The sequence below is a fragment of the Mobula hypostoma genome, chromosome 15, assembly GCF_963921235.1.
Source record: "Mobula hypostoma chromosome 15, sMobHyp1.1, whole genome shotgun sequence".
In the NCBI taxonomy this organism is placed as follows: domain Eukaryota; kingdom Metazoa; phylum Chordata; class Chondrichthyes; order Myliobatiformes; family Myliobatidae; genus Mobula; species Mobula hypostoma.
In genome coordinates, this window is record NC_086111.1 from 66261217 (window position 1) to 66369778 (window position 108562).

The following is a 108562-nucleotide window of genomic DNA, read 5'->3' on the forward strand; positions in this document are numbered from 1 at the left end:
AATTGGAAGGTAAACCCTTCCCCCTTGTAAAACATCTTGATTACAATTCAGATCAGAACCAAGGTACCCATCTTATGATTGCTTAGGGACGTTATCAAGTCATCTACTTGCATCCCCGGAGCTCATCTTCAGGAACACGAGGAAATCTGCAAATGCTGGAAATCCAAACAATACACACAAAATGCTGGAAGAACTCAGCAGGGTGGACAGCATCTATGGAAAAGAGTACAGTCAAAGTTTCGGGCCGGGTCTCAGCCTGAAATGTCAACTGTACTCTTTTCCATAGATGTTGCCTGGCTTGCTGAGTTCTTCCAGCATTTTGTGTGCGGTGCTCATCTTCAGGAACAGTTTTCCCTTGAAAAGTGGACAAGACACGGCTGCTGACAGAAAACTGATGAGAACTACATTTCACCCTGATTCCTCCCAAAATGCTGGAGGATCCAGCAAGTCAGCCAGCAGGGGAATAAACAGTTGATGTTTCAGGCCAAGACCCTTCAACAGGACTGGAAAGGAGAGCAGTCTCCCCCGTAGATGCAGCCTGACTTGCTGAGTTCCTCCAGCAGTTTGAAAGTTTTACTCAAGATTTCCAGCATCGGCAGAACTCCTTGTGTTCCCCTGATCCCTAAATTACCGAGGTGTTCATGACCCAGTCTCGATACAGCAGAGGTGGTAATTATACTCATTTGTACGTCAAGATGGCAAACTGTCGCATTTATACTAAAGGAAGGGGAAGAAGGACAATGGGCCCAAGGTTAGCTTGAACCCAGTAGAATCTTGTACCTATCAGTGGTCATCCCAACATGATCATTTCTTCCCTCAAACCGCAAGTGGTGGATCCCTAGCTGGGTCGTTCACCAACTGATGACTCCTGGTGATCTCCCTGGGTCGGCAAAGCAGAACAGTCAGTCTCGCTAGCCCCACTGGGGGCTGTGAGACGATGCTGTCTCTCCTAACCACCACCCAACCCAGCGGGCAATCGAGGACCTCCAACCCTCCCCACGCACTCTTGACAGTGCTGACGAGGAGCAGTTGTCAGTCACACACTCCCCCTGTTTTATGTGTGACTAATGGTGTGAAAAAATGGAAATAGCGGCTTGTCATTTTTTTTTAGCCTTCACTTCCTGGGGCTGAGTTTGAGCTTTGGTGCAGGTGCACTGTTCAGTGGTAACCACGGACGGTTAGCCGGTTAACAAAAAAAAAATGCTAACTGCTTTCAGACTGTGGGTAGTGCAGAGGATGGGGACCCTACCACTGGTTACCCTAGCCTCTATTATTGTAACAAGTTGTATACTAACTCCATGATTTCATTTAAAAGGGCAATGCTCAACCAGGATGCCAGGATATTGCATTTGTTCTGTTTCACCTGATTGAAATGCACTGGGTACGTTTACCACTTGAAGAACTGTGCGGGGAGAAATTGATATTCACGTACAAAACTACAGGAAGAACTCAGCAGGTCAGGTAGCATCTATGGAGGTGAATGAACAGTCATCTTTTTGGGCCAAGCACAGTAGAGGCTCTCTCGTACTAACCGTTTCCACCCTGTGAAAGAGACTCTGGCGCGACTATTTATTGCCCTCCATAAATACTGCCTGGCTTGCGGTATTCCTCCAGCATTTTGTATGTGTTACCCAAGATTTCCATCTTCTGCCGAAATTGGTCATCAATTGCCAGCACAAACCTTGTACACACTAGTGATGGTTAGAGTTGTACTCAGACCATTTTATATTAATGGGATCAAAGGTAACTGACAAATATTTTCTCCCTGTGCTGTTTCCTCTCTGCCAGGTTTTCTGAAGGAATTATCCCAATTTCCTCATGACACAGAAGGAGACCGTTTGGCCCATGGCATTCCCATTCTCCACTAAACTTCTCTCAGAATGTAATTCCCAAAATTTCACTCAAATTCTGCCCCTTGCTTACAGACCAGGGGTAATTTACAGTGGCCATCCTGCACGTCTTTGGGATGTGATGGGTGGGTGGGAACGGAAACCAGAGCACCCATGGTAAACCCACGCAGTCGCTGGGAGAGCGTGCAAATACCACACAGACAACATTGGAGAGCAGGACTCAACCCAGGCCACTGAGGCTGTGAGGCAATGGTCCCACTTCCTAAGCAGCTTTTCTGCTGGCAACAGTGACCCTAGTTCCCTTCCAACCTCAGGTGCTATCTGCGTGGTGTTTCCATGTTCTTCCTGCCACTGCATGGTATGATGTATGTTATTGGCTGTGTGCAATGGAGATGTTTTACTCCCCCACCCTCCTTCCCATCCAGCACATCCATGTCTCCCCCCCCCCGCCATACACTCTCCCCTGGATTTCTCTGGGTCACACCCTAGGCTGGTTCCTGCCACCATGAGGGAGCGTGTCTTAACCTACAATGATCTGATCTTTTAAACCAGGGAGCCCTTTGGCTGGGCTGTGTGTGGGTGTCTAGATTCTAGAGGCAGCAAATCAGTGCGGGGGTGGGGAAGACATGTGTCTTTGAAGCTTCTCTGAGGTTAGAAGGTGGAGGAGAATTATTTAGAGGTTCCCTCCATGAGGACCAGTGTAGATAGAAAAGGAGGAAGCATCTTACATTTAGAACACAGAACAGTACAGGCCCTTTGTCCCAGTGTTGTGCCAACCTTTCTACTTACTCCAACATTAACCTAACCCTTCCCTGCTACATAGCCCTCTATTCTTCTATCATCCATGTGCCTATCTAAGAGTTTTTTTTAAATGCCCCTAATGTATCTGCCTCTGGTAGATCATTCCACACACCCACCACTCTCTGTGTGTTAAAAACTTACTCTTAAAATTTAAATTTATATGGCCACACATGTGATTCAGTCTGCCAGGTGCTGGTATAAGACCATAAAACAAAGGAGCAGAATTAGGCCATTCACCCATTGAGTCTACTCCTACAATCCATCATTTTCCTTCCCAACCCCATTTTCCTGCCTTCTCCCTGTAACTTTTAACATCTTTACTAATCAAGAATCTATCACCTTTAAATATACCCATAACCAGGCCCCCACAGCCATTTGTGGTAATGAGTATCACAGATTCACCACTCTCTGGCTAAAGAAATTCCTGGATGATTGGCATTTAGAGAGGGCAGTTTTAACCCAGGTAGCAGGGCGAGAGAACTAGGGGATCAGGTAGAAGGGTAGTTTAAACACCCCACCCAATATTACCCTTCCTCCTCTTGAGCCAAGTGTAAAATTGGTGGAGTGGCAGCCCCAGCATTCCTTGACAGGGCTTAGCCTGGGCTAGATCTGGAGACCTTTCCACAGTTGTGGATATGTGGCTATCAAACTGTTAGAGGATGAGGTTAAAAGGAGTGTGGGCTTTTAGTCTTTTTAGCAACCCTACCCTGAGCAGGCAGTTTTCTGTACCCTGCTCTTTACTCTTTGAGGGAGGAGAATGGGCATCATCTGTAGAGGAGCTGGGTTAAGTCACTCAGGAGAACAAGCCAGCAGCCTGCCTACTGAGGGACTCTTAAGCAGATGGATGGGTTGCCAAGTAAACAGCTGGCTCAAACCAAATGGCAACCCTTATGCAATTAACCAAAACGACTTGTAACTTTCGGACAACCGTTCACTTTAATGTCCCGAGTTTATACGATCTGGATGGATTCGTCCAAAAGGGCAGGGGAAACAGATTCGTCAGTAACTTTAAATAAGGATTTGGAAAAGTACTTGAAAATAAAGGATTTACAGGCCCATGAGGAGGGAGGGTAGAGGTGCTGAGCTAACAGCTTTCAAAGCAGACGTGATAGACCAAATGGCCTTTTGTACTCCCTGATGCTAGATTTCTAAAGTTTAAAGAGAAAAAGATTAAGAGTAGCCTCATTTGTCACGTGTACATTGAACCATACAGTGAAATATGTTGTTTGCATCAATGACTAACAGTCCAAGGAGGTGCTGTGGGCAGCCTGCAAGTGTTTCCATGGTTCTGAGCACCTATATAGCATGCCCACAATTTACTAAACCTAACTACAGTACCTATAAAATTTGATTGTTTTTTGCAAGAACAGTACAGTGCAATACATAAAATTACTCTAGTTTTGTGCAAAAGTCAGGCACCCTAGCTATATACAGTGCCTATAAAAGGTATTCACCCCACTTGGAAGATTTTGTGTTTTGTTGTTTTACGATGTTGAATTACAGTGGATTTAATTTGGCTTTTTGACACTGATCAACAGAAAAAGAATCTTTTTGATCAAAGTGAAAACAAATTTCTATAAATTGGTCTGAATTTATTACAATTATTAAACACAAAGTAATAAACTGCATAAGTTATCACCCCCTTCAAGTCAGTATTTAGTAGAGGCACCTTTGGCAGCAATTATAGCCTTCAGTCTGTGCGGACAGGTGTCTGTCTGCTTTGTACATCTGGACACTGCAATTTTCCCCATTCTCCTTTACAATCAAGCTCTGTCAGATCACATGGGGATCGTAAGCAAACAGCCCTTTTCAAATCCAGCCACAAATTCTCAATTGGATTGAGGTCTAGACTCTGGGACTTGTTCTCTCCAGGACATTAAGTTTGTGTTTTTAAGCTGTTCCTGTGTAGCTTTGGCTTTATGCTTGGGTCATTGTCTTGCGAGAAAACAAATCTTCTCCTGAGTCGCAGTTCTCTTGCAGACAGCATCAGGTTTTCCTCCAGTATTTCCTGGTATTTTGCTGCATTCATCTTCACAAGCCTTCCAGGGCCTGCCTGCAGTGAAGCATCCCCACAGCATGATGCAGCCACCACCATGCTTCATGTTAGGGATGGTATGTTTTTAAATGATGTGCGATATTTGGCGTAAGCCAAACATAGCCTTTAGTCTGACAGCCAAAAAGCTCAATTTTGGTTTCATCAGACCATAGAACTTTCTCCCAGTTGACTTCAGAGTCTCCCACATGCCTTCTGGAAAACTCTAGCTGAGATTTCATGTATTTTTTTTTCAACAACGGCTTTCTCTTTGCTACAGTCCCATAAAGCTGCAACTGGTGAAGTACCCGGGCAATAGTTGTATGCGCAATCTCTCCCATCTCAGCCACTGAAGCTCGTAACTCCTCCAGAGCTGTCATAGATCTCTCGGTGGCTTCCCTCACTAGTCCCCTTCTTGCACAGTCATTCAGTTTTAGAGGACGGCCTACTGTAGGCAGATTCACAGCTGTGCCATATTCTTTCCATTTCTTGATGATTGACTTAACTGTACTCCAAGGGATATCCAGCGACTTTGAAATTTTCTTGTATCCATCTCCTGACTTGTGCTTTTCAATAACCTTTTCACAGAGCTGCTTGGAGTGTTCTTTTGTCTTCATGGTGTAGTTTTTGCCAGGATACTGACTCACCAGCAGTTGGATCTGCCAGATACAGGTGTATTTTTACTACAGTCAATTGAAACACCTTGACTCCAAAAGTCTCCAAAAACAGATCTCTATTTAACTAATTATGTGACTTCCAAAACAAACTGGGGGCACCAGTGATGATTGGGTGTGTCGTATTAAAGGGGGGGGGGGTGAATACTTATGCAATCAATTATTTTGTGTTTTATATTTGTAATTAGTTGAGATTACTTTGTAGAGATCTGTTTTCAATTTGACACAAGAGTCTTTTTCTGTTAATCAGTGTCAAAAAAGCCAAATTAAATCCACTATGATCCAATGTTGTAAAACAATAAAATGCAAAACCTCCGGGGGGGGGGGGCGGGGTGACTACTTTTTATAGACACTGTATGTATCTTTGGAATATGGGAGATAACTAACACAGTCACAGGGAGAATGTACAAACTCCTTACAGACAGTGGTAGGAATTGAACTCCAATTACTGGCACTCTAAAATGGTTCACTAGCCAAAATGTAAATGGCTGATTTCATACTGGAAGTCAATTAATGCCCTCTCATTTAAGAGGTACAGTTTTAATTTTGCTTGGACCCATCATTTGATACATGGAGCAGTGGCTAGAGTTAGTTGTGTTATTTTCCAACACCACCTCTTGCTACTGTTATCAGATGTCTGAGGGTAAACCAGTCACCCAACCAATCATTTCACATAAGTGGGCATTGTCTAGGGAGAAACGATGAGGATGCTAGCGTGAGGCACATTGTAATTGCGGATGAGGGGAGCAGTCTATCGATTATAGTGGGCTATACAGGTCAGTGTGGCACACCTGGAGTTGAAGTGCTCACAGGTATTGAAGTAAAGCAAGGATTTCAGCAGGTTGTGGTGGGCTGTAAGCCATTGATAATGGAGGAGTTTAGAGACAGAAACTGATGTTAGTGCATGCACGAGAGACTTGCAAATGGCCCAATTTTGTTCCTGCGTCATATGATCTTACCTGAAAAATTATTCATCTAAAAACTAATTTTACATTCCCCAATACCAAACGGTTGAGGAAAACCTGGCAAGAGAAGGTTTTAATAAATTAAACGTGCCTCTTCAAAACTTGACATAAACACAATTTTCAGTCAGCCTCTCCAGAACAGGCTCGGACTTGAACTCCCGGCAACCCTGGATGGAGCAATGCCCTTCGCTCTCCTGTGAAAACGGCCTCGTTCACCTCCCTCACTCACGCCGCGTGCAGGATCTGTTTACTACCTCTGAGGTGATGCTGTTGTTATTTTTATATATAAAAAAATAAATGTTGCCAGTCCTCGAATTACCTCAGCAACCACAAAGTGTCGCAAGGAAATGATGAATTAATTACGAAATGCACTGAAAGAGATGGAACAACATTAGAATTGAGATATATATTTTGGGAGATAATTTTGTATGTCTGTTCCTCTACAGTGTATGATTCAGAAATGAAGTTTTTTAAGCCTTTTTTCTGGTTTTTGTCTTTATATCATCTTTAATAAAACTATATTCCTTTGTACTGCAGAGCATTCTCTGTTTTATTTTCACACATGTACTTCACCTTTATTAAAAATGTTAGTGAGTTTTACGAAAGTAGTAGTTCAGATAGTGTGAGAATCATTTCATTTTCCCATTGAATATGTATGTATCTTGCCTCAATGTTTTCATTTACTGTGTTGGTCACAATGCTCCTTCTTTGTTCCTACTGCCATTACACCACTGGCGTTTAGAGCAGCAATGAAGGTCTTCCATCTCTGGTGGTGTTCAGGGCTTCCTTCATCAGGGCAGTAGCTCGGCTTTCACTACTTGTCAGTCATGCAAGTCCTGGGGAAAACTCAGGAATACTGTTGCTCTCAGCTGTAGAAAGATCCTTCATTTCTCTTTCTGGTCCAGTTTTGTTTGACCAGTCAGGGTTGTTAGCCCTGAGCTGAGCCCCCTGAACCTGGAGGACCAGTGGACCACTCATAGTCTGGCCTCTACCCTTTCAGCTGTTTGGCATGGGTGACCCTACCAAGAGCCAAAGCCCTGACTCCAGCTAACATAGCTCTCTGGGTCACCGAGGCACGCAAGCCCTCAAATCTTACGACAAGGTTGTGGTCCTCTTGGAGGTCCTTCACTGTTGGGGCGTCTAAATCCAGCAACTCCCTACACAACCGTATTAATTATTCAATCAATTAATTAATTAGTGGTAAAATGTGCAGCAGGCCCTTCCGGCCCAATGAGTCATACCGCCCACAAAACCACCTTTTGTTGGTTGAGGTCATCCATGGATGTTGCATCCTAGCTGTCAACATGACAGGGCAGTACGATATGGAGAGCAAACTGTTGTCCACGCAGCAGGCTCCCCCTCTCCCCAAAGGAACGGCAGAGACCGTAACAGATTGGCACCAGTGGCGTCACAGGAGTTGCCAGTCAAAGTTGAACTTGATCCAGGACTGTCTTAGGGACCCCATCTCCAGGTTTTTCCTCGGGGGTTTACTCCTGAAACCCCATGAGTGGGTATAACTGCAAGGTAGTAGAGGTTTGAGATCAGAGTTTTCTGTCAAGATGCAGCCAAACACAGCTGACAAGCCCCACCTGCCCAGAGCGACTGGGTTAAAGTGCTAGTAACCCACCTTTGCAACCTCACCCGTCAGTAGAAAGAGTTACACTGGGCTTAGTAGCTAAGCCACGTGTGAAAGCCAGGAGTTCGACATGGTTGTCAGAGGCTAGCTGAAACACATGCCATTGGGAACATTTAATAGGTAGTGGAGCTTATTCCCACTACATCCCCCAGCTATGACAACCTTAAAGAATCAAAACACCTATTTAACCCTAGCCTAAAACAGGACAAATTACAATGTCCAATTAACCTACCAACCAGTACATCTTCGGACTGTGGGAGGAAACAGGAGCACTCAGAGTAAGCCCTTACACTCAGAGAGAGTACAAACTTCATGCAGATGGCGCCTGAAATGAACTCCAAACTCTGACGCCCTAAGGGCATTGCACTAACCACTATACTACCGTTTCACCAGTCTGGCAGCAGTTCTGTTGTGGGCATTAAAGGTTGTGTGGCAGTGCCACATCCACACCCATGATGAAAATGGGATTACCATTGAGACTTACAGCACAGAAACAGGCCCATCTGCCCATTGTGTCCATGCTGACTATTCATACTAACCCCGTATTAATGCTATTTTTCTTTCATCCATGTGCCTATCGGAATCAGGTTTATTGTCACTGGCATAGGTCATAAAATTTGTTTTGCGGCAGCAGTACAATGCAACGTATAATAAAATATAAATTACATTAAATATATACATCATCATCATCAGGTGCCATACCCAGATTGAGCTTTGACTGCCATGATCCACACACTCATCTTTCGGGTCAAGTGGGTCAATTCATTGGTATTCATTTCCAGTTCTTCTGGCTGCTGTCTCCATCATCATTTGTCTTTGCCTTCCTCTTGCTTTCTTCCCTCAATCTTCCCCATAATTACCGTGCATTCTAACTCCTCTTTCCTAATCACATGTCCAATGAAGTTACGTTGTCTTTTCATGATCTCATACATTATTTCTCTTTTTGTGCTTGCTCTATTCATGACATCCTCATTAGATATTCGTTTCATCCATATTCTTTGCATCCTCCTCAAAAACCACATCTCTGCTACTTCAATTCATTTCCTCATGTTACGAGATATTGTCCAACATTCTGATCCATGTAACATAACTGGATAAACGTAACATTTCAGTACTCTGAGGCGGGTTGTCATGCCTAGTTGAGTATTGGTCTTTATACTCTTCATTCTCGTAAAGGTGTCTTTTGCTATCCCTATTCTTCTTTTGATGCCCATGTCGCACCTGCCATCTGATGTCACTCAGCTTCCTAAGTAGCAAAAATATATATATAAAATCTTTAAAAAGAGAGAAAAAATTATCAAGGTAGTGTTCATGGACACACTGTCCATTCATAGATCTGATGGTGGAGAGGAAGAAGCTGTTCCTGAAACATGTGTATGTGTCTTCAGGCTTCTGTACCTCCTCCTCGATGGTAGCGATGAGAAGACAGCATGTCCTGGTTGATGAGGGGCCTTAATCATGGATGCCACCTTTTTGAGGCATTACCTTTTGAAGATGTCCTCAGTGTTGGGGTGGTTAGTGCCCATGATGGAGCTGCCTGAATTTACCACTTTCTGCATCTTTTTTCAATCCTGTACAGTGGACCTTCCATAGCAGACAGTGATGCAATCAGTTACACTGCTCTCCGTTACATCTGTAGAAATCTGTGAGTGTCATTGGTGACGTATCAAGTCTCCTAAAACTCCTCATGAAATGTAGCCACTGTTGTGCCTTCTTTGTGATTCCATCAATCTCTTGAGTCAGGATAGATCTTCAGAGATGTTGACACCCGGAAACATGAAACTGCTCTCCCTTTCTCACTCAGTGAGAAGTGTTGTGTGTTCCCTCAACTTGTCCTTCCTGAAGTCCACAATCAATTCCTTGATCTTACTGTCGTTGAGTGCAAGACTGTTGTTGTGACAACACTCAACCAGCTGATCTATCTCACTCCTCTGTGCCTCCTTGTCATCATCTGAAATTTTGCCAGCAATGGTTGTGTTGTTGGCAAATTTATAGATGCTGTTGGAGCTATGCCCAACCACACAGTCATGGGTGTAAAGTAGAGCAGTGGGCTAAGCACACATCCTTGATGTGCCCCAGTGTTGATAGTCAGCGAGGAGTTTGTGTTGAATGCTGAACTGAAATCAAGTAGCCTGATGTAGGTATTATTATCATCCAGGTAATTCAAGGCTGCAAGGAAAGCCATTGAGATCGCATCCACTGTGTACCTATTGTGGTGATAGGCAAATTGCAGTGGGTCCAGGTCCCTACTTACGCAGGAGTTGATTCTGGCCACGACCAACCTCTCAACACACTTTATCACAGTAGATTTGTGTGCCACTGGTTGATAGTCACTGAGGCAGCTCACCCTGCTCTTCTTGGGTACTAATAATAGTTGCCCTTTTGAAGCAGATGGGAACCTCCGACTGCAGAAGTGAGAGATTGCAAGTGTCGTTGAATATTTCTGCCAGCTGGTTGGCACAGGTTTTCAGAGCCCTACCAGGTGCACCATCAGGGCCTAATGCCTTGCAAGGGTTTACCCTCTTGAAAGATGTTCTGATGCCAGCTTCCAAGACAGAGATCACAGGGTCACCAGATGCTGCAGGGATTCACACAGGTATAGTTTTACTCGCCCTTTCATTTCAGCTGTAGTACTGAAGCCCTGTACTCCAGCACTCACTGCGCTTGCGGGACAAGCTCTTCTGGTAAAGTTGCAACACTGGCATCTCTGCAATAAAGAGGAAAGTGTCGAAGGGTGCCATGTCCTCAAAAGCAGGCATATTGAGTTCATCTAATTACAACCTAATTAGTTTATCCTCAGTCTTCAGTATATCATCAACATTGCTATTAAGCAACACTTACCTAATACCTTACTAATCAATGGTCACCTTGGGCTTTGCTCAGAATCAGGTTTATCATCACTGACATCTGCCTTGAAATGTGTTGTTATCTAATAGGAGTACAGACTCAGATTCATTTACTTAACACATGTACATCGAAACATACAGTGAAATGTGTTGCTTACATTAACAAAGAACACAACCCAAGGATGTACTGGGGGAAGCCCACAAGTGTCGGCACGCATTCCTGCGCCAACATAACATGCCCGCAATGCTCAGCAGAACAACACAGAACACAACAACAACAGCAGCAAAACAAGCCCATTTTCTCCCTCCCACCTACCCACGTATACAGACAGTCCTCCAACCCAATGGCAGACCTCCAGCCTCCAGGCATTGGCCACTGGACTTCAACTTTTAGACTTCTGGTTGACTTTCAGGCTTCAATCTTCAGTACTGATCCCAGACTAGCCAATGACAGAATTCCAGTCCTGTGACCTACTGACCTGAGACAGACCAACATCCACGAATGTCACTTGTCACCCATCCGCATCGCTGACATTCAGAGGCCTAGACTCCAGCCTGACCTCTAACTCCTTCTTTCCTTGAACCTAACCCTAACCTGATCCCTAACTCCCCATGCTCTTCCAAAGACCATCCTTACGAACTTAGAAAACTACAGGACCTGAACGACAATCTCTATGGAGACCACAGCTTGGCAGCATCTTAACTGGTCACTATATGTTACAATAAAAATAAAAATAAATATAGTGTGAAAGAGGAACAGTGCAGTAGTGTTGAAGGGTTCATGGACCGTTTGGAGATCTGATGGCAGAGGGGAAGAAGCTATTACTAAATCATACATTTCACAATGGACTTCACTGGAACTTAAGAACCCACTCAGCACGTAATTATAACCACACAGTGGGCTGAAGGAGCAGCAACCAATCTGCTGAAGGAACTCAGCAGGTTGTGCAGCGTCTGCGGGAGAAAAGGAATTGTCAATGCTTCGGGAGCTGTCGATGATTCCTTTACCCCCACAGAAGCTGTTCGATCTGCTGAGCTCCTCCAGCAGATCGTTTGTTTCTCCAGCCTCCTGAAGAGCTAATTTCATGCTGAATGACCATGAGTAAGGAAAGATTAATTCCTGATAAACCAGATACAGATATTGCACGGTCCAAAGTACACCAATAACACACTTAAACAAGACAACGTCACAAGATTAACCTTAGATTTATTTAATACTGGAAGATACACTGACTTAAATGTACTGAAGGTAAATGAGTAAAGAGGATTTACAAGAACAAAGCTGAGATATGCAAGTCTAAACCATGTACCACTTTGTCTCTGTGGATACTTGGGCTGTGCTTTGCTGCAATAACACAGTGATTTCCCTCAGGGCTGTGACATAACATGGAGAAGTACAGACAGCCCAGTTTGTAAGGGGGGCATATATAGAGTGTTGCAGCATCTCCCCAGCATTGTCACACATTGGTCCTCTTGTCATCTGCTGCCTCCCCCACCTCTTCTGCTAGCCCACCCTCTGAAATACTCTCCACCCTGGCCAGCACAGGCTTTTCCTACAGGGTTTTGCATCTGGGAAGTGGAGACCAGAACATGGATGCAATTGTAGAGCCAAAAATAAGTTCTTGGCCATGGGTCTTCTGGTTGCTTCTGCTGATCATCAAAGGCTAGCACTAACTACCAGTGAAAGAGTGGCCTTTGAGGCTCAACGTCGATGTTTGTGGATCTCTCCTCTTTTTGGATCTTCAACCCTGGTTTGATGAGCTGCCAGTAACTTCCATCTGGAGATTGGGCCAGTGAGATACCAACAGAGGCCCTGAAGGAAGTGGGCTGATGGGTTTAGGGGCAACTGTGACAGCCAGCAGTCATCAAGGGTGGAAGTCTGATTGAATAAGCCACCAGCTCTCAGCCTTGGTCCTCATGGGAAAAACAGCAGCCAATTTGTATGCGGCAACTGCGTTAACTGCAACTAACGAAGTACAAGAGCTGCGGTGGGTGGAGAGGTGGCTCACCACCATCTTGCTAAGGGCATTTGGGGATGGAGAGTAAATCCTGTCCCTGCCAGCAACCTTAACATTCAACAAGAATAACAAATTTCAAAAGGCAGTGGTATAACAGTGCAAGATAGATCTTGGGAATTGATGTTGTTGTTAGATTGTCTAAAATTACTTCTCAATGTCTTGAATTGATTTCATCAAATTCTATCACATTATGCATTTATGTAGCGCCTTTAAGATTTCAACATGTCCCAACTGATGTGCAGTCACTGTTGCAATTTGGGAAATGCATTCACCATGTTACACACACTGAGCTCCAACAAGCAGCAATGTGATAATGAGCAGACTATCTAGTTTAACAAATGAGGAATAAATGTAAATAAATATAGCCCAGGACTTGGGATAACTTGTTGTCATGTGTGGATGGAATCTTGCTTTAAAGTCTCACGCAGCCTGACTGCTGTGCACTCCCTAGCACATCAGCCTGGGTTTTAACACTCAAGATGCTACAGTCAGTCTTGAACCCATGAACCTCTGACCAGAGGCAGGAGTCCTATTGTAATGTGGCCACAATATATATGCTGCCAGTGAACTATGCACATCACCGATAATAAGCCCCAATAAAACTAGTTATTGGAAATAAAATGACAAATAAAGATTAAACATTTTTCCCTAATAAAGGAAAGCAGTTTTAAGCTTATTTTTTTTTTGATTATTATGAGAGATACGGCACGGTAACAGGCCCTCCCAGCCCAATGGGCCCACACTGTCCAACCACACCCATGTCACCAATTAATCTACAGCCCCATACATCTTTGGAATGTGGGAGGGAACTGGAGAACTAGGAGAATACCAACACGGTCGTGGGGGGAACATGCACACTCCTTACAGACAGAATCAAAACCACTGACGCTGTAATAGAATTATGCTACCATGCCGCCGGCTAAAAGAATTTGATGAAATCAGTTTGGGAAGGATTCTGGCTACATCCACAGAATTCTTGTGTATGGGCTGTTCAAACATCTTTGCTCAGAATTGAATTGGGTGGGCCCTGGTGAAATGTGTGCCAATCGGTATGGTACTGTTCTCTCGACTTGGGTGTAGTTGTGTTGTAAATGGCAGCAGAAGGAGTGGTTCCAGATAGAAAGGACAGGGGCAATTGAAGGAAAGAGAGAAGACAAATGAAACAGCAGCCTGCGCTGTTTTTGTGCTGGCTGGAAGATGCTGCTGTGTTTTTAATCAGCTGGTGTTAGGGAAAGAGGGATATCAGTCAGACCTGGGGAAGCGGGACTAGCTTAGATGGGCATCAGCATGGACAAGTTGGGCTGGAGGGCCTGATTTTGTGCTGTATCATACGATGGTCGGAGCAGTTATGCAGGCTTGCTTTTGCCATAGTAGTGGTAGAGTGAATCAACCTTTCATTTCTTGAACCAATCTGCACAACCTTAATCACTGCCTCAGTATAGCAACACTATGAACACTCTGCACTACAATGTCCTAAGTGTGTTCTTTCTTGTATCACTTACATTTAATTTATATTTTTTTGTGAATGTTGTATCTCTAGTTCTGTATCTGTGATGCTGATGCAAGTAAGTTTCTCATTCCACCTGTGCATATACATGACAATAAACTTGACTTTTACTTTGATGGTTGTGCCAGAGTTGGACAGTTTGCTGCTCCTATCAACCACCTGCCGGTCAGGGTAGGTCGAGGGCAAAGGTTCCCAACCTTTTTTATACCAGAGAGCCTTACCATTAACTGAAGGATCCGTGGACTCCAGTTTGGGAACCCCTGGTTTAGGGATTGTCGCAACCGGAGAGCGGGGACAGAGGCGTGGAGGGAGGCGAGCAGGCCAGGTAACAATCCAAGGTGGATGAAATGAGATACTAAGCGGACGAGTGAAGCCCATCTCATCCTCGTTGGAACCAGTCCAATGTGCCCACTTGCCTTCAAAAAACCCTCTCTTGAAATTTAAGTGCACAAAATTACCCCCGAGTGGCCAGGTTTCGACATCCAGAAAAGGGGAGACAAAGCAGGCATCCATAGGAATGTACACATGACTGGAGGTGCACACGTGACCACTGGGGTGTTGTCCATCAGCACTGGAGCTCAAGTATTGTTCAGGCATTAATGGCATTAGCTACATCTGTGAACACCAGTCTGCTGGGCCTCTGCAACAATCCTTGACTTGGCATCAAGATCTGGAAAAAGAAACATAGAAGTGAGTAACCTCCTGGAATTCACCTGTCCTTCTGGATCTTCCAGTGTCAGAGTCACTCGCCAAGTTTCAACGTCTAAGACATAAGAAACCTTTTGCACTGACCTTAGCTTCTTTCAGTTCCTCTCTCACAATGGCAGCACATTTCAATGGAAGCTGCTGGCTCACTCTGTTGTGTCCTTTACTCACCCATTTCCCAAAAGATCCCAAGATATATTGTCAGAATCAGATTCAGTTTTAATATCACCAGCATATGCTATAAAATTTGTTGTTATGCAGGTAGCAGTACATTGCAATAATAATAAGCTGTTAATTACAATAAGAGTACATAAAAGGTTAAATTAAATATGTAGTGCAAAAAATTAGTGAGATAGTATTCATGGGTTCAATGTCCATTCAGAAATCTGATTACAGAGGGGAAGAAGCTGTTCCTGAATCGCTAAGTGTGTGCCTTCAGGCTCCTGTCCCTCCTCCCTGATGGTAGCAATGAGAAGAGGACACATGTTGTATTATACTTGGGAGTATTGTGTTCAGTTGTAGTTGCTTCGTTATAGGAAGGATGTGGGAGTTTTAGAGAGGGTGCAGAGGAAATTTACCAGGATGCTGCTTGGGGTAGAGAGAATGTCCTATTAGGCCATTAGACCATAAGGCACAGGAGCAGAATTGGGCCATTCAGCCCATTGAGTCTGCCCTGCCATTTCATCATGGCTGATTCCGGATCCCACACAACTCCATACACCTGCTTACTCGCCACATCCTTTGATGCTCTGACCGATCAGGAAACTATCAACTTCCGCCTTAAATATATCCGTGGACTTGGCTTCCACCACAGCCCGTGGCAGAGCATAGGATAATTTGATCGTGCTTGGGCATTTTTCTTTGGAGCAAAGGAGGACGAGAGGTGACTTTATAGAAGTGTATAAGATGACAAGAGTCATAGATATAGTGGACAGTCAGAAACTTTCTCCCAGGACAGAAATTGCTAATACGAAGATGTATAATTTTAAGGTGAGGAAAGTATAGGAGGGATGTTAGAGGTACGTGTTTTTTTTTACACAAAGAGTGGTGGGTCACCTAGGTCATGCTCTCTTCTCGTTGCTGCCATTAGGAAGAAGGTAAAGGGTCCTCAGGACACACACCACCAGGTACAGGAGCAATTACTACCCTCAACCGTCAGGCTCTTGAACCAAAGAGGATAAACTTCACTCAACTTTACTAGCCCCATCATTGAACTGTTCCTGCACAAACATGCTTTTGGAAATGGCGCTTTCCATAGAGATCTAAACACAGCCCTGATCACAGTTATACCTAAGCCCGGGAAGGACTCCTTGGAGTGTGCCAATTACGGTCCATCTCCTTGATAAATGCCGACCTCGATATTTTCCAAAGTCTTAGCCAGTAGACTTGAGACAGTAGTTGGGAAAATAATTAGCCCAGATCAAACAGGCTTTATCAGGGGGCATCTCACATCTGATAATATTCACCGGCTCTTACACATACTGAGTGCAACACATAAAATCCCACCTGCCTGTGGCCTGCTATTTCTAGATGCTGAAGAAGCGTTTGATCACCTTGAATAGCCATATCTTTGGAGAGCTCTAAAAGAATTTAAGTTCAGCAATAAATTTATCAATATGATTCAAACACTGTATGCTAATCCTTCAGCCCAGGTATGTGTGGGAGGAGGTTTCTCAGAGTTATTTGACATAGGACAGGGCACACGACAAGGGGACCCTTTGTCTCCTTTAATTTTTACTATATCTATTGAACCACTTGCACATTTAATTAGCAACTCTCCTCGGATCTCCCTGTTTCAATAGGTACAACATCACACTCAATATCACTTTACGTGGACGACACGCTAGTTTATATGGTTAGTTCAACAAACCCTCCCCTATGTTTTAAAAACACTGGAGCAATTTGGGTTTCTTTCAGGATACAAAGTTAATTTGTCAAAATCAGCAATGATGCTGATTAATACGAATAAAAGTAAGGTGTCTCTCCCTCCCCAGATTAAGGTTACAAATGAGGTCCTCTACTTGGGTATTATAGTTAATACTTCCCTATCATCTATGGGTAAAACAAATTACTCTTTAATTCTGAAAAAAATAGAAGACGATATTAATAGATAGAGACACCTGCCAACATCAGTCCCGGCCCGTATATTGGTCATTAAAACGAACATCTTACCCCGCATTGATCAGCTCAATGATCCCACTTGCACCTCCAGCAGGATACTGGCAAAACCTGGACTCCTTACTAGGATGCTATGTTTGGAACGGTAAACAACCCAATATAAAATGGTCAGCTCTACAATTCAAAAAGTCGGATGGGGGATTGGCATGTCCAAATTTTAAATTGTATCACTGGGCATTTGTACTAAAAAGTCTCAGCTACTGGATGGAGGAGGATAAAGTTTCGTCCTGGAAAAATATAGAACAAGAGCTAATAGCACCAATAAGGTTGAAGGAATTTCTCCTTATAGGTACGTCTACCAAAAAATCTGATTTGTATTATGGTCCAATTTTAACCCATATGCTACAAGTGTTTAGAGCAGCAGAAAAATTCCTAAAATTTAAAAGCGTATGGTGCAAATCATCACCATTATGGAACAATAATTGTTTTCTATCTGGAGGGGAAACCATTCACTAACAGAATTTGGGAGGATAAAGGTATTACTACTCTTCAAGATATTAATGGGGCAAGTACTATCCTTAGCTTTCAAGAACTGATATCTTGATATAATATTGATAAACACTCTCTTTTCTTCAACTTTAGGGTAAGATCAGCTTGTAAAGCCTACGGCGTTCCCTGGGGGTCAGATTTAAAGGACCATCCCTTTTTAAATTGGATACAGAGTGCTCCAGGACAGATAGTGTCATATATCTACGATAAATTAAACTCCCAGAAATATATGCCCACATCAGGAATGAAAGCCTGGGATAGGGACATATCTGAATTGGGACAAGACTTAGACTGGGATGCGATTTGGGATAACACTGCCGGTGCTTTGAAAAACCCAAATCATCAGTATATACACTTGAAATTTTCTCACAGAGCATATTTAACACTGAGAATTAGACATCAAATGGGACTGGTTCCTGACCCATATTGCTCATTTTGCCCCCATGGAACCGTAGGCTCTTTTATACATGTTGTATGGGAATATCCAGGGGTTTTTGGTTTGTGGGGGAAGGTTATCAGTACTCTTACAGAACTAACAGGGGTACAATTACCAATGGACCCCGCTATACATCTTCTAAATGATGACTCCCACCTTTCCCTTACGGAAAAAACACGCAAAGTCTGGCTGGCAGGCCTGACTGCAGCTGAGAAGATTGTAGTCCAGCGTTGGAAACCTCCCCATGATATTTCAAATACTCACTGGCTTCAGATCTTTTTGGACATTTCTTACCTGGAACTTGCATCAGCAAGAGTAAATGATGCACGACCAAACACAACCTTAATGTGGTCAAATTTGATATCTAACTTAAAAGATCTTTTGTTAAAATAGGAATGCTTTGTCTGTGTATGTACTACTATTCAGTTGGTTGGTGGAGGGGAGAGGGATGGGGGGCAGAGATGAGTGGAGGGGGACGGTGATGAAGGTTGGGGGTGGCTGGGTTAAACAGTCAAAATGTAATTGGCAATTGGTTGTATTGAATGTAACTTGTTGGTGTTGCAATAAAAAATTAATAATAATAAAAAAATGTTCCCACACCCTACTAACTTTCATCTCATGTTCTCAAGATTTATTGCTTATTTATTATTGTAATTTCTTTCTTTTTGTATTTGCAGTTTGTTGTCTTTTGCACAGTGGTTGTACACCCAGTTGTTGTAGTCGTTCACCGATTCTATTATGGATTTATTGAGTAAGCCCACAAGAAAATGAATCTCAGGGTTGTATATGGTGACATATGTACTTTGATGATAAATTTACTTTGAACTTTGGTGCATGTCACTCACTGCCAGGGGTCGTGGTAGAGGCAGATGCACTCCGGACATTTAAGAAAATCTTAGATAAGAATAAACATGAGAAATTCTGCGGATGCTGGAATCCAAAGCAACACACACAAAATGCTGGAGGAACTTAGCATGTCAATCAGCATCTATGGAAATTAATAAACAGTCAAAGTTTCAGGCTGAGACCCTTATTCAGGACTACATAGGCACCTGGATGACAGAAAAATGGAAAGCTATGTGGGAGGGAAGGTTTAGATTGATCTTAGAGTAGGTTAAAAGGTTGACAAAGCATCATTGGCTGAAGAGCTGTACTGTGCTAAAATATTCCATGTTCTATGAAATCTGAGTCCATCTTGGTAGAAGAACATTTAGGATGTTCCTAGGGCTGTACTTATGTGCCAATGGTTAACCAGTTATAGAGACACGTCTTTATTTTATGGAAATGAGGACATGGTTAGGCTATTCAGCCTTGTGTTATTGTTCCACATTCCCATACCTGCACCTCTGAACCTCTGCACCACTTCTCCCACCTTAGAGATGGACTGCATTTATTTCCCCCACTTTCCTGACTGGTTAGCATAACATTTCCTTCGAGGTGATAGCATGGGATATTCTCTGGTACAGCCCTCTTAGTTTTATATTTCCAGCTGCATCAATCAACATCAGAAGTGTGAAATCAGTCATTAATCCTTTTATAATACTGTGAGAGAGTAAAGTCAACCTTGCTGTTCAAAACAAAGCAGTTGATTCAGATCATCCTATTCAGCTAAATGTACCTGTATCCTGCTGCTAATTCACATCTCAACCACACCACATTGTTTCACTGCCGATCAACACCGCAAGCCTACATTAACATCACGCTGGAGGAACTCAGGTCGGGCAGCATCCGTGGAAAAGATCGGTCGACGTTTCGGGCCGGAACCCTTCATCAGGACTAGTGAAGGGGCGGAGGCCCTATAAAGAAGGTGGGCGAAGGGTGGGAAGGAGAAGGCTGGTATGTTCCAGGTGAAAAACCAGTAAGGGGAAAGATAAAGGGGTGAGGGAGGGGAGGCAGGGAGGGGATAGGCAGGAAAGGTGAAGAAGGAATAGGGGAAAATACAATGGGTAGTAGAAGGAGGCAGAACCATGAGGGAGGTGGTAGGCAGCTGGGGGAGGGGGCAGAGTGACATAGGGATAGGGGAAGGGAGGAGGAGGGAATTACCAGAAGTTGGAGAATTCTATGTTCATACCAAGGGGCTGGAGACTACCTAGATGGTATATGAGGTGTTGCTCCTCCAACCTGAGTTTAGCCTCATCATGGCAGTAGAGGAGGCCATGTATGGACATATCTGAATGGGAGTGGGAAGCAGAGTTGAAGTGGGTGGCTACTGGGAGATCCTGTCCGTTTTAGCAGACGGAGCGGAGGTGCTCGACGTTATCAGCCTACATTATCAGCCCAACTTATAGTGTCAATTACATTCCCAGCTTTCTCTGCAAACCCACACTTTCAATCCTCACTGTCACAATTTTTGAATGCTCCATGAATCTCTTCTGCAATATTTATTTTAGTGACTTATGGCAATTTTTATGTATTGCACTGTACTGCTAGCACAAAACAACTAATTTCACAACTTATGTCAGTGATAATAAACGTGATTCTGATCCCTACTGCCAACTTACATAAATAAATGCACTCACACTGTCCCACCCACACAATGAACCATTACAGTTAATCCTCACTGCCAATTACATTAGCCCTCCACAAAACTTCAGCCAAACCTCAGGGTGCTGATCCCCACTGACAGCTCACACTTTTACATTGTTGATCTTCAAGTCAAAATCAAAGTTTATTATCAAAGCTCATATATGTCACCATGTACTACCTTAAGATTCATTTTCCTACAGGGACTTACAGGAACTAAAGAAATACAATAGAATTTGTGGGTGTACGGAATGCTCTGCCAGGGGTGATGGTAGAGGCAAATACATTAGGGACATTTAAAAAACTCTTAGACGGCCACAGGGATGATAGAAAAATGGACGGCTATGTAGGAGGGAAGGGTTATATTGATGTTAGAGTAAGTTAAAAGGCCAGCACAACATTGTGGGCCAAAGGGCCTGTACTGTGCTGTAATGTTTTATGTTCTCTGTTCCAAATATAAGATGCTCACTCCTTTATATCTACCCATGCTGGACCTCATGGAGGGAATCCCTGGACAAGTCTCTCTCCACCCTCCAACCAAGGGGGAAGTTTGAAGACACAAGCCTTCTTCGCCCTCTTCCCCCCGCACCCTCGACCTTCACCCGGACTTACTGCCTCTAGAAGGCATCCACCTACAGCCCAGCCAAAGGGCTTGTTGGTTGAAAAGATCAGATCATTGTGCATTAAGACACACTCCCTTGCGATTGCATGGACCAGCATAGGGTGTGACCCAGGAAGACCCAAAAGTCCTGTACTATGCTGAACTGTTCTATGTTCTAAGTTATGAAAAACTGTACATAAATTAAGCCTGACAAGCAACTAATGTGTATATACCACCATGAGATCCATTTTCTCACAGGCATTCATAGTAGAAAAGTAGAAAAATAATAGAATCAGAACCTGGTTTATTATCACCAGCTTATGTCATGGAATTTGTTAAATTTGCAGCAGCAGTACATGATAAACATAGGAAAAAACTGAATTACGGTAAGTATATACATGTATATTAAATAGTTGAATTAAAATAAGCAGTGCAAAAACAGAAATAAAGTAAGTAGTGAGGTGGTGTTTATGGGATTCAACGTCCATTTCAAAATTGGATGGCAGAGGGGAAGAAGATATTCCAGAATCTCTTAGTCTGCACCTCCTTCCTGATGATAACAATGAGAAGAGGGCATGTCCTAAGTGGTGGGGCTCCTTAACGATGGACGCTGTCTTTCTGAGACACTGCTCCTTGAACATACCTTGGATACTATGGAGGCTACTACCCATGATGGAGCTGACTAATTTTACAACTTTCTGCAGTTTACTTCGATTCTGAGCAGTAGCCCCCCCCCAACATCCCCCCATACCAGACAATGATGCAGTCAGTCAGAATGCTCTCCATAGTACATCTGTAGAAGTTTTCGTGTGTTTTAGGTGACAAACCAAATCTCCTCAAACTCCCAATGAAATATAGTCACTGTCTTGCCTTCTTTATAGCTGCATCAATATATTGGGATAGTCACTGTCTTGCCTTCTTTATCGCTGCATCAATATATTGGGACCAGATTAGATCCTCAGAGATAGATGCCCTGGAACTTGAAATAGCTCACTCTCTCCACTTGTGATCCCTCTATGAGAATTGGTTTGTGTTCCCTCATCTGATCCTTTCAGAAGTCCACAATCAGCTCTTTGGACTTACTATTGTTGAGTGCAAGGTTGTTGCTGTGACACCACTGAACTGATTGATATATTTCACTCCTGTGTGCTTTCTCATCGCCATCCGGAATTCTGCCAACAATAGTTGTATCGTCAGCAAATTTGTAGATGGCATTTGAGCTATGCCTAGCCACACAGTCATGGGTGTAGAGACAGTAGAACATTTGGCTAAGGACACATCCCTGAGGTGTGCCAATGTTAATTGCCAGTGAGGTGGAGGTGTTATTACCAATCCACACTGATTGTGGTCTTCTGGTTAGGAATTCCAGGATCAATGAAAAACTACACACAGAAAAGACCAACAAACAACCAATGAGCAAAAGAATAGAAAGTGTGCAACAACAAAAAAAAATGAAGTAAATAAATAATACTGAGAACATGAGTTGTGGAGGCCTTGAACGTGAGACTTTAGGTTGTGAAGTCAGTTTGAAGTTGAGGTGAGTGAAGTTATCCACACTGGTTCAGAAGCCTGATGGAGGATGGGTAACCTCTCTATGAATCCACCCAGCAAGCTGTCACTGTTAGTTCCCCTTTGCCAACTCTTACTGTCAATGCTTACTGTGTTTACCCTCAACGCTAGCACACGCATTGCCAGCTCCCTCCAGCAAACTTTACAGACAGTCCTCACACGAGGAACTCTCACTGCTTGAGTGAGCCGTTGCATGCCCTCGCAAAAGGCGCCATCTTCAGGTGATGGCTGAAGAGAAGCAAGGACAGTAAAGCCTGGGTTCGACCTCAGATCAAGTAGGTGTTTGAGATGATGTGTCCACTGCCCACCGTCTCACCTTGCTCTGTAATCCCTGTGCCGCTGCGTCTCGACCGTGGTCAAGTAGCTCCTGTTCCAGCTCGTCCTGCTCCTCGGCAGGGTCAAAGTTGTACATGGGCATCAGTTGGTGACGTAGCTTCTCAAGCCTAATGGATGGCAAAATACAACAGAGATTAGCTGCTTTATGACAGCTTTCAGAAATCAGACATTTTCCCCCGTCCTTTACAGTCCTGATGCAGGATCGTGGCCTGGAACGCTGACTGCTTATTCTTTTCCATAAACAACAGGAATTCTGCAGATGCTGGAAATTCAAGCAACACACATAAAAGTTGCTGGTGAACGCAGCAGGCCAGGCAGCATCTCTAGGAAGAGGTACAGTTGACGTTTCGGGCCGAGACCCTTCGCCAGGACTAACTGAAAGAAGAGCTAGTAAGAGATTTGAAAGTGGGAGGGGGAGGGGGGGGATACAAAATGATAGGAGAAGACAGGAGGGGGAGGGATGGAGCCAAGAGCTGGACAGTTGATTGGCAAAAGGGATATGAGAGGATCATGGGACAGGAGCCTAGGAAGAAAGAAATGGGGGAGGGGGGGAAAAACCCAGAGGATGGGCAAGGAGTCCCAGAGAGAGACAAAGGAAAGAGAGAAAAAGAATATATATATGTGTGTGTGTGTGTGTGTATATATATATATGTGTGTGTGTGTGTGTATTAAATAAATAAATAAGGGATGGGGTACAGGGGGAGGTGGGGCATTAGCGGAAGTTTGAGAAGTCAATGTTCATGCCATCAGGTTGGAGGCTACCCAGACGGAATATAAGGTGTTGTTCCTCCAACCTGAGTGTGGCTTCATCTTTACAGTAGAGGAGGCTGTGGATAGACATATCAGAATGGGAATGGGATGTGGAATTAAAAGGTGTGGCCACTGGGAGATCCTGCTTTCTCTGGCGGACAGAGCGTAGGTGTATCTCACGTTCTGATGGCCTTATGAAATGTAAAATGCTCTCTCATTAGAGGCAGCCAATGGGAAAGCAAGAAAGAAATATTCAGTCTCTCCCCCCGCCCCCATCACTCCGAATCCACCTCCCTCACACTCTCTCTCTCGCTCCATCTCTCTCATTCACTATCAGTAACTTCATCTCCCTCTCCTCTCTCTGACCATCCTCCTTCTTCCTCTACCTCTCTCTCTCCTCTCTGTCTATCCTCACTCTCTCAATCCATCTCTCCTTCCCTCTCCTTTACCATCATTCTCTCATTCCATCCCTCTATCTCATTCCATTTCCCCCTCACTCCATCTCTCTCCCCCTCTCATTCAGTCTTGTTAGATCAAAGGCAGAAGGTTCATAAGTGCTGAGAATATCAGACAAAATTTCTTGCCTGCCATTTTAACAAAAGAGTATTTTAATGACCAGCCTATTATTTGGTACTTTATCAGATATCTCTTGGAGGTACAAATATACAACATCAGTTACTTTTACTGTTATGTTTTGCAATTCCAAAACATAAAACCAATTGCAAGCAAAAAGACAGAGTTGGGAATGCATGTCTTAGTTTTGTTTTCACTTTAAGCAAGCACACACTTATGATATGCTGGCACGACGAAGAATGCAAAGGTTACATATAACCCACAATGAATTATTTAAAGGAACAAGAATGTTTAATCAAACAATATATTTACAATATTGCTCAAATATTATTGAAATATTAAATACACAACATTTCCATCGTTAATCCTCTACATTACATTATCAAAAGATTCCACCGAGTTAATTGGACGCAGTTTGCCTTTAACAAATCCAAGCTTGTTTCCCCTGAATAATACACACTTCTCCGAGTGATTGGATTGATACCAGGAGGCTGAAAATCAGAGAGAAAAGGGATCATCACAGAGTCTGAACTCCCAGGCTCGGTTGTCCTAGATTGTACACCTTTCCTGGAGAGGGATTTGAACCCACAACCCTCAAGGGAGAAAAACACGTCATATTCCATCAGGGTAGCCACCAACCTGATGGCATGAACATTGATTTCTCTAACTTCCAGTAAATTCTTTCCCCCCTCCTTTCACTCTTTTTCCATTGCCCTTGCTGGTTACCCTCCCATCCCTTCTCCTCCCTTGCCCTCACAAACTCCCTATGTAGCCCCTCCTCCTTCCCTTTATTCCATGGTCCACTGTCCACTATTGGATTCCTTCTTTTTCAGCCCTTTATCTCTTCCACCTACCCCCACCCAGCTTTTCCATCACCCCTACTACCAATCCCACCCATCCACCGTCCCCTCACCTGGTCTCACTTATCCCCTTCTAGCTTAGTTCATCAACCTCCCTCCTCCCAACTTTTTATTTCCGTGTCTACTCCTTTCAGTTCCAAACCCGATAAAGGGTTTCAGCACAAAATGTCGACTGCTCGTTACCCTCCAAAGGTGCTATAGGACCTGCTGAGTTCCTCCAGCATTCTGTGCGTGTTGGTCAATGACAAATACGATTCTCTTTTAGGGTAAAAGGAAGACACAGGACCAGTCATGTTCAGACCTGATTTCTTATGGCTTTAACATTTACCATGTCAACACTTAAAGAACATGGAACATAACTTCATAGAGAAAGTGACCAGGGCAGCATTTCTACATTCAAGAAAAATTGCAAAGATATGTTCTTTTCTGTCATGTAATGATAATGAAAAACTAATTCATGCCTTTATATCAAATAGACTAGATTACTGCAATGCACTTTTTACTGGCCTCCCAAAGCAATCTATTGACAAACTTCAACTCATTCAGACTGTCGCTGCTAGACTACTAACTAAAACCAGGATGAGGGAGCAGATACTTTATACTTTACTTTATACTTGATCATTCCCATCTTAACTACTCTGTACCTTTTAAAATTGATTTTGAAATCTTCTTACTTGTTTTTAAAGCTCTCAGTGGGCTGGGACCAGAGTATGTCATAGAATCACTTTTCTTCTATAATCTTGCTCAAACTCTCAGTTTTTCCTCCTGCTGGTCTCTTAAACTTAAACAATCTCCCTCAAGAGAAGAGTGGCACATCAATTTTTTGAACTACACTCCTAAACTATGGAACTCAATAACTAAAACTATAAGGGATTCAGACTCAGTTGGTACTATTAAATGCCAACTCAAAACTTGCTTATTTAATTTTGCTTCTAACTAACATAATTTTTTCTTTCCTTTTCATATTTGCACTTTATCCCATTATAAAGCACTTTGAACTGTATCATTTGTATAAGTAATTATAGAGCATATTTCATAAATGAAACATCTGAGGCTCAGGCAGAGGCAAGCACACTCATTTATTCTTATCATTAGTACTAGTATTATTATTAGAGAACAGTACAGCCCTTCAGCCAAAGACATTGTGCCAACTTTTTAACCTATCTCTCCTAGATAGCTCTCCAACATTTTTTTCTATCATCCATATGCCTATCTAAAAGATTCTTAAATGCCCCTAATATATCTGCCTCTACCACCACCCTCGAAAGGGTTTTACACACACCCTCCACTCTCTGTGTAAAGAACTTACGTCTGACATCACCCCTGTATTTTCCTCCAATCACCTTAAAAAGATACCAACTTGTACTAGCCATTTCTGCCCTGGGAGAAAAGCGCTGACCATCCTCTCTTGTCATCTTGTACAGGTCTTAACCTCTTTCTCTCCAAACTGAAAAACCTTAGTCGGCTCAACCTATACTCATCTCTACCACAAGACCATAAGACAAAGGAGCAGAAGTCAGCCATTCGGCCCATCGAGTCTGCTCCGCCATTCTATCATGAGCTGATCCATTCTCCCATTTAGTCCCACTCCCCCGCCTTCTCACCATAGCCTTTGATGCCCTGGCTACTCAGATACCTATCAATCTCTGCCTTAAATGCACCCAATGACTTGACCTCCACTGCCACCCGTGGCAACAAATTCCACAGATTCACCACCCTCTGGCTGAAAAAATTTCTTCACATCTCTGTTCTGAATGGGCACCCTTCAATCCTTAAGTCATGCCCTCTCGTACTAGACTCCCCCACCATGGGAAACAACCTTGCCACATCCACTCTGTCCATGCCTTTCAACATTCGAAATGTTTCTATGAGGTCCCCCCTCATTCTTCTAAACTCCAAGGTATACAGTCCAAGAGCAGTCAAACGTTCCTCATATGTTAACCCTCTCATTCCCAGAATCACTCTAGCGAATCTTCTCTGAACCCTCTAAAACGTCAGCACATCCTTTCTTAAATAAGGATCCCAAATCCTTCCGCCCATAATGGAACCATCCGCCCTGCTCTGCTGGGAGAGAAGCTGACAGCGATGCAGGTGGATGCTTTCCTGGTGTTATGGATTCTTGATTACCTGACTGGTAGACCACAGTGCGTGTGCTTGCAACACCGTGTGTCCAACAGAGTAATCAGCAGCACTGGGGCTCCACAGAGGACTGTCTTGTCTCCCTTTCTCTTCACCATTTACACCTCGGACTTCAACTACTGCACAGAGTCTTGTCATCTTCAGAAGTTTTCTGATGACTCTGCCATAGTTGGATGCATCAGCAAAGGAGATGAGGCTGAGTACAGGGCTATGGTAGGAAACTTTGTCACATGGTGTGAACAGAATCGTCTGCAGCTTAATGTGAAAAAGACTAAGGAGCTGGTGGTAGACCTGAGGAGAGCTAAGGTACCAGTGACCCCTGTTTCCATCCAGGGGATCAGTGTGGACATGGTGGAGGATTACAAATACCTGGGGATACGAATTGACAATAAACTGGACTGGTCAAAGAACACTGAGGCTGTCTACAAGAAGGGTCAGAGCCATCTCTATTTCCTGAGGAGACTGAGGTCCTTTAACATCTGCTGGACGATGCTGAGGATGTTCTATGCGTCTGTGGTGGCCAGTGCTATCATGTTTGCTATTGTGTGCTGGGGCAGCAGGCTGAGGGTAGCAGACACCAACAGAATCAACAAACTCATTTGTAAGGCCAGTGATGTTGTGGGGATGGAACTGGACTCTCTGTCGGTGGTGTCTGAAAAGAGGATGCTGTCCAAGTTGCATGCCATCTTGGACAATGTCTCCCATCCACTACATAATGTACTGGGTGGGCACAGGAGTACATTCAGCCAGGGACTCATTCCACCGAGATGCAACACAGAGCGTCATAGGAAGTCATTCCTGCCTGTGGCCATCAAACTTTAGAACTTCTCCCTTGGAGGGTCAGACACCCTGAGCCAATAGGCTGGTCCTGGACTTATTTCCTGGCATAATTTACATATTACTATTTAACTATTTATGGTTTTATTACTATTTAATTATTTATGGTGCAACTGTAACGAAAACCAATTTCCCCCGGGATCAATAAAGTATGACTATGACTAAAACTGCACACAGGTCTTACCAGTGCCTTATAGAGCCTCAACATCACACCCCTGCTCCTATACTCTATTCCTCTAGAAATGAATGCCAGCATTGCATTCGCCTTCTTCACCACCGACTCAACATAGAGGTTAATCTTAAGGGTATCCTGCACGAGGACTCCCAAGTCCTGTTGCATCTCAGAACTTTGAATTCTCTCCCCATTTAAATAATAGTCTGCCCGTTTATTTCTTCTACCAAAGTGCAAAACCATACATTTTCCAACATTGTATTTCATTTGCCACTTCTTTGCCCATTCTCCCAATCTATCCAAGTCTCTCTGCAGACTCTCTGTTTCCTCAGCACTACCGGCCCCTCCACCTATCTTTGTATCATCAGCAAACTTAACCACAAAGCCATCTATTCCATAAAGGTTAATTCCCTGGATGGCGGGACTGTCATATGTCGAAAGATTGGAGCGACTGGGCTTGTATACTCTGGTTTCTGAGAGGGGATCTTATTGAAACATATAAGATTATTAAGGGATTGGACACACTGGAGGCAAGAAGCATGTTTCCGCTGATGGGTGAGTCCAGAACCAGAGGCCACAGTTTAAGAATAAGGGGTAGGCCATTTAGAACGGAGTTGAGGAAAAACTTTTTCACCCAGAGAGTGGTGGATATATAGAATGCTCTGCCCCAGAAGGCTGTGGAGGCCAAGTCTCTGGATGCTTTCAAGAAAGAGATGGATAGAGCTCATAAAGATAGCGGAATCAAAGGTCATGGGGATAAGGCAGGAACTGGATACTGATTGTGGATGATCAGCCATGATCACAGTGAATGGCGGTGCTGGCTCGAAGGGCCGAATGGCCTACTTCTGCACCTATTGTCTATTGTCTATAATCCAAATCGTTGATGTACAAAGTAAAAAGAAGCGGCCCCAACACGGACCCCTGTGGAGCACCACTGGTAACCGGCAGCCAACCAGAATGGGATCCCTTTATTCCCACTCTCTGTTTCCTGCCAATCAGCCAACGCTTTATCCACGTATGTAATTTTCCCGTAATTCCATGGGTTCCTATCTTGTTTAGCAGCCTCATGTACGGCACCTTGTCAAAGGCCTTCTGAAAATCCAAATACACAACATCCACTGCATCTTCCTTGTCTAGCCTATTTGCAATTTCCTCAAAAAATTGCAATAGGTTTGTCAGGCAGGATTTTCCTTTAAGGAAACCATGCTGAGTTCTGCCTATCTTGTCATATGCCTCCAGGTACCGTAACCTCATCCTTGACAATCGACTCCAATAACTTCCCAACTACCGATATCAAGCTAACAGGTCTATAATTTCCTTTTTGCTTCCTTGCCCCCTTCTTAAATAGCGGAGTGACATTTGCAATCTTCCAGTCCTCCAGAACCATGCCAGAATCTATTGACTTTTGAAAGATCATTGCTAATGCCTCTGAAATCTCCACAGCTACTTCCTTCAGAACACGAGGGTGCATTCCATCTGGTCCAGGAGATTTATCTACCCTTAGACTGTTCAGCTTCCTGATTACTTTCTCTGTCGTAATTGTGATTGTGCACACTTCTCTTCCCTTACACCCTTGGGTGTTCGGTATACTGCTGATGTCTTCCTCAGTGAAGACTGATGCAAAATACTCGTTCAGTTCCTCTGTCATCTCCTTATCCCCCATTACAATTTCTCCAGCATCATTTTCTATTGGTCCTATATCTACTCTCACCTGTCTTTTACTCTTTATATATTTGAAAAAGCTTTTAGTATCCTCTTTGATATTATTTGCTAGCTTCCTTTCATAGTGCACCTTTTCCCTCTTAATGACCTTCTTAGTTTCCTTTTGCAAGCTTTTAAAAACTTGGCAATCATTTTTGCTTCCTTGTATGCCCTCCCATTTGCTTTAATTTTGGCTTTGACTTCTCTTGTCAGCCATGGTTGCATCCTTTTTCCATTAGAAAATTTCTTCTTTTTTGGAATATATCTGTCTTGCACCTTCTTTCTTGTCAAGTAGAGATTCCACTTAACTGGCTTGACATTTTCTCTCTTACTGGTTACTTCCTATTATAATTCTTTCTCCTCCTTCACCCTTCCCTTCTTCTTTTCTGCTTCCTGGTAGTAATCCAGTTACTTGGAGAAGTAGGGACTGGTTAGAGAAAGATTTTTTAAAAACTGGCATGGATTAGAGAAAGCTGGTGTGGATTAGAGAAAACTGGCATGGATTAGAGAAAACTGAAATAGATTAGAGAGAGGTGGCATAGATTAGAGAAAGGTGGCAGGGATTAGAATGGCATAGATCAGAGAAACCTGACGTGTATTACAGAAAGGTGGCATCGATTAGAGAAAGCCAACATGGATTCATTAAAGGCAAACTACATCTAAATGACTTGATAGAATGGTTTGATTAAGTAACAGAGAAGATCTATGAGAGGAACACAGAGACGGCAGATGCTGGAATTTGGAACTTAAAACAAGCTGATGGCAGAACCCAGAGAGTCAAGCAGCAGCTATAGAGCAAAATGGATAATCAGTGCTTTGGGTCAAGGCCTTTCATCCAGACAGACAGAGGAGGGAGAGATAGTTAGTACAAAGAGGAAAGTGAAGAGCCGGCAAGTGACAGGTGGATCCAAATTGAGAAAGATTGAAAAGATTGAATGGCAGATGGAGTGAGGTGGGGAGGGGAGGGTGGGGTGCAGATAATGACAGAAACTAAGAGATGATTGATGGAGGCAACCTTCAGCTGATGTTGTCCAAATGAAGTTCCAAAAGACAAAATGCATAGAAATAGGCAAAGTAACAAATAACAAAGAGTAATATTGAAGGATTATTGCTCAGAATGGAAAGCGTTCAGAGATAGTCAATACTGTTTGCCCACTTTTCCTAATATTAAATAATGATTTGAACGTGGTGTACAGGGCACCATTTTCATATCTGCAGGTGATTCAAGATCCAAGTGTATTTATCATATGTACTTTCAAATATACAGAGAAGTGCGTCATTTGTGTTATCAACTAACACACCTGAGGGTGTGCTGGGGGCTGCCCACAAGTATCGGCTTTTGCGCAGTACTGGCATAAGAAAGCAATAACAAACAGAAGTGACTTCAGGCAAATATTTAGACCATAAGACATAACAGCAGAAGTAGGCCTTTCGGCCCATTGAGTCTGTTCTGCCATTCCACCATGGCTGATTTATTTAGCCTCTCAACCTCATTCTCCTGCCCCTACCCCATAACTTTTGGCACCCTTACTACTCAAGAACCGATCAACCTGCACTTCAAATGTGGAGTATAAAAAAAGAGAAATCACCATTTAACTAGTTGCAGGAGGCAAGTAGCTGGGTGAGTGTCAGGAGAAATAGAAATAGGTAGTTAGAGCAGAGCACTCCCGTGAGCCCTCAAAAACAAGTATACCGCTTTGGATACTTTTGTGGGGGATGACCTCCTAGGAGAATGCCACAGCGACCGGGTTACAGGCACTGAGCATGGGTCTATGGTGCAGAAGGGAAAGAGAGAGAAGAAGGGAGGGGTAATGATAGGGGACTCAATAATGAGGGGAACAGACAGGAGATTCTGTGAACATGAACGGGACACCCGGATGGTATGTTGCCTCCCAGGTGCCAGGGTCAGGGATGTCTCAGATTGCGTCCACAACATTTTGGACATGGTGGAGTAGCAGCCAGACGTCTTGGTACATAATGGTACAAATGACGTAGGAAATAAAAGCAATGAGGTCCTGAAAAGCCAACTGAGAACTAGATAAAAAGATGAGAAGCAGGATTTCCCGGGTAGTAATTTCTAAATTGCTGCCTGTGCCACAGGATGATTTGGCAGACAAATGCGTGGCTGAGAAGCTGGTGCAGAGGGCAGGGCTTCAGGTTCTTGGATCACTGGGATCTCTTCTGCGGGAGGTATGACCTGTTCAAAAGTGACGGGTTGCACCTGAACCCGAGGGGGACCAATATTCTCGTGGGCAGGTTTGATAGAGCTGCTGGGGAGGGTTTAAACTAATTTGGCAGGGATAGGCCAGGTGGTAAAAAAGTAAAGATAGCATGCAGTCAGACTGTCAGGAAGGGCAGGCAGATGATGGGACATAGTTGCAGCCAACAGGCTAAGTATCAAAACATTAGGGATGCAGAATCAGGAAGAATTGGAAATATGGTACTCAAGGTGTTGTATCTAAATGCGTATAGTATAAGAAATAAGGTGGATGATCTCGTTGCACTATTACAGATTGCCTGGTATGATGTGGTGGCCATCACTAAATCATGGCTGAAGGATAGTTGTACACTTTGTAGTTGGGAGCCGAATATCACACATTATATCGGAGGGATAGGAAGGTAGGCAAAGGGGATGATGTGGCTCTACTGGTAAAGAATGGCATCAAATCAGTAGAAAGATGTGACATAGGAACGGAAGGTGTTGAATCCTTGTGGGTTGAGTTAAGAAACTGCAAAGGTAAAAGGGTGTTGATGGCAGTTATATACAGACCTCCCAACAGTGGTTGGGAGGTGGAACACAGATTACAACAGGAAATAGAAAAGGCATATCAAAGGGGCAATGGTGTGATAGTCATGGGAGATTTTAACATGCAGGTCAATTGGGAAAATCAGGTTGGTAATGGATCTCAAGAGAGCGAATTTGTTGAATGCCTAAGAGATGGTTTTTTAGAGTAGTTTGTTGTTGAGCCTACCAGGGGATCAGCTATACTGGCTTGGGTGTTATGTAATGAAACGGAGGCGATTAGGGAGCTTAAGGTAAAAGAACCCTTAGGAACCAGTGATCACAATATGATTGAATTCAACTTGAGAATTGATAGGGAGAAAGTAAAGTCTGACGTAGCAGTATTTCAGTGGAGTAAGGGAAATTACAGTGGTATGAGAGAGGAGTTGGCCAAAGTAAATCTTCTGAGGTGCATATACTTCAATGCTAGGAGTATTGCGGGGAGGGCGGATGAGTTGAGGGCGTGGATTGACACATGGAATTATGACGTTATAGCAATTAGTGAAACTTGGCTACAGGAGGGGCAGGACTGGCAGCTTAATATTTCAGGGTTCCGATGTTTCAGATGTGATCGAGGCAGAGGAATGAAAGGTGGGGGAGTAGCATTGCTTGTTGGGGAAAATATTACAGCAGTGCTCAGGCAGGACAGATTAGAGGGCTTGTCTACTAAGTCCTTATGGGTGGAGCTGAGAAACAGGAAAGGTATGGCTACATTAGTGGGATTGTATTACAGACCACCCAATAGTCAACGAGACTTGGAAGAGCAAATCTGCAGAGAGATAGCAGGCAACTGCAGGAAACATAAAGTTGTGGTGGTAGGGGATTTTAATTTTCCATACATTGATTGGGAATCCCATACTGTTAGGGGTCTAGATGGTTTAGAGTTTGTAAAATGTGTTCAGGAAAGTTTTCTAAATCAATATATAGAGGGACCAACTAGAGGGGATGCAATATTGGATCTCCTGTTAGGAAACGAGTTAGAACAAGTGACAGAAGTCTGTGTAGGGGAGCACTTTGGTTCCAGTGATCATAACACCGTTAGTTTCAATTTGATCATGGACAAGGATAGACCTGGTCCTAGGGTTGAGGTTCTGAACTGGAAGAAGGCCAAATTTGAAGAAATGAGAAAGGATCTAAAAAGCGTGGATTGGGACAAGTTGTTCTCTGGCAAAGATGTGATTGGTAGGTGGGAAGCCTTCAAAGGGGAAATTTTGAGAGTGCAGAGTTTGTATGTTCCTGTCAGGATTAAAGGCAAATGGAATAGGAATAAGGAACCTTGGTTCTCAAGGGATATTGCAACTCTAATAAAGAAGAGGGAGTTGTATGAAATGTATAGGAAACAGGGAGTAAATCAGGTGCTTGAGGAGTATAAGAAGTGCAAGAAAATACTTAAGAAAGTAATCAGGAGGGCTAAAAGAAGACATGAGGTTGCCTTGGCAGTCAAAGTGAAGGATAATCCAAAGAACTTTTACAGGGATATTAAGAGCAAAAGGATTGTAAGGGATAAAATTGGTCCTCTTAAAGATCAGAGTGGTCGGCTATGTGCGGAACCAAAGGAAATGGGGGAGATCTTAAATAGGTTTTTTGCGTCTGTATTTACTAAAGAAACTGGCATGAAGTCTATGGAATTGAGGGAATCAAGTAGTGAGATCATGGAAACTGTACAGATTGAAAAGGAGGAGGTGCTTGCTGTCTTGAGGAAAATTAAAGTGGATAAATCCCCGGGACCTGACAGAGTGTTCCCTCAGACCTTGAAGGAGACTAGTGTTGAAATTGCGGGGGCCCTGGCAGAAATATTTAAAATGTCGCTGTCTACGGGTGAGGTGCCGGAGGATTGGAGAGTGGCTCATGTTGTTCCGTTGCTTAAAAAAGGATCGAAAAGTAATCCGGGAAATTATAGGCCGGTGAGTTTAACGTCGGTAGTAGGTAAGTTATTGGTGGGAGTACTAAGAGACAGAATCTACAAGCATTTGGATAGACAAAGACTTATTAGGGAGAGTCAACATGGCTTTGTGCGTGGTAGGTCATGTTTGACCAATCTATTGGAGTTTTTCGAGGAGGTTACCAGGAAAGTGGATGAAGGGAAGGCAGTGGATATTGTCTACATGGATTTCAGTAAGGCCTTTGACAAGGTCCCGCATGGGAGGTTAGTTAGGAAAATTCAGTCGCTAGGTATACATGGAGAGGTGGTAAATTGGATCAGACATTGACTCAATGGAAGAAGCCAACGAGTGGTGGTAGAGAATTGCTTCTCTGAGTGGAGGCCTGTGACTAGTGGTGTGCCACAGAGATCAGTGCTGGGTCCATTGTTATTTGTCATTTATATCAATGATCTGGATGATAATGTGGTAAATTGGATCAGCAAATTTGCTGATGATACAAAGATTGGAGGTGTAGTAGACAGTGAGGAAGGTTTTCAGAGCCTGCAGAGGGACTTGGACCAGCTGGAAAAATGGGCTGAAAAATGGCAGATGGAGTTTAATACAGACAAGTGTGAGGTATTGCACGTTGGAAGGACAAACCAAGGTAGAACATACAGGGTTAATGGTAAGGCACTGAGGAGTGCAGTAGAACAGAGGGATCTGGGAATACAGATACAAAATCCCCTAAAAGTGGCGTCACAGGTAGATAGGGTCGTAAAGAGAGCTTTTGATACATTGGCCTTTATTAATCAAAGTATTGAGTATAAGAGCTGGAATGTTATGATGAGGTTGTATAAGGCATTGGTGAGGCCGAATCTGGAGTATTGTGTTCAGTTTTGGTCACCAAATTACAGGAAGATATAAATAAGGTTGAAAGAGTGCAGAGAAGGTTTACAAGGATGTTACCAGGACTTGAGAAACTCAGTTACAGAGAAAGGTTGAATAGGTTAGGACTTTATTCCCTGGAGCGTAGAAGAATGAGGGGAGATTTGATAGAGGTATATAAAATTATGATGGGTATAGATAGAGTGAATGCAAGCAGGTTTTTTTCCACTGAGGCAAGGGGAGTAAAAAAACCAGAGGACATGGGTTTAGGGTGAGGGGGGAAAAGTTTAAAGGGAAAATTAGGGGGGGCTTCTTCACACAGAGAGTCGTGGGAGTATGCAATGAGCTGCCAGATGAGGTGGTAAATGCGGGTTCTTTTTTAACATTTAAGAATAAATTGGACAGATACATGGATGGGAGATGTATGGAGGGATATGGTCCATGTGCAGGTCAGTGGGACTGGGCAGAAAATGGTTCGGCACAGCCAAGAAGGGCCAAAAGGCCTGTTTCTGTGCTGTAGTTTCTATGGTTTCTATGGAAGAAGCTGCTGGCAGGGAAGTCAGCAGAGCAGTAATGGCATGTGTTTCTGGGAAAACTGAGGAAGGTGCAGGACATACGTATTCCAAAAACGAAGAAATACTCAAATGATAAAATAGTACAACCATGGTTGACTAGGGAATTCAAGGCTATTGTAAAAGCAAAAGAAAGGGCATACAACAAAGCAAAAAATTGTGGGAAGATAAAGGATTGGGAAGCTTTTAAAAACCTACAGAAAGCAAATAAACAAATCATTAGAAGGGAAAAGATGAAATATGAAAGCAAGCTACCAAATAATATCGAAGTGGATAGTGAAAGTTTTTTCAAGTATGTTAAAAATAAAAAAGAAATGAGAGTGGATATAGGACTGCTAAAAATGAAGCAAGAGAGATAATAATGGGGACAAGGAGATGAACTAAATGATTATTTTGCATCAGTCTTCACTGTGGAAGACTCTAGCAGTATGACTGATGTTGTAGTGTGTGAAGGAAGAGAAGTGGGTGCAGTTACTGTTACAAGAGAGAAGGTGCTCAAAAAGCTGAAAGACCTAAAAGTACGTAAGTCACCCGGACCAGAGGAACTGCACTCTAGGGTTCTGAAAGAGGTGGCATTAGAGATTGTGGTGGCATTAGAAATGATCTTTCAAAAATCATTGAACTCTGGCATGGTGCCAGAGGACTGGAAAATTGCAAACGTTACTCCACTCTGCAAGAAAGGAGGAAGGCAGCAAAAAGGAAATTATAGACCAGTTAGCCTGACCTCCCTGGTTGGGAAGATGGTAGAGTCAACTGATGAGGTGACGGAGTACTTGGTGACACAGGACAAGATGATATAAAGTCATCATGGCTTCTTTCAGGGAAAATCCTGCCTGACAAACCTGTTGGAATTCTTTGAGGAGATTACAAGTAGGATAAAGGGGATGCAGCTTGTATGTTTGGACTTTCAGAAGGCCTTTGACAAGGTACCACATGTGAGGCTGCTTACCAAGTTAAGAGCCCATGGTATTACAGGAAAGTTACTAACATGATTAGAGCATTGGCTGATTGGAAGAAGACAGAGAGTGGAAATAAAAGGATCCTTTCTGATTAGCTGCCAGTGACTAGTGGTGTTGAGATCACTTCTTTTTATGCTGTATGTAAATGATTTAGATGACGGAATAGATAGCTTTGTTGCCAAGTTTGCAAATGATACAAAGATTGGTGGAGGGGCAGGTAGTGTTGAGGAAACAGGTAAGATGCAGAAGGACTTAGATTAAGAGAATGGGCAAGAAAGTGCCAAATGAAATACAATGTTGGAAAATGCATGGTCATATACTTTGGTAATAGAAATAAATGTGCGGACTACTTTCTAAATGGGGAGAAAATCCAAAAATCTGAGATGCAAAGGGACTTGGGAGTCCTTGTGCAGAACACCCTAAAGGTTAACTTGCAGGTTGAGTTGGTGGTGAGGAAGGCAAATGCCATGTTAGCATTCATTTCAAGATATCTAGAATACAAGAGCAAGGATGTGATGCTGAGGCTTTATAAGACACTGGTGAGGCCTCACCTTGAGTATTGTGAACAGTTTTGGGCTCGTCATCTTAAAAAAGATGCGCTGGCATTGGAGACGGTCCAGACGAGGTTCACAAGGAATGAAAGGGTTATCATACAGAAACGTTTGATGGGTCTGAGTCTATACTCACTGGAATTCAGAAGGACAAGAGGGGATCTCTTTGGAATCTTTTGAATATTGAAAGGCCTAGACAGAGTAGATAGGGAAAGGATGTTTCCCATGGAGGGAGAGTCTAGGATAAGAGGGCACAGCCTCAGGATAGAGGGACACCCTTTCAAACAGAGATGCAGAGAAATTTCTTTAGTCAAAGGGTAGTGAATTTGTGGAATTTGTTGCCACATGCAGCTGTGGAGGCCAGGTCTTTGGGCGTATTGATAGGTTGATAGGCAGAGATTGATAGGTTCTTGATTGGACATTGCCTCAAAGGTTTCGGGAAGAAGGCCGGGAGGAGGAGAAAAGAAAAAAGGATCAGCCATGATTGAATGGCGGAGCAGACTCAATGGGCAGATGGCCTAATTCTGCTCCTAAGCCTTATGGTCTAAAATTACGTACTTAAATAAAATATAGAACAAATTCGAACACTATCAATATTACTACAGTACTATAAAACTGTGTATTAGTCCTGAACAGTTATCAATGGAGAAACTTATCCACTGTGTATTGGTATGTTCTTTTCATTTACAGTAAATGAACAAAATCAGTGCACCTAGTGCAAATAATGGACTGTATGCTTGTAATGGCTGTATTCTCCTAATCCCCATTGTCATTGTAACATTCAAGATGATTCAAGGTAGTTTCAAATTCTTCATAGTTCCTAACTTGAAGTAGTGAAATCGTTTCATTGTCGCTCCTGGCCATTTCTGGCATTTCCAAGCCTGAATGCTTGAAACCTCAGTAAGAAAAACGTTTCTGAATTCCGAATCTGCTTATTACTTGCCAACTACCAGTGACAAACATCACTGCTTTATGAACACAAACACATTAAAAACGATTTGCTCTAAGCATGGTGTAGTATCTAATGACCAAGTGATGTGCATGTGATTGATGCAAGTTAGAAACTTTTCTGCAACCATCTCCTGTCCCAATTAAGCAAAATTGTTGTATCCCAAATAAACAAAAGGAACCCCGGCTACCTTCTTGATTTGTATTTGTTCTTTAAGAGTTGTCCCAAACAAACAGCTGCTTCAATTAACCAATCGCCCTATTAACCAAAATCCATTGTACACCCAATGACTTGACCTCCACAGCCATCTGTGGAGTGCACACAAAGAGCACTTTGGGATTACAATATACTGCAGGAGACATGTTGAAGGCAGATTCTTTTCAAAATTCAAGGGGAAACTTGATAAGTATTTTAACGGAAACAACTTGCAGGACATTGGGAGAAGGTGAAAAGGTGGCACCAGCTGGATTCACACAAACCAGCCACACCTCCATTGATTCCATCTACACTTCCCACAGCCTTGGGGAAATAGCCAATATAATAAAGGACCCCACCCCCCTTCCAACCAGGTCATTCTCTCTCTTTTCCCTCTCTCATCAGGCAGTGATACAAAAACTTGAAAGCCCATACTACCAGCCTCAAGGACATCTACATCCTTTCAAACATTTGGTTCTTGAATCCTAATCGCAGTACAGAAACACCATGACCACTTTGCACTACAATGGGCTTTATTTGCTCTAATTATGTTCTTCCTTGTATAATTTATGTTTGATTTACATTTTTCTTGTCGAAGTTGTGTCTCTAATGCTATGTGCCTGTGATGATGTTGCAATTAAGTTTTTCATTGCACCTGTGCGTACATGCATCAGCAGCACTGGGGCTCCACAGGGGACTGTCTTGCCTCCCTTTCTCTTCACCATTTACACCTCAGACTTCAACTACTGCACAGAGTCTTGTCATCTTCAAAAGTTTACGGATGACTCTGCCATAGTTGGATGCATCAGCAAGGGAGATGAGGCTGAGTACAGGGCTACTGTAGGAAACTTTGTCACATGGTGTGAGCAGAATTATCTGCAGCTTAATGTGAAAAAGAATAAGGAGCTGGTGGTATACCTGAGGAGAGCTAAGGTACCGGTGATCCCTGTTTCCATCCAGGGGGTCAGTGTGGACATGGTGGAGGATTACAAATACCTGGGGATACAAATTGACAATAAACTGGACTGGTCAAAGAACACTGAGGCCGTCTACAAGAAGGGTCAGAGCCGTCTCTATTTCCTGAGGAGACTGAGGTCCTTTAACATCTGCTGGACGATGCTGAGGATGTTCTACGAGTCTGTGGTGGCCAGTGCTATCATGTTTGCTGTTGTGTGCTGGGGCAGCAGGCTGAGGGTAACAGACACCAACAGAATCAACAAACTTATTCGTAAGGCCAGTGATGTTGTGGGGATGGAACTGGACTCTCTGACGGTGGTGTCTGAAAAGAGGATGCTGTCTAAGTTGCATGCCATCCTGGTCAATGTCTCCCACCCACTACAAAATGTACTGGGTGGGCACAGGAGTACATTCAGCCAGAGACTCATTCCTCCAAGATGCAGCACAGAGCGTCATAGGAAGTCATTCCTGCCTGTGGCCATCAAACTTTACAACTCCTCCCTTGGAGGGTCAGACACCCTGTGCCGATAGGCTGGTCCTGGACTTATTTCATAATTTACTGGCATAATTTACATATTACTATTTAACTATTTATGGTTCTATTACTATTATTTATGGTGCAACTGTAACGAAAACCAAGTTCCCCCCTGGGATCAATAAAGTGTGACTATGACTATAACTATGACTAAACGGCAATAAACTTGACTTTGATACTGATTCCTAAGCCTCTCCAATCCCTCATAACCCTCTGCCCCAGTTTTCTCCACACCCCAACCCCTTGCTAACATTAATAGGCTCAGTGGCCACTTTAAGTACACCTGTACACCTGCTCATCTATACAAATACAGGATTCCTCCGCCATCCAAAGGTAGAGCGTTCCTATGAAACGGTTCGTAAGCCGGAATGTCATAAAGTGAAGAAGCAATTACCATTTATTTATATGGGAAAAATTTGTGAGCGTTTGCAAACCCAAAAAATAACCTACCAAATCATGCCAAATAACACATAAAGCCTAAAATAACAGTAACATATAGTAAAAGCAGGAATGATATGATAAATACACAGCCTATATAAAGTAGAAATACTTTTCTACAATCATTGCCGAACTGTCCACCGTAGCGAAAATCTCACGTAAGTGCTCTTGGCAGAAACACTCTCTCCAGTAACCTTTAAGCTATGAAGCTGCCAAATCATACCAAATACACATAAAAATACACAGCCTGTATAAAGTAGAAATAATGTATGTACAGTGTAGTATCACTTACCAGAATCAGGAAGACAGCGCTGAGCACACTGATGATGGTGTGTTAGGCTGAGTCATTGGAGGTTGGGGTGGTATAGTGGACCCCAACCTCCGGGCCGCGGACTGATACCGATCCGCGAAGCATGCAGTGGCAATCACCTCTGATCTGGGCCGACATTTATGTGCCGGGCGGCACCTAATTAATTAGCTTGTTTATTTCGGCTTTTTTCTTAAAGATGTGCTGGGTGCATCCCAGCTACCGCTGCACCGCTGCATTCATTGCAGCCCCGGTATCGGTCTGCAGCCCGGATGTTGGGGTGATGGGACACTGGGGTGTCATCTCATTGTCGTCTGTTTCCATCAGGGCAGGCAGATCATCTTCTTCTATGTCTGCCTGCCTCGATGTCGAAGGTCGAGGTTCGTCGTCTGCTGTGGAAGGCGTGAAAAATGACAGTATGCTTGACTGCTTAGCCTCGCGCATTTTTCTATCATACAGTTCTTTATAAGCACTCAAACCATCCTGCAAATATGCCCAAAGCCTACATACCCTTTCAAAATTAAAGTCACACTTTTCTGCATTCATTGCAGTGAAAATCTCACAGTTGCTTCATGCTCACTTCCTGGACGACTTCACTTTCGGTCCGTTCGCTACTGCATTCGGTTTCGATTGTTATCCTTTCCTCTTCCAATTGCATCAGCTCTTCATCTATCAGTTCTTGGTCATGGGATGCCAAAACCTCTTCAACATCATCTTTGTCAGCTTCCACAAGCCAAACTCACTTTGTCCTTACTTTGTTCACCACAATCGAAATGCTTAATTATGTCTAGTTTTACACTACGTGTTAACACCCTTACGAGCTCTTGAGGGCTTTTCCGATACCTTAGAACTCATCTTGCTAACGGCTGCTCAAAATAAATCGACATAATGCACAGATGCTCACAGGCACGTGTTTAAACAACGCCGGCTAGAATGCAGTTCTGGGGGAGGAGCCTGGCTGCTCGGGGTGCACACTGCCTTTTCGTAACAGTGAAAACACCTTCTGTTAGCGAAAACAGGTAACTAATGTAGGTCTTTCGTAACAGCGAGGTTTCGTAAAGCGAACGTTCGAAAAGCGGGTGACACCTGTATCTAATCAGCCAATCATGTGTACAGCAACTTAATGCACGAGAGCATGCAGACATGGTCAAGAGCTTCAATTTTTGTTCAAACCAAACATCAGAATGGGGAAGAGTTTGGATCTAAGTGACTTTGACCGTCAAATGATTGTTGGTGCCGGCCAGACAGGGTGGTGTGAATATCTCAGAAACTTCCGATCTCCTGAGATTTCCACACACAGCAGTTTCTAGAGTTAATAGAGAATGGTGCAAAAAACAAAATATATCCAGTGAGCAGCAGATCTGTGGGCAAAAACGCCTTGTTAATGAGAGTGGTCAGAGGAGAATGGCCAGACTGGTCCCAGCTGACAGGACGGTGACAGTAACCTCAATAACTACGTGTTACAACAGTAGTGTGTAGAAGAGCATCTCTGAACACACATCACATCGAACCTTGAAGTGGATGGGCTACAGCAACTCCTGTACCTAATAGAGTGGCCACAGAGTGCACTTCCACTGGGATTTAAAATTTGGGTTTAAAGTGTTAAGTGGAACGATGCAAATTTTAAACTATCCCACATTTGTCTATTTGAATTTGTGTCTTACAGAAGTTGGAAGGTTTGAAGCCTTTCCTTTCATCTAGAATGATGTACGTTTATGAATGGGGGAGGAAGGCTCTCTTGGACTCTGGCCAACACGGCCCTTCCCTCCCTTATCTCAGCCAAAGTGTGTCCGCAATTTAATGAATGGGTTCCACCAGCAGGAAGACAGGGTGGAGGGGGGAGGGGGCGGGGAAGAGTTGGCAGAAAAAACATTGGCCAGCCACAAGTGACAGTGGTTTCTGTGGTTGATGTCCTATGGAAGTAAGTGTCACTTTGGCAGAACAAAGCTAGCAAACCACAAAACACCAAGGGTGAGGATGTATTATTCAGCCTGGCTCTGGGTTGTCACGGATTGGTTAGAAAGAAAAGTCCAGCTGCAAGAATTCAGTTGGAAGTGAGTCTGCTCAAGACATGAGGACATCCTGCTTCGTGAGTGAGACCACAAGACGTTAAAAGTGAGGTCCCAGCCAGTGCTAAATCCACCCTAACCACAGAATCAGGGAAATAAATATCTTTAAACAGAGATCTGGTTTTAATAAAGACCACCATTCATTTCAAACCACTCTACAAAAGGCAGTTCTTTTTTTTTCATAGTGAAACAGATGGCGAGAATGGAGACTAGGAATGCAACACTGCTGGGAGAATTAGCTGCCCTTCTCTACAAGATATAGGAACAGAATTAGGCCATTTGGGCCATCAAGTCTGCTTTGCATTTCATCATGGCTGATCCATTTCTCTCTCAGCCCCAATCTCCTGCCTTCTCCCGTATCCATTCGTACCCTCCCTAATCAAGAATCTACCAACCTCTGCCTTAAATATACCCAATGACTTGGCCTCCACAGTTGCCTGTGGCAACCAATTCCACAGATTCACCACTCTCTGGCTAAAAAAATAACTCCTCATCTCCATTCTAAATGGATATCCCTCTGAGGCTGTGTCCTCTGGTCTTAGACACCCCACCACAAGAAACATCCTCTCCACATCTAATCTATTGATTCCTTTCAACATTCCACAGGTTTTAATGAGACTGTCCCCTCATTCTTCTGAATTCCAGTAAATACAGATCCAGAGCAATCAAACGGTACTCATATGATAAGCCTTTCAATCCCAGAATAACTTTTGTGATCCTCATTTGAACCCTTTCCAACATCAGCAGGTAAGGTGCTGAAAACTGCTCACAATTCTCCAAGTGAGGCCTCACCAGTGCCTTAGAAAGCCTTAACATTACATCCCTTCTTTTTATATTCTAGTCCTCTCAAAACAAATGCTAACATCAATCCCTGGGACTTGCTCAAACAAAGGACTAGAGTATTAATCCTAGCATCTGCTGCCGGATGAACTCAGCTGCCCTCTTCAGGCCCTGTTCTTTGCTTTACGGAGCCAATTTTCCAATATTTAATTCCCTCTATAAAGGATTTGCAATATCAGGTCAATGTATATCAAGCAGTAGTAAATGAAGGCAACTGGACTTGCTGTGTTGTCTAGAAGACATTTCGCCACTCATCCGAGAGGCTTCTTCATTCTAATCTGTGGTAGGTAGTTTCTGGCTTATAAACTCTGAGTTGTTTAAAGGTATAGCGACCACATGAAGGTTGTTAAGAGTCATAGAAGTAATAAGAGGGTCATTAGTCTTATCTTTGCATGACTGGAGGTATGAACCGTTGAGGAGACGCTGGGTTAAAGAAGTTAGGACTACATTGTAAGTAGCTGATAGGTGGTATCGTACCTCACCTCCTCTGTTCAGGGATGGGTCTTCCAGTTTGACAAAGATGGCCTCTTTAACCCCTCTTGCAAAGCACCTGTCCTCCCCGTGCAAAATGTGCACATTGTTATCATCAAAGGAGTGCCTCTTGTCCTTTAGGTGTAGATAGACTGTTAAGTCCTGACATGAAGTGTTAGCCCTGTGATGAGAGTACACATAGATTAAGATGTTAACTGTCCTGTGCTGGCACCAGTGGGATCAGCAGTTGGTCTGCCACCGGTCTTCAGGAGAAAGAGAGATAAGGAAAACAATGGAGCAGCATTTGGAGATGTTAATTAAGGGACGGAAGGAGAGCTGTCAAGATCGGCCCCCCTTTGAACCCTGAACTGTTTGAAGTGTGATGGACAGGCGATACCCCAGCAGGGGGATAAAAAGGGACAGGTTCGCTAAGGCAAGACACACACGACACCCCGAGATAACGAGACCCTGGAAGCGGTGCGTCTCCCACAAGTCGGTGGGAGGTTTTGGAGGGCTGGTCGTGGGACCAAGCCATAGACGCACAGGGTGGAAAGGTACGATCGGCGGGAACCTGGTGTGTGTCCGCCCTTGCCTGGGTGCCAGGTTCACCGCAGAGAAACGATCGTATCTGGAAACGGAGGGGTCACGGTCGGTGACCTCAGAAGACATCACAAAGGGCTCACCCGAAAGCTGACTGCGAAGAATATCGAAGGTCTGTGTGGAAGCCGTTTGAATATTCATTCGTTTTTGCTCTCTCTCTCCTTCCCCCCACTGTCCATCTCCCACGGCAGTGATTACTGTGAACTAAACTGAACTCAATTGAACTGAACTTTGCGTCACTTTGAAACTGGTCATTTACCCCTAGACGACGATAGAGCTTGATTGATCCTGTTATCCTAATTCTGTGTACATGTGTGTTTATCACTGCTGAGCTGTTGCATTTATTATCCTTTTGATTAGAGTACTGTGTTGCTTGTTTCTTTAATAAAACTTTCTTAGTTCTAGTAATCCAGACTCCAACTGAGTGATCCATTTCTGCTGGTTTGGCAACCCAGTTACGGGGTACGTAACAGCCCGCCTATGTTGGGCCATCCATTTGTGATTACAGTGTCGTCCTAGCATCTTTACCCCGCTGTCTCCACAACAGTTCACACCTCCATTTATGCAAAGATAAGATTAATGACCCTCTTATTACCCTCTATGACTCTTAACAACCCTCATGTGATTGCTATACCTTTCAGAGTTTATAAGGCAGAAAATTACCCACTATGGATTGGAACTGAAGCCTCTTGGAAGAGTGGCGAAACATCTTCTAGACAACACAGCAAGTTCATTTGCCTTGATTTACGGTGACCTGGATGACTGAGAGCCTTCATAGACAAGTATCATTCAACCATCCTTCAGCACAACCAGGTTACCAGTTGTACATAGGCTGAGCCCCAGAAGCTTCATCTGTAAACCTCCTGCCTCCTGTAAACAATCCCCCAGTCATCTGCTATTGGATACCAGCAGCCAATCAGAAATCCAGTTGGCAGTGAGGCACTTCAATAGCCAACTAAAGGATCCTTCAGCCTTCAAAGAGACTCCTATCAATACGTTAGAAATAATGACCTAAAGGTGCTAATAGAAAAGGGAGACCTTCTAAGTCCCAGGTGCTACAGAAATTTCCTGAAGATTTTTTATTTGTTCGGGATTCCACAGAAAACTCTAGGGGAGTAGCAGCCTCCTATTGACCTACGCAGAAGATGGAAAAGTAAACATTATTTTACTTCATCCTTCAGGAAGTATGCCAGAAATTCAAGGCTTTCTCACTACAGAAACTCTTCCAACAACTAAAGTCCTACACAAACATTTGACAAGGTTCCTCACGGTAGGTTTATTCAGAAAGTCAGGAGGCATGGGATCCAGGGAAGTTTGGCCAGGTGGATTCAGAATTGGCTTGCCTGCAGAAGGCAGAGGGTCGTGGTGGAGGGAGTACATTCCGATTGGAGGGTTGTGACTAGTGGTGTCCCAGAAGGATCGGTTCTGGGACCTCGAGTTTTCGTGATTTTTATTAACAACCTGGATGTGGGGATAGAAGGGTGGGTTGGCAAATTTGCAGACGACACAAAAGTTGGTGGTGTTGTGGATAGTGTAGAGGATTGTCGCAGATTGCAGAGAGACATTGATAAGATGCCGAAATGGGCTGAGAAACGGCAGATGGTGTTCAACCCAGAGAAGTGTGAGGCGGTACACTTTGGAAGGACAAACTCCGAGGCAGACTACAAAGTAAATGGCAGGATACTTGGAAGTGTGGAGGAGCAGAGGGATCTGGGGGTGCATGTCCACAGATCCCTGAAAGTTGCCTCACAGGTAGATAGGGTAGTTAAGAAAGCTTATGGGGTGTTAGCTTTCAGAAGTCGAGGGATAGAGTCGTGGGGTATTGATGCAGCTCTATAAAACCCTGGTTAGGCCACACTTGGAGTACTGTGTCCAGTTCTGGTTGCCTCACTATAGGAAGGATGTGGAAGCATTGGAAAGGGTATAGGGGAGATTTACCAGGATGCTGCCTGGTTTAGAGAGTATGCATTATGATCAGAGATTAAGGGAGCTAGGGCTTTACTCTCTGGAGAGAAGGAGGATGAGAGGAGATATGATAGAGGTATACAAGATATTAAGAGGAATAGATAGAGCGGACAGCCAGTGCCTCTTCCCCAGGGCACCACTGCTCAATACAAGAGGACATGGCTTTAAGGTAAGGGGTGGAAAGTTCAAGGGGGATACTAGAGGAAGGTTTTTTACTCAGAGAGTGGTTTGTGCGTGGAATGCACTGCCTGAGTCAGTGGTGGAGGCAGGTACACTAGTGAAACTTAAGAGACTACTAGACAGGTATATGGAGGAATTTAAGGTGGAGGGTTATATGGGAGGCAGGGTTTAAGGGTCGGCACAACATTGTGGGCCAAAGGGCCTGTACTGTGCTGTACTGTTCTATATTCTATGTTCTAAACACAAAAGACATGTATTTCTATAGCAAGTGAATGCTTGATAGCCAATTATGTATTTCTGAAACGTCATTGTTGATATGTGGGAAACATAACGGCCAGCTTGGGTTAAGCAAACTCCCACAACAGAAATGTGACCATACAGTAAGGGGTGAATGAGGTAAACAAATTATGAGGGGTATCATCATAGTTATGTGTGGTGTTATACTGACGTGGGCGATCGTGGTCTTATCTATAACCATGATTGTTCTTACCAAATTTTTCTACAGAAGTGGTTTTCCATTGCCTTCTTTTGGGCAGTGTCTTTACAAGATGGGTGACCCCAGCCATCATCAATACTCTGATATGCACCAACTGCTCAGTCAACCAGCCACTACCTGCTCCCATGGCTTTACGTGACCCCGATTGGGTTGTGGGGGGAGGCTGAGCAAGTGCTACACCTTGCCCCAGGGTGACCTGCAGGCTAGCAGAGGGAAGGAGCGCTTTACATCTCCTTTGGAGAAGTATCTCCATTCTGCCACCCATACGAGGGTAAATACACGCAGGTGTTTCTTTTCTCCTTCTGGTTGGATCATAGGTTTAGAGTAAAAAGCGAAATATTTAAGGGGAACCTGAGGAAGAACCTCTTCACCCAGAGGGTGGTGCGAGTGTGGAATGAGCTGTCAGTTGAAGTAGTGGATGTGAGTTCAATAAACTCAACTTGATCTGACTCACTAACTCCGTAATATTTCCTCTTATCTGCAGCTCTGTGTCCAATCTGAAACCCAGCCTACTGGTTTCCAAGAAATAATTTAGAATCAAGTCCAGTGGCACAAAAATAATTGGGCAAAGTCCCTGAGAACAGGACTCCTGGTCAGCATGGCAGCGTAGCAGTCAGCGCACCACTTTACAGTGCTAGCATTCACCAATCGCGGTTCAATTCCCGCCCCTGCCTGTAAAGAGTTTGTACACCCTCCCAAGATGCTCTGGTTTCTTCCTACATTCCAAAGACATACAGGTCAGTATAAGGGTTAGTTATTTTATATTGCCTTGGTCTACGTTATCACGCTATGTTGGAGTCTGGAACGTGGTGCACTTGGGGCTGCCCCCAGCACATATTTGTAGTTAGAGACCGAGGTCTGCACAAGTACAGGTACATTGAAAAAATTCCATGCAGCAGCATCACAAGCTTGTAGATTCAGACAGCTACATACAGAATGTTTGGGGGCAGCACGGTAGTGCTGTGGTTAGTGTAACAGGATTACAGCACCAGCAACCGGGTCTCAGGTCTGCTCTTGTCTGTTCGTCCTCCCCATGACAGCGTGGGTTTTCGCTAGGTCCTCTAGTTTCCTTCCACAGTCCAAAGACACATTGGTTAGTAGATTAATTGGCCATTGTAAATTGTCCTGTGATTAGGCTAGGGTTAAGTGGGTGGGTTGTTGGGAGGTGTGGCTCTTTGAGCGAGGAGGGCCTGTTCTGCTCTGCATCTCTAAATAAAACAAATAACTCTATGGCAGCCCCAGCCACCCGGGATCAGCTCTGCTATTGTCTGCAAGGAGATTGTTCATTCTCCCCATAACCGTGTGGGTTTCCTCCAGGTCCTCTGGTTTCCTCCCACATTCCCAAGGCGTACAGTTAGGGTTAGTGAGTTGTGGGGGCATGCTATGTTGGCATCAAAGTATGGTGACACTTGTGGGCTGTGCAGCACATCCTCACTGACTTGATGCAAGTAATGCATTTCACTGCACGCTTCTATACAGCAAACAAGATAACCGTCAACCGCCCAGCTAATAAATTTGAGATTCGGGATTTAAATTTATTTATTAAGCGTACATCAAAACAGACAGCGAAATGCGTTGTTGCGTTAACAACCAGCAAACAAAGCATGGAGATATTGGAGGGGGGTGGGGAGTGACAACTTTGAGGAAGATGGTTGCTTTGGGACAGTTACTACATTCATGGCATTAATGTTGTCTTCATGTCAGATTAAGTCAGGGGGGTGTACAGGTTTTTTTATTGTTGTTTTTACGTCAGGAATATGGAATGTCAGCAGATGGTCAACTGAACCTTTAATTTTCGGGCATTAAAGCCCACTGCAGCATCCGATTAAAGGACAATAAATAGGCTCGTCAGAGCTACTCTTTCCCCACTTGACTGCCTTTTGCACATAACACAACCTAGGGCTAGTAACGTGGGATGTCCCTAGACACTTAAAAAAAACTCGTCTTTCCGTAATCTCTCCTTTGTTAAAACTGGAGCGTGAGTTCAACTTCCCCAAGGTAATGTCCTGAGAGCAGCCAGCAGTCCAAAGGTTAATTATGCACGCAGAAAGTACCGATATCTGCAAGGAGCTCTTGCTCCAGAATTAAGAAGTGGCACCAGCACACTCACCTCTTTCTTTTCCTGATGTATAGAACCTGTATGCAAGGAAAAGTAGTCATTAGTGGAAAATGCAGCATGAAAAGGAAAAGAAATCAAAATCGTAAGTCATTGGCGCAGATATGGGCCATTCAGCCCATCATGGCTATTTATTATTCTCCCTCCCTTCTCCCTGTAACATTTGACACTCTTACTAATTGAAAACCTATCAACCGCCTCTTTAAATATACCCAATGACTTAGCGACCACAGCCATCTATGACAATGAATTCCACAGATTCACCAACCTCTGGGTATGGAAATCCCTCCTCATCTTTGTTATAAAGGGACGTCCTTCTATTCTGAGTCTATGCCCTCTGATCCTAGACTCTCCGACTATTTGAAATTTCCTCTCCTTGTTCACTCTATCTAGGCCTTTCAATATTGTTGGGTTTCATTGAGAATTGCCCTCATTCTTCTAAACTCCAGTGAGTAGAGGCCCAGATCCATCAAATGCTCTTCATAGATTAACCTTTTCATTTCCCGGATCATTCTCATGAACCTCTTTTGGACCCTCTCTAACGCCAGCACAACATTTCTGAGATAAGGGACCCCAAACTGCTCAGAATCAAGGGCAAAATCTAGCACAGAAATAGAGTAGCAGCAATCCAGAATAATGGTGGGACAACACCACAAGCAGTGGGCCAGTACACAACCATAAAATGGCAGCCAGCATCATGGGTAAATGGAGCAAGCTGAGGTCAAAATTCCAGGGCAACAGCTTAATAAATTGGGATATAAAACGGCATAAACCTAGACTCAACCACATGAACGGTCCATGAACCCATGAACTTTATCTCACTATTTCTTTTTTGTACTTTCTTTGTAATTTATAGTAATTTTTACATTTTGCACTGTACTGCTGCCACAAAACAACACATTTCATGACATATGTCAGTGATTACAGAGATTCTGCAGATGCTGCAAATCTTGAACAGCACACGCAAAACACTGGAGGAACTCAGTGCAGCATCTGTGGGGGAGTGAACAGTCGACATTTCGGGACTGATGTAGGGTCTCAGCCCAGAATGCTCCTCCAGCATTTTGTGTGTGTAGTAACAAAGGCAAAACCGCATTAATCATTGTGAAGGGGATGTATAGTAACCAGAATAAGAAACATCTAACAAACAAACAATAAAAATGCTGAAAATGCTGGAAGCACTCAGCAAGTCAGGGGTGTCTATGGAGAAAGAAACAAGAGGGAGTCGCAGTTGTGTAGCCGTTATTACAGCTCAGTGTGTCGGAGTTTAGAGTTCAATTCCAGCATTCTCTGTAAAAGGTTTGGTCCTTACTGTGAACGTGTGTGTTTCCTCCGGGTGCTCAAGTTTCATGCCCTGTCCAAAGATGTGCCAGTTAGTAGGTTAACTGGCCATTGTAAGTTGTCCTATGACTAGGCTAGGGTGAAATGGGGGGCGGGTGGGGGTGACCGGGCAGTGAGGCTCGTTGGGCTGGAAGGGCCTGAACTGTGCGCTGTGACTCCAAATTTTAAAAAGTGTCAGAGACCTATTGTCAGGGGGGGGGGGAGAGGGGGGGAGGGAGGGAGAGAGAGAGAGGGGGGAGGGGGCAGAGGGGGAGAGGGGAGGAGATGGGGAGGGAGGGGGAGGAGATGGGGAGGAGATGGGGGAGGGAGGGAGAGAGACGGGGAGAGGGAGGGAGAGAGATGGGGAGGGAGGGAGAGAGATGGGGAGGGGAGAGATGAGGGAGGGAGGGAGGGAGGGAGGGAGACAGAAAATGAGAATGGATTTATTAAGTTTTAGCTGTCTTTGTTAATTCTACAAAGGGTGTCTAACCTTAAAAATTGACTCCAATTCTCTCTCCACAGATGTTGCCTAACCTGCTGAGAGTTTCCAGCATTTTCTGCTTCTGCCTCAGATTTCTAACAAATGCATTTAATTCTGAACTTCATCAGAACAAGTTATCTCCAATGGACCATTTGGCAAACTGTGCCTGAAGTATACAACATGGAAACAGGCCCTTTGGCTCAACATGCCCACGCCACTGTGTTGTCCAGCAAGCTAGACCTATCTGCAAGATGTTTTTTGATAAAGCCATACATTCTTCTTGACCTTGGAAACCTTCCTCTTTTAAGTATTCTGAGGTTTAATTAACAAACTGACTTACCATGGCCACAGTTAATGCTATAATGGTGACAACTCCAATGGGAACAAGCACCAGCCCCATTCTTGATCTCCCAGTTTCTACATTAGGCAGGAGAGTGGCAGTTGTGTTGGTGCCATTAGTCACCATGGTGACAGTCTGAAACGTCACCCTGTCTGTGACATTGAAGTGCTCTGTTCCAGGTGCCATGCTGAGGAAGGAAGCTGTCATGTTGGTTATGTTGTAGTTAATGCTGGAGATCAGCAGGGACATCTTCTGAAACTGTTCCAGCCCTTGGCCTCTTGGTGGAGCTCAACCTGACAGATACCCAGGTACATCCTTGGCAAGATCATACTGATGTGGTTTCCAGATGAACATCACACCCCTCCCTGAAACATCAGATTGGAGAAAGTTGGCATCGTTTCCATGACAAAAGCAAACACCTCGCAATCTACCTTGTTGTGATCTTGCATTTTATCGTTTACCTGCACCGTACTTTTACACTTTATTCTGGATTGCAATTGTTGCACCTTATTCTAGCTCAATGTACTGAGTAATGATTTGATGTGTATGAACAGTGTACAGGACAAGTTTTTCACTTTAGCTTTGAATATGTGACAATAATAAACCAAATCCAATTCCAATACATAGGAACTGTGCAGCTGGGAGACCCAGTGCAGTGAACAGCAGGATATTTGAGACCCAACAAGCTGTGCTACAGATAGAGGGACAGATATTCACTTGCTTTGCATCTCAAATATGCGGGACAGCTGCAGAGAAATGGTTAGCAGCCCTCACACAAATCCCAAAGGATCATCCACTCAACTCCAGCTTCCAAGCACATGTGGATGACAAGTGGAATCCTTGGTGCCTGAGGAGATAGAACTTAGAACAGTACAGCACAGTACCGACCCTTCGGCCCATAATGTTGTGCCAACATTTTAACCTGCTTTAAGATCAATCCCACATAGCCCTCCATGCTTCTATCATGTTTCTTAATAGCCCCTAATATATCCGTCTCTACCACTACCCGTGGCAGGGCGAATCATGCACCCACCACTCTCTGTGTAAAAAATCCTACCTCTGACATCCCTCTTACGTACTTACTTGCTGCCCATTGTGCCTGCCGGTATTTAGAGCAACAATGAAGATCCTCCATCTCTGTCTGTCCTTGGCCACCTTCTCTGTTGTGCCCCAGCTATGTTTCAGGGTCAGCCATACAGGTGCTGAGTGGAGACTCAGGAATGCCATTGCACACAAACGTAGAAGGATTCTTCATCATTGCTGCTTCTGTAACAATTCTGTTTTTACCAGTCAAGGATTGTTAGCCCTGAGCTGAATCCCTGAACATGAAGGACCGGTGGACCACAATTTATCTGCCCTCAACCCTTTGACCTATTTGGTGTGGGTAACCCTACCAGGAGCTAAAGCACAAGGCTCTGACTTGAGCCAACGTAGCTCTCTGGGTTACAGAGGCACACAAGCCTTGAAACCCCAGCAAGGCTGTGCTTCTCTTGCAGGATATTCCTTATACTTTCCTCTGATAACCTTAAAATTTTAAGATCTTAAGACACAGGAGCAGAATTAAGCTACTCAGCCATTTCTGCCCTGGGAGAAAAATATTCTCTGCCTCACTCAGTGTATACCTCTTATCATCCAGTAAACCTCAATCAAGCTTCCTCTCATCCTCCTTCGCTGCAAAGAGAAAAGGTCTAGCTCACTCAAGAGGACCAGAACTTTGGTGTGGTTCGGAGGCTTGTGTGCAGACTTGGAAAAAGCTGCAGGAGATTGTAAACTCAGCCAGCTCAGTCACTGGCACTCGCCACCCCACCATTGAGGGTATCTTCAAAAAGGAGGCATCCACCATTAAGGATCCCCCCACCAACCAGGACATGCCCTCCTCTCATTGCTACCATTAGGGAGGAGGTACAGGAGCCTGAAGACACACACTCAATGTTTTAGGAACAGCTTCTTCCCCTCCACCATCAGATTTCTGAAAGGACACTGAAATCATGAACATTACCTCACCATTTTTGCACTAATTACTTAATTTGATTTCATTTTTTTTATTGTAATTTAAAATATATTTTATGAATTGCATTGTACTGCTGTCGCAAAGCAACAAATTCCACTTCATATGCCAGTGATAATAAACGTATTATATTCTGGAGAGGAGAAGCAGGTCAACCCTCCCAATCTGATCCTAATTTTATCCCAGCCCAAGTGAACATTCAGGGTGTAACCATGTCACCCAAAACTCTGCTGTGACAGCAGCAGAACTCCTGGCAATGTAACTCTAAACGTGTGAGAAAGTGTTGGCTGTGTTTCTGCTCGCAATTACCTAAGCCCAGCTGCTGTGTGTGTTTGACAACTGTGCTCCTTCAACAGCCCCACATTGTTTCACTTTTGTCACTGTTTTTTTTAATTCCCTCCCCATTCCCTGTGTGCAAATGGAAAGAAATAGCAGCATCCATCGCCAGGAACTGGCACTAGGCAAAAGTTAATTAACCCTTTGTGTCTCAACCCTGTGGCAACATTCCTGCTTCAGTAGAAATATGGTCAGGTTAAAAAGCCTGAAGTTAAAACATACAACATATACTTAGTGGCCACTTTTTAAAGTGATAAATGGCTACTAAGTGTATGTTCATAGTTCCCTGCTTCAAGATTCGATGTGTTGTGCATTCAGAGATGCTCTTCTTTACACCACTGTTGTGACACATAGTTATTTGAAATACTTTTGCCTTCCAGTCAGCTTGAATCAGTCTGGCCATTCTCCTCTAATCTCTCCTATTGACAAGGCACTTTCGCCCACAGAACTGCTGCTCACTGAGATTTTTTTTCTTAGTTTCTCACGCCATTCTCTGTAAACTCTAGAGACTGTTGTGAAAATCCCAGGAGATCAGCAGTTTCTGAGATAATCAAATCACACTTGCAGACACCAGTAATCATTCTACAGTCAAAGTCACATAGATCACATTTCTTCCCCTTTCTGATACTCGGTCTGAACAACACTGAACCTCTTGACTTATCTGCATGCTCTTATGCTTTGATTTGCTGCCACAGGATTAGCACCATTTAAGGTGGTGCGTACAATGCTCCCTCAGTCAACGTCTTCCAGATAGTAAACGAAGATAGCTTTTTTACCATTTTTATGTCTGTTTTTCACCTTAAATGTGTTTCTGGGACTGTTCGAGCCTATGATTTACAGCTGGGAGATTGTTTGAGTGATCAAGCGCTTTGCTGGCTTCGAGAAGATTCCGGGAAGCAAGTGTGTACTTAGTCAGATGTGAAGAAACTTCGAGACAGGGCACGAGCCAATGATCAACTATGTTTCGCTGTTTAAAGCGTCCATTAATCGCTGATTAAAGGATTGAGGAAGACTGAGATATCAGGGCGAATGCAGAAGGCGAGCGAGAGTTTTAATGCTGACTGCCTGCCTTTTGATTGCTGCTAGAGAAGGATTCTGTGAGCAACCTTTTGCTGTGTGTCTCGCTGTGCCAGGCGGGTAGGCCTCTCTGCCTCATGTGGTGTCCCTCTCTTTCGATGAATGTCAGTGATATCATAGGATGGTATGGTGGTTCTGCGTTTATGGATTGGACTATTGTGTTATAGACTGTGGACTTTTTCAGGCTTATGGTCTTTATATTCTGTTTTTTTAAATCACCTGTTCCTTTCCTGTTTTGTAGTGCAAGAGGAGGATGATTGGGGGTTGATGTTCTGTTAGTTTTTCTGGGGTCGATGTTCCTGTTCCATTTTTGTGCAGGTGGAGTGTTGGTGTTTCTCTCTCTGAATGACTTTCATGCTCTTTGTTTCATGGCTATCTGGAGAAGACAAATTTCAGAGTTGTATATGGATACATGCTTTGATAATAAATGATTTGTGACAAATATGATTATATGATATATATGATGTATCTGAAATACATCTTATGGAAATGTTTGTTTGATGATGAACTTCAATAAAAAATAAATTACAAAAAAAGATATTTGCATTAACAAACAGGTGTACCTAATAAAGTGGCCACTGAGTTTATATTATATATGTATATCTAATTTATGTATTATATATAAAGGCGGGAGGAGGAGGTAGCAGCGCGCCGCGCGTGCGCAGCCCTCCGGTGAAAATGATATCGTATCCGTTAAATAGGGGCTGTGGACAATTTTGATTTGATGAAGACAGACGTGAAAGCAAAGAGGAACATCTGGAGAAATTTCTGAAACGCAGGTTCGCTGCTGTTGTTACTGCACGAACGAGAATCTTCTGGAGGGAAGACCTCAAAATCCCCGGCTTTGCCTGCTGTTGGCGACCGAGATTGAGGTCGAATTATTCGGATAGAGATGGTGCTCGGTACTCTGTGTCAGAGGGCTGATCGGAGGCTCGAGGTTTTCAGACAACTCCAGAGTTAGACTGTGGTCAGACGTGGCAGGGAGAGTTTTTCTTCCTTCTCCCGTCTGTGTGAGATGTGGGACATTTGAGAGACTTTAAACTTTTTACTGTGCTCATGGACTGTTCTTCATCAAATTATGGTACTGTTGCACTGTTGTAACTATAAGTTATAATAATGTGGTTTTGTTAGTTTTTTCAGTTTTGGTCCATCCTGTGTTTTGTGATATCACACCGGAGGAAATACTGCATCATTTCTTAATGCATGCATTACTAAATGACAATAAAAGAGGACTGCGTGTCTTAATAATCTAATTATATATAATTATATTTAATTTATAGATAATTTAAGGTATAAATTATATGATTTATAGTGTTATCTGGGCGAAGGTGTCTGATGCCGAGAGACACAAAACACTTAACGACCCCAGGTTACATCACTGATGATGTGTCCCAGCCCATCCAATGATGCATCTCAGCATTGTTTCTTATATAATGCATATAATATATATATCAGTAAATGCTATCCCAACACCAAATGTTAATCTTAGACAGGAGGCTAACCATCTAGATATCGCCACGATTGCCTGACAGAAAGATCATCATCCTGACAGCTTCTATTCCTCAGAACAAACCTGGCCAGAGCAGACTGAGCCACACTGCCAACAGTTGCTTACATCCCTTCTCTAGCCGGGATTTCCCTCTGAGCTCTGAGCCCTGCTTTGTGCCTGGTGAGAAGGTGGGAGTTCTCAATGAGAGCACATATGGCAACTGGCAGACAGCTATTGAGAAAAGATATAGAAAGCAGATGAAGTGGGTGAGCTACTTAAATGCTCCATTAGAGTGGGAGCAGTGGGATTTTATGTGATAAATCAAAGGAGTCGCTATTTTAAGGAGCTTATAAAATGCTTCTACCATATATCCTTTTTCAGCAAGACTGCATTAATTATTTGCAACTATTCATTGCCACAGATGGCTGTGGAGGCCAGCTCATTGAATATACTTAAAGCAAAGTTTGATAGGTTCTTGATTAGTAAGGCTGTCAAAGATTACAAGAAAAAAGCAGGAGAATGGGGCTGAGGGAAAATAAATCAGCAAACACGATGGGCTGAATGGCCTAATTTTGCTTCTGTGTCTTACGTTCTTATTTGCTTACTCTCATTCTTGTACGTCCTATAGAACAGTTAGTAATGTAATTTAATCTAATTTATAATAGTTAACGTAATTATAATTATTTATTACATTTATTATTCATAATTTATATTTTATAACTATTCAGAAATCTGATGCAGAGGGAAAAAAGCTCTTCCTAAAACGTTGTGTATGTGTGTGACGTCAGGCTCCTATCCCTCCTCGCTGATGGCAGTAATGAGAAGAGGGCATGTCCCATTTGGTGAGGGTCCTTAGTAATGGAAGCTGTTTTCTTGAAGCCCTGCCTTATGAAGCTCAATAGAACTGAACAGCAAAATTCTGTTCAAAAAGAGGTAGGGTTTGGGAATGGCCTAAAGGGGGAGGAGGGATAATACAGTCAAAGAGTTAGCGTCATAGCACATGGATACAGGCCCTTCATCCACTGAAGTCCACAGCAACCATTAAAAAGTTATATTAATCCTACTATATTATCCCCACATTCCCATCCACTCCCCTAAATTCTTCCACTCATCTCTACAGCAGGGAATAATTTACAGTGGTCAATTAACCACTGGGATGTGGGAGGAAAACCACACATTTACAAAATGAACATTGCAAATTTCACATTGATAGATAAACTCTTCTTGGGCTTCCAGACAGGTACAGGTTTTGATTATAACCGATGTTTCAATGCCAAACTCTCCCATCTTCTTCAAAGATGATGCCTGGACAAGTCTGGTCCGGTGGCATTTATACCCCAATAGTCCGTCCCTGCTGATTGGTTAGTCCTCATACAAATCAGGTTTCTACTCTCTATCTTGTTCACAATTGAATTCCAGTTCTTACTGAAAGAGAGACCTTCGTCTTTGTTAAGGTTCTTTTCCTCTAGTTTTATTTCAACGGCTTCCTTTACCAGGCAGTCCCAAAAGCCATTGGCACAGTAGTTAAAGTCAGTCCTACGACCATTGTGAATGCAGTGTTCTGATACCACCAATTTCTCCGGGTAACCCAAACACAGGGAGCACAGGAGGTCTATCTATTTGGGCTACTCAGAGAAATCAGCAGTAGCAGAACACTGCATTCGCAATGGCTATAGGATTGACTTTGAAGGCACAAAGCTACTGTGCCGCGCCAATGGCTTTTGGGACCGCCTGGAAAAGGAAGCCATTGAACTAAAACTAGAGGGAAAGAATTTTAACAAAGACGAAGGTCACACTCTTAAGTAAGAACTGCAATTTGATTGTAAACAAGGTGCAGAGCAGAGACCTGATTGAATGAGGACTAATCAATCAGGAGGGACAAAAGACAGGGATATAAATACCACCAGATCAGATATGCCAGGCATCATCCCTGAAGAAGACCATAAGACAGAGGTGCAGAATTAGGATATTTGGCCCGTCGAGTCTGCTCCACCATTCAATTATGGCTGATCCTTCTTTCCTCTTCTCGGTCCCACTCGCTGGCCTTCTCCCAGTAACTTTTGATGCCGTGTCTAATCAAGAACCTATCAAGCTCTGCCTTACATACACCCAATGACCTGGCCTCCACAGCTATCAGTGGTAACAAATTCCACAAGTTCACCACTCTCTGGCTAAAGAAATTTCTCTGCATCTCTGTTTTAAATGGATACCCCTCTGTCCTGAGGCTGTGCCCTAGGCTCCCCCACCATGGGAAACATCCTTTCCACATCTACTCTGTCTAGGCCTTTCAACATTCGATAGGTTTCAATGAGATCCCCACCCCCCATCCTTCTAAATTCCATCAAGTAAAGACCAAGAGCCATCAAACATTCCTTGCATGATAACCCTTTAATTCCCAGAATCATCCTTGTGAACATCCTCTGAACACTCTCCAATACCAACACATCTTTTCTTAGATAAGAATCCCCAAACTGTTCACAATACTCAAGGTGAGACCTCACCAGTGCCTTATAAAGTCTCAGCATCACATCCCTGCTTTTATATTCTAGACCTCTTGAAATGAATGCCAACATGGCATTTGCCTTCATCACCACTGACTCAACCTGCAAGTTAACCTTTACGATTTTCTGCACAAGGACTCCTAAGTCCCTTTGCATCTCTAATTTTTGGATTTTCTCTCTGTTTTCTACTACCAAAGTGCAAGACCATGCATTTTCCAACAATGTATTTCATTTGCCACTTTCTTGCCCATTCTCCTATTCTGTCTAAGTCCTTCTGCAGCCTCCCTGTTTCCTCAACACTACCTGCCCCTCCACCAGTCTTCGTATCATCTGAAAACTTGGCTAAAAAGCCATCTATTTCATCATCTAAATCATTGATATACACAACATAAAAAGCAGTCCCACCACCAACCCTTGCAGAACATCACAAGTTACTGGCAGCCACCCAGAAAAGGGTCCTTCTATTCCCACTCGCTGCCTCCTACCAATCAGCTAATGCTCTATCCATGTTAGTAACTTTCCTGTAATACCATGGGCTCTTAACTTGGTAAGCAGCTTCATGAGAGACACCTTGGCAAAGGCTTTCTGAAAATCCAAATATACAACATCCACTGCATCCTTTTATCTATCTTACTTGTAATCCCCTCAAGGAATTCTAACAGATTGGTCAGGCAAGATGTTCCCTGAAGGAAACCACACTGACTTTGTCCTATCTTTTCTGTGTCACCAGGTACTCCATAACCTCATCCTTAACAAATGACTCCAACATCTTCCTGATCACTGAGGTCAGGCTAACTGGTCTATAATTTCCTTTCTACTGCCTTCCTCTTTTCTTAAAGAGTAGAGTAACATTTGCAATTTTCCAGTCCTCCAGAAACATGCCAGAGTCCAATGATTTTTGAAAGATCATTACTAATGCCACCACAATCTCTACCATTACCTCTTTCAGAACCCTAGGGTGCAGTTCATCTGGTCCGAGTGACTTATGTACACTTTGGTCTTTCAGCTTTTTGACCACCTTCTCCCTTGTAATAGTAACTGCACACACTACTCTCCCCTCACACCCTTCAACATCTGGCACACAACAGTGAAGACTGATGCAAAATACTCTTCCAGTTCACCTGCTATCTCCTTGACCCCTGTTATTATTTCTCCAGCCTCATTTTCTAGCAGCCCTATATCTCTCTTTTATTTTTTACATACTTGAAAAACTTTTACTATCCACCTTGATATTGTTTGCTAGCATGTTTACATATTTCATTTTTTCCCTTCTAATGATTCTTTTAGTTGCTCTCCATGGGTTTTTAAAAGCTTCTCAATCCTCTATCTTCCTGCTAATTTTTGCATTAGCTTTGACTTCCCTTGTCAGCCACAGTTGTACTATTTTGCCATTTGAGTAGTTCTTTGTTTTTGGAATACATTAATCATAGTCATAGTTGTACTTTATTGATCCCGGGGGAAATTGGTTTTCGTTACAGTTGCACCATAAATAATAAATAGTAATAGAACCATAATAGTTAAATTGTAATATGTAAATAAATTATGAAATAAGTCCAGGACTAGCCTATTGGCTCAGGGTGTCTGACCCTCCAAGGGAGGAGTTGTAAAGTTTGATGGCCTCAGGCAGGAATGACCCTATGACGCTCTGTGTTGCATCTCGGTGGAATGAGTCTCTGGCTGAATGTACTCCTGTGCCCACCCAGTACATTATGTAGTGGATGGGAGACATTGTCCAAGATGGCATGCAACTTAGACAGCATCCTCTTTTCAGACACCACCGTGAGAGAGTCCAGTTCCATCCCCACAACATCACTGGCCTTACGGATGAGTTTGTTGATTCTGTTGGTGTCTGTTACCCTCAGCCTTCCTAATTTTTCCCAGAAACTCAGACCATTGTTGCTCTGCTGTCAGCCCTGCCAGCATCTTCGTCAAATTACTTTGGCCAACTCTTCTCTCATACCATTGTAATTTCGTTTACTCCACTGAAATACTGCTATATCAGACTTTACTTTCCCCCTATCAAATTTCAAGTTGGACTCAATCATATTGTGATCACAGCCTCCTACGGTTCTTTTACCTTAAGCTCCCTAATTCATTACATAACACCCAAACCAGTATAGCCGATCCCTTAGTAGGCTCAATGCCAAACTGCTCTAAAAAGCCATCTTGTAGGGAATTCAACAAACTGGCTCTCTTGAGATCCATTACCAACCTGATTTTCCCCAATCGACCTGCATGTTAAAGTCTCCCATGACTATCATATTCTATTTCCCTTTGAAATCTCTGGTCCACATCCCAGCTACTGTTGGAAGGTCTGTATATAATTGCCATCAGGGTCCTTTTACCCTTGCAGTTTCTTAACTCAACCCACAAGGATTCAGCAACTTCCGATCCTATGTCATATTAACCAACAAGAAGATGGCAGAGTTTGTCATTGAAATATTGGTTATAATCATTACTTGTACCTGGCTGGAAGCCCAAGAAGAGTTTGTTCATCATACATAACAGGAAAGCACTAGATCCTTTATTCACACTGACAGGGTTGAACCCGGGTTCAATGGAGCAGAGGAGCTGTGCGACTGTGCCTCCCGTGGACATGGGGAGATTTGGACAGGTATTCCAGAAAAGCCTTCAGGGAAGGGGATTTCAAAGAGGCGGTTGGTTTATTAGTCCAATGACAGAAAATGCAAAATTTAGGACTGACATCAAGGCGGTCTTTGATGAAGGAAGAAGAGTACCACAAGAGTGTAGCAGTTTGATCCTTGAGTGATGAACCTCATGGTTTCCTATCCGACTCTAAAAATCCTGACCTGTTGCATCACAGGCTGGTATAGAAGAACCAATGCCCAAGAACTGAAAAGCCTACAAAAAAAATAGTGGATACAGTCCAGCTCATTAAAAGACTTCCCTACCATTGAGCACATCTACAAAGAGTGCTGTGACAAAAAAAGCAGCATTCATCAAGAAGGACCTGTACTATCTTTTCTCGCTACTGCTATCAGGAAGGAGGTCTTACACCTCAAGGTTCAGGAACAGTTATTACCCTTCAACCATCAGGCTCCTGAGCCAGTGTGGATAACTTCACTCACCTCAACAATGAATTGACTCCACAATCTATGGGCTTAATTTCAAGGACTCTACAACTCATGTTCTCAGTATGAGTGATTTATCATTATTATTAGTTTTTTCGTTGGTATTTGTACAGTTTGTCTTCATTTGCATATTGGTTGTTCATCAATCTTTGTGTGCAGTTTCTCATTGATTCTATTGTATTTGCTCATTTCGCTGTAAATGCCAACATGAAAATGAACCTTAGGGTAGCATAAGGTGACATATATGTACTTTGATAATAAAATTTTTTAAATTTGAACAGGATCAAAATCAATAGCACTGCACTATTTGCAGAACTAGAGGAAAAGGTGTGGAACTTCTGCTGGGATATTAATCAGGGTCCTCGTCTGCTCCGTTTGATAGAAGTACACAGTCCTACGGAACAGCAGAGTTTTCTCTGAGTTCCTGACCAATAGTTCCCCTCAGCCATCACCACTACCAACAGATTTTCTGTTTATTTATGCTTCCTGGGTGCCTAGTGGCTGCTATCCTTTTTAAAGGGACGGCACAGTAGTGAAGCAGTTAGAACAATCACTTTACTGCAGCACTGATCACTGATTGGCATTCAATTTCTGCGGCTGTTTGTAAAGACTTTGTATGATCTCCCAGTGACTGCATGGGTTTCCTCCACGTGCTCCATTTCCCTTGCACATTCCAAAGACGTAGAGTTAGGGTCAATGAGTTGTGGGCATGCTATGTTGGTACTGGAAGTGTGATCCTTGCACAATCCTCAGTAATTTGATTTGATACAAATGATAGATTTCAATGTATGTATGATGTTTCGAAGTATATGTGATAAATAAAGCCAATCTTTATAAATTATGACAGTGTCAGGCAGAGGCTAAAATTCAAGAATGTGCACAAAACCTCCAGAAGAAGGGGAATGGCTCTTCGTAACTCTTGGCCCATAACCAAAAAGGAGAAGGAGAATTCAGGATGTCATAGAAAACTTTTGAGTCCAATCATACAGATGCTCTATATGTGCAGAGGAAGGAGCAAGACAAGTTAAAACCTACCGGCAGCCTGCCCTCATCAGCCAGGCCCTGCCCTGTCTGTGGAAATGACAGCAGTTCATAAAACCGGGGAAATCTGGCCACCTAATGATTCTCACCAAGTTTTACAGATGCACCACAGACAGCATCCTATCTGGATACATCACAGATTGGTACTGCAACTTCTCTGTCTGTGACCACAAGTGCAGAGAATTGTGCACGCAGCTCAGCACATCACAGAAACCAGCCTCCACTCTATTGACTTGGGAAGGCAGCCAACATAATCAAGGACCCCTCCCACCTCAGTCATTCTCTCTCCTCCCTTCTCCCATCTGTCTGAATTGGTAATCGGTTTATCATCATTACATGTACTGAGGTACAGTGAAAAACATTTTATTTTGGAGCCATCCGTACAGATCATTTCAAAACATCAGTACTTTGAAGTAGTAGTACAAAGGAAAAGCAGTAAGAGAATGCAGAATACGGTTATAGAGAAAGTGCAGGGAAGGTGCTAGGTCCAAAATGAGGTAGACTGAGAGATCAAGAGTTCATTTTTAATCATACAAGATGATCAATCAAGAGTTTTAGAACAGCAGGATAGAAGCTCTCCTTCTATCCCAAGGACAGGATAGAAGCTGTTCTTGACCTAGTGCTACATGTTATCAAGATTTTCAATGGAAGTTGGAGGGAGAAGAGCCAATGTTCTGGTTGGAAGGGGTCCTTAAAAGCTTGGAAGCACTTATCATCAAGCTCAAGGTCAGCTTCTATCCATTGCTGTCAGACTCCTGAATGAATCTCACATACACTCCAGATGAATTCTTGATCTTTCAATCTACCCCGTAAGACCATAAAACATAGAAGCAGAATTCGCTCATTCTGCCTATCAAGTCTGCTCCTCCATTCAATCATGGCTCATTCACTTTCCCTCTCAAGACCATTCTCCAGCCTTCACCCCATGATCATCATGGCCCTTGCACTTTGTCTGCAACTGTAACACTATACTCTGTATTCCATTTTCTTTTTATGACCTTGATGCCTTAATGTATGAAATGTTCTGTCTGGATGGCATGCAAAGAAAAGCTTTCAAGTACATCCCAAAACATGACAATAATAAGCAATAACCAATAACAGCTCCCACACTGGCCTCATCAGTCACCTGAAACCAGGGTGGAAGCAAATCACTCTCCGTCCTGAGGGTCAGCCCAAGAAGAAAAATAATAGTGACTACACTCATAAGTACTTAATTGGCTATAAAGCATGATAATGATCATGGCAATGCAATATATTCTTGCAGATTTTATTATGTGTCCACACACTAAAGTTCAAATTACAAAGTAAATTTTATTCTCAAAGTACATATATGTCACCATATACATCCCTGAGATTCATTTTCTTGTGGGCATACTCAATAAATCTATAGAATAATAGCCATAACAGTCATTGAAAGACCACCCAACTAGGGAGTTCAACCAGAGTGCAAAAGGCAACAAGCTGTGCAAAGACAAAAGAGATAATAACAACTATAAGACCATAAGATATAGGAGCAGAAATAGGCCATTTGGCCCATCGAGTCTGCTCCGCTATTTCATCATGGCTGATCTAATTTTCCACTCAGCTCCAATCTCCTGTCTTCTCCCTGTATTCCTTCATGACCTGACCAATCAAGAACCTATCAACCTCTGCCTTAAATATACATAAAGACTTGGCCTTCACGGCTGCTTGTGGCAAAAAAATTCCATAGATTCACCACCCTCTGGCTAAAGAAATTGCTCCTCATTTCCATTCTAAAAGGACACCCCTCTATTTTGAGGCTGTGTCTTCTGATCTTAGAGTCTCCCACCATAGGAAACATCTTCTCCACATCCACGCTATCAAGGTCTTTCAGTATTCAATAGGTTTTAATGAAGTCACGCTCATACTTTTGAATTCTAATGAATACCAGCCCAGAGCCATCAAATGCTCTTCAGATGACAAGCTTTTCAATCCTGGAGTGATTTTCGTGAACCTCCTTTGAACCCTCTCCAGTTTCAGCACATCCTTTCTAAGATAAGGGGCCAAAAACTGTCCACAATCCTCCAAGTGAGACCTCACCAGTGCTTTATAAAGTCTCAACACTACATCCTCGCTTTTATATTCTAGTCCTCTTGAAATGAATGCTAACATTGCATTTGCCTTCCTCACCTCACCACACACTCAACCTTTAGCGAAACTTGCACAAGGACCCCCAAGTCCCTTTGCACCTCAGTTTTTTGTATTTTTTTCTCCACTCAGAAAATAGTCAACCCTTTCATTTCTTCTACCAAAGTGCATGACCATTCACTTCCTGAGACTGTATTCCATCTGCCATTTCTTTATCCATTCCCTAATCTAAGTCTTTCTGTAGCCTCTCCACTTCCTCAAAACTACCTGCCCCTCCACCTTTCTTTATATCGTCTACAAACTTTGCAACAAAGCCACCAATTCCATCATCCAAATTATTGAGTATCAGTCCCAATGCAGATCCTTGTGGAACACCACTAATCACCAGCAGCCAACCAGAAAAGGATCCCTGTATTCCCACTCTTTGCTTCCTGTCAATCAACCACTGCTTTATCCATGCCAGAATGTTTCCTGTAATACGACGGGCTCGTAGCTTGCTAAGCGGCCTCATCTGTGGCACCTTGTCAAAGGCCTTCTGAAAATCCAAGAACACCACATCAATCAATTCTCCTTTGTCTATCCTGCTTGTTGTTTCTTCAAAGAATTCCAACAGATTTGTCAGACAAGACTTTTCATTAAAGGAACCATGCTGACTACAGCCTATTTTAGAACATAGAATAGCACAGCACAGTGCAGGCCCTTTGGCCCACAATGCTGTGCTGACCCTCAAACCCTGCCTCCCATATAAGCCCCCACCTTAAATTTATTATGTGCCTCCAAGTATCACAAAACTACATCCTTAATAATTGACTCCAACATCTTCCCAACCACTGAGGTTAGACTAACTGGCCTACAGTTTCCTTTCTACTGCCTCTCTCCCTTCTTGAAGAGTGGAGTTACATCTGCAATTTTCTAGTCTTCCAGAACCACTCCAGAATCTAGTGATTCTTGAAAGATCATTACTAATGCCTCCACAATCTCTTCAGCCACCTCTTTCAGAACCCAGGGATGTACACCATCTGGTCCAGGTGACTCGTCTACCTTCAGATCTTTCAGTTTCCCAAGAACCTTCTGTATAGTAATAGTAACATCACACACCTCATGACCCTGCTGACACCTGGAACTTCCACCATACCGCTAGTGCCTTCTGCAGTGAAGACCGATGCAAAATATTTATTCAGTTCATCCGCCATTTCCTTGTCCCCCATTACTACCTCTCTAGCATAGTTTTCCAGCGGTCCAATATCCACTGTCACCTCTCTTTTACATTTTACATGTCTGAAGAAACCTTTTTATATCCTCTTTAATATTACTGGCTAGCTTACTTTCGTATTCCACCTTTATCTTCTTAATGACTTTTCTTAGTTGCCTTCTGCTGGTTTTTAAAAGCTTCCCAATCCTCTAACCTCCCATTAATTTTGCTCTATTATATGCCTTCTCTTTGGCTTCTATGTTGAGGTTGACTTCTCTTGTTAGCCATGGTTGTGTCATCTTTCTTTTAGAATACTTCTTCCTCTTTGGGATCTATATATCCTGTGCTTTCCAAATTGCTTCCAGAAATTCCAGCCATTGCTGCTCTCCCATCATCCGTGCCAGTGTTCCTTTCCAATCAATTTTGGCCAACTCCTTTCACATGCCTCGGTAATTCCCTTTACTCCACGTTATACTAATACATCTGACTTTAGCTTCTCCTTTTCAAATTTCAGAGTGAACTTGATCATATTATGATCACTTGCCATAAATGTGTGTATTTTTTTTACCTTAAGATCTTTAATCAATTCTGGTTCATTGCACAACAACCCCCTAGTGGGTTCAACCATGAGCTGCTCTAAAAAGCCATCTCGTAGGCACTCAAGAAATTCCCCCTCCCGGAATCCAGCACCAACCTGATATTCCCAATCTACCTGCATATTGAAACTCCTCATGACTATTGTAACATTGCCCTTTTGACAACCATTTTCTATCTCCTGTTGTAATTTGTAGACCACATCCTTATTACTGTCTGGGATCTGTATACAACTCCCATCAGGGTCTTTTTACCATTGCAGTTCCCTGGCTCTATCCACAAAGATTCAACATTTTCTGACCCTATATCACCTCTTTCTAATGATATGATTTCATTTTTACCAACAGAGCAACGCCTCCCCCTCTGCCTTCCTACCTGTCCTTTCAATACAATGTGCATCCTTGGATAGTAAGCTCCCAGTTATAATCTTCTTTCAGCCACGATTCAGTGATGCCTACATCACACCTATCAATCTGTAACTGTTCTACACGTTCATCTACTGTATTCCGTATACTGTGCGCATTCAAATACAACACATTCAGTCCTGTACTTCGATTCTGTTCGCCTTTTACGTTGCAACCCTATCAACAGCCTCTCTTCAATACACATTGCCCCGTTTGTAAACCAGCTACCTCACCTTCAGCACTATTATCCGCCTTTCCTGTGATACTTCTTGCATTGAAATATAGGCAAGTCAGGACACTAGGTGCACCACACTCAACCTTTTCATTCCTAACTTTATCAGGGATCTTACCAACATCTGCCTCCACAACCTCTCCACTAACTGTTCTGACACTCTGGTTCCCATTCCCCAGCAACTCTAGTGTAAACCCCACTGTGAAGCATTAACAAGGCTTCCTGCAAGGTTGTTAGTTCCCCCTCCAGTTCCTCTGTACAGGTTCTATCTTCCCTGGAAGAGAGCCCAAAGATCCAAAACTCTTATGCCCTCCCTCCTACACCAACTCCTTAGCCACTTATTAATCTTCTTATGAATAACCTTCCTCACTAGCACATGGCATGGATAGCAGTCCTGAAGTCACAACCCTGGAAGTCCTGCCCTTTAACTTAGCACCTAACTCCCTGAATTCTCTATGCAGAACCTCATCACTCGTCCTACCTATGTTGTTGGTACCTACATGGACCACGACTTTTGGCTGTTCACCCTCCCACTTAAGAATGCTGAGAACTCGATCCGAGATATCCTAGACCCTGGCACCCAGGAGGCAATATACCATCTGGTAATCTCATTCTCGCCCACAGAGCCTCCTGTCCATTCCCCTAACTAATGAATCCCCATCGCCACAGCATACTTCTTCTCCTCCTTTCCTTTCTGAGTCACAGAGATAGGTTCGGTGCCAGGGACTTGAACACTGTGACTTTCCTCTGTTAGATCAACCCCTCCAACAGTATCCAAAGTGATAAACCTGTTGTATATAATCTGTTATAACAAATAAATAAGCAATAAGTATCGAGACCATGAGATGAAGAGTTCTTGAATGTGAGTCCATTGATTGTGGGAACATTTCAATCATGGAGAAAGTGAAATTGAGTGAAGTTATCCCCTTTGGTTCAAGAGCCTGATGGTTAGAATCATAGAACCATAGAAACATTCCGCTAGTCCCATTGACCTGCATCCAGTCCATAACCCACCAGACCTCTCCCATCCACGTACCTATCCAATTTATTCTTAAAACTTAAGAGTGAGCCCGCATTTACCACATCAGATGGCAGCTCGTTCCATACTCCCACCACTCTAACTGAAGAAGTTCCCCCTAAACCTTTCCTCTTTCACACTAAAGCCATGTCCTCTCGTATTATTGAGGGGTAATAACTGTTCCTGAATCTAGTAGTGTGAGTCCTGAGACTCCTACAACTTTTCCCTGATGGCAGCAGCAAGACGAGAGCATGTCCTAGGTGATGAGGTCCCAGATGATGGATGCTGCTTTCCTGCAATAGTGTTTCATGTAGATATGTGCAATGGCTGGGAGCGCGTCAGCCATGATGGGGTCTGGGTCATATCCACTCCTTTTTGTAGGATTTTTCATTCATAGGCATTGGTGTTTCCATACCAGGCTGTGATGTAGCCAGACAATATACTCTCCACCACACATCTATAGATCTACCCCACTCAACGTCCAGCATTGATGACCCAATAAAAGCTGACATAATCATAGACCCAACCACCCTGAACACTCCCTCTTCTATCGAGCAGAAGATACAAAATCCCGAAAGCACATAACACCAGGCTCAGGGATCGCTTCTATCCTACTTTTGAAAGACTGCAGGATGGTCCCCTAATATGGCAGCAGTACCGCAGTGGTTAGCACAACGCTATACAGTACAGGCAACCCGGGTTCAACTTCCACTGCTGTCTGTAAAGAGTTTGCACGTTTTCTCCATCACCGCATGGGTTTCCTCCGGGTTTTCAGGTTTCCTCCCACAGTGCAAAGACATGTTGATTGGGTAGGTTAATTGGTCATTGTAAATTCTCCGTGATTAGGCGAGGGATAAATTGGGATTGCTGGGAGGCGCGGCTTGAAGTGCTGGAAGGGCCCTTTCTGAGCTGTATCACCAGAAATAAAAGAAATGAACAACATGATAAGATGGACCCTTGACTTCATGTTACCTCATTATGGCCTTGTACCTTATTACATGCCTGTACTGCACTTTCTCTGTATTTGTAACACTTTAGTCTGCATTCCGTTATAAGGCCATAAGACATAGGGAGCCAAATTAGGCCATTTGGCCTATCAGGTCTGCTCCGCCATATCATGGTGGCTGATATATTATTCCTCTGAACCTCATTTTCCTGCTTTCTGTTTGTAGCCTTTGACACCCTTGCTAATCAAGAACCTATCAACATCTGCTTAAAATATACCCAATTAATTGCCTTCTATAGCTGTCTGTGGCAATGAATTACACAGATATGATCTCACTTTGTACTACCTCAATGCACTGTTGTAATGAAATGATCTCTGGATGGTACACAAGACAAGTTTTATCCTGTACCTCAGTATGTATGACATTAATAAACCAATTTACCAATTATTTACCATTACATCCATTCTGATGCAGTACTGTGTCCTAACCCAAGTGGAAAGTGGACATCCCATTACCTAATTCTTGACTTTCAGTCAAATGCATCTGCAATCCTTTATTCCAGTTGAGGGAAGGTCAGCAAGCCCCTGGTGGACAAAGGCAATGCTTCAAAGAGAATATCAAAATCAGCCTGAAGAATTCAACATTACATCTAAAAACAGTGAAGACATTACACTCAAAATATACACTGGGAGGAAATATGTTCAATAAGGAATTGCGATATATGAGAACGACCTCCACTGTGCTGCAGAGAACAAGTGGCAGCTCTGAAAACAGAGACTGAACAACCAAAAGACCTGACCCCGAACCACAGCCAATACTTAATCCTGCCCACACTGCACCAGAATACTGGATCAGCCTCTACAGCCACCTGAATACCCACCAATAGACAACCCCTTAGGAGGACACCATACTCGACTCGAGTGATCACACTACATCTCTAATATTTTTAGAACAAACAGACGTGCCCAGAAGAAAAATGGAAGAAAAACACCGATCTTTTTTATTTACGCTCCTGTGGTTCCTCTTCCACGTTTGCTCTCAGGAGCGCCGCAGAGGTTGACCTCTCAGTCCTGCAAGGTTGGCGGCCCTAATTGATATACCTCCCACTGCTCACAACACAGAAGGGGGAGAAAACAGACCCACGCTGGACCGGTGGAAGGGAACAACTGGGATGAAATACTATGCCCATGTTCCTAGGGAAAACATAAGCAAGCACGCAGTCTTTGAAAGTCTGGTTCACAGACACAAAAAAATACACTCAACTGTAAAACCAATTAAATGCCATTGCTTGCCTGTGTAATATAACCACAAGACCATAGTTGTTTCATTTAAAGCGTCAATTAGCTGCCTGTTCAGGGAACTATTCTGTTTTTCTTCAAAGGTTCTGGGAAAGTCAGAGACTGCTCTGTGCAGGAGAATGAGAGAAACAGAATTTCAGGCACATGACAATTCACTAATTATTCCCATTTAAAGAGGCACTTTTTCCGTGGGTAAGCCTGACACATTATAACTAACAGGGTCAAAAATTTATTTTATAAAATCGTGTCTGAACCAAATTCTGCTTCTCATACTCAGCGATTCAGGAACAGCTTCTTCCCCTCTGCTGTTCGATTTCTAAATGGACATTGAACCCATGAACACTAGCTATTTTTTATTTCTGTTTTTGCACTTCTTATTTTAACTTAACTATTTAATATATTTATAAAATTCAGTTTTTTCTATACTTATCATATATTGCATTGTACTGCTGCCACAAAGTTAACAAATTTCACAACATATGCCAGTGATATTAAACATTCTGATTCCAATTCGTACTGCCACCATGTTGGATCCTGATGTTTTTGCGATCCAAGGTTTATCGGAAGTCAAGAATAAGGCACAGAATCTGTTACTTCTGATCATTTTATTAAGTGTTATGAGAACAGCGGAAATGAGGGAAGGAAAAGACCAGAGACCAAAAGACAAAGGGACCGATAAACATGGTCTGGTCTTCTTATACCAGACCACTAATTCCACTGAAATTCCATAGCTAACTGTTAACCAATAAGATGATCCCTATTCAAGTAATGTGATACCTGCCACTGAAACTAAGAAGTTTCCAGAAAAATATAAAGGCCAACTGCAACTACTAGAAACCATGGAGCAATTAAATGCATATAGGTAATCATATTAAAATACAAGCAAGCACAAAAGTTTTACTAGGATGTTGCTGGGTCTTCAGGAATTGAGTTACAGGGAAAGACTGAACAAGTTAGGACTTAATTCATTAGAGCGTAGAAGAATAAGGGGGGGGATTTGATAGAGGTTTACAAAATTACGAGGGGTATAAACAGAGTAAATGCAAGTAGGCTGTTTCCACTTAGATTAGGAGAGATAAATATGAGAGGACATGGCTTTAGGGTGAAAGGGGAAAGGTTTGGGGGAACATTAGGGGGAACTACTTCACTCAGAGAGTGGTGAGCGTGTGAACGAGCTGCCATCTGATGTGGTAAAAGAATACATTGGATAGGTACATGGATGGGAGAGGTCTGGAGGGTTATGGGCTGGGTGCCGGTCAATGGGACTAGCGGAATAAAGTTTCAGCACAGACTAGAAGGGCCAAATGGCCTGTTTCTGTGCTGTAGTGTTCTATGGTTCAAAAAAAATTAAATTACAAGGAAAACAACAATTATACAGTCCAATCCAACACCAAAACCTTCATAAGACCATAGGACTATAACTCATAGGAGCACAATTAGATCATTCAGCCCAGGGAGTCTGGTCCACCATTCCATCAAGGCTGGTTTATTATCCTTCTCAGCACCATTCTTCTGCCTTCTTCCATAGAAACCATAGAAAGCATAGAAAAACTACAGCACAGAAACAGGCCTTTTGGCCCTTCTTGGCTGTGCTGCACCATTTTCTGCCTAGTCCCACTGACCTGCACACGGACCATATCCCTCCATACACCTCCCATCCATGCATCTGTCCAATTTATTGTTAAATGTTAAAAAAGAACCTGCATTTACCACCTCATCTGGCAGCTCATTCCACACTCCCAACACTCACTGTGTGAAGAAGCCCCTCCCCCAATGTTCCCTTTAAACTTTCCCCCCTTCACCCTTAACCCATGTCCTCTGTTTTATTTCTCCCCTTGCCTCACTGGAAAAGGCCTGCTTGCATTCACTACCCATCTTAATTTTATATACCTCTATCTCTATCCCCTTAACCTTTGACGCACTTACTAATCAAGAACCCATCAGTCTCCACTTTGAATATAGCCAATGACTTGGCCATCTGTGGAAATTAATTCCACAGGTTCACTACTCTCTAGCTAAAGATATTCCTCCTCATGTCTGTTCTAAAGGGTGATTCTTCTATTCTGACGTTGTGTGCTCTGGTCCTCAACTCTCCCACTACAGGAAACAACCTCTCCACATCCACTCTATCTAGACCTTTCAATATTTTAATAGGTTTCAAAGCTAATTCTTCTAAACTCTAGTGAGTACAGGTCCAGAGCCATCAAACACTCCTCATATGTTAATGTCTTCACTCAAATTTAAGGCCCAGGACATTGGAATGGGTACACGGGGAGATGTATCACTAGTGGTTCCACACCAGGGTCAGCATGGATGACTTGGGCTGTATTACTCAATGCACGTCGAACATGAAGCAATGTCATTTAGTTCCTGGCAAAAACAAACATCACAGAGGGTTGAGGGAGAAACAGAAGAGGCTCTGTAGGTAATGGCCCAAGGTCAATTGTGCATAGACAAAAACATTATCTTCTTCAGAGAGTTTACAACATGTAAATAGCAATGTCCCATAATCAGTATGGTGACATTGACCAGGTGATTGTTTGTTATATAGATTGGGTGAAAAATGTACCATCCAGGTCTCGAAAGAGAACTACTTTACACTTTAAAATGGATTCCTGACCTAGAATCTATTTTGTTTTGAACTTGCACCCTTATTGTTTACTTGCACTACACTTTCTCTGTAACTGATACAATGTCCTTAACATCTTTATTTTTCCTCACTCGTCAAGAAGGATCATGACCCGACACATCGACTGTTTATTCACTGCTATAGATGTTGCCTGGTTTGCAGAGTTCCTCCAGCATTTTACGTGTGTTGCTTGTTATTTTTAAAATGGGTACTCATTTCAATTCAACTTCCCATTCCCATTTTGACATGGCAGTCCATGGTCTCAACTGCCATGATGAGGTCAAATTCAGTTTGGAGGAGCCACGCCACATAATCAGTCTATTTAGCCTACAACTTGATGAAATGAACATTAACTTTTCCAACTTCTGGAAATATTTCCCCCTCCTAATTCTATCTTTTTGCATTCCCTTTTAAGATCACCATCTCACCCCTTCTCTTCTCCTCACTGGCCTGTCACCTTCCTCTGGTTCCCCTCCTCCTTCCTTTTTCTCCATGATCCACTGACCTTTCCTTTTTCTTAAACCCTTTACCTCTTCCACTCATCGCCTTCTAGCTTCTCACCACCCCTCCCCAACTCACCTTCCTTCCTCCATCATCTGCCATCTTGTGCACCTTCCACTTTATTCTGGCATCTTTCCTCTTGCTTTCTAGTCCAGATGAAGGGTCTCAACCCAAAAAGTCAACTGTTTGTTCCCTTCCATAGATGCTGCTTGACTTGGCCGAATTCCTCCAGCATTTTGCCTGTGACGTTGCATTAAATTTCCAGCATCTGCACAAGGTTCTGTTCTCATTGCTACTATCAGGAAGGAGGTACAGAAGCCTGGAGGCACACACTCAACAATTCTGGAATAATTTCTTCCCCTTTGCCATTAAATTTCTGAATGGACATTGAACCCGTGAACACTACCTCACTACTTTTTAATTTTTATTTTATATATATATATAAATTAAGTTTTTTTTCCTATTATTAGGTATTGCATTTTGCTGCCGCCGCAGACAACACATTTCACAATATGTGCTAGAGATATTAGACCCGATTCTGATTCTGTCTTGTATTTCTGTCTTGTTCCACTTCAATGATTTGATCTGTATAAACAGTATGCAAGACAAGCTCTTCACTGTATCTCGGGACATATGACAATAATAAACCAATTCCAATTCTTCAAATGCTAATGTGGGATCCTGTCTGAGAACTGTTCACCTAAGACCATGAGGAGTGTAAGGGATGGCCAGTTAAAGCAACCAGTAATATCACAGCCAATCCTCATCCTTGACAATTTGTTTTTAAGTGATTGCAGGAAAGTATAGCAGAAATGTCACAAGTAGTTTTATACACAGGAGTGTTAAGTGTGTGGAACACCCTGCTGGGTAGTGGTAGATGCAATTACTTTCAGGGCATTTAAGCTCTCAGGTAGGCACATGGATGAAAGAATGGAGTGCTATCTGGAAGTGAATGACTAGATGATTGTGGAGTAGGTTAAAAGGTCAGCACAACTTTGAACCATCTGTACTGTGCTGTACCTTTCTATTTTCAATGTTCTAAAAGCCAAACTAAAGTTCTTCAGGGAATGAAATATGCTGGTCTGCATGTGACTCAATGCCTACAGTAATGTTGGTGATGTTTAATGAATGTACACCCAGTGGCCACTTTATTAGGTACCTCCTGTATCTAATGAAGTGGCCACTGAGTGTGTGTTCATGGTCTTCTACTGCTGTAGCCCATCCTCTTCAAGGTTCAAAATACTGTGTGTTCAGAGATGCTACTCTGTACAGCACCACTGCAATGAGTAATGGTATTTGAGTTAATGTCACCTTCCTGTCAACATGAACCAGTCTGGCCATTCTCCTCAGACCTTTCACAAGGCATTTTCACTCACAGAACTGCCACTCATGGGATTTTTTTTTGTTTCTTTTTCCACACATTCTCTGTGAATTCTAGAGACTGCTGTTCATGAACATTCCAGGAGATCAGCAGTTTCTGAGATATTCAAACACCCTGTCTGGCACCAACGATCACTCCACGGTCAAATTCACTCAGATCACATTTCTTCCCCATTCCGATGTTTGGTCTGAACAACAACTGAACCTCTTGACCACGTCAGCATGCTTTTATGCATTAAGTTGTTGCCACATGATTAGCTGCTTAGATATTTGCATTAGCGAGCAGGATTACAGGTGTACCTAATAAAGTGGTCACTGAATGCAAGTCTTTCCAGGGTTGACTACATTTTAAAAAAATGCATAATAGAGAAAAAAAAATCACTCAAAAAAGGTGGCCCAGCAGCAGCCGTGCTTCCTTCCATCACTCATTTCCGCTCTTTCTCACTTCTGCTGATCTCTGACAAGCGAGTACCGTGACTCAGTTAAAAACAGACACAGGTCTTACAGCCAAATGCTGCTGGTACACAGGTGACAGCCCCGGAAGCAATGTCAAAGTAAATTTATTATTAAAGTACATCCCTTTAGAACAGAAAGGAAGAAGATTTTTTTTTTTAGCCAGAGGGTGATGAATCTAAAGAATTCATTGCCACAAATGGCTGTGAACGGCAAGTCTTTGGGGATATTTAAAGTGAAGATTGATAAATTTTTGATTAGTAAGGACACCAAAGGTTATGGGGAGAGGGCAGGAGAATGGGGTTGAGAGGGATATTAAATCTGCCATGACTGAATGGTGGAGCAGATTTGATGGGCCGAATGGCATAACTCTGCTGCTGTGTCTTTCTATCTTATATCCTACCTTGAGGTTCATTTTCTTGCGGGCATTTACAGGAAAATAAATACAATTGAATTTACAAAAACTATACCACAACAAAGACTGACAAAACAACCAATGTACAAAGGAAAACAAATTGCGCAATAAATAATAAGCAAACATGAGTTTTAGAGTCCTTGAAAGTGAGTCTGTAGGTTGTGGAGTGAGTTCAGTGTTGAGGTTAGAATTTATCCACACTCTGGTTCAGGAGCTTGTTGGTTACAGGGTAATAATTCTTCCCGAACCTGGTGATGTGGGATCTAAGGCCCCTGTACCTTTTGGGAGCTCAGGGCTGGCTTCCTACAGCGGGGCAATGTTTGATCTTGCCATGGATTTCATCCGACAACATTCCCTGCTCAAAGCAAATGAGACAAGCGGGTGATAGAGGAAACAAGGGGTATAGCGTGGCCGGATTGCAGGGTCAATGCAAAGTTCACGGTGCAACCTAGGTCAACTTGATCCGTGACCTCCTCAGGGAGAAGGGTTGGTTGACCTACAGTGGAAGGAATGAATCCAGCAGCAGCCACACACAGACTTCCACACTCCCTTAATATTTCCTCTCTGGGGCTGCTTGGTAGTTTGCTAGTCGCAGTCAATCATTTATTTCTGTGTGGGAAGGGGAAACAGACCTTGACTGTGGTGTACCTTTTTGTATCTTGTTAAAATTGAAAGCTTTTTTTTTTGCTTCAGAGCTGTAATTATATCCGATGTACTTTATTAACTTTTAGTGGGCTGCTGTTAAAACACTGCAGTTTATTCAGTCAAGGCGCACATAGAAAACAATAAATACAGACCAGCGAACCTCGGGCCTGGGTGAGAACCTGGTCGACAACGCCACCCCCACCCCCACCTACCCTAAACACCTCAGTTCTCCATAATGAACAAAGTGAAAATAAGTTCATCAGTTCGCCCAGTTATTTTCAAGTAACCTTTGATCCATTTCGTTTCTTCATAGTGTGGGTATAATATGGGTCAGGGTGTATGGGCTGTCAGGGAGGGGTAGCACCTCTGGTGGGGGAACATGTCGCGTCCTTTTCAAAGCAGTTAGTCCAACTTTTTTTTAGACACTCAGCTCTCACCTGTGGTTCCCCGTAGCTGTTTGCTACGGGCAACAGCTTCGACAAGCCAGCTAAACCAGGTGAGGGTAGCCGACGGGTCTCAAACCCTCGGTGAGATAGGGAGTTGTCTATCCCAGCATGTGAAGACAGACTCCGGCGGATTGAGCAGACGAGACCAATGGAAGGTCCAACAGACAAGAAGGCGGTCTCTGCAAGCGTCGTGGAATGTGTAGAGCAGGACAAGACACAGAAGACGTCCTGGTCATCCACTGCGCCTAGTCCCATCTCCCACCATCTCGACTCATCTTGCCACTGGATCCAGATGGGAATTGGGAAGAGAGAGTGAGGCTGACGCTGTGCAACTCTCCCTCACTTAAATCCAAATCACGCGCTAGGCTCAACACCATCATAATGGTGTTGAGGTTCTCATCGACGTTGACGATGGACGAACACATAATATGGGTCACAATATTTTGGACTTCTTTTGTTCTAATCGTGTTCATTCTTGTAAATATTAGTATAATTTATTTTTTCTTGTGTTTAATGTGTATTGATCTTTTATGTTTAATTTATATTTTTCTTGTGACTGTTGTGTCTGCAATGCTGCTATAATTTTTTCTTTGCACCTGTGCATGCATGCACGTAACGATGTGAGTATATTGACTGGCCGCATCACAGCCTGGTATGGAAACATCAATGGCTTGAACAAAAAATCCTACAAAAAGATTAGTAATCTTGGGTAAAGCCCTCCCCACCATTGAGCACATCTACACAAGAAAGCAGCATCCATCATCAGGGACCCCCTCCACCCAGGACATGCTCTCTTCTTCCTGCTGCAATCAAAAACAAGGTACAGGAGCCTCAACTCACCACCAGGTTCAGGATTAGTTACTACCCCTCAACCATCAGGCTCCTGAACCAAAGGGGATAACTTCACTCAACTTCACTGGCTCTATCGTTCCCACAACCAATGAACTGACTTTTATGGACTCTTCATCTCATGTTCTCGGTATTTATTGTTTATTTGTTTATCATTATTTATTTCTTTTTGTATATGAACTGTTTGTTGTCTTTTGCACAGTGGTTGAATGCTGAAGTTGCTGCAGTCTTTCATCGATTCTGTTATAGTTATTCTATTATGGATTTATTGAGCACGCCTGCAAGAAAATGAATCTTGGGGTTGTATATGGTGACGTATAAGTGCTTTAATAATCAACTTAGTTTGAACTGGAATATGAATCGGAATTGGTTTATTATTGTCACATGTACCAAGATACAATAAAAACTTGTCTTGCATACAGTTCACACACATCAAATGATGACAGTGCACTGAGGTAGAAGGAGGTAGAACAATAACAATTCAGAATACAGAGCAGCCCCTACACATAAAATATGATGTAGGTTCAGCAATAAAGTGCAAGATCATAATGAGATCAAGTGTCCAATTTATTGTAGTCGTTCGATAGTTATGTGTAATGTCGTACTAGAAAATTATTTCATAGTACACCACAGCAGGATAGAGCCTGGTGGTATGTGCTTTCAGGCTTTTGTATCGTCTGCCTGATGGGAGAGGGACAAAAAAGTATGTACAGGGTGAGTAGAGGCTTTGATTATGCCGGCTGCTTTATTGAGGCAGCAGGAAGTATAGACAGAGTCCAGAAGCTCCACAAGACATCACACAAATAAGAATTGTTATTGGCAGACTGGAACTCTGCTGTTCAGAGATTGCAACCGGTATTAGTCAGGCCGTACTTGGAGTATTGTGAGCAGTTTTGGTCCTCTTACCTAAGAAAGGACATTGCTGGCATTGAGGGACTGCTGGGAGAGGGTCCAGTAGAGGGTCATACAAATGGTCCTGGAATGAAAGGGTTAATGTATGAGGAGCATTTGATGACTTTGGGCTTGTACTCGCTGGAGTTTAGAAGAATGAGGGGGAAACCTATCGAATACTGAAAGGCCTAGAGTGAACGTGGAGAGGTTGTTTCCTATGGTGAGGGAGTCTAGACCCGAGGACACAGGCTCAGAATAGAAGGGCATCCCTTTAGAACAGAGATAATGAGGAATTTCTTTAGCCAAAAGGTGGTGAATCTATGGAAATCTGACGGCTGTGGAGGCGAAATCATTGGGTATACTTAAGACAGAGGTCGATAGATTCTTGATTAGTCAGGATGTCAAAAATCATGGGGAAAAGCCAGGAGACTGGGGCTGAGAGGGATAATAAATCAGCCATGATGGAATGGCGGAGCAGACTTGATGGGCCGATGGTCTAATTTAGGGGATGCTTTCAAAAAGTCTTAAGCCTTTTGGGGGATTGGTAAAATCAGCTTACTGATAAATAATTACACAGCATGGAAACAGGCTGACCAAGCTGTCTACCTAAGATTTAATGGTGTTCAGCCATATCACTCTAAACCTTTCCTATTCATATACCTGTCCAGACGTCATACTAATACAACCTACCACCTCCATATAGCCACCCCCCACTGTGTGAAAAGTTGCCCCTCAGATCCCTTGTAAATATTCCCCTCTCACCTCAAATCCCTGCCCTCCAATTTTAGTCTCCTCTACACTGAAGAAAAGGCTGATGGTTAAAGACGGCTGAATTGGCACTTCTGTCAAAAATGCTCATTGTCTGTCACTTGTCTCACACAAACATAACTTCCCAATTATTAGCTCGCAACAAACTTCACTGCACACAAATTCAAAAAATTTTCCTCAATTCAAACTCTAGACCCCAGACCAAGGGTTAAGCAACGTCAATTATACAATTTAGGTGGTAAATTGTGCTTAACTCACTTCAAATTTCTGCTAAGCAGCTCTGATAAGTGAGTTCCCCAGTGGGAATGAATGGTCAGAAAGTGATCCCACAGTCAGCAAATTAAACACGAGGCCAACCAGACTCAAAAAACTTTCCCCAAGCAGTAAGGCTGATCGACATTTCCACCCGTTAAATCACCCCTCCACACCCCCTACCACCACTACCTCATCTTAGGGTGCTATGGTAGTGCTACACTATTACAACTCAGGGTATGCAAGTTATCTTATGTATTTATATTTATTGTGTTACTTAAATTATTATTAATGTGTTCTTTATCTTACTGTGTTTTTCTATGCTGTATTAGAGCCGGAGTAACATTTATTTCATCTTCCCTTACACTTGTGTACTGGAAATGACATTAAGCAATCGTGACCCATAAACACCGAGACATTGACATCTCCAGGCCTCCTTTCCCCACTTTTTTCATACACAGTTCTAATTTCAACCCCAATTCCCCTTTCACGGTTAAATCATTAGCTGGAGAACATATGTGAGAAGATCCGTCAGCTACGGGTACATTGGCAAGGGTCATTAATAAGGCATTGTGAGGCCATGGTACAAAGGCAGACAGCTCCATTGCGATGTACGGCAGTTGAAACCAAAGCCTGCTTAGAAACGCAACAGCTTGCTCCTAACAGAAAGATGATGTCAGGCAGGATGGGGAACAGGATCTTTGACTTGTACCAACCCATTTCCTTTAGCGATAAAAGCAGAAAGCTGTTCAGTCTTTTAAGTCTGCTCCAACAATCAATATGATCTTGTCATCAAACACTCTAACAAATTTCTGCGGATGCACTGTTGAAAGTGTCCTGACTGGTTGCAATGCAGTCTGGTACAGTGATTCGAACGTGCTGGAACATAAGGAGCTGCAGAGAGCAGTCGATTCTTCCAGATACATCGCAGGCACATTCTTTAGCACTGTCGGTAGTATCTACAGGACGTTCTGCTTTAAGAAGGCAACATCCATTAAAGATCCCCACCAACACAAAATGCTGGAGGAACTCAGTAGGTCAGGCAGCATCTAAGGAAAGTCTGGGCTCAGACATGCGCGTTGTACTGGATTTCCAGTATCTGCAGAATATTTTATGTTAAAGACCCCTACCATCTAGGCCATGCTAGCAACTCACAGTTATCATTGGCATGAGGTAGAGAAATCTGAAGTCCCTTCGCCTTTCAGTTCTTGAAACAACAGATAAAATCTTAACCACTAAAGTTTAGTAATTCAATGACCACTTTGCAGTAAAATGGACTTTGTTTTTATCTGCTATAATTGTGCTCTTTCTTGTAACCATTGTGTATAATTTATGTTGATATTTTTTCTTGTGAGGGCTGCTTATATGATGCCATGTTCCTGTGATGATATCCAAGATACCTTCTAAGAGCAGTGCCTCTCAAAGGTGGCATCCATCATTAAGGATCTCCACCACCCAGGACATGCCCTTTTCTCATTGTTACCATCAGGAAGGAGGTACAGAAGTCTGAAGGCACACACTCAATGATTCAGGAACAGCTTCTTCCCCTCTGTCATCCAATTTCTGAATGGACATTGAACCCATGAACACCACCTCACTACTTTTCCATTTTTGTTTTTCATGACAAATGCTGGTGATATTAAACTTGATTCTGATTCTGCTGATGTAAGCTTTTCATTGCATCTGTCATACAGTTGCAAAAAAGTTGGTGAACCCTTTGCAATTATCTAGTTTTCTGCATTAATTACTCATAAAATATGGTCTGATCTTCACTTAAGTCAAAATAATAGACAAACACAATTTGCCTAAACTAACAATGCAAAACAATTGAACTTTTAATGTCTATATTAAACACATTGTTTAATCATTCAGAATCCAGGCTGGAAAAAGCACGTGAATCCTTGTATTTAATAACTGATAGAACCTCTTTTAGCAGCAATAACCTCCACCAAACATTTCCTGTAGCTGCTGATCAGACTTGCACAACAGCAAGGAGGAATTTTAGACCATTCCTCCACATAAAACTGTTTCAGTTCATCAATATTTCTGGGATACCTTGCATGAACAGCCCTCTTCAGGTCATGCCACAACACCTCAATTGAGTTAAGGTCTGGACTCTGACTTGGCCATTCCAAAACATGGATATTCTTTTTAAACCATTCAGTTGTTGATTTACACTTTGTGTTTCAGATCATTGTCTTGTGCATCATCCAACTTCAGGTGAGAAACCGATACTCTGACATTCACCTGTAAAATGTCTTGATAAAAATTTTTAATTCATCGTTCCCTCAATGATTACAAACTGTCCAGGCCTTGAGGCAGCAAAGCAGCCCCAAACTATGATGCCCTTCCACCATGCTTCACAGTTGGGATGAGATTTTGGTCTTGGTGTGCAGTATTCTTCTTCCTCCAAACATAGTGATGTGCATTTCTGCCAGAAAGTTCAACTTTTGTCACATCTATCCACAGAATATTGTTCCCAGAAGCATCGTTGAAGCATTGCAAATTTGAGATGTGCAGCATTTTTTTTTGGAGAGCAGTGGTTTCCTCCATGGTGTCCTTCCATGAACACCATTCTTGTTCGGTGTCTTTCTTATAGTGGACACATGAACAGAGAACAAGTTCTAGAGGTTTCTGCAGGTCTTTTGCTGTTACCCTCAGTTTCTTTTTCACCTCCTCAGTGCTGCACATTGTGCTCTTGGTGTGATCTTTGCAGGATATCCAATCCTAGTGAGAGTAGGAACAGTCCTGAATTTCCTCCATTTGAAGACAATTTTGCTTGCTGAAGCAGCAGAGGTGTGGTTTTTGAGGAGGATGCAAAGAATATCATGGATGAAATGAATATCTAATGAGGATGCCATGAACAGAGCAAAGACAAAAAGAGAAATAATGTAAGAGATCATGAAAAGGCAATGTAACTTCATTGGACATGGGATTAGGAAAGAGGAATTAGTATGCACAGTAATTATGGGAAAGATTGAAGGGAAGAAAGCAAGAGGAAGGCGAAGGCAAATGATGATGGAGACAGCAGCCAGAGAACTCGAAATGAATACCAATGAATCGACCCACTTGCCCCGAAACAGGAGTGTGTGGGCCATGGCAGTCAAAGCTCAAACTGAGCATGGCACCTCATGATGGTGATTCTCTTACTGCAGACTGAAGAACACTCAGGTCTTTAGAAATGCCTTTGTAGTTTTTTCCAGCTTCATGCATCTCTACAATACTTCTTCTAAGGTCCTCTGAAAGTTGTTTTAATCGAGGCATGGTGCACATAAGCAGATCCTTCTTTAGCATGCCACCTCTACAAACCACACCTCCAATCTCACCCCATTGACTGGAACACCTGGCTCCAAATAGCATTTGTAGAAGATATCACCCCAGAGGTTCACTTTTTTTTAAAACTTAGACTGAGGTTGTTTAAATGGTGTACACAGTTTTGAAGAGAAGTACAACTGTTTGGTGTGTTATTAGTTTAGGCAGATTGTGTTTGTCTATAATTGTGACTTAGATGACGATCAGACCACATTTTATGAGTAATTAATGCAGAAAGCAAGGTCATTGCAAAGGGTTCACAAACTTTTTCTTGCAACTGTACATGTCCTTGTGCATATGACAATAATCTCGACATTGACCATTGGCAATTCACTTTCAAGCTTCTTCACACACCCACCCTTATGATTGATTGTTTGTCCATCGTATATGACGATGACAGTCAGATTTGAGCAGCTCTTCAGATGACGTGAACTGCATGAAGAAACCTGTCCAGGAGAATGTTTTTAAAGTGGAAAAGCCATTGACCGGAACAGTTCCACTCTATTGGCCTTGAAAGACTAGGTCCAGTAGTACGTGTTTTCATCACAACTGGGGTCTTCCTTGGTTGCAGTGGATGACCATGACTCCTTCTGTGCCCTGTCATGCCTTTTGATCTCCATAAGTGTGGCAGAACCACCTTCCTGGCCAATGTACCTCACCCATCCATGCCACAGGAGCTGACTTCACATGCGAGAACAGACATGTCCCTATCTCACCGAGATATGAGCCCTGTGGGCTAGCCTCACCTAGTTTAGCACGAATGTTGAAATGCTGCACCAGAATGTGATCTCTATCATGACCAAACAGCCAACTGAAGCCACAGATGAGAGCTAAGTTATGGGGTATCCAGGGAGGGGTAGTACCTCTGATAAAGAGGCTGCTGGTGTCCATTTCTGGGTAGCTCACTCACCTTTGAACTCCACTGGCAAACAATCTTATACACTGGGTATAAAACTCTAACAATCTTGGCTGTAACACACTCAATGACTGAAGATACACAGATTTAGATGATTTAAATGATTTGAAGATTTGAGAAAATAAATCCCTCCTCATCTCAGCCCTACGTGGTTGACCACATCCAAAGGATGATGCCCTCTTGATCTACACCGAACACTTTGAGGAAGAGCTTGTGAGTATCTACACCTGCTAATCCCTCAGTGAAATCCTTTTTGAAGATCTTTTCTCTGATCTGGGAACTTACATTGAGGAAAAATAGAAAAACAAAATAGATACAATAAACGCAAACACGAGGAAAACTGCAGAAGCTGGAAATTCAAGCAACACACATAAAAATTGCTGGTGAACACAGCAGGCCAAGCAGCATCTCTAGGAAGAGGTACAGTCGACGTTTCGGGCCGAGACCCTTCATCAGGACTAACTGAAGGAAGAGATAGTAAGAGATTTAAAAGTCGGAGGGGGAGATCCGAAATGATATGAGAAGACAGGAGGGGAAGGGATGGAGCTCAGAGCTGGAAAGTTGATTGGCAAAAGGGATACGAGGCTGGAGAAGGGAGAGGATCATGGGACGGGAGGCCTACGGAGAAAGAAAAGGGGGAGGGAAGTCCAGAGGATGGGCAAAGAGTTATAGTGAGAGGGACAGAGGGAGAAAAAAGAGAAAAAAAGGGAAAGAAAAAAATAATTAGATAAAAATAAGGGATGGGGTATGAAGGGGAGGTGGGGCATTAACAGAAGTTGGAGAAGTCAATGTTCATGCCATCAGGTTGGAGGCTAACCAGACGGAAAATAAGGTGTTGTTCCTCCAACCTGAGTGTGGCTTCATCTTGACAGTAGAGGAGGCCTGAATAGACATATCAGAATGGGAATGGGACGTGAAATTAAAATGTGTGGCCATTGGGAGATCCTGCTTTCTCTGGCGGACAGAGCGTAGGTGTTCAGCGAAACAGTCTCCCAGCCTGCATCGGGTCTCACCAATATATAGAAGGCCACATCGGGAGCACCGGACACAGTATATCACCCCAGCCGACTCACAGGAGAAGTGTCGCCTCATCTGGAAGGACTGTCTGGGGCCCTGAATGGTGGTGAGGGAGGAAGTGTAAGGGCATGTGTAGCACTTGTTCTGCTTACAAGGATAAGTGCTGGGAGGGAGATCAGTGGGAAGGGATGGGGGGGAAACGAATGGACAAGGGAGTCACATAGGAAGAGATCCCTGCGAAAAGCAGAAAGTGGGAGGGAAAGACGTGCTTAGTGGTGGGATCCTGTTGGAGGCGGCGGAAGTTACGGAGAATTATATGTTGGACCTGGAGGTTGGTGGGGTGGTAGGTGAGGACAAGGGGAACCCTATTCCTAGTGGGGTGGCGGGAGGATGGGGTGAGAGCAGACGTGCGTGAGATGGGAGAGATGATTTGAGAGCAGAGTTGATGGTAGAGGAAGGGAAACCCCTTTCTTTAAAAAAAAGGAGGACATTTCCTTCATCCTGGAATGAAAAGCCTCTTCCTGAGAGCAGATGCAGCGGAGACGCAGGAATTGCAAGAAGGGGATGGCATTTTTGCAAGAGACAGGGTGAGAAGAAGAATAGTCCAGATAGCTGTGAGAGTCAGTAGGCTTATAGTAGACATCAGTAGATAAGCTATCTCCAGAGATAGACAGAAAGATCAAGAAAGGAGAGGGAGGTGTCGGAAATGGACCAGGTAAACTTGAGGGCAGGGTGAAAGTTGGAGGCAAAGTTAATAAAGTCAACGAACTCAGCATGCGTGCAGGAAGCAGCGCCAATGCAGTCGTCGATGTAGTGAAGGAAAAGTGGGGGACAGATACCAGTATAGGCTTGGAACATGGATTGTTCCACAAAGCCAACAAAAAGGCAGGCATAGCTAGGACCCATACGGGTGCCCATGGGTACACCTTTAGTTTGAAGGAAGTGGGAGGAGCCAAAGGAGAAATTATTAAGAGTAAGGACTAATTCCGCTAGACGGAGAAGAGTGGTGGTAGAGGGGAACTGATTAGGTCTGGAATCCAGAAAGAAGCAGAGAGCTTTGAGACCTTCCTGATGGGGGATGGAAGTATATAGGGACTGGACATCCATGGTTGAAAATAAAGCGGTGGGGGCCAGGGAACTTAAAATCATTGAAAAAAATCAGAGCGTGAGATGCGTCACGAACATAGGTGGGAAGGGATTGAAAAAGGGGGATGAAACGGTGTTGAGGTATGCAGAAATGAGTTTGGTGGGGCAGGAGCAAGCTGAGACAATGGGTTTACCTGGACAGGCAGGTTTGTGGATCTTGGGTAGGAGGTACAAATGGGAAGTGCGGGGTGTGGGAACTATAAGGTTGGTAGCAATGGATGGAAGATCCCCTGAACTGATAAAGTTGGTGATGATCTGGTGTACTGACCTCTACCTTGCCAAGGCACAGTGACAATTCGCGGATGCCTCCTCTTAATTACCCCTCGATCATGACCCCACTAAGGAGCACAATGCCATTGTCTCCCACCCCTTTCTAGATCTTTCTGTCTCTGTCTCTGGAGACAGCTTATCTACTGATGAATACTATAAGCCTACGGACTCTCACAGCTGCCTAGACTATTCCTCTTCCCAGTGTCTCTTGCAAAAATGCCATCCCCTTCTCACAATTCCTCCGTCTCTGCTGCATCTGCTTTCAGGATGAGGTTTTTCATTCCAGGACGAAGGAGATGTCCTCCTTTTTTAAAGAAAGGGGCTTCCCTTCCTCTACCATCAACTCTGCTCTCAAATGCATTTCTCCCATCTCACGCACATCTGCTCACCCCATCTTCCCGCCACCCCACTAGGAATAGCGTTCCCCTTGTCCTCACCTACCACCCCACCCACCTCCAGGTCCAACATATAATTCTCCATAACTTCTGCCACATCCAACAGGATCCCACCACTAAGCACATCCTTCCCTCCCCCGTCTCTCTGCTTTCCGCAGGGATCGCTCCCTACGCAACTCCCTTTTCCATTCGTCCACCCCATCCCTTTCCACCGATCTCCCTCCCGGCACTTATCCTTGTAAGCGGAACAAGTGCTACACATGCCCTTACACTTCCTCCCTCACCACCATTCAGGGCCCCAGACAGTCCTTCCAGGTGAGGCGACACTTCACCTGTGAGTCGGCTGGGATGATATACTGCGTCCGGTGCTCCGAATGCGGCCTTCTATATATTAGTGAGACCCGACGCTGGCTGGGAGACCGTTTCGCTGAACGCCTGCACTTTGTCCGCCAGAGAAAGCAGGATCTCCCAGTGGCCACACATTTTAATTCCACGTCCCATTCCCATTCTGATATGTCTATCCACGGCCTCCTCTACTGTCAAGATGAAACCACACTCAGGTTGGAGGAACAACACCTTGTATTCCGTCTGGGTAGCCTCCAACCTGATTTCATGAACATTGACTTCTCTAACTTCTGTTAATGCCCCATCTCCCCTTCGTACCCCATCCCTTATTTAATTTATTTATTTATCTTTCTTTTCCCTCCCCCCCCCTCTTTTTTCTCCCTCTGTCCCTCACTATAACTCCTTGCCCATCCTCTGGGCTTTACCCCCTCCCCGTTTTGCCAATCAACTTTCCAGCTCTTAGCTCCATCCCTCCCCCTCCTGTCTTCTCCTAACATTTTGGATCTCCCCCTCCCCCTCTCAAACCTTTTACTATCTCTTCTTTCGGTTAGTCCTGACGAAGGGTCTCGGCCTGAAATGTCGACTGTACCTCTTCCTATAGATGCTGCCTGGCCTGCTGCATTCACCAGCATTTTTTATGTGTATTGCTAGATACAATGTACACTTAGTGGTCACTTTATTAGGTACATGAGTAGAACCTGGTGAGGTCTTCTGCTGCTGTAGCCCATCCATTTCAAAGTTTGATATTTTATGCTACATTGGAATGTAGTTTCTCATTCTCAAATTTCAAAGTGAACTCTATCATATTGTGATCACTGTTCCCTAAGGGTTCCTTAACCTTAAGCTCTCTTATCATCTCTGGATCATTGCACAACACCCAATCCAGCACAGCTGATCCCCTAGTGGGCTCAACAAGCTGTTCTAAAAAGCCATCCCTTAGACATTCTACAATAGTTCTAATAGTTCAAAAATTCTAATAGTTCTACACACCACTATTGTAATGCATGGTTAGCTTTGCTGTCGCTTTCCTGTCGCTTGAACCAGTCTGGCCATTCTCCTCTGACCTCTCATTAACAAGGCATTTTCACCCAAAGGAGCACCACTTACTGGATTTATACTTTTGTTTTTCGCACCATCCTCTGTAAACTCTAGAGGCTGTTGTGCATGAAAATCCCAGATTAGCAGCTCCTGAGAAACCACGCTGTCTGACCCCAACAATCATTCCACAGTCAAAGTCACTTAGATCACATTTCTTCTCCATTCTGATGTTTAGTCTGAACAACTGAACCTCTTTGACCATATCTGCATGCTTTTATATATTGAGTGGCTGCAACATGATTGGCTGATTAGATATTTGCAATAAAAGCAGGTGTACAGGCATACCTAATAAAGAGGCCACAGAGTATGTAGCAGGTATCAATGAGGGGCCATCGCAGATAATGCTGATGCTTCAGTGTCGCAGCTACAACAGTTCAATCCTCACAGTGGAAGAAGCCTGGGTTCAATTCTGACCACCAGTTCACAGAGTTTGCACGCTTTCCCGGTGACCATAGAACATAGGTATTACAGCACAATACAGGCCTTCAGCCCACAATGTTGTGCCAATCTTTTAACTTGCCCTAAGATCAATCTAACTCTTCCCTCCTACATAGCCCTTTATTTTTCTAACACAGAAATGGCTATCTAAGATGTTCTTACATGCTCCTAACGTATCTGCCTCTACCACTATACCTGGCACACATCCATCACTCTGACATCTCTGACATCTCCCTATACTCTCTTCAATTCACCTAAAAATCATGGTACGTTGCATTAGCCATTTCGCGCTGGGAAAATCTCTCTCAATATCCACTTGATCTATGGCTCTTATCACATTGCACATCTCTATCCTCCTTTATTCCAAAGAGAAAAATCCTTGCTTGCTCAACCTATCCTTATAAGACCTGCTCTCTAGTCCAGGTAGCAACCTGGTAAATCTCCTCTGCACTGTCTCTCGAGTTTCCTCTTGGTTCTCTGGTTATCTCCCATGTCCGAGGACTGCTGGTTGGTGGGTTAATCAGCTACCCCCAGTGTGGAGGTGAGTGATGGAATTTCAGGATAACTGATGAGCATGTGAGAAAGATTACAGGGAATCTCATAGGGGAATGGGAATGATAGAATTGCTCTGAAAACCAGCATAGGCTTGATAGGACAAATAGCTATAAGAAGATAAATTTTCTTATAAAAATAGGTAGGGGGAAGTGGGAGGGTAAAAGCTGGAAGGTGAGGGTGGATCCAGGTGAGGGGGTTGATGAACAATTATGATGCCAGAAGCTGGGCAGTGACAAAGGGCTGAAGATGATGGAATCTGATAGGAGAGGATGGTGGGGCATAGAATGAAGGGAAGGTGGTAGGGGAGGAGAACCAGTGGGAAGAGAGACTGAGTGACGGGCAGATGGAGAAGAAGAGAAATGTTTCTGCTGCAGGAGGTGGCATTGGATTTATGCCACTACATGAAAAAGGTCTGTAAAACTAAATTATCGTTAATTAAACAAAGAAAAAAATGCTGGAAATTCAAAGCAAATCAGACAGTAAATATGAAGAAAGAAAACCATTAATGTTTGGACTAAATTATGTTGGTGTTCTAATGAGGTTAGTGAATGGTCATTGAACTAAAAATTAACTCTGTTTATCTCTCACCAGATGCTGCCTGTCCTGGTGAGTAGTTTGAGAATCAAGCAACACACATAAAAGTTGCTGGTGAACGCAGCAGGCCAGGCAGCATCTCTAGGAAGAGGTGCAGTCGACGTTTCAGGCCGAGACCCTTCGTCAGGATGTAGTTTGAGAATGTTAGGTTTTATGTCAAGTTTCCAGCAGCTGCAGTATTTTATATTCATCATACTTCTCAAAATACGCTGAAATATTCTGAAATACTCTGAGACATTCAAAATACTTCCAATCATTGTATAGCTAAAAGAAAGGGGTTTGCATTTAGAGTAAGAGTTACACAGCGTAAAACTCATCTCTGCTGGCAAAGTTTCCGAACTCAGCTAGTCCAATTCGCCTGCGTTTGGCCCTTATTCCTCTAACTTCTCTGTATAATTAGCCAAATGCCTTTTAAATGTTGCAATTGTATCCATCTCTACCAGGCTTATATAATTTCATGCCTTGAGACAACCAGAAGTCATTTTGGATGAATGAAATACATTTTTGTTTTTCCCTGTGGCTACATGGGATTTCCTTTCCTCTGGTTGATCTAATTAGAGCTGTAGAGCTCTACAGCACAGAGAACATTGCATCAACATCAACACATCATTGGGGTTGAAGTTGAGAGATTTAAGAGCTTCAAGTTTCTATAACTGAGCATCACCAATAGCCTGTCCTAATCCAGCCATATTGAAGCCACAGTCAAGGAAGTTTACTAAAGTGCTTACTTTCTCCGGAGGCTAAAGAAATTTGGCATACACCCGTCCACCCTTACCAATTTTTTAATCGCTACACTATAGAAAGCATTTTATCTGGATGCATAATGGTCTGGTACGGCAACTGCTCTGCACGTGACCACAAGAAACTGCAAAGAGTTTGTGTACACAACTCAGTACATCGGGGCCTTCTCTTTCTGAACTCTGTCTACACTTCTCACTGCCTCAGCAAAAACAGCCACCATTAATCAAGGACCCCACTCACACCGGACATTCTCACTTCTCTATTGTCCTATTAGACAGAAGATACAAAAGCATAAAAACACATACTGTACAGCTCAAGGACAGCCTCTCTCCCGCTGTCATCAGACTTTTGAACAGACCTCTTGTACGATAAAATGGACTCTAGGCCTCACAATCTACCTCATTGTGATCTTGCAGTTTATCATTTACCCACACTACACTTTCTCTGTAGCTTTAATACTTTATTCTGCATTGTTATTGTTTTACCTTACTCTAACTCAAATGCATTGTGCAATTATGATCTGTATCAACTACACACAAAACAAATTTTTCACTGTATCTTGGCAGATGATCAAAGTAAACTTTTTGTCAAAGTACGTATGTGTCACCATATACAACCCTGATATTCATTTTCTTGTGGGTATAATCAATAAATCCTATAACCATAATGGAATTAATGAAAGACTGCATCAACAGGCAGAGAATCAGTGTGCAACAGACAAATGGTGCAAATCCAAAAAGAAAGAAAAAAATAATAAATAAATGAACAATATATATTGAGAATGTAAGAGTTCTTGAAATTGAGTCCACAGTTTGTGGGAACAGTTAGTGATGGGGTGAGTAAAGTTTAGTGAAATTATCCCCACTGGTTCAAGAGCCCAATGGTTGAGGGGTAATAACTCTTCCTACAATAACAAACCAATACCTTTCCACCTAATTCTTCCATATTACCAAGTTCCATCTGCTTGCATTTGATCCATACTTCAGTAAACCTTTCCTGTCAAGTACCCGTCTAAGTATCTTTTAAAATCTTGTAATTGTGCCTGCCTCTACCATTTCTTCTGGAAGCTTGTTCCACACACACTCCACCCTGTGGTCTCCTTTAAATATTTCCCCTCTCACTTTGAACTTGTGCCCTCCGAGGAAAATTATTGTGGTCATTCAGCTTACCTTTGCTGGGAAAAGACTCGCTACTCACCTCAAAGATGCAATTCAGCAGGTTAATTGCCCCCCGTAAGTCAGTAGGTTCATTGTCATAGTATGTGAGATTGCAGAGCTGCGTATCAGACTGTGGTTAGCAGTACAGGGGCACCTCTGGGGACTATTCTGTCCCGCTTCCTGTTCACTGTCTGCACCTCAGGCTTCAGATACAACTCACAATCCTGCCACCTGCAGAAGTTTTCAGATGATTCGGCAGTTGTGGGCTGTATCAGCCGGGGTCAAGAGGCTGAGTACAGAAGAGCAGTGGACAACTTTGTTGAGTGGTGTGGGCTGAACCACCTGCAGCTCAACATCACTAAGACAAACGGGGTTGGTGGGGGACTTCAGGAAGGTGAAAGCACTCTGCATTCCCATCTCCATCAAGGAAATGGATGTGGAAGTGGCCCAGGGATACAAATACCTAGGAACTCACCTGGACAATGAACTGGACTGGACTAAAAATACAGGGGCTCTGTACAAGAAGGGACAGAGCTGACTGTGCTCCCATCATTCAAGGTCTGCAGTACTTTGCAGCCTCAGTGGTGGCCAACATTCAGTTCAATGCTGTGGTCTGCTGGGGCAGCAGAGTAGGAGCAGCTGACGCCAAGAAGATCGATAAGCTCGTCAGGAAGGCTGGTTCTGTTCTGGGGGTGGAACTGGATTCCCTGGTGATTGTGTCCAAGAGGAGGAAGCTGCAGAAACTACAGAGCATTATGGACAATCCCTCTCACCCCCTCCATGACATACTGGACGAACAGAGGAGCAGCTTTAGTAACAAATCGATTCCACCGAGGTGCACCACTGAACCCCACAGGAGATCCTTTCTCCCCGTGGGCTACATGACTCTACAACTCCTCCTCAAGTTTACAAGTATATGGTTTCATTGCACATCTGTATTTTGCACTACCACTTTTTAATGCATATTTTGTGTTCTTTTTTGTACCTCAGTGCTTACACTTTGTATTTTAAAGCACTGTATTTTTTTTTGACTGAGCAACCTTGCAACAGTAATTTCCTTCAGGATAAATAAAGTTTTATCTTATCTCATCTTAAGCTGCCCCTAGCATTTGAGTGGTAGAATCTAGGGAAATTATAGGGATAATGGGAGCGGGGGTGAAGAACAAAATATGGGATTGGTGTAATTACCACTTGCTGGTCTGTCACAAACATGAGAAAACCTACAGATGCTGAAAATCCAAGCAACACACTCAAAGTGCTGGAGGAACTCAGCAGACCAGGCAGTATCTATAGAAAAGAGTGAACAGTTGATGTTTCGGGCCAAGACCCTTCATCAGGACTGGAGAAGAAAGATAAGAAGTCAGAGTAAGAAGGTGCTGGGACGGGAGGAAGAAATACAAGGTAGTAGGTGATAGGGTGAGAGAGGGTGAGGAGTGAAGTGAAGAGCTGGGAAGTCCATTGGTGAAAAAGAGGTCTGTGCAGACTCAGTGATTGATAGGTTTTTACATTGCTGTGTAACACTATGACTCCAAGACTAACTTTCAATGACTAGATCGTCCTGTCTTTCATAGGCACAGTTCTCCCCACTATCAACAGCATCTAATGGAGGCACTGCCACAAAAGGTGCTATGTACCATTAAGGATCCTCACCACCTGACCATGTGCATTTCTCACTGCTACCATCAGGTAAGTACTACAGAAGCCTGAAGTCCATAAGTTTCAGGAAGAGCTAAATTTCTATAGCCATCAAGTTCTTAAACCAACCAATCTTCACAGAATAAAACACGATGGATCATGTCTTGTACTTGTTTCTCAGAAAATGCTGGAGGAACTCAGCAGGGCAAGCAGCATCTATGGAGAAGAATAAACTTTGACTATTCCTCTCCATAGATACGGCCTGACCTGCTGAGCTCCTCCAGCATTTTGTTCCTGCATTTTCAGCATCTGTAGAATCTCTCGTGTTCATGGACTTCTCTGTGCTTCATTTTCACTAACATCTTGTTTGACACAATCTCTCTTTCTCACCCTTGTTTTACTTATGTATAATTTATAGTCTGTGTGAAGTCTAGATCCACCTGCATGTAATGCTGATGCAAGCAAAGTTTTCCATTGTATCTGCGTGTTGGATTAGGATCCAAATTGTCTTTTTTCCTTGTAGTTTTCCTTTTGTTCTTTTTCCTTGTTTATATGCTTCTGGAATCACCTATTTGTCCATAAATGTGCAGCGGAATTTCCATAATTTGTAGTGTAGTGTAGCTGGTTCTGTATCTTTAAGTAGTTTCTTTACTTGTGACCCTGTGTTATGGCAGCATATGTAAATTGCAGACCCTCCTATGTTATAAGCTGCCCTTATCAAAACAACTCCCTTTTCGATCCAGTCTGAGCGAGTTTTCAGTAGAAAGATTGACCATGACGTGAGGTTCTTTCTCTCGTTTCTCCTTACTCATAATAGAGTGAGTTGGTTACATGTAGAGTTAGTTACCTGCTGCTGTGCTTTACTGCTCTTTCTGAAGATTTAAAGATTAGCTTTGTTTGTCACATGTACATGTAAGAGTGGGGGAGTGGAGATACATTTCTCTCAAAGGAGGTGTAAGGAGCTCCTTCCCTCCACCAGCCTACAGGTCACTCTTGGGAAAGGTGTAGTAGCTGCTCAGGTCTCCCTTCCCCCCCCCCCACCCCCTCCCCGCGGAGCAGGGTCATGTAAAGCCACAGAAGCAGGCGGTGGATGGTCGTATGAGCAGCTGGTGCATATCACAAGTCCTGGTTATGTGACCACTGACACCAGGCAGACAATCTCTGAAGAGTATTGATAATGGCTGGAGTCACCCGTCTTGTAAAGACACTGCCCAGAAGAAGGAAAGCCACTTCTGAAGAAAAATTTACCAAGCACAATCATGGCCATGGAAAGACCAGGATAATCCACATGGCACATAATCGAACACTGAAACAGAGTGAAATGCATAGTTTGTATCAAGGATATGCTAGAGAGCCCACTAGTGTCACTATGCTTCGGTCACCAACACAGCATGCCCACAGCTCGCTAACCCTCACCCATACACCTTTAGACTGTGAGAGGAAACAGGAACACCCAGATGAAACCCATGCAGCCATGGTGAGAACGTACAAACACTTTACAGATAGCAGTGAGAATTGAACACTGATCGCCAGCCGACACAATATGCTTCCTAAAGAGCCCTGATGAAGGGTCTCGGCCTGAAACGTCGACTGTACCTCTTCCTAGAGATGTTGCCTGGCCTGCTGCGTTCACCAGCAACTTTGATGTGTGTTGCTTGCTTCCTAAAGGACATCTTTAGGAAACGGTGTCTCCGAAAGGCAGCATCCATTATTAAAGACCTCCAGCACCCAGGGCATGCACTTTTCTCACTGTTACCATCAGGTAGGAGATACAGAAGCCTGAAGGCACACACTCAGCGATTCAAGAACAGCTTCTTCACCTCTGCCATCCGATTCCTAAATGGACTTTGAAGCTTTGGACACTACCTCACATTTTTAATATACACTATTTCTGTTTTTGCATATTTTTAATAATCTATTCAATATATGTAATTGATTTACTTATTTATCATTAATGTTTTATTTTTTCTCTCTCTCTCTGCTACATTATGTATTGCATTAAACTGCTGCTGCTAAGTTAACAAATTTCACGTCACATGCCGGTGATAATAAACCTGATTCTGATTCTGATTCATGCCACTGCACTGCAATGCTATGAACACAAGATTTGTGTCTCATCCTTGACTTCTAAAGTACCTTCTGGCAAATATAATCTCCAGATCCGATGTGGACTCATACGTGCACAGGACAGCAAACTCCATATGACATGATGATCATTGCAATGTACTCACTGGAGTTTAGAAGAATGGGGGGTGGGGGGGGTTGGATTTCATTGAAACCTACCAAATACTCAAAGGTCCAGGTAGAGTGGATGAGCAGACGTTGTTTCCAATACTGAGGGAGTCTAGGACAAGAAGGGACACCTCACAATAGAAAGGCATCCCTTTAGAACAGGGATGAGAAGGAATCTCTTTAGCCAGAGGATTGTGTATCTGTGGAACTCGTTGGTACAGACAGCTGTGGAGGCCAAGTCATTGGCTATATTTAATGCAGAGGTTGATAGATTCTTGGTTAGTAAGGATCTCAAAGGTTATGGAGAGAAGGCAGGAGAATGAGGTTGAGAGGAAAAATCAATCAACCATGATCGAATGCTGGAGCAGCCTCGATGAGCTGAATTCTGCTCTCACATTTTATCGCCTTATTAAATGTTGGCCAGCACACTTGCTCATGCTCAAAAATAATAATGGGATCTTACTCTGTGAGGCAGATGCCCCTTCCACAAAAATCACAACTCCTGTGCCTCTCCCAGTAATGCCCTGGGAGTGGCCAAAGTTTTTGTGCTGAACTCTCTGGAGTGGGACTCGAAGTTGAGACTTCCCCGACTCAGGGGTGAGAGGGTTAGCCACTGAGCCAGGGCCCACACTACACTACTGTACTCACTTGTCACCAGATTTTAATTTAGCAGTGTGGTACTATAACAGCTGAAAAATGAGCTGCTCTTTAACGGTTTGCGTTCTATAAATATACGAGGCACAATTTATAAATCAGAAGAGAAAACGGCAATAGTTCATTTGAGGCTTAAAAGTACAACCGTGACCCAGTAACTGAGGGGTGAAAAATACTCTCAGGGTTTTATGTTCTTGGAAACTGTAGCGTTCAATGTGCCATTTTAATTGGGAGTTTGCTGTACAAAAACTGGTGGGATTGTCTAGTAAAGAGACAGCCAGTTTGGAAATTGTGGTGGAACCCATAGCTTCATTCCCCCATGTTCACCCCAAAATGGGATTTAAGCTTTAGGGATAAAAGCTTCAAAGAAACTTGGAGCAAAGGAGGATGAGAGATTGATCAATAGAGGTGTACAAGATGGTAAGAAGCATAGTTTGAACAGACAGCCAGAGGCTTTTTCCCAGAGCTGAAATGGCTAATATGTGGGGGCACAATTTTAAGTTGATTGGAAGAATGTATGGGGGGGATGGGGAGGATATCAAAGGTAAGTTTTGTTACACAGAGTGGTGGGTACGTGGAACCCCCCTGCCAGAGGTACTGGTAGAGGCAGATACATTAGGGATATTTAAGAGATTCTAGATAGGCACATGAATGTAGAAAAACGAAGAGCTACACAGGAAGGAATTGGGCGGACGCTGGTGTAGTGGCATCCGCAACAGACTTCGAGGCGAGTGGTCCCGGCCTAAATCCAGCCGGCTGCTTGCGCACTTTCTATCCCTGCTGGTTTGAGCGTCGAGCTAGCAACTTGGCCTCGTTAAAGAAAAACAGACAAATGCTAAAGCAGCAGCAAGGTTGCTGCCTGATGCTCCACAAGGCGTGCAGAGGAATGGCATATAGGAGGGAAGGATTAGATTGATCTTAGAGTAGGTTAAAATGTCAGCTCAACATCATGGGCTGAAGGGCCTGTACTGTGCTGTAATGTTCTATGTTCTATGTTCTATGTTCTAATCTACACCCCTTCAGCAGTTTGCACAGTTGAGCTAAAACAAAATACGGCTGGAGAACTTTGGCCCCCTCCAATGCAAAACTGAAAATCCACATGAGAATAACACTGTTGAAAATTATTGCTCCATGTCCCAGAAGTGGTGAGTGACTCAGGAAACGGTGCAAGAAGACAGCGGCAAAGATAGCAATTACCACATTGCATAACAGATCCCGGAGGCACAGATGTGAGGATCTTCACTGGTTATCTATAGCATGTGTAGTTGTTGTCTCAAGCCAATAAAATTCAAAATTAAATCCTGAGGCTCAAATTGGGTTGATAGTCCCATGCACTCTGTGTTGCAAACCCTTCCCAACAGTGCCCTCTAGTGGTAGTGCCAGCAAGCACATTGTAAAATGCATTTTGGTCAAGAGGGACTCTGGACGTGATGTTTACAAATTCCATCAGAATCAAAATCAGGTGTATTATCATTCACACATAATAAGTCATAAAATTTGATGTGTTGTGGCAGCAGTACAATGTAATACAAATATACTATAAATGGCAATAAGAAATACATGCATATATAAAAAATTACATAAATAGTGCAAAAAGGGAAGAAAAATAGTGAATGTTCATGGGTCCTGGACCTTTCAGAAATCTAATGCTGGAGGGAAGTAAGCTCTTCCTAAAATATTGAGTATGGGTCTTCAGGGTCACGTACCTCCTCTCTGATGGTAGTAGCAAGAAAAGAGCTTGTTCTGGGTGATGGGGGTCCTTGAAGATGGATGTCACCTTTTTGAGGTATCCCCTTTTGAAGATGTCCTCGATGGTGGGGAGGGTCGTGTCCAGGATGGAGCTGGCTGAGTTTACAAGCCTCTGCAGCGTTTCCCGATCCTGTGCACTGGCCCCTCCATACCAAATTGCGATGTAGTCATTTAGAATATTCTTTACGGTACATCTGTACAAATTTGCAAGAGTCCTTGGTGACATACGAAATCTCCTCAAACTCCTAATGAAATATAACTACTGATGTGCCTTCTTCGAAATTGCATCAATAGGTTGGACTCGGGATAGATTATCAGAGATGTTGACACCGAGGTTCACTACCATGGGCATACATACCCAGCAAGTAAATGGCATGAAAAGTATTTGTTCGCAGCAACAGCACAGTATATTCCAGACGCAGGCAGGAGATACATAAATTTGGCCTTAACTTTGATGACAAAGAATGGGGAGAAGTTGTTGTTGAACCTTGAGGTCCGATTCTTCTGGCTCCTGTACCTCCTGCCTGACGGAAAAGGCCATGGCCCAAATGATGGATGCCAGCTTCTTGGGACACCACCCTCTGTAGATGGAGGGGAGAGATGTACTCGTGAAGGAACTGGCTGAGTTCACTACTTTTTGTAGCTAATAATCCAGAAAAAAAAATCTACCACACCAAAATCCAGAAAAGTGCTGGGAGCACCTTTCCCAGCCCCACAAAGACTCTGGCTTTGTCAAATGAACAGGAAATTGGACTTTAAACAAAGATTAATAGTGGACAAAATGCTGGAGGAATTCAGCAGTTCAGGCATCATCTGTGGAGGGGAATAAATAGTCAATGCTTCAGTCTGAGACCCCTCTTCAGGACAGGAAACTAAGGGGGGGAAGTGACCAAAATTAAAAGATTGGGGGTGGGGGAAGAGAGGTTGAGGTGGGGGGACTAGGCCTAAGGATTGGGAGCATTCAAATCTCAGGAGTGGAGAACTAAGAAACTAATAAATCCAAGATAGAACATGAATGGACGAAGGTAAGAATTATTAAAAACAGACTTTAGAAACTTTTATGGAGGCATGAAAAGGAAAAGGCACGTGAGAATAAATGTGGCCCCTCACAGAGAGTGGCAGGATAATTTATAATGGGGAACAAGAAAATGGTAGAGGAAGTAAACAATTACTTCGTGGACGAAGGCGGCAAAACGGGCCAGATACATTCGATGATCCAGGGTCTAGTGACAATTGGAAACAGAAGGGACTGCGCATTAGCCAACAGTCGTACTAGAGAGGTTGGTGAGTTATAGAATCATAGAGTCAAAGGCCCTTCAGCCCAACTGGCCCTTGCCAACCAAAAATGCTGATTCAAGCTGCAGTAGTTCCATTTGTCCATGTTTGATCCATATCTCTCTAAACCAGGGGTTCCCAACCTCCTTCATGGCATGGACCCCTACCATTAATCGAGGGTTTCGAGGACCTCAGGTTGCGACCCCCCCCTACTCTAAACCTTTTCATTCCACGTACCCATTAAAGTATCTTTTAAAGATGGTCGTTGTACCTGCTTCAACCAATTATTAATAGCTCCTACTACGTACGCACCACCCTCAGTGTGAAGATGTTGCCCCACAGGTTCCTTTTAATTTTCTCTCACCTTAAACCTATACCCTCCAGTTTTTTATTCCCTCTCCCTGGAAAAAAGACCATCAGGAGACACAAGAACCTGAAGACGCCGGACAGACACACAAAATGCTGCAGGACCTCAGTGAGTTAGGCAGCATCTATGGAGGGAAACGAGCAATCGATGTTTTGGCCCATAACCTTGCATCTTCACCGCATGCATTTCTCTAACTGCTGGTAACTTCTTCCTTCTCTCTTTTTACCTTCTCCATTCTGACTCCCCTCTAACCTCTCCTCTTCCTCACCTGCCTATCACTCCACCCCCCCCATTCCCCTCTGCCTTCCCATTCTGCCATGCTCCTCTCTCCTCTCTAGTCAGATGCGTTCTCCTTCAGCCCTTCACCTCCCAGCTCCTCACATCATTCCCTTTCTCCGTCAAAGGCCCCTCATTGGTCAGGGTCCACCACGGATGTGACAGTACACGAGCCAGGACAGTATGAGATGGAGAGCAAGCTGTTGCCTATGCAGCAAGTTCCCCCTCTCCATGCTTCTGATGAACCCAAAGGAAAGGGAGAGACTGATATAGTTTGGCACCGACAGCATCACAGGAGTTGCCAATCAGTGTTGAATTCAACATAAAACTGTCTTCGAGACTCAGCTCCAGATTTTTCCTTGGGGTTTACTCCCGAAGTATTCCCCATGAGTGTGTATCGCCACAAGGCAGCACAGGTTTGAGATCAAAGTGTTCCTTCTCCTAGATGAGCTGCCAATCATGGCTGATGAGCCCCAACTGCCCAGAGTGATTGGTTTTAAAACGCCAGTAACCCGCTTTTCCCTCTTCTCCTGTCTGTAAAAACAGTTCCACCAGGCTTTGTGCTAAGCCACACGTGAAGGCCAGGAACTAAACTTGGTCGTCAGAGGCTATTTGAGATGCATGCTAGCATCTAATAGGTCGTGGGAACTCGTCCCTAACTACCATGCCCCCCCCCGCCAGCTATAACCTTCCTCTCCCTATCTACCTGTCTTCCCCCTCTCACCTGGGCTCACCTATCACCTGTCCCTTCCCCTACCTTCTTATTCTGGCTTCTGCCCCCTTTCCTTTCCTGATCTGATGTTGTTCTCAGATTTCCCTTAAATATTTTACCTTTCACCCTAAACTTATGACCTCTAGTTCTAGTATCAGCCAACCTAAGAGGAAAAAACCTGCACACATTCCTCCTATCTATACCCTTCACAATTTTGTACACCTGTATAAGAATCTCCTGCACTCAAGCCGGCTGGTGATGCAATGACGTTTGGCGACGGACCCGGGAGCGGAGGTTCCCGGGTTCGAAACCAGTCGGGTCCGCTCCCAAGTACGCTTTCTAACCGTGCCGGGTTGAGTGTCGAGATCGCAACTCGACCTCGTGAAATAAAGGGGAAAAAATACTGCGAAAATGTCCATGTGGGGAGTGGCGTGCTGCACAGTCTCTCTCTCTCTTGTTCAGCGCCTTGTAAAATGCCATGAAAAAGACATCATCGCAGACACACGCACACACGCAGACTCACCGACTCACATGCACGCAAGCACACGCAACAAAAAAGAATCTCCTGCACTCAAGGGAATAAGGTCCTAACCTATTCAATCTTTCCCTGTTCCAGCAATGGTGCTCTCTGGTATCTCCAGATAGACAGACAAAAGGGAGGACAACCATATCATTGTTTCCATTAGGTAGTGCAGTGTTAGTACTGCTGTATCACAGCTCCAGCAGCCCAAGTTCAATCCTGACCTCCAGTGCTGTCTCTGTGGAGTCTTCCTGTGACCGCATGGGTTTCCCCCCCACATCCCAAGTTGATGTTTAAGAGACCAGTGTCAGTCGTCCCTAGTGTGTTGGTTGGTGTTTAAGTTGATACTGTGGTTAAGAAGACACGTGCAGTGTCCAAGCCAACATTAGTCGGGGTATTGAGTTCAAGAGCCATGAGGTAACGTTGCAACTCTGAAAAACCCTGGTTAGACCACATTTGGAGTATTGTCTTCAGTTCTGGTTGCCTCATAATAGGAAGGATATGGAAGCTTTAGAGAGGGTGCAGAGAAAACGTACCAGGATGCTGCCTGGATTAGAGAGCATGTTTTATGAGGAGAGGGTGAGTGAGCTAGGGTTTTCCTCTTTTGAGCAAAAGAGGATGAGAGGTGACTTGATAGTTGTGTGCCAGATGATAACAAGCCTAAATAGAATGGACAGCCCGCACTTTTTTCTCAGAGTGACAATGACTAATATGAGAGGGCATAATTTTAAGGTGTTTGGAAGAAAGAATTTGGTAGGACGGCAGAATGTCAGAGGTAGTTATTGTTGTGGTGTTTTGTTTTTACATGGACAGTGCTGAATGTCTGGAACATGCTTCCAGGGATGGTGGTTGAGACAAACACATCAGGGACATTTAAGAGACTCCTAGATAGGCATATAGATGAAAGAAAAATGGAGGGCTATGTGGGAGAGAAGGGTTAGATTGATTGTTGAGTTGGTTAAAAGATCACAGAACATTATGGGCCAAAGGACTTGTACTGTGCTGCAATGTTCTATATTCTATGCAGAAGTGGGTGGTAGAGTCTGGGGACAGTTAATGGGAATATGGAAAGATTAAAACGAAGTTCCTGTAGGATTGGTGTAGATGGGGGCTTGGTGGTCAGCCTGGGCTGACTATGTTCTGAATTCCTTTACAACATTACAGTCAGGATGCAGTCTGTCAATCCTATCCATGATGCAGAAGCTGGAGAAAGGTACAATAGTTGAACACTGCAAGGCCTCACCAAGACCATTCTGCCCTGACAATTGGGTGGTGGGATGGAGATACGTGTCTACCAAAGGAGGTGTGAGGTGCTCCTTCCCTCCACTAGCCTGCAGGTCACCCTTGGGCAAGGTGTAGCACCTGCTTAGCCCCCACCCACCCCCATCAGAGTCACGTGAAACCATGGGAGTAGGTGGTGCACATCACAAGTCCTGGTTATGCAACCACTGACAACAGGCAGACAATCTCTGAAGAGTATTGATAATGGCCGGGGTCACTTGTCTTCTAAAGACACTTTTGCTCAGAAGGAGGCAATGGCAAACCACTTCTGTAAAAAAAATTTGGCAAGAACAATCATGGCCACAGAAAGATTATGATCATATACGTCATACAACACTGCAAATAACAAAAGAGCCCTTACTGTAGTATGAGGGCAATAGCAATAGCTGAGCCTGTGTATAGTAAGCAAGTGAATCTATATGTGGGAATTAGTCTCACAATAGGCAGGGAAAAACATACCATTTCAAGGAAATAATATGTATCTTTTTTATTTAAAGATACAGCATGGTAACAAGACCTTCCCACCCAAACAAGCCGCACTGCCCAATTACACCCATGTGACCAATCAAGATTTTATGCATTTTTAAATCAGTACTCTAGAAAGGTTTTAATTCTGTCTCCTGCAGGTACAGTTCTACAATGTGAAAATGTAGTTTCATAAATATAGAGGCCTAGCAACAAGGGATTTTGCTTGTAGATGAACAGACAGAGGGGTGCTGTATTTCATATTCAGAGATAATAAGTAAGGCTGGTTTTTTTACTCACCGTTGCTACGGTTTAAGGTGATCAATCATCCTCTTCAAGATTATCCATGAAAAAATATCCTACATCTTTGGGAAGGCCAGGGACAAAACTGCTATGTGTGCCCTTTAAATATATAAATCCCAATTGATTTTAAAAAATAACAAAAAAAATTAAAACGGGGAACAGCACGATTTTAAACCATCAGAGGGTGGGTGAAACTAAAAGAGTTGCTTTCAATAAAGGCAGTTTAATAAAGAGTAGCAGGCTCATTAAACGAAATGTCGGGATTATTTTATAGGCAAGGTCTCTGTCTCCAGACACTGTTTAGCACAGCTCGGCTCCATGCAGTAGCTCCTTCCCACCATATACGCGATGATTGGCCGGTCGAGACAAACTGCTGCCAACAAGCTCATCCATCATTGGGTAATCCTGCCGTCAATCACCGGATTGGGTCGGTCCGGGACCGCTGCAGAAGTCTGACGGTATTAGCAGCAGGCTGCGTGTGGGGGGCTGTAGCCTGCCGTGTCTGAATAATGGCAACATGTCATCAGCCTTCATTTACATCTAACCACTAAACTCCATCCCATTCCACCACCCCCCAACACTCTCAGAGTACTAACAAAATCCTCCCCCCTCACCTGGTCCTTATCCTTCCCCCTCCCCTTCTTATTCTGACTTCCCCCCTTTTCAATTCCAGTCCTGCTGAAGGGTCTTGGCACGAAATATCGACTATTTATTCCCCTCCACAGATGCTGCCCGGCCTGCTGATATCATCCGGTAATTTGTGTGTGTTGCTCCAGATTTCCAGCATCTGCAGAATGCAGTGTTAACAAAACACATTGAAAAAAAAATTCATGTTCTTTCTTGCTCTGTTGCTAAAGCTGGCACAGGTGCCATCTGCCTCCAGGCTCTCATAGGTTGTTGGCAATCAAACCAGAAAGGTAACAGCAGACTGCTTAACAGCCAGGATGTCACATAGGGAGAGGCACCTGAGATCCCCAAGTGTGAGCATCTAGCAACAGTTGCTGAACAGTTGTCGGAATTTGATCTATCATTATCATCTGGTATGGGGGTGGGGGGACTACTGCACGGGATTGAAGTAAGCTGCAGGGAGTGTAAACTCAGTCAGCTCCATCATGGGTACTAGCTTCCATAGACTCCAGGGCATCTTCAAGGAGTGGTTCCTGAAAAGGCAGCATCCATCATTAAGGACCCCCCCTCACCCAGGACACGCCCTCTTCTCATTGCTACCATCAGGGAGGAGGTACAGCAGTCTGGAGGTACAGCAGTCTGAAGGCACACACTCAGCGATTCAGGAACAGCTTCTTCCCTTCTGCCATCCGATTTCTGAATGGACTTTGAACCCATGAACACTACCTCACTACTTTTTAAATTTTTTTTGTACTACTTACTTAATTTAACTAATATATATATATTTACAGTAATTCTGTTTTTTTTGTTACTATGTATTGCATTGTACTGCTGCTGCGAAGTTAACAGATTCCATGGCATATGCCGGTGATATTAAACCTGATTCTGATGTTTTAGCTGGAGGTGCAGGAGTTACAGGAGCCTTAGATCCTACACCTGGTTCAGGAACGATTGTTATCCTATAGCCATGAGGCTCCTGAAACAGCGTGGATAACTTCACTCACCTCAATGCTAAACTGACTTCATAATCTATAGACTCACTTTCAAGGACTCTCAAGTTCATGTTACATAGAAACATAGAAAACCCACAGCATGATACAGGCCCTTCAGCCCACAAAGCTGAGCTGAACATGTCCCTACCTTAGAAGTACCTAGGCTTTACCCATAGCCCTCTGTTTTTCTAAGCTCCATGTAGCCATCCAGGAGTCTCTTAAAAGACCCTGTCGTTTCCACCTCCACCACCACCGCCGGCAGCCCATTCCATGCACTCACCATTCTCTGCGTAAAAACTTACCCCTGACATCTCCCCTGCACCTACTTCCAAGCACCTTAAAACTATGCCCTCTCGTGTTAGCCATTTCAGCCCTGGGGAAAATCCTCTGACTATCCACATGATCAATGCCTCTCATTATCTTGTACACCTCTATCAGGTCACCTCTCATCCTCCGTTGCTCCAAGGAGAAAAGGCCAAGTTCACTCAACCTATTCTCATAAGGCATGCTCCCCAATCCAGGCAACATCCTTGTAAATCTCCTCTGCACCCTTCCTATGGTTTCCACGTCCTTCCTGTAGTGAGGCTACCAGAACTGAGCACAGTACTCCAAGTGGGGTCTGACCAGGCTCCTATATAGCTGCAACATTACCTCTCAGCTCTTAAACTCAATCCCACGATTGATGAAGGCCAATGCACCATATGCCTTCTTAACCACAGAGTCAACCTGTGCAGCAGCTTTGAGTGTCTTATGGACTCGGACCCCAAGATCCCTCTGATCTTCCACACTGCCAAGAGTCTTACCATTAATATTATATTCTGCCATCATATTTGACCTACAAAATGAACCACCTCACACTTATCTGGGTTGAACTCCATCTGCCACTCATCTGCCCAGTTTTGCATCCTATCAATGTCCCATTTCAACCTCTGACAGCCCTCCACACTATCCACAACACCCCCAACCTTTGTATCATCAGCAAATTTACTAACCCATCCCTCCACTTCCTCATCCAGTATTATTTACAGTATATACTTGTTAATTATTTGCATGAATTGTCTTGTTTTGCATGTTGGTTGCTTGTCTGTCTTTGTTATTTATAGCTTTTCATAAATTCTATTATGTTTATTTTATTTTGCTGTAAATGCCTGCAAGAAAATGAATCTGAAGGTAGCATAAGGTGACATACAGAATATGTGCTTTGATAATAAATTTACTTTGAACTTTGATTGCTTGATCTTCTTTCCCCGCCCTCCTCACCACCACCTCAATCCTTGCTCTCCTCGCTACCCCAGGAGAGCTGAGGGCACTTGTAAAACTACACTCATTGTCCACTTAATTAGGTACCTCCTGTACCTAATAAAATGGCTTCTGAGTATATGTTCATGGTCTTCCACTGCTGGAGCCCATCCACATCCAGGTTCAGTGTGCTGTGCATTCAGAGATGCTCTTCTGCACACCGCTGTGGTAACATGTGGTTATCTGAGTTACTGTCACCTTCCTGTCAGCTTGAACCAGTCTGGCCCTTCTCCTCTGACCTTCCTCAATTGCAAGGTGTTTTCACCCACAGAACTGCTGCTCACTGGATGTTTTTGTTTTGTTTTTCACACCATTCTCTGTATATTCTAGAGACTGCTGTGCGTGCAAATCCCAGGAGGTCAGCAGTTTGTGAGATACTCAAAGCACCCCAGCTGGCACCAGCAGTCATTCCACGGTCAAAGTCACTTAAGACCACATTTCTTCCCATTCTGATGTTTGGTCTGAACAACAACTGAACCTCTTGACCATATGGCATCATGCTGTTATGCACTGAACTGCTTCCATGTGTTTGACTGATTAGGTATTTGCATTAACAAGCAGGCGTACAGGTTCAAACTTCAAAGTAAGTTTATTATTGAAGTACATATATGTCGCCATATACAGCCCAGAGATTCATTTACTTATAGGCATACACAGTAAATACGAAAAAATAATAACAATTATTATATTATGATGGATTGTCCATAATCCATAATAACCATCTGGATATAATAATATGGGATAAACAACCAATAACAACTTATTTAATAGGTATAGTCATTCCAAACACATTTAACTTACAGAAATCAATACATGAAAAACACCATAAATGTGCTGAATTGAAAGAAGACTCTGGATAATGAACAGCGTATACAATAGTAACATCTACAACTCGTGTCATCCCAAAGGCACTCCACAATACCATTAAACAATTAGGGCTACACAGTAATATCTCTGTAAATCTTCAGAAAGCCACAATATTAAACACTACTCGAATAGTCCAAAGGTTCCAAGCAATTGACAAATGAGTATGCTTGGCTATGCCCACACCTCAGGTTTTACTAGCTTGAGTTGAAGAAAAAATAAAATAAATAAATAAAAAGAAGGAAAAATAAGAAACATAAGAACTGAATTGACAAATTTTAGAAAACACTATGTACACTCGAACACACTTAGATTAACACTACCCAGGACTGAAGGAGGAAGAGGAATAAGAGACAGAATGGTCAGATAAAACTTCTAAGGATATATTTTCATCACTGGAAACAGGATTCAGCACTCCACACAAGCATATACAATTCTGATAAGAAGTACACACCACTAAGCACAATCTGGAAAAATGAAGAAACTATCACTATAGAAGAAAAAATTAACCAATTGAAGAGCTTGACCCTCCACGGAAGACATCCCTACGATCTGAGCGGAGTAGTTGCCGACAAGGAAGCACTAATCTCCTAGCTCAGAGTTGCTGACCTCTTCTCAGAAACAGAGGGGTTCCTTGTGACAATACAGGACCAGATGGTTAACACACAGTGATCAAAAATACATAATAAAGG

General features: G+C 43.4%; 1 protein-coding gene across 1 annotated transcript; it reads right to left on the reverse strand.

Annotated features, from left to right (window-relative positions):
- Positions 1-12014: 12014 nt before the first annotated feature.
- Positions 12015-104406, reverse strand: si:ch211-161c3.5 (uncharacterized protein C3orf18 homolog). Its single transcript, XM_063068420.1, has 5 exons — positions 104086-104406; positions 52069-52433; positions 49922-49947; positions 23147-23273; positions 12015-14999 (listed from the first exon to the last, which is right to left on the reverse strand). The coding sequence occupies exons 2-5, from the start codon at positions 52315-52317 to the stop codon at positions 14919-14921; spliced, it is 483 nt and encodes a 160-aa protein (XP_062924490.1). The 5' UTR covers positions 52318-52433; positions 104086-104406; the 3' UTR covers positions 12015-14918.
- Positions 104407-108562: the final 4156 nt, after the last annotated feature.

Bases quoted from the DNA above. Each gene is read 5' to 3' on its own strand.
- si:ch211-161c3.5 (XM_063068420.1), bottom strand. From the start codon at position 52,317: ATGTCCCTGCTGATCTCCAGCATTAACTACAACATAACCAACATGACA. The intron at 49,948-52,068 runs GTAAGTCAGTTT...CCTTGCATACAG, and splicing joins TAGCATTAACTGTGGCCATG to GTTCTATACATCAGGAAAAG. The intron at 23,274-49,921 runs GTGAGTGTGCTG...GCCATCCATTAG, and splicing joins TACATCAGGAAAAGAAAGAG to GCTTGAGAAGCTACGTCACC.